Source organism: Myripristis murdjan, chromosome 19 (genome assembly GCF_902150065.1).
Source record: "Myripristis murdjan chromosome 19, fMyrMur1.1, whole genome shotgun sequence".
Classification (NCBI taxonomy): Eukaryota; Metazoa; Chordata; class Actinopteri; order Holocentriformes; family Holocentridae; genus Myripristis; species Myripristis murdjan.
In genome coordinates this window covers 7,286,236-7,430,414 of record NC_043998.1, presented here as the reverse complement: position 1 = coordinate 7,430,414, position 144,179 = coordinate 7,286,236, and the positions used below count along the sequence as shown (strand labels likewise).

At 44.8% G+C, this 144,179-nt stretch overlaps 1 protein-coding gene across 8 annotated transcripts; it reads right to left on the bottom strand.

The window, feature by feature from the left end:
• Nucleotides 1-43,258: 43,258 nt before the first annotated feature.
• Nucleotides 43,259-142,912, bottom strand: tcf7l2 (transcription factor 7 like 2). 8 transcript variants are annotated; one of them, XM_030077741.1, is made up of 15 exons: nucleotides 142,404-142,912; nucleotides 142,175-142,241; nucleotides 141,879-142,003; nucleotides 110,763-110,864; nucleotides 102,995-103,054; nucleotides 63,272-63,404; nucleotides 59,975-60,077; nucleotides 58,900-58,986; nucleotides 53,345-53,485; nucleotides 53,059-53,221; nucleotides 52,159-52,266; nucleotides 51,420-51,468; nucleotides 50,483-50,533; nucleotides 48,444-48,516; nucleotides 43,259-45,544 (listed from the first exon to the last, which is right to left on the bottom strand). In XM_030077741.1, exons 1-15 carry the CDS (start codon nucleotides 142,590-142,592, stop codon nucleotides 45,088-45,090), a joined length of 1,908 nt encoding a protein of 635 aa, XP_029933601.1. In that variant the 5' UTR covers nucleotides 142,593-142,912; the 3' UTR covers nucleotides 43,259-45,087. The 8 variants fall into 8 exon arrangements, with proteins under 8 accessions (XP_029933601.1, XP_029933602.1, XP_029933603.1 ...); XM_030077742.1 differs by having other exon boundaries at nucleotides 53,345-53,470; XM_030077743.1 differs by lacking the exon at nucleotides 50,483-50,533.
• Between the last annotated feature and the right edge of the window lie 1,267 nt (nucleotides 142,913-144,179).

Below are 144,179 nucleotides of genomic sequence, written 5' to 3'. Positions count from 1 at the left end.
GCAGAGCTTGCAAACAAGCTAATCATTATCTCTCTCTCCCTCTCTCTCTCGCACACATACACACACGCACAGCAGCTCCTGAGTGGCTGACAAATGTCAGAATGGCTTGTATGGGATTTTTAAGAAAATTATTTATTAATTGAACTGGTTAATTAGGTCCCTGAGGCCTGCACGCTAATTGAGAGCCACAGAGCTGGCGAGGCAAGAAAGCCAAAACAAAAGAGATGGCTCAAACAAATAGACAAGCGCTTGAGAACTGCTAACTCTCACACTCAACACACACAAACATACACATACACGCTCTCTCTCATGCGCACAGACACACGCACACACACAGTCACCCATAAATTAACGTAAAAATAAACAAACAACTGTTTACATTTTTTTTTTCTTCTTGGGCTTCCCCTTTTCCGCGCATAATTTTGTGACCTGCCAAATGTTCTCCTCTTCTTGATGTTGCAGCGATGGAGAGAGATGCGCAGCCACTGAAATCTGCCACATTGCACAAAGCATCTGTCTCCACACAGCACCCTGCATTCATTAAGTTTGTACCAATTAGCAGCCATAGCTTATAGCACAAACATCCATTTGTGCCTCCCACTTTGAAAAATCTTCCTAAAGTGAGTGTGTCCCTCAATATGCCCTTGTGTCACCCAACTTTATCTTCACAAAGTCGCTTTTTCTCGCATAATTAGAGAAGAAATCCATTTCTTCTCCTATCTTCTCCCAGGCTCTGTCTTTGTCCCTTTTTACATCGCGCTCGAGTGCACCTTGAGAGCGGGTGTGCTTTTGTCAAGAAATCACACCAAGGTTGTCTGAAAGACTTATGAGATGGAGTCATAGGCGGAGGTTGGTTAGGGGACCAGAACACAGAGAGAGGCACGCTGACACTTCGACAGTTACACCTGTTTCAACAATTATCCTGCTCTCTGATAAGAGCTGAACTCCTTGGATGCGCGCTTCGTCGAGGTAACTGAAAGTTTTCATTGGTGACAAAGTCTTGTGTATTCTAAACTTCCAAGCCCCAGTTTCACAGCATTTGAGGGATGGGTTATTGTGAGGAAAAAAGGAAAACTAGCTGATGCAGAATGTTATAAATAGATCTATAAAGCTTTTTTTTTTTTTTTTTTGTATTTTAATTTAAAGTGGAACATAGGATTCTAAAGATTTTCATCCATGACTTGAAAGATGTATGGAGCATAATTGGTAACCTTACTACAGTATTTATTCTCCCTGTCAAATGCTACCAGATGATTAAATCACTTCTGGTGAACAGCCATGTTGACTGTGAATATCTGGGCTTAATGGTGTTTGATATCAGATGCATCTACTTCAAATTACTACCACAAATAGTTGATTTTTTTTTTTTAATACGGCATATCTATATATTTATATCAAAGCATAAAGGCATGCTATATGTATACACACACAAACACAAACACGCATATATATATATTTCTACGTTACAGTAGTGCTACTGTATGCATACACAGTCTGTGTGCAGTGTATTTTGTTGTTTTATTATCTTTAATGTTTCCTGTAACCAGAGGAGGAGTGAAGAGTGGCTACACCGATGTGAAACCCGGCACAACAAAAATATCAAACCACGCTCTGCACATTATCATTCTAATCATCATAGCGTGATCCAATCTCAACACAAGGTCAGTGTTTGATATCTGGGGTAATTCTGGAGGCCTTTATAACAGTCCTGGTTAACATTCATAAACATACATGACCCCTGCAACCAGAACACTATCACATTATGACTGCCCGCTTAACATCACCGTGTTGTGAAAATTGCCCCCTCCCTTGGCATTCCCACAGCTGCCCTTCCACAGTAAACTCCACTTCTGACCCGCATTCCCTCGCTCATGGGGGACTGCTTGTGTTCTGTCTCCGAAGTGAGAGACGGATGGTGGGGCAAGGGGTCAGATGCTATTGAGCGAAGCTTCAAATAAACGTATGAATAAATAAGTCGGTTAATGAACGGCTTGACTGAAATCATGGGAGAAAACCAGAGATTGAACCTGATGAAGCAGCTGCAGAGAAAATGGTGAAACAATCTGAAAATGTGCTCTTGCCTCGGTTTGGTGTCTTAAAAGTTCAATTAGCTACCAAAAAGGGCAATTAGGTTGATTAATGAACAAAATAAAAGAGACAGGAGAAAGTCAGATGTTGAACATGAATGTGCAGCAGAAATGTCTGAAATTGTCTGAGTTTGGAAAAAAAAAAAAAAAAACTGTCGCCAAAATAATGTCTAAAATGGTGTAAATACTTCCATACCATGTATTTATGGAGGTAACATTTGAGGCTAACCTAAGTAATATTGCCACATGTACTTGATAAAACATGTATGAAACAGTAATGACATTTATGTAGCAATGAAACGCCGGTGGCAAAGCGCCAGAGGCAGCGGGGTTTCCTCTGCCGGCCCAACAATCCTCAGAGTATACAATAATATATGTAATTTCAGAAATGCAACATCTTAATTTGCATTATTTGTTTCTGTCTGTCTGTTCATTGCTACTCTCCCTGTCAGAGCACATGGTGTTCGGAGTAAAGCAGGTGTCGAAAAAGTGCCTGCTCTTACCCAGTTATCCCTCTGTTTATCCAGTTCCTAAAATAAAATCAGCACTCCAGCCTCCAAGACCCCCAGAAACACCACTGACTCTTTCAACTGTTGAAAGAAATGTGGGTGTTAATTTGTACAGTCCTAACCGTTCAATCAAGCCGCCCTTGAGCCGTTGCCTAAAGAAGCAACTTGCTCCAGTGAAACTTTTTGATTTTTAAGACTCCTTTTCACAGTATAAAACACGAGTATCAACGCCTAAGTAGCATCTGCACAGTAATGCAATTTAATGTTGTAGCTGCTAACTTCAAAACACTAACACTAGAGGTGAAACAATTCATTCAGTGAATTTATGCATCAATGATATATTCAACGATTAATCTGCGCTGGCTTACTTTGAGAAATATATAAGATTAATTGCTCTGACTTTGGCCTGAATCCATATGAAATTCATCGAAATTGATCATTCACAATTTAATTTCAGATTTTTTTTTTCACATTTCTGAAGAAAAAATAAGAGTTTTAAATTATTGCATTATTTAGTTGACTGAAATGGTACTGAATCCTAAAAACAAAACAGCAACCAAAAGAATGTTTAAGTGTTGTTGAATTTAATCACCCACAACTGAATAGTGAATTGAACTGAATTCAATCTGTTGAGGCAGAAATGCACACCCCAAAGACTCACAACCCACATCAATTTACCATCAGCTTATAATTTTGTCTTCATTATCTCTGCCAGGTGGTATCCTCGAGGGGATCATGTGTTTGGACTGGTGTGTGTGTGTGTATATGTGTGAGTGTGTGTGTCTGCAGTTAATCTCTCAAACTACTGCGTCTATCAGACTAAAATCTTTAGTGCACAGTTGTAACTGTATGGTGAAGAACCTCTTGTGGTTACAGTGATTCAAAATCTCACTATTTACGCTCCCTCTCTTCATTCACTGTCAAGCTCCCTCGACCACCACTCTCTCTCTCTCTCTTCAAATTCAACTGGGCCTATCAGCCTAATTGTTTTTTTTTTTTTTTTTTTTTTTTTTTTAATCTTATTGTGGCTGTGCTCACTCCAATCACGGGTGAAAAAACCTAGGGTGTGGGTTGAGTTTTTTTGGGAAAGTTTATAAAATACGCTGCTGATGAAGAAAGTCAACAGATCACAGAGACGGAACACACAGGAGCGCAGACAGAGAGTTGTGGGGCGGGGCAAGCCGGTGTGTGTGAAGTGACATACCAAGCAGTGTGTGTGTGTGTGTGTAAGAGAGAGAGTGTGAGAAGAGAGAGACAGCGAGAGAGAAAGATAGAGACCTTAGAAGCTATTTTGAATTTTGCTATTTTAATTTGTGCTCTTTTTGAAATGCAGTTTCTGTTGGAAGCCGTGTGACAGAGATGGCTTGCGAGCCACAGGGTCCCGACCACTGGTTAGACTACAGTAATAAAATGAAACGGATACAGAGAGAACAAGATAAAGCTCAACTCGACAGGCTTTGGGGGTTTTACTGTACATTTTCTATACTGTTCTGTATTGTATTTGAATCATACAGTAATTTAATGTGTAAGGCTGCTGAGTCTCTCCTGAGTTTTGCTCGGGAGGAGACATCTGAACTCTACTGAGTGCACTCTTCTACTTATAAATATTGGACCATGTAACAGCAATGTGTAATAGACCATAACATTTGGACTAAAACGCAATGACAAGTTTATATCATGTAGCCCCATTAACCGTCATATATTCTATGCTGTTTAGCAAGTGCTCAGCGGTGCCCCCGATGTCCAAAACACTGTACTGCACTCTTTTTTTCTGTCACAGCGGTGGGTAGCCGTGGTTCATTTCTCTCTCTCCATAGACTTTGGCTTGTTTCTCTCTCAAACACTCAAAGTACCAGCATCTTTCACAAAAGACAGTCAGATTAAGGAAGCATTTGCACTTCAGAGTATAAATAATTTTACTGCAGCACATATTGAACAAGTAGTATTTATTTATTTTTTAACATCAGGAGTATATTCTTTCCTTCCGACAAGCCTTAAAAATGAGACCATGCGTCCTAATTTTCAAATAAGATACACAACTTCTGGAATTGGGCTCAGGATGGAGCAGAGCTCTGGGCGTTCATCAGAGCTGAAGATCTTCAATATACACACAGGATTAGCCCCAGTGACACATTAGATGCACTTTTGCACAATGCTCTTCTGCGCCTTGTCTTTTTTTTATGTTGTCATATAAGGACTCATATACTAAAGTGTCTCGACTCAATCCAGCCACAATGTACATACGACCGATGTAAAGAAATGGAAACACTTTGTGTGCAGTGTGCAGGCACAGACATCACCTCATTAAATATAAACAGCCTTAAACATCTGTCCTGCTCAAACATGACATTAGCATGAGTTTCATCTATGGCTGTGTCCATGCACACAGGCTTTAATGATGTGATGCGTTGTGCAGGATGTGGCTGTGCCTCAGCCTTCAGCCATTGAAAATCCCCTCTACACTGTCCCAATCCCCCTCAGACTGGCACAGATCGATTGCTGGTTGTTATTGACATGACACCTGCCGAGCCGGGCTTTAAGCTATCGAAAACCGATGTGGCAGATCAAAAATGGGATGCCAGCTTTCATGTTTGTAAACAGTATCGATTTGCATAATAACCTCAAAAATTAGTTCCCTGGATTAGGCAAGGACAAACCTGTTTCAGCGTTTGTTATGATGCTCGCAGCGTATGCCTAATTAGAGAAAAAAAAGGCAAGGGCTGTGATCGGCTTGAAAAACAGGCTGTGATCGTCTTGACAAGTCGGTGCATCGCTGTCAACACCTTTTGGTTTGCCACTGTTAATGAAAGCCATTTTTTCATTAAATAATAAAATAAAAACACACCTCTAGACTTCTCAGCAGACAAAAGCGCTGATGCGTCACTTTTACACGGATGCAAATTATTGCTGCGTGTCACAATCATTTATTCATGAGGGGGGCCTTCTATCTCTAGGTGGGTTTACCTGCGCCAAGGAAGTGCTCTTTCCTCCATCGTGCCACAGCGCTGAGAGAGATGTCAGCCTCCAGGAGTGACGAGGAGACAGATATACTGAAGAAACAATAGAGGCACCACTCGCTTCACCAGACGGGTCCAGTTTAAAACCAATGAATTATGCATCCTGCAGGCTGAGACAATCACAGGATGACTTGTCAGAGTTGAATATCTTCATTTCCTGTCCCAGACAAACCCGTGACCTCGCTGAGCTCCTGCTGTCATGTGGCACTCGCACCAAGGAGCATTGCTTCGCTGGAAATGCCTGCAGAAGCCCAGCAAAAATCAACTCATATTATATTTTCTGAGAGGTCATTAAAACTGCTACAGTTGAAATTGTCAATTGCATGCTTGTGCTTTTACTAAAAAGCATATTACCTCCATTGCCTGAAATTAAACATGCAGTTCTTCTTGCTAATTCCTATATATTGCAATTCTTTTGCACTCCTGTGCAGCAACACGCAGGCATCACAACAAAAGATGCTGCAAGGCAAAGATGAAGGAGCCTTCCATTCCAACTCCCAGTTGTGGACATTTTTCGTATAATCCATTGCAACACCATTCCTGCAGCAAGAATTCCCTCGTGAAAAATGCAAAAGATTAAAAAAAAAAAAAAAAAAAAACATGGGTTTATGGAAAAATAAAGGGCTAGTGGTGTCTGACAAGCCTTTAAATCTAGGACAGTCATCCCAAAGAGGGATGCACATACTCATTGCAGGAACATAAAAGCGCAGTTTTAACTGTGTTAAGAGGGAGATGGAGATGGTAGGCCATTAGTTGGATGGTGTTCTTGTAGCATGAGAAGAATTCTTCAGCACCCTATATGTTTGTAAAATGTCGCACCATTTTTTTTTTTTATTTTTTTTTTTTTATACTAATGGCTTTCTTAGGAGAGCCAAGCATATTTATTCTGGTATTTCTCCTGTTTCAAATGGGTGTCAGAAAAGCAAACTGGTGATACTGGATCAAGGCAACACAATGGTAGTATTTCATAGCTTATTTTGTACATGTTTCCCGATGTTACTTTACAGTTTTTGCTCTTTGTTTTAAATCAGTCCCAACACCTGTTCAGGTCTTGGCCAGGTAAGTAGCATGGAGAATGAGGGGAGATATGGAATAATGGAAAGATAGAAAACAGAAAAGGCTCATGTGGGTACTGACAGAGGGACAAGTGGGAGGGACAGAGGATTTGGAGTGGAGCGACCGGCTGGAAGCAAAGAAGAGCTCCAGTGAGTATCGTGGCGACTCTCGGAAAACCCATGCGTGGATATGGCAGATTACCACAGCCAGAATGGCTCTCCCAGACCCACCTTGAGAAAACACTACCATATGTGCAAGCTTATTTACGAAGTGCTGACACTAGGGCCTGAAAGAATTAGTATTCTGTTAGGTAAATGTTTTCCTCTGGGTTCTCTCTCTGCAACAGCTTACAGATGTTTCAGCCATGCAGAGAGCACAAGGCTTTTCCCACCACGGCATGAATGAAAAAGCATGTTGAAGGTTTATCCCAGCCAAGCTCCGACAGTGATCTACAACTTTTACTTGGGTGCACTTTGCTGAGTGCTACCCCCAGCGTTGGCCAAGGTTTTCTCTGACAGAGACACTATTTAGTGCTGCCTCCATAAACTCCAGTGCATATTGTTTGCCACATATTTGTCAGTCTGGCCACTCTCCAGCGACAGATGTACTGGCAGCAGTGCAGTCAAAACAAAGGTCTTAGACTACACTGCACGGTACGTAACACAATAATGTTAAAGGCATTGCAAGTATGTTCATGGGCCTGCTTATCCTGCATAATTTCTTTGGTGATGGAAGAAGTGAATAGGTGTGCTTTCTTTTCTGCAATACAAACATCAGTATGTTTTCTTTTCTCATTTTCTGTCTCTTTCATGCTTCCTCACTCTCCCTCTCACTCTCTGTCTCTCTCTCTCTCTCACACACACACACACACACACACACACACACTCACATCCACACACCGCAGTGGAGTCGTAAAAGCAAACGGAGCCAATCTTGTTTACAAGGAGTAGCGTAGGACCAGCTGACTGCTGCGGCTGCTCAGCCCCAGCCTTGACTCCCATTTACTCGTGTAACAAACTGTTGGGGAGGGGAGGGGAGGCTGGGGAAAACATTGTTATCAGCAGGCCAGATAAACCCCCTCCAGAGGTAGTGCTGATAGAGAGGCAGCCCTGCCGCCGGGCAAATAGAAAGATCCTATCTGGTCCTCGCACTGAGCCGGCCAATCAGCCCAGCAGAAGCACTGAGGCTTTTTCTAACAGGGGAGATGTGTGGTGAGAGGAGACCTGAGCATCACTAGGGCCGCTCCTGCTTTTAGGTGGACTTTTAGAGTAGAGCTGGATCTCGATTGTCTTCTAGAAATAGCTGAGAGGAGAGAGAAGCCCGGGGTGGGAGTGCAGGGCTTCAGGTCGCCTGGTGTTGGCACGGGTCAGGTCAGAACGCACGGCTTCGTCTCAGGCGTCCGGAGAGGGAGAGGATGCTTTCATACAGAGGCGAAATGAGTTTGGTTTTTGATGTTCTGGTGATGAACCGATGTCACCGCGGCCTCTTGATGGATTTGGACAGGGTTCTGCCATGAGAAGTCATTACCAATCAAAGGGCGAAGCTGTTAGAAGCTACAACAGTTGAGGTTTATTGAGCATCCCTCAGCGAGTAGATCATCACAGTGTTTTCGGCAGTGTGTGTGACGGAGGGGATAATTTTAGTTTGTGTTCTGGTCACCATCTGCAGCTCCAGAGTCGATTTGTAGCTCAAATGGCCATCATCTGAATACTGATATCGCGGTATAAGAGCTGATTCTAGACATGGGCCCTATAATTTATTATTTATCAGGGGTCAATAAGAATTAATGATGACTCTTGGTCATTTACATATCTAACCATGGGGAGGGGGGCCCTGCTTGTGATTGAAAGTAGAGGAAACGGTACACTGTTATAAGATACATTATTGCAACACATCAAAGAAGCATCATAAAGAGAATTTGCAGCCTAAAAACATATTAACATTATTTTAATATCTTGTACTGGTGTCGTATTTTTGTTATTCTGGGGCTTCCTAGCCGAAAGTAAATTCACTGACATCAACTGAAAAAAGATATTTTCAGCACAGATACAATTAATATGAAAAAAAAAAAAAATCAACCATTTAAAACAAAAGCAATAGCTGTCCGGTTTCAGTGTCAACCCATTAAAATAAATCAGCATGGACTCATCACTTTGCAGAAATGTTCAATGAGCGTACAGGGAGAAATCCAGCATCGAAGAGAGGGAATACACTTCTTTCACCGTAGAAGTGCAGCTTCTCTCTTTGTATGTGCGCTGCATTTGAAAAACAGAAAAACACAAGTGCACCCTAAAACACGATCGGTCACCTAACATGTTGCATGCACCATGTGTCCTGCAGTATTTGATGAGACCACTGACAACACACCAGACTGAGTCTAGAGCCACAATATTAGCACTCTTGCAGACCTCTGCTATAATACTTTTCAGGGCAGACTCTTTACCACTTGACTTCTTGATAGAATATGGAAAACACACTCTCTAAGACTTGAAATTTACTGCCCTAAAAAATTTACGACGTTATTCCCTTCGTCCTTGCTGTAATCGTCATTTTCCAGCCTCTCATTGCTCGAAGGAATTTTTACTATTTATTTTTCATTTCCGGGTAATGACTTTTGCGGATGTCTCGAAGCGGGTTTCGCGTCTTTTTTAATTGACCTCGTGTCTCTGACCTTACATTCGTCACAGAGCTCAGGGAAGTGTGATAAGTCAAGCTTGTTTTTTGTTTTTTTCTTCAAATTAGACAGACCAGTGAGGAATATTCTCCAAATGTGAATTCATTCCCATCTTGTGAGTTTTTTTTTTTTGTTTGTTTTTGGCTCATGAGCCTCTTTTTCTGTCACATGTTCCTTCTCATGTTTTCTCTCCAGGTTACTTTCATTTTTCTCGCTTGCCCTCTGCTTCTCTTGTTACTCTCCTCGAGTGGATACTTTGAGTGTAACACAACTTTTTCTGAGTACCTCTCCTTCGGTAATTTTGAAAGCATTTTCTGCTCATTTCATTTAAGTCTCATTCCCAGTAATAAGAACACCGAAACTATAAAGGGCTTGTCAATTACAGTGAAACCGTTATTTTGGACTTCACCTCCTGTAACTGATGCTAGCGTTGCGACATGATTAGAGAGGGACTCTTACTGAAGTTGCAGTAATTGCACTTGAGTCAAATATTTCTGTACTCTTTCCACCTCTATTCAGCAGTATGATGTATGGTGGTGGTGAGAGGCCAAGCTGCTCTGTGACAAGCGGGAGGCACATTTCTAGAGGCAGAAAGGAGGGCTGCAGGGTGAAGAGGCTACAGCTGTCATTGCTCATCTTAATGGCATGCTGGAGTACACACACACACACATGCACACGCATGCACGCACACACACACCTACAAACACGGGGTAAATGAGGAAATCTTTGGATGTACACATAAAAACACATGGGTTGGCCTCACACCCACATGCACGCACACACACACTCCAAATGTGCAGGAAATGAGGCGTCTTTGGATATACATATAAAAACATAAGTACTTGTGAATGTGAATGCGCACAAATGGAATCGCACAAACACACACACACACACACACACACACGCTGGATTTGTATGCTCAAACGCACACTGACATACACCGCTCTCACACAACATGAATATGTATTCCTGCACATACAAGAGTAAGTACACAAACACACACATGCATGGCACAGACTGTATAGCACACAGACAAACCTTCACACACACCGAGCATTGCCTGTGACAGATGTTGGCAGGAATATTGCCAAGAAGAAAGCTCTTTCATTCCTTTTCATTCTCTCTGTATTTTGGCATGCCTATCTCTGTACACATTGTGGCCATGTCGCCGGAGCTGTTTCCCTTTTCCTTTTCTCTTCCACTTTCTCTCTCTCTCTCTCTCTCTCTCTCTCTCTCTCCCTCTGTTTTTTTTTTTCTGTGTTATCATCATGAAATTGAAGTCATTTGTGCCAAGTGAGATTAGAAGCGAATCGAGGAAAGCGAGGGGGACATTAGAAAAGATATTTTTTGTCAGTAATGAGCTAACTCTTTGTTATGCGCTGGGCTAAGGGGGTCTAATGATGACGTTTGTACCGAGAGGCAGAAACTGAGTCTCCAGAGTCCACACACAGCCAGAAACCACAGGCTTTGGTGCAACTCTTAACTCTATTCAATTATGCAGATGAGCCCACTGGGCTAGTGTTGGCCGTCACTTTAATGATGACGTGGGTAAACAGACATAGCTTTCTTGCTTTAAGAGCCCTACCCCACCCCCACACCCCCTTCACCCTACCCCCTTATTTCTTATTTTGCACCCACAATAAAGTTAATTGTCTTAGTCATTAAAGCGGTATCAGCTGTCAGGCCACTGACAAAGACATAAAGAGAAGGGAAAGGCAGAGGGATGTGAGGAACAGAGAGTTGAGAAAGGTTTATTTTTTACCTTCCAGGCTGATGGCAAAGCCTCTCCTAAGATGCAATCATGGTATTTTGATGCGGGATGAGGAGTGATCAACCTCTCCAGGCGATAAAACCCTCTGTGGAGGGTTGGCTCTGTTCTCCCCAGCGGCCACCGGGTGGCAGAAGAGCACAAGGAACACGGCTCTCTTTGAGACGGCGCGGCGCCACTCACCAGAGATGGCGAGGGGAGTTCTTTTTTTCCCCTCTCTCTCTCTTTCTTTCTTTCTTTTTCTTTTTTTTTTTGTGCTTGTGTGCAACACAACTACAAACAAAACTATGCCAACAGCCCTGGAAATCCATTGTTAAACTTCTAAACATGCAGTCAAATATGAAGATAAGCTTTCAGATCTCGTTTGTTGCAGTGCAAGTGGAGTGGCTCACGTGCAATTACATGCAAGCACCAAGGTTATATTTTCATCTTCGAAGGGCCTTGTGAGAAAATGATACTTGTTGTTGAATTGTGATAATGAACCTTAATGCATTCCCATGTAAAGTAAATGTGTTGTGGACAAAAGGTACTGAAAGGTATGATTTTCTCACTTTCGAATGCATTTAGCCACATATGTCAGTGCATTTGTGGTAATTTCATATATTGTTGATGTCTTCTCCCCCAGTACATTAACCTAAATGACTGTTATCCTATATCTATCCATATATATACGTCTATATCCAGCTCTAAGTTCACAAGGAAAAGGTTCTATGGTGTTGCTAAAAATGACAAATCACACAACAATTAGGCTACCAGAACAAACAGATTCCCTCTGTCAGTGGATATTTCAATCAAAATCACCTAATTTAGAATTGTGGCAATTGACTCTGATTATTATTTTGCATGCACACTTCAACTATGATGATTTTGTTTCACACTGATGAACATAAAACATTACACAGGCCTATTTGTTGCACGTTGTCTAATAATCATCTGCCTCTCTTCCACATTTTCCTCTTTTGAAATTGCATTTCACCAGATTTATCCCAAATTATATGGTATTCTTATTTGTATCATTTTTCTTTCAGATGTCTTAGCAGTATATTAGAAACCAGAAATCACAGTGATTTGCACTACAAAAAGGTAGAAATTGATGCAAACTTCTGAAATATTGCTTTTTTTTTTGTGAACTCACATGATTATCTGACAGAAAATGGGCAGATGTATACATTTAGCTTTTTATCTGACCGGTGTGCAGTATGTGTGTGTCCAGGTGTAAGAGCAAAGCGAAGAATTTGACTGAACAGTGTGCAGATGTTGCATAATAACCGTCAGTGACTGATGCATTGTCTTTATGAGTCTTAGCCTACATGATCTGACTGTCTCGCCTTTAGGTGAGCACCAACCAGCAAGCATATCGAAGCAACAACATCACAATGAAAACATTTTTTTCTTTTCTTGTTCTTCTCTTTTTTTTTTTTTCTTTTTTTTTTCTTTTTTTACTTTTTTTTCCCTGTAGTGCGTCTTTGTCTTTCTACTGATTGCACACTGGATGCCTTGAGCACTTGTGACTGAAGACAAATTAACTTGGGAATGATTGTCACATCAAAGTCTCCATCTCCATGCTATTCATTTATGAGTCTCAGCATTAAGACCAAAGTTGAGTCCTCAAAGTAATAAAAAAAAAAAAAAAAAATCTGACTCTGGCATTTGCTCCATATTTTGCTTGTTCCAATTGTCTGTCTACTTCTATTTTTCTAGTGTGCCTGGAGGAACTGGGGCCACTGGATACCAACGGTCACCACAATTCAACCACTTCTTTGATTTGTGCCATTCTTACTGAAGTAGCCAAGGATCAAGGCTGCATTTTGTCTCTGCAGAATGCTTCCAGTGTGAAGGTATTGTCACCCTTCTTTGAAAAATTTCCTCCTGCTGTACTTTGGTCTGCTGTCTTCGGTGTCAGTCTGTGTACAGGATGCGACTACGTCTCCTTGGCAACTCTGAGCTCACCACATGAGAATCTCCACTGCAAAAAAAAGAAGAGAATCTCCATTTTAAGTCATATACTCTCATATTTAGTGTTTAAACCTTGTTTTTCATTAAACAAGTGAAAAAAAAATCTGCCAGTAGAATGAAAGAGTCCCATTCATTTCCAATGCTGATCAACTCGTTTCCAGAATTTTCTTGAGTCAAGTGTCATATTCTGGATACCAGTGGGCTGATGTGCCTTGTTTTCAACATATTTATACTTGCTTCTAGAAAAGAAATCCTGAAACAAGTGAAACTGCATTGGAAACAAGTGAGATTATCTGATCCCACTGGCAGACTTTTTTTCCCACTTGTTTTACAAAAAAACAAGATTTTGAGATGAATATGAGATGAGAGTTTTTGCTGCATCCTGATCCAAACTGGAGCTGACTGTACGGCAGGGTGCGCACAGCCTTCCTGTTTCCGTTTGGGCTCTATTTTTTCGTGGACCAACATTAAAGCTTGTCCTGTTCTGATTTTAGGAACACAACGCCGAACCTGCACCCAGATTTGAGTCATGTTGCTAGGCACCTGACAAAACAAAACCCCCGTAAAGGTGACATCTCCTAAATCAGAATGCCCCCCCCCCCCCTCCTTCCCTCTCCTTTATAAAAACAGCCCTCTGGGGAACAAATACTAAGTGAAAGCATGTAGGTAAGCAAGGGAAAGTGTGTGAGGGAGAGATGTGGCCATTGGGAGTGTTTATTGGACGCCATCTTCTTGTGATGTGACAGGGGGCCCGAGCCTCATCTCCACTCGGCGCGTCTCGCCGTGCTCAGCGGGAGGCTCGCGCTCCCCTTCTCCCCGGCACCACTGCCAGCCGTCTCTGCTGAGGTGGTGTGCTAATCATTTAAACAGCCCAATCAAAGGCAACGCGATGTTTCACACAAGGGAGAAAAAAGGAAAGGAGGAAAGTGATTATTAGTGTTTGGGAGAGGCAGCCAGAGTGATTGAGCTGAAGGGGGACTTTGATTTTGGGGCCTCTCGTTGTTTTTCAGAGTGGCACTGGGTTTAGCCGCCAGGCTCCAGGAATCTGGTGAGCTGTCAACATATGATGGGAAAGTTTTTTTTTTTTTTTTTTTTTTTTCACACAAAGCCACACACAAAGAGAACCCACTCAGTGTATTATTATAGTGGGCCAATACCCAGTCCATCCTTCAGAAGGCAGGAAATTAGGGTTTCTTTAGGGGAGTTTGTGTTTCAATTTTATTTTTTATTGTTATTGTTGTTTTTTATTCTGCATTGTTTGAGAAGGGAAGTGGAATTTTAGCGATGATTTGAAGGGAAAAAGTCACTTTGAAAACCACTTCTAAAGGAATAGTTAGAAATAGTTAACGCTCATTTGGGTTTGTTGTTAGGCTACATTCAAATCACTATCTGGAATGAAAACACACACACACACGCAAGCACACACACGCACGCACGCACATGGCACACACACGGCACACGCAGCACAGTGGAGATGAATCACCTTGGCTTGTCAAGAGGTTGGTTAATAGACACATTTGATGTCACGCAAAGCCCACTGGTGTTGAAAGGGTTTTGTTAGTGTGTTGATATCACCTCCTGTGCATAAAGCTCCACTTAAAACAATAAATAGCAATGAGCGCATCCAAAGCCCCAGCAGTTTAAACTCTATGCCTTTGATATGGGATACCTATTACTGCTGGCTTTATCTAATGGATTGGATTCCCACACCTCATTCCTCTGGTGTTTCAAAGCACTGAAACCTTCAACTGTAATGTGTTATCAGCACATTCGCTGCTCTAGAGCCACTACCAGCAGCTAATGTCTCTGTGACACCAATTAAAAGTAGGGGGCCGACCTTTGAACTTTGCACACGGTGCTCACTGGCGCCGTGCACGCCATCTGAATGGGGACGCTAAAGAGGTTTAAATGTTTTGCAAGAGAATCTGCAACTTGAAACAATGTTGGGCTTGTTACCCAAAAGGAAAACAGAATCTTGCATAATTCTCATTATTCATTAAAAAAAAAAAAAAACCTTTTTATTCCCTGAGAGTGGCAATTTGTTCTATTGTTTGTTGTTATTTTTTCGTTGATTTCCCAAAACAGGTGATTGTACAGTACCGCCTCTTAATCTTCAAAAATCACTTGCATGCAGTTATAATGGAGGAACAAAGTGGTGTAAAAAGGCAGAGGAGAAATGAACTCCCTAAACATAAGTTTGAAACATGCACATAATGCACATACAGTATATACATGTGAGGGTTTTTCTGCTGCTGGCTGCTCTCTGCTGGTGCTTTCTACAGCTTGTAGCTTGTGCAGACAGTTGGAAAGATACACTGTGAGATATAAGACACTAAATTCATGTAAGAAGCCACAATGTGGTGAAATTGTCATTTTAAATTATATATACAAATCCTCTTATTGCCTAAAGTGTTGATGAATCTTGGTCTGTCCATGGCAAAGACTCAGAAAATAGAGAACCCCAGAGTGTTTGTCTTTAATCAGCAATACTAACACAGTAGACTGTAATTCATGACAGACACACATTCTGCAAGTCAAATTCTTCAGTAAGCAAATGTCAGATTTCATAGGTAAAGACAGAAAAACCTCACCGGTCTACACCAGAACTTGGCTCCTCTGCCTTGTTTCATGACTGCGGAATAATGCTGATGACAGCATCAATCCTCTGAGAGCATGTTTGTCCAAATAGCACTGGTCAGTTTCTGTGATAAATTGGGCATAACTGTTTCAGCAGTCTGAAACAATTTGTACAAAAGCGTGAAAAGTAACACGGCAAGACTGATAGACCTGCCAGTTATGATGAAATGACCGGGGGTGGAGAGAAAACTCCATAGTTTAGCAGATAGTCCAAATTCTGAGATTTCAGACTAATGATAACAAAAGTAGCAACTTTTCCTCTTGCCACTGAAACAACATTATATAAACTGAAAACGTTAATTATATTAATTCTGATAATAATTTAGTGACTCACACTACTTGTTAATTGGAAAAGTATCGTTGTTCAAGTATCAACAGTTAGTAGCTTAAATGCACTAAGAAACTCTTTCTTTTCTTTTCTACTTGGCTTCGTGTTACCTTTGCGGGCACAAAAAAAACTACATGCAATGTGGAAAAAGGTTGGAGTTTAGAATCTAGAAAAACCCCATCAGGGATTGGCGGCGCTTTCTCCTTACCCAAATTTCAAGGATTTCGGCAGTCAGGACAGAGAACAGGAAAGAATATCCACAACGCTTGTAAAAATTTAACTATGATTGACTGAAAGCAAAACAGGACAGTTTTTTGCTTGTTTACTAGCCAAGTCTGGATGGCAGCAACATATAAAATTCACATTTCCCCAGAGAGAGTTATGGTAACTTCTACCACAAGGCATCTGGATCAGCTGAACGGCAGCGGCTTCTGCTGCTGAGTGGCCTTCCAGTCCTCTTTGCTCTTTGCTCTGAATACCAACCTGTGAAACCGTGATTGGTCAAACAGCCACAAGTAACTGGACCATTAGCTGATATAAGACGGTTTCCTTTAGCTTGGATTGGTAACTTTATTTACAAGATTTCCCTGACAGTTCAGAATCCCACTAAGTGAAGATAACAGAGCCAACTGTTAAGACTGATTCAAATTGGTTCCCTAACATTAGATTAGACAACAACAACAGGCTAATAATTTTATTACTAATGTGATTAATTGGGGATTAAATTGGGGATCCGGGGGAGGAAATATCTGTTGTTACATTCTGTGTGGCTGCTTAACAGAAGTTCTCCACTGATTTGCATATTCATGAGTATAAGGTCCACATCCACAGATAACGTAAAACAGATTTCCCTCTAAAAAATGTGTTTAATTATAGTAAATAGCTTACTTGTCATTCAAACCTCATCTAACAGCTCATATTAGTTATCTGTGATGAGATATGAAAAGGATAAGAACGTGTGTCAACTTTTATAAGCCTTTAATACTGAAAAGTGCAGTGGAGAGGACGCTATCCCGTAGCATGGTGACCCAAGTAACTCCTCCAGAGGCTTCCAGCCACTTTTTGCGTTCATCCACTTTAAACAACGTCAGCTGTTAATGACCGTCTAACTCCATGCCGTCTGCTGACCACAGGAGCATCGAAGTCAACGGAGCACAAATTGAATTGTCCATCGCCTGTAATTTTCCCCGGAGGGAGGCAGATGTTTGGTATCTTGTCTGGTTTTGTAGTGGTGCGCCACAAATATGTTTTGTCGAGGTGGCAGAGCAGCGTTCCATTGGATTGTGTATGTCTCGATCACAGAGCAGCTCCCTTTCCGCCTCTCTCCGGCTTTCTATATTTCCCTCTCCTTCCCTCAGTTCTAAAATAGGAGTGGTGAAAAAAGCCTTACACACTCCAAGTTTAGCACCGCTCCTTACTTTTGGTTAGCCTCAGTGCCTCGCTGATTCACTATGAAATGCCCCCAATTAAAATAAAGAGCTAATTGTTAGGTTGGTGGACAGTCCTTCTGAATTTTGCCCCTTTCTTTTTCACTGAGCAACCCTGACAGGAATAGTCCATCTTTCGCGTATATAGGCCGTCACAGCTAAAATTACATGTAACGTTTGCATGTATGCATTATGTATGTGTTTATCGTGCTACTACAGCTGTCATTACTAAGTATGCAATGCATGTGAGGCCTCGCATGATAACAGGGTTCGTTGTTTTGCCGTGTGTGCGCAGTGCACTCTATATAGACTGTGTGCTCTTCTATGATTGTGCTCTAATGCAGCAGCAAAGCAAGCAGACATCTCCGGCAGCAGCCACCAAACAGCTCCTGAAGGGGCGGTCAGGCAGCAGCTGTTTGTTTATTTAGATCTAACTTGTAATTACGTCTGCGACAGACTGCACCACGTAGAAAAAGACATATTTGGCTCCAGTCGCCAGCCAATCGTCACAGGGCGCTCGCTGTCCCTCTTGATTACAGCTGTGTGCGCCGTAGCCATGCCATTGCATCGGCTCGGGGAGTACTGAGACACCGAGAACCCATTAAAGAGGCGCAATTGTTAGAGACACAATTGATCTGAATGCGTTGGCATGAGGAAATATCTCACATGACAGGAGTGCACTATTATATTTGCCCACCATTAAATGGGCACGCAGTCGGGTTTGAGGAAGACTTACACTGAGCGCACTGCAGAAGCACATAGCAAACGAGTATTTATTTGTGAGTTTGATTATAACTTAGGCTTGCCCCTCTCGCTGTGTCTTTGCATGTCGTGCCCTCCTGCTGCCCCGCAAATGACAGGAAAGTCGGAGGTCGCCTCACTCGGAATCCAACAATATTACAACATTTTGTCCAGGTCGAGGAGGATTTCTGCTTATGATACAAACTGTATGTAAATGTCCCTCTACGAGCGGCTGTGGATGCTCACTGTGTTCCCTCATTTGCCATTCATAAGCAGTTGTGACGACCTCATCAGTTAGATGGAGCTGACTCCAAGACGGAGACGACAAAACCACAGACCTCAAAACGCGAGGAGCAGGAAGACAAAGGCGCCACTTCACAGGAATCGTGCAAACTGAACCAAATTCTCACTCGCTCTACCCCCCTCGCGCCTTTCTTCCCTCCCCTCTCTTCACTCGCTAGTTTAAAGTTGTCCTGGCTTTTATTTTGAGAAATATTAATTTGGTAGAAGAGTGGCGTCGTATCTGAAACACAACACAAAGGGAGGAAAAAAGAGAGAGGGAGAGTGAGAAAAGGGGGGGAAAGAGGGGAGGAAAAAAGGAGCCGCAATGCGCGCACATTTCTCTCTCTTGACGTTTTGCTGAAGTTTGTACGCCACTTGAGCCCGCCGTTTCCCTCGCTAATGATACCAGCGGAGCCTCTCTGGGGAATGGCGTCCGTCGCGCGCCTGGCTTTCACATTTCCAGCACCAGGTATTTTGGGATGCACAAGCGGGGACTATGAGGCACATCATTCCAAGAGCTCATCTTGCTCTCTCTCTCTCTCCCTCTCTCTCTCTCTCTTTCTCTCTCTCTCGTACTCTCTCGCTTCCTCTCTCCTCTCCAATCGGCTTCACTCCTCTCCTCTTTTTTGTTGTTGTTGTACTTCTGCATACGCACACATTCTCTGTCTCACTCTAGTTCTCTTTCTCTCTCTCTCTCTCTCTCTCTCTCTCCCTCTCTCTTTTTCTTTCTTCCTCCCTCCCTTCCTCTTTCCCTCTTACTTTTTTGATTTGGTAAGGATGATTTTGAGTGTGGAAAAAAAAAATGCGTGCACAGGAGAGGGAAAAATCTTTTTATTAACTTATTCATTGTATATGAAATCAAGAGGCTTTTTCCTTTCTCTTCCCCCCCTCCTCCTCTTGGTTAAGGCAAATGAATGTTTAAAGAGGTAATTTACTGGGCCCTGGCAGGATCCACATTGTGTATTACACAAACAGGCGGCAACAAAAGGAAATTCTAATCTAGACAGTAACACGACTGCACAGAGGATCCTCGGCGGGGGGTCTGGATGAATTATACAACAATCTGTGTTCTCCCTCGTTTAATTTAAAGGTCTGTTTTCAAGGCTATCGCCAGCTCCCACTTCTGAGGAGAGGCTTGGCCCGCTGAGGTCAAGCCCATATTGACAAATATCAAGAGGCAAGAAAGGAGCGCCCAAAACGCAGATATGAATAAGTAAAGCCAAACAGATAAGCAAACATAAAGCAACAAGGGAGAGGGGAGGCAAGCAGACGTACACACAACATCTTGTTGGCCATGAAACATGGGGGCCCAGGCGAGGTTTTGTGAAGTGAAAGAAACATGAAAACTGCACATGTCTGGGCACTTCTTTTTAAATGGAAAATAATCGTTTGTTCAACGGTGTTGCATAGCTGTCAGGGTCTTTTGGTTTTTACACGAGTGAGGGGAAGGGAAAGCGTTGCTGCCGACAGTCTGCGGCGCACACAGAGACTTACAGGACCTTCAGACCGTCTAGTGAGCTTTTGTGAGCAGGGGTGGATACATTGTGCAAAATAAAAATTACCTCGTTGAGATGATGAGCCCACAGCAAGGATATAATGAGTGTTTCTTTGTCAAAAAAATGGTTAATAAATCCTGCCAGAGCTTCAAGTGTGAGTTTTAATCCATGAAGTTAAAAATAAAAGCACGTCACGCAGGCTTTTATTTTTAGCTTTCACTGATGCATAGTCAAACAAACTCTGAATAATGGTTGACTGGGCCTTTGAACTAAAATATTCTTGGACGCAGAGCCCTCTGTTGGCCACATTCTCCCTCTCTCTCTCACATAGAAGTGCTGATCTTTTCTTCTCAGCCTCCCCCTTGTCTCCAGAAGAGCGTCAGGTGGTGACAGAATTACCCAGCCACCCCGAGCCACCTCTTGTCACCACTGATTTCCCTCATAGTTCACAGGAGCCACACGCCGCAGGCCCCCTCGCCCTTCCCCAGTCCATCATACCTCGGACAATCAACAGGTCACGGCTGGCTGACCCCTCCCCATTGCTCGGCACCAGCCTGCTCATGACGGGATGGGTTTGACCTCTGGCCTTCGGAGCAGACAGCTCAATCAGCTTTTTTATGGCAGCAGTCATAGCAGAGAAAGGGAGCGCATAGCTGCATCACATGGCTCTGGAAGAAAACACTGGCAACCTCTCTGGATTTTTCTCTCCCATTGTAATCCCTCCTCAGTCGTGTGGTTGCTATGTTACGCGTCAATACAATAGTGTGACATTGCAAATCACTCTTGACATCTTGACCATCGTATATTACTCAATTCCACTGTTTTCTGAAGCTGTAATTAAAAATCAATCCATTGTTTCGTAATCTATTGCTTTCATTTCTCCCTGCTTGTACCTCGAAAGTCATAATGCAATGCCGACGAATCTCATTTGACGGAGCAGCTATTTAAAAGGGAGAACTCTGATGCAAATTTGGGCCCTCGCTCACAGCAGAGCTGCTAGTGATGTTTGCTCCCTTACGTCCTCTGAGCTCCACCACTGATTTAACCTCCGGGGATGAGCAGTCAGTGATCACAACGCTCAGAGGAAGTTAGCGGCCTCCACTCTCCAGAGGCCAGCACTTCCTCTTGATTTCGCCTGTTCTGTCGAGAAAGAAAAGGAAGGTAAAGATAAAAAAAATCCCCTGCTATGCTATGTGTGTGGGCTTCACACAACTGTAAAACTGCGTCATCAGCACAAAGATGAAACTGTGTGCGCGTGCGTGCCTGTGTGCGCGTGTGTCTGCGTGTGTGTGTGCGTGTGTGTATTTTAGGCAAGGTGCCTGCCCCGGAGCTAGATAATGTGAACAGAAGCAGATGGGGAAACTTAAACGCACACCCACTAGGGTATAGCAGAGCTGGCACAAAGTAAGAAGAGGTCTTAGAACATCTCCCAGCCTGAGTGGATGCCAGCACTCTCGCTAGCTCTGAGACTGGATGACAGAGAGTGAAAGAGAGAGTGAGAAAAAGAGTGAGTAAGTGAGAAAGAGAGAAACTGTGCTCTCTCTCTCTCTGTGTGTGTGTGTGTGTCGTGTGTGTATTTTGTACAGCACCTCTATTTTTGTTCTTTTTGTCTATTTATTTGTTTATGAAACTGAAGGCCCACTGTCCTTCTGTTTTGTGCTTCATCACCAGGCATGTCTAAGCTTTTAAAATGCCACCCTGCACAGTGAACAGAACAACATTCAGCATATTTGCTCTCATTTGTTGAAAGTTAAAAAAAAAAAAAAAAAAAGGCTAAGCATGAATAAATATCCATCTTAAGTCATTTAGTCTCATATACAGTGTTAAAAATAAAAAAATGCCAGTGGGATGAGATAATCCCACTTGTTTCCAATGCAGTTTCATATGTTTTAGGATTTTGTCTGGGAACAAGTATGAATATGCCAAAACAAGGCAGAATAAGGCAGATCAGCACACTAGTATTAACAGAAGTGATGCTTAATTGAAGAAAATTCTGGAAACAAGTTGATTAGCACTGGAAACAAGTGGGATTATCTCATCCCACTGGCTGATTTTTTCACTTGTTTAAATAAAAACAAGATTTCAAAACCAATGTGGGGCTAAATGATGTTTTAAGATAGAGATTTTTGCGGTGTAATGACTGTGGGTCATGATCTATTACAGTGACTTAACCATTACAGATGATAGCAAAGCCATAAAAGAGCAAAAGCACTGACAGCAAAATTATTTTACAAGATTTTATTATGCTTACCCATCCAAATAAAATGCACTGAGCTGAGAGGAGACTGACAGCAGTGTCAAGAGTCTGTCAAGGAGGCTCGTTTGCAAAACAGGCGAGTATGTTGTATATTTATACACAGTCCCATGAAATTCTGGTTTAAATGAGCTAATACATCATAATGGTTGATATTCTCACTTGCTCAGTTAACCCCAGATAAGTAGCAATATCTCAGACTGGCTGTGTTATGCAAATACACAAAGGCACCGCACACTCAGACCCTGTTAGAATTTGCCATCTGTCTTTTAATTATTTTGCGCAATTAATTAAGATGCAATAAAACCCTTTCAAATGGGCATAATGAGGAAAAACAAATGTGTCAATGAGAAAATACATTTGAAAGATTGTGCGTAGGCCTAATTATATTTGTGTTTATGGACTTTTCAGATTTATAATAGCCTAAGCTTTGGTATTTCCGTACATTTTGTTATTCTGAGAACAATCGACGTGACCAAATGACCTTCAGCTCCAGTGGGTTTTACAATATTTTACTGAGCATGGGCTATTAGTTGTGCAGGAAATGGCAGTTGAAGAGCTGGGAAAATATTTTGATGTGGTATTTGAAAAGCATTGATGTTCGTTAATGGTTCATGCATACAGTTAAGGTGATGTGCTCAAGCATATGCTATCTATTTTTGGTGAAAACTAGTTTTTATGACATCGAAAAAAACAAGGACAGTTGACTTTTCCACCTTTCCTAAAATTTCCAGTCAGATGTGCAGCAGATAAGTAAATCACTCCTCCTCTGACTGTACAATAATCATCAAGAAGCAATAGTGCCAACCCTTAGTCATGTGTCACATTCTGCAAAGCATGCAAATCACTTGGGACCAATTTGTTAGGCTTATAAATCAGCTCTGGATCTCTCCACGAGCCAGCCGAAGCAGGCCAGGGGTAAAAGGGGCCAACGAGTCCTCCCACAATGAGATACACATGTTGCTGCATGGTGGGTGGGTGTCGGAGAGGTCGGAGGGGGGTGTGTAGGTTAATAATGAAGTGAACAAGACCTTCTCCAGTCCCAGTGAAGACCGGTCGCTCTCCCCGGAGAGGAAAACGCCATTATCTCAACAATGTAAAGAGCGGGGAGCAGTGAGGGAGAGAGTGATAGTTGCTCCTGACGGCTGGGTCAGGGGTCAATGAATGAGGTGAGATTTAAGACAAACAGTAGTAATAGTATTGGTGCAGCAGCGGTAGTAGGAGTCGTCGTTGCAGTGAGACGAAAAAGGACAAAGAAAAGAAAAATAGGAAAAAAGGAGGAGGAAAAAGTTGAAGTAAAAATGCATTTGCCGCTGAAGTCATCCTTGTAGCGTATTCATATGGAGTCTTTTGTCATGGCTGTCACTCAGTAAATCTTCTGTGTTCCATTGTGTTATATCCTGCACAGGGAATGTTCTTTGTGCATGGTAGAAAAATGTGCCTGCGTCAAGTAAACAAGTCAGACTCCCGACTGTACTTTGCAAATCTAATTTAAGTGATTTTAATTCCGATAAAATGTTTGGTTAAACAACGGCTATAAAAGCCAGCCATCCAGGGGATTCCCAGAGGCAACTTGCTGCCATGATCGTCTCGGTTCAATTATAAGCCAGTGGGCAAAGATGATCCGTTGCAAAAGATCCGTAGAAAAGACTTTAACACCCTTGACCTTCAGTCTAGACTCCAGAGTGACCAAAAGGATCTCAAACTGTGCTTATTCATACAGAAGCAGCTGCTGTGCAAGTCCCTTATCATACATTTATTCTGTAGTGCAATAACAGGTGAGGTCTAAACCACAGATATACTGTAGGGTAAAATATTAAAAAGAAGGGATAATACTAGAAGTTGCAAACACTTGATTTTTTTGTGCAATTGGACAAAACTTTAGGAAGTTTTGGACATCTGGCACTTCATATCTTCTGGCTCTCCTTCAGGACAGCCAGAGTGAAAATGTGCATCATGTTTTCAAATGATTTGATAGCGGGGGAGAGGGAACAGGATGAAGAGAATAAAGAGTCAAACCAAGCAGGATCCAACAGGTAATTTGGAAAAAGGAATTAGCAACCCAGTGCAGCTTCTTTCTGACGGGGTAAACCATCCAACACTGGTGGTAATCCAATTTCAGATGTGGTCAGTGAAATTATGTTCATTATTAAAACAGAACGTCCTGTGATTATTTTGACAACAGCAGGGGAAAAAATAAGGCACTGGGGCCTTTGGGCTGTGCAAGTATCCTCTAAACCAAAGATGTCTCCTTTTTTTTTTTTTTTTTTTTCCTCCAAATGTTTGTACTCAACTTATCAGCTGGGTGATAACCAAGTCCTCTAAAATCTGAGATAAAAATGTATTTTGAAATTGAAGCCTGTAGTTACTGAGAGTAAGAGGATCCTGGATGGGGTTCTTCTGGAGGGGTTGAACCACTGCATGTTTAAAACGGCGGGGAAACGTGCCAGTGGCTAAATAGCTGTTGATAATAGATAAAAAAACGCTAGGACGAACTGTATTAAGGAGCTCTTTGGGGAATTTAAAGGGGATAACATCTAGTGGTCAGCTAGAGAATCTCATATGAGATAGAGCACCCTCAAAAGCCAAAGGCACAGTGGGTTCAAAACGGCTCAACACAGCTGAACTCTCAGACGTAACTGATAGCTGGTCAGCAGGAGAGAGCAGGCACCAAAATAGTGTAACGTCAGCCTTTTTTTGAGAGGAAAAAAAAAAAAAACAACAACAACCCAAAACTCTTCACACTCCTCTAGCAAGGTTTAAATAATATCATGACTGGAGGGCAGCTAATAACAGTCGGTCATTGGCCACTGAGTGATGTCAAGGTCAGTATATTCTCGCGTGGGGTTTTAATAGCATCTATTTCAGAGTGGCAGAGGAGTTTAGCAGTTTGGACACCACCTGGTAATTTTGCCCTTTTTTATTTTTACCATGCAGCAAGAATTTGATGAGCATTGTATTTATATAAACTGAATTCAAATGAAATAGTTTGTAACTCTTGTCCAATATGCACATGGATGAGAAAGCAGCTATAGGTGATGGCTGTGTTGCCACAAATTGCAAGAGCAACACACACTGGGAAACGTTTTGGGGGGTGAGCCAATTGCTGCACTCTGTTGCTGAGGCCACTTAATGCTCTTAAGGTCTGGAGACTGCCAATGCCTCTCTTTCTCTGGTAGCACACACACACACAGATGCACACACACACACGCTTACTAGCACACACATATCCCACCCCCTTGTAAGAGCGCTGAAGTTTGATTGATGAGGAAATAGCAGGCAAATTGCAGTGTCCATCCTGATGGATGACATCATTTGGCCCAATGTGCTGATCATGTATGCCAAACAAGAGTCTGGCTCCCCCCCCTCTCTCTTTTCCCACTGCCTTTTGCTTACAATTGATCAGTGGGTGTTTTGTACACCAGCCTCCTTTGAATTTAATGCATGAGGAGGGAGAGCAGTTGACGCTGCTCTTTACTGCTGTGCCGCTCTCTTGGCCCGCTCCCTCCCTTCCGCTCCCCCATCCATCTTTATCTAGAGGGGCCCAGGCCGTGACAGATCCAGTGGCACTCTGTTTGTTTACCCTCATACACAGAAAATCACTCAGTGTTAAATGGGCCTTCTGCTCTAGATGGATTATTGTTTACACAAGATCAATTATGGTGGGTGTCTAAAAGGAGAATTATTGAAGGAGAGACTAAGAGAGATGGGCAGTGATTGTCAATCCTTGACATTTCCTGTCAGCATTTGTTCTCATCATCAAAATTGAAGCAAACCTTGTCACGCCTTTCATTTCCAGCCAACGTGTTTGCCAAAGAATTATGAAAAAGCATGTTCAAACAATAGAAAAAAGTCGACGTTACCTGGGAAAATAAATAAAATTCAGCCTTGTGTTTTAGCATGCGACAACGAGACACACCTTATAATGTGTAAATAAGTCTGGAAAAGACCCATGTTTGGGGCGGGGGGAGGGATTGTCACATCCACTGGCACAGGAGAGCTATGCATATTCCTCAATCAAAATTCCAGGCCTTTACACGTGTAAACAGCTTTGCCAGGCCTTGTTCTCCCAGAGGCTTATTTTGTGGAAGCCATCCAAGCGCCACCTCATATTCAAATGGGTTGACAGGTGAAGAGGAAGGGGCGGGTGGAGATGACTTGATTGATGGGCCAATGGCACGCGGTGGCGGGTGAGTTTATGAGCCAGAGCAAATCTGAATATTGAGAATGCGGCCCTCGTGTCACACTTGCCATATTAAGAATTATTTGACAATGCATTATGTTGGAGATCTGTCACGCAAAAAAGATGAGTATGCCCTCCCCCGCGGCTGAAATTACAACCTGCGGTGCAGTGAGGAGTAGCTCCGCACCGCTCTTTGTGAATTCTCAGTGGACTCTTCTGACATGGGGCCCATCGACAGGGGCCCTCCTCACTTACTCAGAGTTAGTGACTGCCAAAAAAAAAAAAAAAAAAAAAAAAAAAAAAAAGATCAGAAATCAGTATGCATGGACTCCACTGTATTTTTGTGCCTAAGACACATACTATGGACTATAGCCTGGCATGCATTTCCTATCGTAAGAGTGAACTTTAAATGAACAATTAGCTTCTGTGCACAGAAAGGCAACATCAGGACAAATTACACCAAGACATGCTACAGCACACTGCAATATTCCATTAAAAATGTTAATAATTAAAAAAAAAAAAAAAAAAAAAAAAATCTTCCAAGATAATCCCATTTGTTTCCAAAGCAGTTTCACTAGCTTTAGGAATTTTCCCTGGAGCAAGTTTAAATATGGTCGAAACAAGGGAAAAGAAAGCACATTAGCCCACTAGTGTCAAGAAAATGACATTTAATTCAACAAAATTATGGAAACAAGTGGGATTATCTCTTTCCACTGGCAGTTTTTTTTAACTTGTATGTCGAAAAACAACATTTAAAGACCATTAATGAGAATAAATGACTTAAAGGATTTAAAACAATCACACACACACACAAAAAAAAAAAAATCAGTGTAGCATGATCGACTGAGTGAATCAGTGTGACGTAAATTTAAGAAGTAACTCCTGAGAGACATAAAACTCCTAATCCCAGTCTTGATGATGTGTCTACCCCCAGCTGACGTTTTAAAGAGCTCCCAACTGTCTCGTGTCCAGCGGTTTACTGTTGCATGGAAGTTATTGGGCCTATAAACATGCCACCCCTGGTCCATCCCCGGGCTATTTTACACTAGGAAAGACGTGGAGTTAGCAAATGGCTTCCATGTGGGTCCACTGGATGGTGAGAGCTCTTGTTGGCTCTCTGTAACAGCTAATCTTAGCTTTCCGAGTAGCGCACGACCATTTTTTGACCATAAAGGAAGGCTCATCTGGTTACAGAGTGTTAGCACCTAGCTCAGGAGGCCTGCTCAGACCCCTGTGATGTGGCTGGTGTGAAAGTGATCTTTGAGGGTGCCCGTGCATGTGTTTATGTGTGTGAGTGTGTGTTTGTAAAAAAAAAAAAAAAAAAAAAAAAAAGAGAGAGAGAGAGACGATACCTCATTACTAGGTGTCAACCTGTTTTTTATTTGGACATTTTAATGAGAGGAATGAACCCTGAGGCTGTTTCTCTGTTCTTTTTCTCTTTTTCTCCTCTAGCCACAGACCGAAAAAAAAAAAAAAAAAAAAAAAAAAAAACCCTCACTCCTGCTTCATCACCCTTCAGCTTGGGCGTTTTTTTTTTTTTTTTGTTAGCGCTGAGTTTGTTGTGACACATGCACTGAGCATGCTAATCAAAAGTGTGCTGTAATGACTTCAAGGTGTTAATCTGATATTCATTTAGATGTGAGTCGCACTCCTCCAAATGGTGGAGGAAACAGATCATTGGCCCTTTAATAACAATCAATGCTCGATCCCCCACCCACCACCGTCCCCCTGCTCTCTCACCATGCATCATCTGGTGCGCTGTTTGTGTGTGTATGTGTATATGGTATGGTGTGTGGTGTTTCTATGTGTACACTGCGAGCCGTGTATTTTCCTTTGGGGGTCTTTTTGGCTCACCCCCCGACCCCGCTTTCTCTGAGGACAGCCAGCTAAGAACCAAGCAGCATATCAAAGAGTGGGAGGGCACAGCCAGGCCACTGGGTTTCTGGCAAAATCATCTCAATAAATAAATATCACAAGACACCGCCGGTGGGCAAAGCTTTGATGTGGGGGGGTTGAGCCCCATTCTCTCTTTTCTCTCTCACTCTTTCTCAACCTCAATACAGGCGCTTCTCCTCTAGTGTCTTTACTCACCGCCAAACCCCAACCACTTGCTCTGACAAAATGGCTCATGTGTGCACCTATATACACATTTCAGCAGCGCCAAACGTTGAGGGGCTTGTAGTTTTCCTCAGAGGAGATGAGAGTTGGAGAAGCACAGTTTTGTTATCAACAGATCCGGGGCTTTGGATTGGTTTATGACTGGCCTGCACCAAGCGAGTTAAAGAAAAGCCTTTATTTTTTGCTACAATGATTGAGACTCTCAGGTGCAAAGCAAGTGTTTACATTTCGACAGGTATTTTCCATTGTCTTCTTCAGTTCAATTTCAGCTGTTTCCACGAGGTCAGGTGAGACAGGATGATTGCGTTGAACTACCCTGCATCTCGCTGTGTGTGAATCATTCTTTTGATTTCTTTGGCTACCAGCTGAACATGATCACAGCCAGTGGCTAACACTGAGCAAAAGAGAAGTAATGGGACTTGGTGCACAAGGTATGAATTACTATTTGATCTACAGCTATTTTGTATCTGGATTTCTCCAAAGCTTTCCCACAATGTAACGTTCACTGATCCCGGTGTCCCATTTACCACCAGTGCTTTCTCAGCATTCAGTCTTACTGTAATTATGTCATGATCCAGGAAATTAACTGTGCAATCTGCTATTATATTAACAAGGCAGTTAGGAGAGTCGTCACTAGGGAACATTTTCAGTCCTGGAAAAAATAATTGTAGAGGAAAATGTCCAATGATGCAAGTGTCCCAAGTTTGTTAAAGGCAATTGCAAAGCTTTTGCTGGCTGTTGCCTCAGTCTGTCACCAGACACAGACATATTTTGTTTGTTGGGTGACCCTCAGGGATGAATCACAATGTCTATTTCATGGACAAATAAATACACACACTGGGCAGTACAGGCTATTGTTTTTTTCCCACTGCAGGCTTGTCTCATCCCTGTGTCTGCAACCACTGAACTTTAGCACTGAGCATTGAAAATAGCTGACTACTGTAAGTATATTTTCTGCACCTTCCGTGCCCAGCAAAAGAAGTGAAAGCACTCTAATGTCAAACACTGTCCACTGCGAGTGGTCAATCACAAACCTGACAGCAGAATTGTCAAGTATTTTTTGTGATGTGATGTGAAGTGACTGCAGTATAACAAGTGGACGTAAAGGCTTCAGGACAGTGCAACATCACTGTCACTTTTTCTATCACTTCTCCTCAGGTTGCATTTCGGGAGGGATCAATTGTACTGAACAAAACTAAAGCAAAAGAAATGAAATTAAACAGATCACTTCTCCTCAGTGTGTCAGCGTCAGTCTGCTGATGAGATGCCAATTTGGAAATTGTTGCAAAGATGGTTTATTGCATCTTTCACAAGTGGATAATAACTGAGTACAGATCATGTGGCTTAGCTGCACAGCTGCACAACATTACTTGTGGATAAAGTTGAGGTTCAAAATTGTCTCAAACAAAGCCTTGTGTGGTGCTGGGCTTTAGCCCCGCACTGGGCTTTTAAAAATTAAACAATACCATAATACCTATTTTTCAAATGTCAATCCCTGAAAAAGGACAGAACAAAATGTATTTTCTTGTATTTTTTTAAAGTAACAAACTATTTCATAAACTGTAAATTTCACTTAAACAAATCTTTACTTTTTACCGTTATACAGCCTTTATTTACCCAGGTTGGTCTCTCGGGATACAATATTTTGTTGAAAGCAGAGGCCATGTCTCAGATATGACAGTATTCAACACTATCTGCTGTCATTGAAAAAATGATTTTCTAATGTAGCAACATGACTGACATTTATAAACAGGGGTGGAGGAGGTGGGGCTGAATAGCCTGGAGGGTGAAATGTTGGTACATTAAGCTCAGCAAGTGGTCAATAATGCTTAGCCCTCACTATCGAGAGGCAATTGAGAGAAATGTGGGTGTGAGTGTTTATGACTGAGGAGGATGGGGGTTAAAATGCATGTCTCTGGAGAGCATGTTATTGACTGCTGGACAGCCCAAATTAATTTTCAACAAGCATCTTCCGTTGAATGACGGAGGTGGATGATTGTTGCAAAGGGAGGGCCTATGTGCTTTACCCCAGGGTCCACTCAATGGATGACTGGCTTTCCTCTTAGCATGCTTTCACCTCAGTGGAAATATACTGCTATTGTTATCAGTAGCTCTCTGTTGCAGTCAGCGCATCAGGACAATTATTTTTGTGATTGTGAACCATGCACATCCACTTCATATTGCAACATGGAGGCGTGTTGACAGAAAATAGCTTTTGTTATCTCCTTTCTACCCAAATTCTTTTTCCGATGACGTTGAGCGCAGTCATTATTTCCAAAGTCTCGTCCTCGTATAGATTTAAATGTGCCTGTGTAGTCGATGTGCCGAGGCTGAGGAAGTCAAGCAGCTGAGTTAAACAAGAGGCCTCATTGTTAATTTGAGCATCCCGGCTTATTAGTTTGGTTTTGATCTATCGGAGGCGGCTGGGTGTCATCCCATCGCTTGTTTTCCCTCTCCCACTTTGAATGGTACAAGTGACAAAAGGCCTCCCACACACAGTAGCTGGCGCAGTGTGATCACTGCACGCTGAGACACAGGGAGGTGTCAGCACTAATCTCCTTTAAAATGGCTCTCTTGTCTTACATCCGATGCTCACAGCATATCCTCAACACTGTAATTGTGTCTACTCCATGAGGCTTGCCGTCCCACTTTTACACCACTTTTGTTTAAGACAGTGAGTGTGCGCCACTGAAGTTATGATACATTGTACTTGACTGAGGAGTTGAAAATCGGTGAAATGTTTTTACCTGCTATTCTCAGCCACATCAGTGTGTCTCGCGCTTTCTAATCTCCCATCACTAAAAGAGGTAATAAGAAGTAATATGCAGTACAAAAACACAATCTGTTCCTATTGTCAGCCTAAGGATAAAACCACCTTGTTAAGTATATACTCAGGCAAAGTGATTGAGACTGTTGAATCTTTCAAGGGCTTAGGAATACTAATTGATGACTGCCTCTGCTCCGGGGCTTATATTCAGCACCTTGTAAAAACCCAGAGCTGAATTTGAGGTTTCATTTCAGGGGCAAGTCATGTTTTTCTTAGGCAAACTACAAAGAGACTGACTGCTGCTACATTTTATTGATTATGGTGATGTTTTATATCCATGTCTGCACCTGGTGTGTAAGTGCTTTTGTCTCCATGTATCATTGTTATGCTCTCAGTTGTCATTGAACCGTGTATGTTCATGTTAATTGGCCTGCTCAAAGATTTAGTCAGTGGAAAATTATTACCTCTTAGGTCATTCTGGGTCTGCAGGCTTATTATTTGTACTTTTATATTTTCACAAATTTGGATAGTAGTTGTAAGATTGCTAATTTATTGGATTTTGTCTGTATACTCATTTATTATATGAAATTAATTTAATTCTGCCAATGTGCTGCACATTGTTGTATGCTGTCCATCCTGGCCAGGTCTCTTTAGAGAAATAAGAGATTTACAGTCTCAGTGGACTGACGAGGCTAAATACAAGTGAAATAAATTAAAATATCAGGCGTCTTGTGTTTCCAATATTTACTGCATGTGTCCCTACCCTCAGGGTGTCACGCTTCCAGAGCTAGCAGCATGTTCTGCAGACGGCAGGCTCTGGATAAAGCAGAACAGATGTTAGACAGTGACGGTGGCCTCTGCGTTAACGCACCAGAGAGGCCAAGGTCAGCTCAATAGAATCACCTCGCATGCAGGAGGAGGACTGCTGACGAGCGGAGGATGCAAACCACTCCATTATTTCAAGATGAGCAGGGTGAGGAGATACAGCCGTTTGGCATTTGGAAAAGCCGTTTGTTGCTCTGGAATTTTCTACTCCTAATCCCTGAGTGGGGAACTCGGCTGCTGTGTTTCTGCGGTATTCCGTAAATATGGGAGATGGCCCACAGCTGAGGTAGTTTTCCCAAGGTCACAGCCTGGGATGATGAGGAGCAGAGCTGACTTGGTGCATCTGGACTTCATTATAAGATGCTGGAACATGCTCTACTATCATTCCTGCTATCTGCTGAGGGAGATGGAAGACAGTCACAAAAATCCAAGTTAGGAGAGGTTGCCTTCCATCTTTTCTCATGTTAGGGGGTTTGCCTCCCATCTTCCTCTCATTTTCCCTTTTTTATTCCACCAACTTTATCTTTATCTGCGCGTCTGCCTCTGAAGTGCTGTGTGTTTATGCTAAATCCATGCTTGGCATACTTGTCGAGATTGAAGTGCAGATTGAAGTGCTTGACAGTGCTTTAACTTCAAGTCTGCTTTACTTGGATGACACCCCCCTTTTTCTTTCCTGAGAAAGTTTCTTCTTCCTCTCCCATGCCTCGGTGATGCCCCGGAAAAGTCAGAGCGAAGTCAGAGCTCTCCCCGTCTCGCCCCCAGGACAGAGAGCACCTAGCCACATGCCTTGTAGGCTCGCCAGAAGCTCAGCGCCTCTGAACTGACTGATTGCCACTCTGAAAAAAAAAAAAAAAGAAAATCCCACACTGTTGCCATTCCGCCGTTTCCTGGCATGCACGCAAACATGAAGAACATCAAAGGAGCACATCTCTCATCCCACCTACCCCCTCTCCTCTCCACACCCTCATCAAGCCACCCCCATCTATACCCCATTCCCTGAATACCCCCGTGTACTCCCCACCTCCCATAGAACCTGCCTCCCTCCTTGCCCATTGTAAATTTTGCAGATGAAATCAAAGAGACTAATTTTCACCGGCGCGTCAGAAGTGGTGCACTGGACTGCGTGGCTAAGAGGAAAAATCAATGCAGCCCTAAGTGGGAGATCAAACTCAATATGTAGGTTTGGATTGAAACACGGTGTCTTCATTACACCAAATAAATCTATCTTTCTGTGCGCGCCCATGTGTGTCTGTGTGCGTGTGTGTGTGTATGTGTGTGCAGGTCGTGTGGGTTGGGGAGGTTCTTTGAGGACGTGGGTACAAGGTTGTGGAGGCTGCATTTATTCACATTGGCTTGAGATGCGTGTAGAATGAAATGTCCTCTCCAAGTAAGCAATCTTTATTTATTCTGAGTTACCTCAGTTCCTTTGGGCACCCAGCCTGAAAGGTGAAGGCTTAGGTTACACTCCTGTTATATGCCTTACCTAACATGGAATACAAGTCCAACATAGCTCTGCACATCCACATATAGAGCAGATGATGTCGGCTATGACAGTAACCCGCCTCACCCTTGATCAGCTCCTGCCTGCTTACTCATGAACTGACAGTTGTTAAGAGCTTACCTGCACAATTTACTGTCTGATTAGAATCAATGTGAAGTTGAAGTATATACCGAGGTGCACATATGAATATACAATTTCATCCCTGTCCTTGCTGGATTGTATCCCGGCTAGCCGTGATTTATTGAAATGGAAAAAAGCTTTCCTTTCCTTGTGAATGACACAAGTAAACACATTTCTGTCTTCATTTGATATGTCATTGCTGGACCTTGTTCCATATCAAGAAACAACAGGGATCCATTATTGATATCTGGCAGCTCAAGTTGCATCACCTTGAGAGTTCCGAAGGTGAAAAACAACATAGCACAATTGGGTGTTTTTTATTTCTTTATTTATTTCTATTTCCCTCTAGTGAGATGTCACTTCAAAAACAACCCGACCAAGGAGTGTTATTATGCTGGGAGAATGTCAGCCAGTTACAATAGGCTGCTTAATGAGGTAGTGTGGCAAACTTTCAGGCAGGCCATAATATGAATTATTTGTCATTGGCTCTGTGTGTGTGTGTGTGTGTGTGTGTGTGTGCGTATGTGTGTGTGTGTGTCTTTGGAAAGGACCCAGTGTAAAGCGGGATGAAGGCAGGCCTTGATGGAGAGATGTGGCACTAGCCTGGGGGCTCGCTCCACTGTGAGGGTAGTTAGCTCGCTGCACACCGCCATCATTAGGGACTAGGGCACTTGTGCTGGGAAGGTGACACACATGCCCACATTCAGACTGTAGCACATACACATAATACCTGCATCTATACCTCACCTCTTCTCTCTCTGTCTGTCTGGGCCTCGCTTACTCTCTCTCAAGTGATTTCTACTGTATAATCACAGTATAATCATGAAACTGTTAGTGCCCATTTTTATTTGGAATAGTACATCAAGCTATGATCTCAGCAGTAAATGAATTAAACAATGACCAGGCTGTTCGGTAGGTTTAATCCTATAATCAACTGTCAAGGTGGAATAAGTAAGATATTTACTGTCACATAGCACAATATAACCACAATATATGTATAAGGGGGTTGACGGAGTTGTTTATTGAGACTTAAGACTCAAGGAATCCTTCTCCAGGAGTTGATTGGCTTTCAAACATTCAACCCCCCCACCAAGTGCCTCCACTTACATTTTCAACCATCCCACAATGGAGGGCGTTGCAACAAACATATATCTGTAAATTACAGGCCACTGCAATGTTGAGTGCAAATTTTAAAGAAAAGGTCAGCAAAAAGGAGGTGTTACCTGTGCCTAAGGCTGTGCTGGTGTATATTGGCTCACTGATAACTGATCTGTTGCACTGATGTTATGATGTTTCGATATTATTGTGTGTAAGACTTCAGGTCTTACTGAAATGGCAGGGATAAATTTTTAACATGAAATAAGTCATTGAAGAGAGGCAAAACATCACTCAGAAAGTACCTAGTTTAAATAATGTCCTTGGTGCATCTGCCTGCAACAGTGTCTGCAACAGTGGTATCGTATGGTATCGCATGGTATCGTATGGTATCATATGGTATCTTATCGTATCTTATCGCATCATATCATATCGTATCATATCGTATCGTGTCGTGTCTATCGTATTGTATCGTATTGTATCGTATCATTGTTGCAATTCCTTGGTTGCCAATATCAGCTAATGAAGTCATAAATTACTTAATGCCCCTTTAATAAGACTCCATTGTCTCATTAACCAACTCCACAGCACGTCTTTGGCTATATCAGTCATAACTGCGGCTGACTGTATGAATGTGGTGTGAATGACTTATATACAGTAACTCATTCATGATCCTCCAGTGAGTGGAAGCTGTGCACTTTAACTCAGGACGCTTTTCAAACCACCGTTTGGATCTGCTGTCTACTTGTAGTGTAATACAAAGGTGGAACACCAAAAACATTCAAATATATTGTTTCATAAAGTCCTACAAGAGGCTAAAGTGTTGTTACCCATAACTGCTGCCAGAGTGCATCTTCGCGACCCTGCCAGTCAGCTTGGCTTTGCTTTCAAACATGAAAAGTGTTGGAGCAATCACACTGGGGAGGACTGCAGGTTTATGAGGAAGAGTCGAGTGGACCAGTAATGCTGACAGTGTAGTGCTGGGAAAATGCTCTGTGTATTCTGGTTTGAACTGTGGAAAATTCACTTCGATGGAACGTCCCCCACCCCCTGTTGCTTCTCCTCCTCTGTGTAGTTGATTGCTGCTTTCATTGTCCCTCTTATCGTAATCTATTGTAGTGCAATACACACAATATGTCCTTAATGGATCCAAAATATTTCTGATTAAAGATGGCCTTGTTGCTAGCACACCGTGGGACACTCCTCCAGGAAAAGCATTGTGTACCAAATTGTATAAATTTTTCCCTTGTGTGTGGTAGCCCCTATTTATTTCTCAGATAAAAGAGATTCTTTCAATTTGTAGAAAAGAGAAAATCTCTCAAAATATCCACCTTTCATGTGCAGCATTTTGTTCTTCAAGGTTAGAGGACATTTGTTACTGAATAAAGAGTGGGATAATTCCTCCAACAATTAGTTTTGGAAGAGGAGATCTTTAGTCTACAGTTTTTCATTCTCCCTAATACAAACACAAATCACAGGGATGTAGGGAAAAAAAATTAAAATAAAGAATTGAAACACGCAAAAGGTAAAGAGAGTCAAAGCTCTAGAGTCAAAACTGAGAACATATCAGAATCACAAATTTTGCTATGACATGAGAGCAAAGCTTCTACAATGAAAAGCAAAACATTTATTTTCCTGACCTCTGCCGTCCAGAGCTCGGTTTCTTCCTGAGAGTGGCACAGACAGTTAGTTCTTCTACGCATTGTTGTTTATGAAAAAAACAAAATGCATTTTTCAGATGTAGTCAGTTGAAATGTTCTTAACCATTTATTTTTCAGTATCCTAAGCCACAGAGTCTGATGGAATCTTAACTTTTCAACAAAATTTTTCAATTGAATTTAAAGACATTGAAATAGATCATCTTATATACCCTTTACCAAATAAAGAAATGGGATGGGGGAAGGTTACTGCATATAGTATGCATTATCATTATCATCATTATCATTAAGTCATGTAAATAATTGTATTACAGTTGATGGCCTGTGGCCTTTTAATGTAGGTATTTAGGAACATTTAGGTGTGAGTAAATGAGGAAAAATGCCATATTTACTGTCACACAGTCAATTTAATATATTTAGTTAACATAATCAAATATCAACAGAAAACCCACTTCAGCAGTTGTTTACTGTTCCCAGATTAGATTTGTAACTCCCCAGAGCTGTTGTAAACTTCTGTGATAAGCCTAATAGTGAATCTATGTACTTTCAAGTATAGTAAAATGATGTGGAACTGGAATTGTGTTTACAGTTTATTTGATTTATTTGTAGTCTCGTAAGTAAGCCATTTTATATATCAAATTATAAACTGATAGAATCTGAGAAATAACATAGAACATGATGAGCCGTTGAAGGCTATATAACAAAAGCGGAAGGTTCATTTGTCACAGAAATGAATTCATCTACATTTAGGAAAAGCAACAGCAGGCGTATGAATGTTTCCCCTTGTCCATTCAGGTTTATTTATATAGCACATTTCATACAACAGGCGTAGGCTCAATGTGCTTCAAGATAAAAACAAAAACATCATACATGACAAAAAAGATATAAGATAAGAATAAACAGTATAGGATAAGAAGGTATTACATATATAAAACACATACGATGAAAAACATACAAGATAACAAGATATTACAAGAAAATGGGAACAAGATAAAAAAAATGTGTTATTATTAAAAGAGAATACTGTTAATTATACTGAATCATTATTAATAATTTAGAACCAGTATCAATGATTCTAAATTAATATCACTAAATTAAAAGTTTTGCCCATTAACAGCATATTTAAACCTAACTTAGCTTGCAAAAAAAAAATTAAAAAAAATCACATTCTGACTGTGACAAGGAGCATCTAACTCCAAATATATTTCTGAGATGAAAAAAGACAGTCTTAGAAATATTATATATGTGCTTTTAGAAGGTAAGATCAGCATCCGAAGTCACACTCAAGTTTTTGGTGTGGAGTGAGAGTTAATAAAGACTGAATCTGGTGCCTCAAAGCCTTGGGGCCTACCAACGCAATCTCTGTTTTGTCCTCATTTAGCTGTAATAAAGAAAAAAATAAATAAATAAATTTAAAAAATGGCCATCCGGTATTTGATACCTGCAATGCACTGGTCATTTTCTGGGCTAAGGTTGAGATATGCATAACTGTGTGTCATCAGCATAGGAGTGATATGAATTTACTGTATTGCTGAATGATGGACCCAAGTGGAAGCATATACAAATTAAACAGCAGGGGACCAAGCGCTGACCCTTGAGGAACTCCATATGGAATGCCTACTTCATCTTAGTCAAAGTAACCAATAGAAACAGAAAAAGATCTTCTTGTAAGATAGGAAGAAAACCAATTAAGAATTGCGTCTTTAAGGCCTAATCAGTGTTAGAGGTCCCAAAGAATAAGGCCAACTGTGTTGAAGGCTGCACTGAAGTTAAGAGGTACAAGAATACAAACTTTATGGTTGTCTGAGTTAATGTTAAGATCATCAGCAACTCTAACCAGGACAGTTGCTGTACTCTGGTTAACTCTAAAACCAGACTGGTAAACATCAAACAAACTGTTATATGACTGATACGTAACTGAACATAACTTTCATCATTATACAACCTTTTCAGTAATTTTTCCAAAGAAGAGAAGGTTTGAGATTGGTGGGTAGTTCTCAAAAACATATGCATCAAGATCCCCGCTGCAATCCCTCTTGCAGTTCACTATGTTGGAGGAATGTGGACAACATGGCACTGAGATAAGACTGCGGAAGAAGAGAGGTTACACCCATCAGCCACAATATTAGTACTAATATTGGAAATTATATTTTAAGTAGGACACAAATTCATGGCATTTCTATGAAGAGTGGAGCTCACCAGGTATTTGGTCTAAGAGAACTGCCCAATTTATCAATTTATTAAAGAATTCAAGGTAAGTACGGTTAGGAATCAATATATGAACAACACTTCAAAAAGATTAATATGTGAATAACATTTGAAAAGATGAATATACTCTGAATATACCCCAGTCCATTTATGGAATAACACACATTGCAAGAATATTCAGAGGACCTTTTGAAAAAAAAAAAAAAAAAAAAAAAAAAACAATGAAAAAAACAAAAAATAGTTGACCATTAGCTCTGAGATTTTTCTTGTTTCGATGTTTTTCTGACTGCCTAGTGAGTGCATTTGAATGAATTTTATTCTGGAAACAATGATTTGAAGCTCATCTTTCTCCAGCAGCACACATACACACAGACAGACAACCACACCCACACATGCAGGGCAACAAATTTATGCTTCAAAGTGCTCCAACAGGGAGCATTCTTCACTCAAGGCCAGGTGTGGAGGAAACAGAGATCATACTGTAGTCTGTCTACCTTCACCTCCTTCATTACCCTCTTCTCTCTCAACCTCTTCACATGCACTCGCCTGCATGTTAAGTGAAAATTTGTAATAAGTGCTTTCTTAGCCACTTCTGCACATAAAAAAGAATATTGTGGGCTTCTTCTTGGATTTTGAAAAATGATTCCAATGTAATTTGAAATTTATTGATGTGACCTCAGAATCTTTTAGCATACTGGATTTTTCACACAGGAGAGATCTGCTGAGTCTATTCCTTCAGTGGATGCAACTTAAATCTGAGAATAAAGGGCCCTGGCTTGATATTAAAAAATCAGTGAAGTTCATTTTAACCTATGAGATTTGTTTATTGCTCCCTGATGGAGGCCAAAGCAGGGGTAAAACAAATAAGAACTGTTTAAAATGTTGTTTAACCAGCCACAAAATGAAGAATTTTTAATTTTTTTGCTTCAAGAATGCAGTGAAACTCTTTTCACTGAGAGCAAACCAAATCCAAACCAAAAAACACCTCCCACAAATTCATCCACAGAGAAAAACCCATCAACACCATGTTATCTTTTCGTCTTTGAATATCTAATTGAACACAATTTGGAGGCAAAACAAGAAAACCATTGCATAAGACAAAATAGCCCTATTAAAATGGATACAACATACCTTAAAATAGCTGACGTGAGCTGAGTGACGCTTTCAGTCTCAACGCTGCAGACTGGAGATGTTTATGCTGAGCGGCAGCCATTTCCATCAGTTGGGGCCATACCTCCCAATTTTGTCCTGCCACTGTCATCAGGGTCAGGAGTATACACCTCTTTTTTAATGACATCCAAAACAATAGCTTTTTGTGTTTTTTTGTTTGTTGTAACCTAGGGGACATATTTAATGTTGTGCGATGCTTTCTGATTTGTCTGTATGGTTGCCTGCAGCGATGGCCTTCGACATTGTTCCTCCATGCCACACTCACATCAAAAGACACCATTTCTTTTACTCAGGTATACAAAGCCTTCTTTCCTCCTCGAAATGTATTAGAACCGCCACGGACACTTCAATGTTACTCGTCGCTAGTCTAGCAGTATACAGTTCAAGGGTATGGCCAACACAAATGCATTAAGAGTGTGCACACTGTATACATTCAAAAGGAACAAAGTCCCACGTTTGCTTGATCACAATTGAACCCATCCCCCTGGTTGCAGTTCCTCTTTGCTTGGTATTCAGTGGAGGATGTTATATACAATGCGGCCATGTTCGGCTACAACACAAGACTCACTGCATGCTGCATTTCAACAACACTTTGATAGTTTTTTGGCGCTTGCTGCGCTACTTTGTAGATTTAAGCAAACTTAAAATATATGAGAAACTCGTTGTGGTCTCCTTGGTGGAGTGAATCTATAAAATGTGACACATGCATGCAGACACACACACACACACACACACACACACACACACACACAGAAATCTTGTAAAAGCTGTTGTTGATCCATAGAGAACTTCTCATAAGAGGAGACCCCCCAAACAACTACAATGACTTGACTACAGTGTAATTCCCCTGTGCTGTTTCTAATACAGAAAATTGCACACAGAATTGTTCCCACGACTAGTGATAGAATTCCACTGGAGGGACTGAAAAACTTCAAAGGTAATATTTCACAGATGAAACAGGAAGATAGGTACAAGCCTCGATAACCCAACACTTAAAAACAAAATCAAAGGTAAAATTTATAGCCATTTCGATATTGAGAGCAATGCTGAATGGCTGAATCTTTCACAAGGCTGTAAATACTTGAGTCAGTTACGAAGGCGGACAACCGCTATGCAATCACACACACACACACACACACACACACACACACACACACACACAAGCTTCTGTGCGTCTGTAGGAATCAGCTCAGCAAGATGCTCGGGTCCTACCAGCTCCAAGTTCGCTCTTGTGCAGCCTACCCTGACCTTTGACCTCCATGTGGAGATAGGCAGGCAAAGAGAGGGTTTCCCTGAGGGGATCAGTGAAGTATCACATCATTTACATTAATATTAATTTCAGGGAGGACTACGAGAAGGCATATGGCTGGCTGTGCTAAGGCAATGTGGCCCAAAGGGAATAAGTTAAGAAATCATGAGGATCAGAGCATCAGGACTCCTAAGTTGAACTATGTTCTCTCTCATGTGGTGGTTCTCTCCTTTTCTCTTCCATGTCCAGCATGGCTGCTTCACTTGGTCTACACACGTGATACTGCTCCTTGGTTTCTCCTGTTGGAAATCTGTTTCCCTTTGACATCTTCCTCATTTGAAAAACACCAACAAACTAAAGATCTCTCTAAAGGCTCAGTCTTGAATCGGCATCCCCCATTCCTGCAGAGGCACAGTTTCCCATCACTGGCTTTATTTAATGGACCGATTTGTTGCCAGCATTTATTTTTGGAAGTGTGAATGTGTTTAATTTTGTATACACTGGAACAAAATGACCGTGTATTTTGAGTGGTATGATGTGGACAGATGTGCTGTCAGCTGAAGGGGTCCCATTTGCTACTCCTACGGCTCAGAAGTGTGCAAGTATACAGCGCAGTTGATACTAAAAGCATCTGAATAGGGGTTTTAATGTTTCAGGTTGATATTATTCAATGTCAGACGAGCTGTACTAACCCACAAAATAGCCCGATTGACAGTCAATTTACTACTTTCAGTGTATTAACTGTGCTAGTATTATTCAATACATTTTCCTCACTAGATACAAAAGTAAGAAAAAAGCTGTTAGATGCACCGCATTATATCAGCTAGAGCTACAGAAAATGATATTGACCTGTTCTGTTTGCTGAAGTGTTCTTGTATTGCAACCTTGTGCTTTTGTGTCAGGACTTAGACCTGATTCACCAAAGATGATTCAGTGCTATTAAGTTGTTGACAGAAATTGAACCATTCCAGTGTTTTGATGGGCCTGGAAGAAAAAAAAAATGCATCACGATCAGGCTACTTGTTTTAAGTGGAGAAGCTCTTAGGTCATTGGTGTAGCCTTGCAAGTGAACATCAGCATGCATTAGGCTGCTGCCTCCCTTTGCCAAAAATAAGAGAGAAGCTTGTCCAATATCGACAAAAACACCAGATTCTTAAATTGAGTGGTATGTTTTTTTAAAGGCTATCAAATGCCTCTTCAAATGAACCTGATTTATTTATTTATTTATTTTAAGATTTAAATAATTCCATAGTTTTTGTCACAAATAAGTAAGTGATTTAAAGTCAAGTGATCTCTGTAATCATCTGAATGACAGTGTAAAATAAAAGGTTTAAGTTTATCTTCTCCATGTTGCTCAATAAATGCAAATGTGGAAGTTGGCGGGTTCAGAAACTCTGCTGTTTGTGGCTTATTTTTCTCAACAGGATTTTTTTTTTTTCAATGAATCAGTTTGATGTTAAGAAGAAAAAAAAACTGTTGTTCTAAGTATAGAGAAATGTATGATGCATTGAGGTTGAGAGCTGCATGCTGTAATTATTATAAAGCGTTGTCTTTGTTTGCATGTGTCCAAGCTGAGAAGAGAGAAAAAAAGGGGAATCAGTGAAATGTCATACTCATAACAGGAGTTTGCTTGATGAACTGCATTCCTGGATTCACTTTATTTCCCCTAAAAATGTATACTTGTGTGTTCACCAGAACTTTTGACCATTACACTGAGACACGACTTACCACACACACACACACAACAGCCAAGGATTCTGCAAACACTTCTCTGTTAGCACTGACCCCTGTTTACAGGGCTGCTAGTTTTTAATTAATTGATTAATTGATTAGGAGAAATCTTGGCATTGGGTTTCATGGACTTCAACGCTGATAATTTTTAATTACAGCGCTTTGTGGACAGCTCAAGAGATAATCGTGGTGTGACGTACTATTGCAAATGCCAAGTTATTTCACCAGGACATTTAAAATTAAGCTCTATTCTCTGCTGAATCTCAAGGTTATCAGTTGTGGAGGGAGGCCGCGCACGCCAAGTTGAGCGAGACGGACTTGTCGAGGAGCTGCTTTTGCTCCCTACGTTTTCCCATGCGCCTGCTGGCGAACTCGGAAACAAAACGGTAGACACACGTGTGCACATACTAAGTTGCTTTTATTAATACAGAACTGCATGCTACAGAGACTGTACAGCATAAACATTTATTCATTACAAAAAAAACATGGTTTTTTGGAACCATTTAAAATAACAGGAAAAAACAAACAAACAAAAAAAGATAAGAGCATAAAATAGAACAGGAACATCACAGCCGTTAAGGAAACATTCAAACTATTTATCATTAGCATCTTAATAAACCAGAGAAGAAATCGACAGGTTACAGTCGCGTCATGTCAACTACAATGGCACCGAGTGGATGATTCTCTTGTAGCTTTTTTTTTTTACAGCCTCTTGCAACATCAACATGCCTATTTTTTCTATCTACCTATATGTAGTAGTGTACTTAAAAGTGGCAGTTTGTGTATTTTTTTGTATTTAATAGTTTTTTATGAACCTCCTAATATACATAATTTGGCCCTTGTGGGTTTATACAGTATGATGTCCGTCTTTTTATTAAGTTTAAATTTTAATATTTGACAATTTGCTACCAAACACATTTGTTATAGCAACATTTATACTACATACATAGCAATCTATGTAACGTCACAGCAAAGAATGGTATCGAAATAAAAAAAAAAAAAAAAAAAAAAAAAAACGAACAACAAAAAAAAGATCCCTACAGCGTGGTTAGAGGGGCAGAGAAAATTATCACAAAATTTGGCACGGAAAATCTGTACACGAATCTACAGTCTGAGAGATGTGACTGTGCAATAAAAAAGAAGGGCTTTAGACACTTTTCCAACTACTGAAGACACGGTACCCACTGTCTCTTGTTTCAAGTTTTCTTTTCTTCTTTTGTAAAATGGCTTATAGACGCATTTCTTGAAATGAAGTTGTGCATACTTCTGTTCATGAGATCTACACAGTACACTGAGTGGAATCCAGGTTTTCAGCGAGGAAAGAAATGAACTCATCAACAAACAAAAGATTTGCCTTTTTAAAACCTCCTTGTAAAAATGGATCATTCATATATAAGTCGCTTACCTTAAGAAAAAATATTTGTACAATGTATTAAGAAAAAAAAAATAGTCAAAAAGAGACACGTACAAGATACAACAAGCAATCTCTAAAGCAATAAATACTACTGGTCCTAGCGTTGTGACATTTTGAATTGAATACCCACAACCCTCCCACCCCGACCTCCCCTCAAGCCCACCCACCTTGCCTGACTCCACCCCGAAGGTAAACAACATAAAGAAAAAGACAACGCAATGGAACGATGCATATTTAACACAGTAACCCCCCCCTCCCCCAATTATTCTGTACATTTAAACAAGAACAAGTAACATCACAATTAAAGTTGTTCCTCAGAGAGGTGTCACCGCTAGCCTCATGCCCTCCGAGAGTTTGAACAGATGTCAAATGATTGGTTCGCAAGCTCGTATTTAATACAAATAAAGAAGGAGAACCAACTCTTTCAAGAAAAGGGCTCATTGAATAATCTAGCCTACCTTTTTATATCCGTCTTTTAAACATTTTGAAGTTGAACTACATATTTTTTTTTTTCTGTTGCACTGTTTTAACACTACAAAAAAGACAAAAACAAAATTCATAAAAATTTTGGCAGATTCACAAAGCTATACTACAGCTCATTGTATTATTTCTTTATAATAATTAGATTTTTTGATAATGATGGGTCAAATATTGACCAATGAACTTTAATAAAACAAAAACTAAAATTTCAAAGCCTTATGGCACAGGAACATAAACAGGAAACAACTGAATGCAAGTGAGATATCATCGAGGGCCTAGAAAGGTGTGTGTGTGCAGAGCTAGAAAAAGAGGATAAGGAGGAGAGAATAGGGTAGACTATTCTATAGACTTGGTCACGAGCGACAGAGGCTGAGGGGCCGTGGAGGGGAGGAGCGAGTGGGAATGACACAGCGATGCTGAAGGCCGGGCCATTGAGGACGCCACAGAGGAGCCCGGCTGCCGCGAGGACGAGACGTCGCCGTGCTCCAGGGCTCCGTTGTGGGAGGAGGTGCCGGGCGTTTTGCTAGCTGCAGCAGAGTTTTCCAGCTGAACCAAAGATGGCGGTGGAGGCCCAGCCAGGAGGTGCGGGTGGTGGAGTGGCTGGTGGGCCGGTTTCATAGTCAGTGAGAGAGGTTGCATTTGTTCAGTCTGAGGTTTTGACTCTTTTGAAGAGGGGGAGGGAACCACTGAGGAGGGGGAGGATGGGGGGGAGTCTAGTAAGCTTCCGTCCGAAGAGGGAGGACTGGCACAGCTGCCTTCACCTTGGATGTAGCGAATGCACTTTTTTTTTCTCCTGCGGGACAAGGCAAGAGAAAGAAAGCAGCTCTTAGCATCACACCTTGAAACGGCAACTCCTGGCACCGTCGCCGACTTCAATGCACCGTTTTCGTTTGTGCGTTATCGAAACGAATTCTCGACTCATTTTAGCAGTTTTTTTTTTATTATTATTTTTGTTCCAGGTGCATTAAAGTGGCTGTGTAGACCTTGTGCCAAGAAGAAAGGTGCTAGAAACGATTTTTGTCAAAGTTCCTAGCAACTACATCATCAGACAAGACAGACAGGTAGGAGACAGCGGGGAAATGGAAGAGCAGACACGATGATGATGAAAGGATGGAGATTAGATCATTACGTTGGGCTGTTTCCTCTCTGACTGCTCTGTAAACTAAACCAAAGAGCTTCCCTTAGTGCCGAGCTAAAACCGGGAATTGGCCTGTTCTCTCCAGCAACACGAGCTTACTGGACCTGCCTTGGCTCCTCTCTCTCTCTCTCTCTCTCTCTCTCGCTCTCCTCTACTCTAACTCTGGCTCTTCTCTCTCCTCTCCTAAGGGGACAGAGTTTGGATGCGAGGCGAAAAAGTCAACAAGATCCACACTACCCTGCATCTGCCCCAAAGACACGAGTGTGTGCGCACGGGGTCAAGGCATCATGTTTGCATTTCTGCCCGGGGTCAGGACCCCTCCCCCTGCCTGCTGCGCCCCGGGCCAGGCCCGGCGTGCTCGGCGGAACCAGATCCGCGATGCAACAGCACTGCGGGGCGGGCGGAAAATAAGAGGGGATTGCGTTTATCTGCGGTGACTCTGCCGTGCGAGTGTTTGCGCTCGGATTTGGTTAAGGGGGGAATATCTTTGCCCACCTCATCTTTACCCTGACCTTGGCAGTGACCCTTCCCTCTCTGCTCTCCATTCCATCACAAGGATGCCCGAAGGCCACGGAGTATTTAAGGCTATGCTCGCTCACAGGGACAAGGCGGTAAGACAAAGAAGGCTAAGGTGGTCAAAACAAACAAGCAGCAAAAAAAAAACAAAAAAAAAGAGGGAAAAATAAAAGTGTACGCTGACTTGAAAACATTAGGTTGATCTAGCCTTCAATTAAAGCGAGGCCCTGTTTCTCGAGTCGCACCCCTGCCTGTAATTCTGAGGGTAAACCACAAATTGAGACTAATGGAGAGAGCAGGTTAGAGGGGAAAGAAACAGAGAGAAGTGTGGGGCACCAAACAAATCACATAAAAAAGGGAGTCACAATACCTCGCTAGCATGTTTGAGTGAAAGAAAAGGAAGGTATGCATGCATTTCTGATACGCTCAACAGAGCAAGAGTACAAGCACACAACACTGGACACAATAGAAGAATAGAAAAAGTCTAGAAAAGAGGAGGGACAAAGGCGTCTAATTGGCTTTTAAGTGCACTGTGCCATTGATGGCGTCGGGCGATGCGGGGTATTGATTCCCCATAAAAAGGTGTTGTTTTTCTACCACCCACACATTTTGCTCTACGGCGTCTTCCATGTGATACCTGTCCGTCAAACCGCAACAAATGAGCTAATATCCATTTTTTTAACAGACATATCGATTCATAGTGTGCCTGTGTATGTTATTGATTTCCACGTCTCGGGGGGAATTACCACCAGATGCATCTTTTAGGAAATGGAGCCCCAATGAGAACTTTTAACCTCTCTGCTCCGAAAACGAGAAGACGGAATGATCGCGCTCTCTCCTCCTCGCCCCGGCCCGCCTGACTCTCGGCCATGTTCTCGTGATCTGCTCTGATTGCTTTAGGAGTCGTGTTCTAATGCGCTGTTGCTGACAATGTGTGTCAGCTGGCAGGGGAACAACAACAGCCTTCTGTGTGGGTGTGAAGTTAGACTCGTTTTCAAAGGAAATATTAATAAAAAAAAAAAATATAGATGAGCTGTTCAATAATGGCTAAACTGGATGCGTTTGAAATCGAGTTTCTGACGGAGCAACGCGCCGGCTCACTTGGCTGGGGAAAAAAAAAAAAAAAAAAAAAAAAAAAAAAAAAAGCTTTATCTGAAACGGGGTCATAAATCGACGAGAATAACCCCTTCGTTTACCAGTTAGGCGTCGTGCGGAAACAGTTTGATTTCGAGCCTGCTCGAGTGAATAATTACAAAAGGACAGAAATGAAATGCGCAACAGCATTTGCATGCCTTTGGTTTACCACAGTGATGTACAATACCAAACAATGTGTTGCAATGGTTGGGTTGAGAGTGGAGTCAAGAGAGAGTGGGGCGGGGTGCAGTGCAAGCCAGACACAGAGAGGGTATTACTTAGCAGAAACAAATACCTACCATGAAAATATTCCCAATTCAAAGACTGCTTGTGTCAGAACAGAAAGACAACAGGTAGGGACTAAGTAAGGGTTATTAGAGAGGAGTTTGGAGGAAGAAGAGGTGGAGAAGGAGGAGGAAGAGGGCATAGAAAAGAGTGTCACTGAGAAGGCCCTCAGAGAAAGCAGGGCCAAATTTGTAAGCATAACATTGTTATTCAAGGGCGCCAATTAGGACATACATGACAGTTAAGATGGGAGGCACTTATCCACGGCCCGGGTAGAAAATGGATTTCAGCTAGAACACGTCAGACCCAAACAAATTATATTCCCTGAGTGTATTCGCCAGCCATGTTCAAAAGATATTTTGTTAAGATTAAATGCACAGAAGTCCTGTTTACAAATCCATTTTCTGCCACTGGGCTTGAACCTGGTTCTAAGAGAAGAATCGCTGTGAGGGAATTTATAGCAGGAGGCTCCCCGGTAAGGAGAAGGAGCAGAGGAGTTTGCCATCTGTTACCACATTGATGGAAACACGTTTTAGAGGGATATCTGAACAAATAATCAAGGAGAAGGAAGCTGCTCATTGTGGATGTCCTCCTCCCATAGGTACTACAGGAGTTATACCTGCATGGTTTGCACCATAAACTCAGCTGGTCAAGCCCGAACAAGGCACGACACTTCTTTGGGGTATTTGCATCTGTTAGCCAAAGAGGTAGACACAAACACACACACAGGAGACAAACAAAAAAAGAAAAGAAAATGGACACGTCATTGCACAGACAAAAACATGTAGCCAGGGCTTAGGTTTAGGCTGGTAACACTGGGATGTCCTCCACATTGACCAAGCCATCACGCTCCAGATCCTCCGAGCCCCGACCTGCCAGTTTAGGATGTCTGAGCGACCACAGTGAGGCTCATTGTGCACCCTGCAATGAAACCCCCGCAACTCCCAAAAGTGTCGGGATCCACAGGGATGAGCTTTCTACGCAGACACAGACACATTCATACAAACACATTAGCACACGCTGTTATAAGGCCCTTCTTCCCAAACAGGCAGTAAAAATCAAATGGTGGAACGTGGCTAAGACTGGCAGGGCGTGGCTTGAGGAAGCTGAGAGGTCACGATAGCCTGGCCGGGCAGACAGAGGAAAGGGGGAAGAAGGGAAGGGAGAAAGGCAGTGGCAGAGAGAGCGAGGGGAGGGGCGAGAGGAAGTCCCAGCGTACGCTAACCCAGCCGTCACCTGGCCCCGGCCGGTGCAAGCACACACCATACACACCTGCACGGGCCACACCAGTTATTCTGTTGATCGAGCCCAAAGCGCGCTCGACACTTCTTAGGAGCGCTCAGGTCTGACGCCGCAACAGGGAGGGGAAGCCAGCAGAAGGAGGAGGAACAGTAACCAAAATCAGACAGAAAAAAGAAAGAAGGGGGGAGAGAAATGAGGAGAAAAAAGACAAACAGTGAATCTATGAAGCTTGGCTGTGGCTTATTGTGCTAGAAAACCCCCTCCCCCATTATAAGAAAAAGAAAAAAGAAAACTAAAAAAAAACAAACAAAAAAAATAAAGATCCAAGCCATTCTCAAGTCTCAAGTATGCCTTTAAAGACAGGCCTGTCAGAAGACACGGTTAGTGTGTTTCAGACATTAGTAAAATCAAAATGCAGGCAAATCATCGAATCATTATAGAAAGATGCAGATATTAACCACAACAGCTTTTCAGCGATACAACATAAACCCTGACTGAAGATCAAGTTTCACATAAGGCGTGTTTAGTAGAGATTATATCAAGGGGGGGGCAAATGCGGATTGGATTAATTTAAAGCTAGCGGTTATTAATGCTCTATTATTTGAAGAGGACGAGGTCGAGGCAGCAGGTACAGGCAGCAGCAGACTGCTAAAGACAGCAAGGGTGTGAGTTAGCCCCAGCCAGGGAAAAGGATTAAAGACCAGGAGCCTGAAGAGGGAAACTACTCCTTAGACCTGGTATCAAACAATGGTTCCCATCAACACTTGACTCTCTGCTGCAGGAGAAGTGCCAGTCACTCTCTAACTCTAACCAGTGATGTTTAATAGAGCCAAGTGACAGCAGGTTGGAGTTACGGGTACTGGTGGTGGCTGTTTGAGTCCAGGCCTTGTCTGAGTAGAGACAGATTTAGAGTGGGGAGGGGGGCGGGGGGGTTGTGTGTGGGCCAAACTCATGCTGGCCTACAGGAAAAAGGCACACGCGCAGCTACTGAAGCATATAGATTAAGGAGGTTTACCCTGACATCACATCGTTCAGGTCATACTCCACAATGAGAATCTAGTCCCTGACACACTGCATAGAGGGTTGTGCCAAATAGGAGAAAATGTTCTAGGCTAAAAATGGCTAAATGGCAACATGGATGTAAATCTTTTTTTCCTTAGAATCAAATAAACAACTGCAACATCTTTTTTTTTTTTTTTTTAAAGAAAAGAAAGCAGCAAACAAAGCAAATAGAACATATTTCAATAGATATAGACTTTAACTTTAAGCCTGCTCTCAGTGTTGTAATATATTGCACATTCAAGGAAAAGTAAATACATAAATTTAAAAAGAAGAAGAAGAAGAAGGTAAAAAAAAAAAAAAATAATGAATAAATAAAACAAGTTAGTAATTTAATACTCAAAATGACATTAGCACCTGTAATCGGAGGGAGTGAAAGGCAAGGGTTTGGAAAATATTCTCTGTGTTCTGAAAAAAAGAACAGATAGAGAGGCCTTCAAGAAGGGATCCGTCACCAAAACGAGCGCAAAATACATGATAACAAATCGGCATTTCTCCTTGTCAACTCACAATATGATCAGAGGAATATGAATCATGTGAATAAAATGGATAAATAATAGAATTAGCAAACCTCCTTAATTTTAAGATGTGGGTGATTTTTTTTTTTATGTTGATATAAAAGCATGCATGAAGGCAAGCAAGGGGGCAGCCCAACACACACACGCAGCTGTGCACGCTCACACGCACACACGCATGCATGCACACACACACACACAGTCTCCTACACACACACACACACACACACACACACAGTACAAGCGCAGTCTATCTGCAGGGCACAGGCATTATAACACAGGGCCACGCACACAACACTGGCAAAGTTAATGGTTCTCACAATGCTTAAATTTCACATTCTCAAAACACACATATCACAGTATCAGAACGCTAAGGGGCAAAAGTGGGGAAGGGAGGGGGGGGTGGGGGTGTCAGAGGGGAGGTGAGATGGAGTGTGGGGTGTCATGCATATTCAGTTGTTATTAGCTGGGGAAGGGAAGGGAAAGACGGGAAAAGGGGGGTGTTACAAGCAACTCTACCATTTAAATATTGCATTGGGTAGCATAACTATACAAAAAAAAAAAAAAAAAGAAAAGAAAAAAACTATATATATACACATATATATATAAATATATAAATATATATATATACACAAGCCAGGCACAATAACAAAAAGGGAGCACAAAAAAAAAAAACACAACAGTAGAAAAAAAGCTTGACTTTTATCTTGTGAGATGTCACATAAGCCTGACACATGATGGGGCTCTTCTAATATGAGAGATAATTGCAGCTCACTTACCATTGCCCTCTGCTTGCTGCTTTTCCCTTTTTCTCTTCTTCTTTTTCCCCTGTTGGTTGCCCGCCAAAAAAATAGAAATAGAAAAATAGGAATAGACAGGAACCTTAGTTATTATATTGCAGAAGGCCCAAAAACATGAAACAGAGCATAGGGCTCATCTTTGTGTTTACTTATTTATTCATTCATTCTTTCTCTGGCTTTTTTTTTTTTCTTTCTTTCTGTCTCTGCCCTCCGGTTTGTAACAGCCACTGCAGGCCAGACCACAATTCTCCCTCCTCTCTCCGTCTCTCTCTCTCTGTTTCTTGTTCTGTTCTTTTCTTCTTTGGCTGCTCTTTTGTCTTATTTTCCTCTGCTTTATGAACATGTAGAAGGGCGTCTGGTTGGCAAGGCAGACGTCTCTAGGCTGCCTGTGGAAAGCTCCACTGGTCAGCTCAGTCCTGACACTGGACACACCATGGTGAGACCGTGCATTTACACTGCATTCATGTGCCAGAATTTAAGTGTTCAGGGAGTAAACCACATAAGATGGGCTTAGTTTAAACAGCCTTAAAGCGTTATGTTACAGACTCATGTCGCTGCAGTTTATCCTGTCTTAGAGATCCATTCACAGAGAAATTACAGGGAAGATAGGTAAGCCATCTAAAACTAAAACAAGTGGTTGCAAGTGCTTGTCCTGGACGCCAGTCCTAGCAAGGGGAGGAAGACCAGGGAGTTACGACTTGTAAACTTAAAAACTTACATAGTTGTCTCGTGCTGACCAGCCGGGGTACAGCTGCATGTGGAGCTGTCGCTCTTTCCTGGCCAGCTCGTAGTACTTGGCCTGCTCCTCTCGTGATAGGGCGTGCCACTGTGAGACGGAAGGGGACAGAGAGACAGAGGGTTTCACGCAAATCTTTCAACATTTTCGATGACCTCTACTTTATAGACCTCTCATTTCCCCTTAAATTTTAAGGAGCTTCAAAGTTAGAAAAAAAAATCCTACATTGTACATCGATGTCACAAACATATTCTATATAAGCTGCTGCATCGTGCTTCTGTTGGAGTGAAAGAGTCAAACCCGCGTCATTACATTAAATGGAAAATATCTAGATGTCTGATGCATCATTTTACACACATTATTCCCTGTAATTCAGCAGAACATTTCTGGTATCTTCGGAAGCCATGGGACCGCCACTAGAATTTCAAATAAAGTTCTGTGGGTTTGAACAAAGCTCGGCATGCATTTGTAACGTCGAAGCCGCTGATGAGACCAACAGAGTCGAAGAGGCTAAAGCCGCAATGACTTCCATCGCAAAAACGAGGGACGCTCATTCAACGACTCAGCTGACCTCAACAGTGGAATAAGCACATCTCTCATCAGCGAGTTGGTGAGATAGTGAGACTCATGTAGACTCAGCCACTGAATTATGTGCTCATTCCACAGGGAGAGTCACTTCAATAAACCCTCAGCAATTCTGATCACTGCAGGTTTTAAATAGTCCGGTTGAGGTCATGATTGGAGCGGATGAACTGGATTCAAAGCTTTAAGGCGCGCCGCTCAGCATACCAGGTCACCAGGCCACCTCAAAAAAAAAAAAAAAAAAACTTTCAACTTTTTGCTAGGCCATTCAGCCGGGCCAACGCGGCGTTAGTGGCTTACCCTCCGCCCCAGGATCTGGTTGATGGCGGCGCTCTCCTTCAGCGTGCACTCGGCCACCACCTTGGCCCGCATCTCCTTCATGTAGAGCATGAAGGCGTTCAGAGGCTTCTTTATGTGCGGCTGTTTCTTCTTCTCCTCCTCCTTTTTAGCGTCTGAATGTTTCCTGCGGCGGGCCAGAGGACAGGAGAGGCAAAGCGAGAGTCAAAACAGTGCGGGCAAATTTCAAACGGGGGGCGAGAAGCTCTGAGGAGAGGGGCGGTTTCGGCGGCGCGGGTGGGCTACTCACGAGCTGTTGAGGGAGCTGATGTCGCTGTGGGAGGACTCCTGCTTGACGTTGGGTGTGACAATGGCTGGGTGGGGGATGCCCGTGGTGTGCAAACTGTGGTGAGGGGGCACCATGTGTGGGGGGAACCTGGAGGACAGAAGACTGTGTAAATCGTCAGAGTGGACACGGGTGAAATGGGAGGATGGAGCACAAGTATACACAAGACTACAAACAGCTGGCGGCGGCGCAACTCCATCCCAACGTCGAAATCAAATGCTGGTCAAATTACAAGGTGCTTACACTGCAAAAACGCAAAATCTTACCAAGATTATTTGTCTTATTTCAAGTCAAAAATGTCTTATTTCTAGTCAAAATATCTCATTACACTTAAAATAAGACATGATCACCTCTGAAGTAAATTGTTTTTAGTCAATTTTCAAAAATTTGCAAAATTTGCCAGTGGAAAAAGTGAAAATTCACTTGAAATAAGTGAAAATTAGCTAGAAACAAGAAACAAATTTTGCCAATGAAACAAGCAAATTTTCACTTGTTTCAAGCAAATTTTCACTTGAAACAAGAGACAATTGTCTAAAAACAAGTTACTTCTGAGGTGATCATGTCTTATTTTAAGTGTAATGAGATATTTTGACTAGTAATAAGACATTTTTGACTTGAAATAAGACAAATAATCTTGGTAAGATTTTGAGTTTTTGCAGTGTATTTATTTTTTATTTTTTTAAATTGGAATGGAATTGGCCTTTAGCCGCAAGACATAAACACACATCTATACAAACATGCACATGTAAACGTTAAGGGCTGATTCCTGAATTGACGTTAACAACCCTATTGGTGCACATCCTCATCTTGGATAATTCTGAATGACTTTAATTTAAAGACGGAATACAGCCCGTGTGACTATACACTCCTCACAAAAAAAAATATTCTCTTAATCACACAGAACCAATTACAGTAAACCACCACAGAGTCAAATGCAGATTGAAAAAGCTTCATTGTGTGGAAAGGAAGAAAGTGCAGTCGGCACAAGGATAAATCTCTCCTGGTTGAAGGCCAATTCTGAACAAGCCGAATTATCCGCGCGGGAGCCGAGCACTTGAACCCGAACGCGTCCTTGTCGTCGGGTTTTATCCGGCTCAATTAGTTTGTCAGGAGAGGTTTTGGTTTTGCGCGAAGCCGTCGAGGGCCCGGCACACCTTGAGCTTTTGAACTCGCTCGAATGGAGAGATTGTGTACGTCGCGATCCGAGGGGCCGCGGCTCCTCCCGCCCGCGCCTCGGAAACCGATTCAGCTGCTGCTGCTTCTCGGCGTGGACAAGTTAGGCTTTTAAAGGGAGCAAGGTTATGTCTGCATTAGCAATTATCGCCAATGAAAGCCGGGGCGCCTTGCTTCCACGGCCGCTTTTCATGACGCCAAACGCATATCGCGTGACTTCTTTCCGTCGTCCTTTGACATCGAGAAAATTGGACATTGGAAACTGACATTGAGCAAATGCGTTGATACAGATGTCGCCGGCTTTGCATGTGACCTCCTGTGAACCCCCATCAGGGAACGTGCGATGCATGACAATGCTCTATCGCCGTGAATATCTCCTCAGGGGTTGCCTTCTATTTGGCAGTGGCCTCCTCCCCATCCTTTTCTGCCGATTCAGCATTGTCAGCGCTATTGACATTTTTATCTCCCTCGCTCTACAAACCTATCATCATTTCATCATCTCCTACAGCTCCATCTATTGAGGCCAGAAACCCCTATCTAGGAAATCATTTCACCGGCTGGAACAGACATGAGCCATCTGTGTGTATGTGTGTGTGTGTGTGTGTGTGTGTGTCTATGACGCTAATTATACGTGTCCGATTATCTGAAATTTGAGTGTGTTTCTGTTTACAGTGCGGCACCTTCGCGACACGTGACCGTACACAAATTTAGGAGAGCGGGAGAAGAGGATGAAGGAGAAGAAAAAAGAAGGAATAATTTTTTTTTTTTTTTTTTTTAACAGCTCATTATCCGGCTGTGTCTGGCTGCATGGCTCCGAGCCAGAATATAATGATGAGGATAAACTCGCCAGGAACAACTAGTTTCTGTTGGAGGCCATCTCAGGGGAGTGCCAGTGCGCTCCCCCCTCAAACTCTTTTCCTCTCCTCTCTCTCTCTCTCTCTCTTTTTCTCCTTTCCCCTCTTCTCCCTTCATCACTGACACATTGGTGTTTGTGCCATGTCATCCGTTGATGGGGAGCTCGGCAGCAGTGGCTGCAGATCGCCCATCATTAGGCTGCTGCATTTCCTCGCTCACTGTTTCCTCTCTCTCTCTCTCCCTCCCTCCCTCCCTTCTCCTCCTCTCTCTGTGCACTTGTTAAAATTTCCTCTGTTCCGAGATCTATTTTTTCTCTTCTTCTTCTTCCTCTTTTTCTCCTCTCTGTCCCCTCACCACCTCCACGCTCCTTTTCCCTTCCACTCTCTCTCTCTGTCTTGCTCTCTTCCATCCCTCCCTCCCTCCCCCTGCTGCCACTGCATGGCCCAGGTTATGGTTTAAACATGATGGCCATCCCTTTGAAGCGCGGGGGCATCATCATCATCCAGGCTCATCAGCAGCGAGCGGCGCCTTGGACCAATTTAACCAACACAGAGAAGGAGACGCGGCGGAGACCCCCAACCATCCGCCCACCCTAACCCCCGGGCTCCTACGTCTCAATCTGAAAGGTAGGAAAGGCTGCGGGTGTGTGTGTGTGTGTGTGTGTGTGTGTGTGTGCGCGAGGGAGGGGGGTGCGGCGGTGGTGTGGGGTGGGGTCACTGGTGCAGCAAGCCCAGTGTCAGCCAGTGCCATTTAATTGCCAATGCGAAGCGGTAGCCCCCGTGCCTGTTTAATGTATAATGACCCGGCCGGTTCGCTTCTCCCATTCCCCGGGAAAAGAGAGGGAGTGGGCTGATGGGGGAACATATCAAAGGGCAGGCTTAAGCATAAGGGGGCGAGTGAGCCTTCACATCCTCCCACCTGTCTTCACACACACACGCACGCACGCGCACACACACAATAAGGGACCCGAGCCGGCTCCAACCCCATTATCAAAATAATGTCTTTCATTTGCTCCGATGACTGTCTCTGCTCTCCTCGGCTCCCTTTCCTCCCCTTCCTAAAAGAATGTATTTTTTAACAGGACCTAGGTGTAAGGTGCTCATTGCAGGACGACGAGGTACGAGCTTCCTTCCCTGAATCCTAATTCGGCTCAGGGTAAGGCACGGGGGACTGATACCGAAGCGGTGCTCTCCTGCGAAGACCTGACTCCCTACAAGAGTACAAGGCCAGGATGTCTTTCTCGGCGTTTTCTCGCAGTCAAACCTCCTCCCTACAAATCGCCTGAGCTGTCAGAGCAGTCTGGTCCGCTCTTTGAACAGCACCAGCCAGCCAGCTGAAAGCCACGGAAAGGATTCTGTCATTTTTTTGGTAACACAATTAGCCAAATCTTTACCGTATTTCGCCGACGAGCCAAAATATATATATATATTTTTTGCTTTAGTTTTTTGTTTGTGTTTTTCATGAGATGTGTTAACCTTCCCATTCTCCAGAGAGCTCCCAGAGCCCTGCATCTATTCAGTTATACTAATTCAATTAGGGACCTCATCACAGGGCATTAGCTCTTCCCCATGGCCAGTCCCCCCCACACCCCAGCCAGCAGATTCAATTAGCTGCACTGGAAATAAGATGATCACAATGTAGAGGTTGTCATTAAGGGACCAAATTAGCGGTCACTTAAAGCCCAGGTCGGCTGGATACCGCTGCCAGATCCAGATGTCTGGACAGGCCCGTCTGTCTGACCCTCTGCACCTGAGGCCTGCTCCATTTACCGAGAACAGGCCACGGGGTAAACCCGACTCCAAGCTCCAGAGAGCTGAGAGTGAGCTTTAAACTGGAACATTTTGAAACTAGATCCTCCATCTATTCATAAAGCAAGACTGAGATTTGGGCAGGGCTGTAAAGGGGAGTCAAGCCATTCATTGCATCCATGTATCACTAACACATTATGACAATTGAACTGCTTCAGTCTGCTGAAACAAATAAATAGAATTAACCACTGACTTTTACCTGAATCGCTACAAAGTGCTTTGAATCAAATCACACATGATTCATAATATAATCATCATATAACTATAAATTGCAACTTTCTTTGTCAATATAGTTTTTTTTTTTTTTTTTAAATAAAATAAACAATATTAAGTAATTCTGTCATATTTTTACATCTCAGAGGAAAACAATAGCCTTACATTATTGCATATGTTTATTAAAGGTTATCAATTTTGGCAAAAAGCACTGCAGTTTGCAAATTTTAATCAATTTGACCAATCAATCCGAATTGTTCCAATAAAGAAATATCTTTCTTATATCATATTGCCAACTAGTCAGTTGGGAATCACATCTCCAGATATGGGCCATTAAAAATGTGTCAGGCCAGCAAAAATAACAGAAAAAGTGACTTTAAAAAAAAAAAAAAACTTTTTGTATGTAACACGGGCTGCACTGACTGGGCAAACTTATTGCCAGAGCCAAAATGGATACAAATAAACTCTCCTGCTCTCAGGGCTATGCTTTAAAAAGCCAGTCCTCCTTTGTTTCTCCTCCCTCCCTGCATCTACATGATCCATCAATGTCACAGAGGTCTAAACACGCTGCCCTCAGGAGCTGCTTTTCCAATCAGCCTGTAATTAAACTGAAGCTTGGCCTCATCCCTAGACTCCACACCAGGCCCGTCCCAAGTCCCCCGCTGCACGCGCTTGTGCAGCGGAGGGTGAGGAGGAGGGGTGGAGGGCGGGGAGAGGGTGGGAGGCTGTTTGTTTTTCTGTGTTGTCGCTTTGTTGGACGCTCGGCGCCTACAAATCACGGGCTTTTCGTCATCCGCAATTAATTCTTTCTCCTTCCCACACAATATAGAGGACCTGCGTCCCCCAGGGGAACAATAAGCAGTTTAACACCAGTTGACAAACAAGACACACATGCACACAAAATGGCAACACACACACACACACATATATGCACGCCCCCATGGGTGCACTTAAGTCCAGAGCAGCACTTGAGCTGGACCCTAATGGGCTGGACTAAAGCCCTAGTCAAGTGTCAGGCCCTGGCTTATATCATCTAGTGCCCTTCAAAGTGTTGCTATGTTTGTTTATCTGTCTGGCTGCTGAAACTCACAGCAAGGACATGCCCCAACTCATTTCAGATCTGCCTGACATGCAGTAGGGGTAAACGTTCTTCAGGGGCCTCATTAGAAAATGATAAATATAATTAATATTTGAGCATGCTCGCTGGAGCCCACGCTGGAGAATTGGCCTTTTGAACACAGAGATGGGAGTGTAAGCTCTCCTTAAGGGAGAAGTTGCTGCTCAGCGTCTCTGTATGTGTGACAGTGTGTGTGTGTGATGCCTGTGCAATGGACTCACAGCTCTCTCTCTCTCTCTTTCTCTCTCTCACACACACTCACACACACACATAACTGCATGTACGTGCAAGTGAGAAAGAGGGAGAGAGAGAGAGAGAGAGTGTGTGTGTTTATTTCCTAAGGCTCAACTCACCTTGACATGGATGCGTTGACAGTGAGCGCAGTTGGGTAGGGGTGTCTAAAACCCCCTGTTGTGATTGGATAAACAGGTTGACCTTGCCTGGGAAGGGGGAAGAAAAGAAGAAAGGAGAGAAGGTAAAGGAACCGGGTTGATGGAAGAGGAGAAGGTAAAGCCCTGTCTCTCTCCTCTCCCCATCGTGGGCCTCTTTATTCTCATTTGATCAGGACAAAAATCTAGGGGATTGCAGAGCGCAGATCAAAGGCAGGAAAAACTCTGAACAATTTGAATGCCACAAATCTTGATAGGAATGGCTAATTAAATTTCATAACCCTTCGCTCGGTGTCGACAGAGCGGGGCCCCCTTCCTCCCCAAGCTGGAACTAGGTGTTTTGTTGTGATAATTAAAGACGAAGCGTGGGTCTCTTTAATGGAGCCATCACGCTAATTGAGGTCTACACATCCAAAGACAAACAATAATGAATGTAAATTTATACCAAAATAAAGTGCAGCAAATCAAAGGGCGCCGTGGCTGCGCTCGGGGCCTCTCTCGGTATTTAGATCGCGGTGAGAAAACATTAAATTAACAGAGCTTAATTTGTAGCCTTTTGTCATATTAACAAGTGTTGACAAGAGTTACCAGGGGAGAGCCCCCATGTGGAATTGTGGGTAAAATACGGGCAATCACGGTTCATTACTCTAATTGGACCATACAGAGACATGCAAAATAGCATTCGCCACAAAGAAGCAAGTTGGGGTTGGCGGGGGCCCGAGGAGGCTGCAGTGGACTTCTGTGGTCCAGAAGTCGGTGCAGTGATGGAGGGAGGAAAGTTAAGGCAGAGGCAGACCTGAAATCTGCTCCAACACAGACTATGAACCCCGACATGGGACGGGTAGAGACGGACACCGCTTCCATAATTGACTTTGCAAACATTAAAAAAGCAACAACACTATATTGCTACACGATATGCATGTAAGATAATAGCTGCTTTTTATGTGCATTAATCATATTGTCATGTCATTCTGCGATGCTCCAAGCCTTTTCACATTATCAACACAGTATCAAGAGTAATAAAAAGGGATTCGCTTACTGTGGTACTAACCATCCCAGCGGATGGGGGATCTGGCCAACAGTGCCAGGCGACAGTGGGTAATAAGGAGATATATCTGGAGGATGTGGAGGCCTTGGAATTCCTGTGGAAGAGAGAAGATGGTAGGAGCACAAGGGGCAGAGGAGGTGGACAGACAAGATCATGACAGAGAGAAAATCCAAATCTCCGTCAGCGCTGAATTTGTGAAGAGTTTTCGCAGACATCACACGAGTGCAGATGGGAGGAAGAGGAAGAAGAGGAGGAGGAGGAGGAGGAGGAGGAGGAGGAAGAGAGCTCGTGCTCACATGTACACAGTGCTAAATCACACTTCGAGATCAAAGGCCTTTTTTGAGATGGCGGTGGCACGACGTGTTGGAAGAGGCAGAGGGGAAAGAGGTGAGGAAAAAAAAAATAAAAAACACCGACACGAATCTTGTCACATTTGCGTACTGAATCAGGAGATTAACAAAGGCAAATGATGAAGGGTTTGGAAGTGAAGAAAACACAATCACATAATTAAAGCTATCCCAGTGATCAGAGAGCTGCTAATGTGGGGCTGCAGGTTGAATCTGCCTTCTGATTTTCACCGACATGTCGAGCGGATGGTGGGTTTTAGCTGACACCATATACATGAATAAAGCAATGTTTGAAATACACGTGCTATCACGGGTTTTAGTTATCTATCATGTGGTGAAATCCTCGGGACGTGACTTTTCGAGTTGAAGTCAATACATATGACTCAGATTAATGACTAGTTGAGTAGCTAAAGGTGCTGGTGTTTGTTTAACGTCATGCATTTTGGCAGCAATGACAATGTGAAGCGGGATAAGTGCGGTAGGTAGGGGTTTTTTTGCTCTCCTGCTTCCATTTACCAAAGACATCCCAGTGGTCCGACTCAAATTGAGCAAAAAAAAAACAACAAAAACCACCGCAAAAGACAGAAACTGGCTTTTTTATCCAGCGGCTGACAAACAATGACAGAGACGTACATCTTAAGGACAGCTCTTGTCGAGGGCATTGCTAAACGATCACAGCGTCCAGAGCATCGCCTTTACTTTCCATGGCAGCTGACAGGCAAAGGAGCTGCATCGGCGCGCCGTCCCCGAATAAATGCCTTGGAAAGGTCCCGCTTTAAAAATAACTTTCTCTCTCATGACAGACTTGAAACAGGGAACACTGGATGAATGCTGGAGAGCGGAGGGAAGTGTGTGAGCGTGGCGGGCCAGGAACAGGGGAACTTTCGTTTTGGCCGGTGCGCTTTTTTCCCCCCACCTCACAGCTGGCCTGCCGGCGCAGCTGTTGTTCCTGAACGGGACGGTGCCAATACGGCCCAAGTAGACCCCGCTGAGCACTTCTGCAGATCTAATTCCCCCCTCGCAGATCGGCGCTTGGCCCGGGCTGCCGCTCACACCCAGAGTCCCACAGCTGATCCAGGTATCCAGGAATGCGGCCCGAGAGCGATTCTGTCACTGATGGACAACGACGCATTTGGAACGGTATGTCCAAGCAAGACGACTGTGCAAGGACTTAATAAAGAAAAAAAAAATAGAAAAAAAAAAAACGCCTCCCAGTCATCTTGGAGAACGCTGCTCTAACTGAAGCATGTCCTGTTAAAAAGAAAGCCTCACCAATATTATCCCATCGCCACCCAGTGCTCGAGTCCTAATACAGCTCATTAATTAATTAAACACTAAGCTCAATTAAGCAGTGCCATTAAGCACTACATTAAACAGCAGCTGGCTAATTATTCCCCCCTTTGTAAGGACCCATCATAATAAGGGGACATTATTACCTAAAAACACGAACTAAATCCACCAGAGACCACTGAAAAGCAGGAAATTATTCACTGCGCTGAAAACGCATTAACCTGAAAAGGATGTGCTGAATGACAGCGGCAAAATTAAAATGCTTAGTCAAGATGCTCGCCGAAATGGATGAAATGGCCTAAAAAAAAATGTAGGCTGAATGGGCGGGAGCGCCGGGGGGCTGTGGGCCGGCTCCTAAGCCTGTTGTGTTGCTGGAGAGCAGGGAGTCAACAGGCTGCACGGAGGCCTGTTCCGGGGACCCGGGAGCCGCGTGATCAATCAAAAACCTGCTTGCACCGAGCAGGCGTCTGATAGCTCCGTGTCGCTCAGCGGGCCTTGTTTTCTACTTTGTGCGTCGAGGATGTTTTGTGCGCTTAGGTGGAGACCGCATTCCAGATGGACAGGCTTTTTTTTTTTTTTCCCCCGCCTCAACTCCCTAAAGCTGAGAGTGAGGATCTGCTGTGTTTACTGCTCTCTGCTATTTCAATATTAAGGCCTCCGACCACAGCGCCTGTCCCGTCTGAGGTCCAGGAAGCGGACTTGCGGTCACGAGGAGTGTGGCTCGCTAAATTCCGCGTTTAACATGAACGCCTGCTCAGGTTTGTGATTCCTAATGTGAGGCCATTTTCCACCATAGCAAAACCATGTTAATGACCAACACGCTGAAACGAATCAGCAACACATGAGAACAGCAGTAGTGAACATGAGGGACTTTCGCCGCTTCATGTCCTGCAATAACCACCATGATGATATATTAAACATAACCGGTTATGCTAATGATCCCATTAATTAAGCTCATTAATGCGTTAATTAGCAAATATTTCTGTCAACATGCTTATCTTTACGTAACACGCGGGTGCTACTAATATGAACTTTGTACCTTGAAGCATTAAGGAGTGACAGTAGTTTCAAGAAAATGATTTTTTTTTTTTCTCATTAAGATGCAAATGAGTGCGGTGAGGTGCTTCCAAAATCCAATCAGATCATCTACCGGGGGGAAGCTGTACTCTAAGCAGGAAGTTTCTTCTATGTATTGTTCTTGACTGATTGTGTTTACAACTGTGTGTCAACACTGAGACAGGCAGAAACCATAATGACATAATGTTCTGGATACCACATACCATGGTGGTGGGACAAAGTGAAACATTTACAAATACAGTTCAAATACAGTTTTCTGAAAGGCGCTTTTTACATGTTCGTCCACTTTTCTTCACCTGCTTATGGAGCTGAGAGATAAACCCAGCTTTTTTCATTCAGATACCTTGAAAACACCTTGAATTTCTCTCTTTTCCTCTAATCACCTATCATGATATTAACAGAAATGATACTTTACCAAAGAGACACTTACACTACTTAAAAACTACTTAAAAACCAAATTAATAATAACACTTTTTCCTGATACTGTTGACATGTCTGGTAAATACATATAATACATATAATAAATCATCACCTGTTCATGAAGAGAAAAGCGTTCTGTGTGCTTTGGCCCTACCTGTTTTGGGGTCCACGTCTGTCTGTAGGTGGGGTGGGGGGTTCCCCGGTGTGAAGTGCTCATTGCTGTAGGTGATCAGAGGCGTGAGTGGGTGCACATGGTGAGGGTGCTGTACCACTGGAACCTTATTAGACTGATAGAGAGAGAAGATGAGAGAGAGACAGACAGAAAGAAAGAAAAAGGAGTGAGAGAAAGAGAGAGAAACAGCGAGGAAGAGGGGGGGAAAAAAGGAAGCCAAGGTGTTAATATTTGGGTTAGGCCGTAAGAGATCGCAGGCGCCTGCCACAGAATTACAACTTGGCCTGAAAGCCCTCGAAAGGAGAGCGATCAAATTCTGTGTGGAGTCGGGGCGCCAAACCGCCAAACCACAGTGAAAATACTGTGGTTTGTAATTAAGAACACTTCTGTGGTGTCACCCTGGAATTCAGTAATACAATCTAAGAGGCTTGGGGGAGCCGCCAGTTCACATTTGGAGCTGGTGTGTGTGTGATGAGGCACTTTTAAGCGCGGTTGTGGTGATCGATCATCTGCAAACCGCCAAATCAAGGCAGCGCGTGTGAATCCACAGTCATTAGCAGCGCCAGTCAGCGATTTGCTCCGTTCTCCTCCTCCTTCTCCTCCCTTCTCTCGACTCTCGAGCCTCCTTCTGGCCTCCCCTGCTCCTCTCTCTCTCTCCCCCCTTCCCTCCTCTATCCCCGCAGGGCCTGGTTCATGGAGGGTTAGGGTGTATTGTAATAGAGGGGTTAGGGAGAGAGGAGGTGGGAGGTGGGGCTGAAAATCCATTTCTGCATTTTTGCCAAATTAGTTTTAGCTATGTAATCTTCTCTTTGTGCTGCTAAGTGGCGCAGGCCCCCTTTTTTCAATTACCCAAAGATTACAGTGGAGCTTTAGGGGTGTGCTGCCGTGGGCCCCCGTGTTAACCGGAGCTCAGCCCCTCTCATCAGGCCAGGCCGGGACAGACACTAATACACACAGTCCCCAACCACAAGATAACCAGATTAGAGCTCGGCTGTAAATTAGGCTGGTGGCAGAGGCTGCTCTCGCCTCTTTACCCACATATCCTTATCCTGCCCTCAGCAGTCAAAGAAGCAGCACTAATCAGGCTTATCATAACATGGATGATATGTTCAGGGGGAGAGGAGGAGACAGCAAGCTGCTCGTGTGTGTGTGTGTGTGTGCTCAATCTGCTCTCTCACAGGCCACACACCCTCATTAGCTACCCTAACCCATGCAAGAAAAAAAAAAAGATTCACTGTGGCACATTTCCAAGACTTTGAAAAACATTAATGGGACGAGATGTTGGCGGGGGGCATACATACATAAGATGCTCGGTTGCCCAACGCTCATTGACTATACAAATGCTAAGCTGTGGGCTCGGGCCGAGACAAATGTGAGCAGAGCTTAACGCCGAGAACGAGTCATCTCCACGGGCCGGTCGAGGCTGGAGTTAATATCGGCTGTAAACGCGCCCGCGTGGGGGCCCCGAACACACCGGCAGTCAATCCACTACACCCTTGCTCGGAATTTGGGTAGTTAAAAGCCGCCCGGCCGCACGGTCCACGCAAAGCCTCGGCCATCTAGACCTCGATCCTCCGATGGGGAGGGGGGGGGGGGGATGAGGGGGGGGAGGGGAGGAGGAAGGGGGGCATTCCCTATTGCCATGGTCCCAATGAAAGATTAATGAACCCCAGCAAGAACTCCAGGGAGGCAGAGAGACTCCTGGGACTCATTCACAGCCCTGAGCTGAAAAGGCTGGGGAAGGGAGGGTGTATGTGCGTGTGTGTGTGTGTGTGTCTGAGCGTGCGTTTGAGGGGGTAGGGGTTGGTGGGTTGGGGGGTGGGATGGAATAGGACTCGTTAAAAAGAAACACAAACCAAGGCATTCCTCATTCTGTATAGGCTCCCGATCTGATCTGCACATCGAGAATAGAGGGATTAAAAAAAAGAGAGAGAGAGAAAAAACAGAGAGAAGAAATGGTGGAAAACAATTGGGATGGGGGTTATGACAGCTGCCAGCTGATGAGTCGGCAGTTGAATACTGGTGATGCCCCTCTCTCTCTCTCACTCTCTCTCTCTCTCTCTGTGTGTCTCTCTTGGCCCCCCAACTCATCCGTCCCTACTCCTCCTCCTCCCCCCCCGGTAACCCCCTGCTTCACGACTCCCCACTCCTCCCTTCGGTAATGATGTGAAAGAATGTTGTCGATTCTCTCAGCGCTGAAAGGCTTTAGTGGCCATTTAAATGAGTTCTTTTGTCCGGGGGCCCTGGCCATTGAAAAGACAGTTCAAAATGCCCATCCACTGAGTCCACATTTAGACAGAGGGTGTGAGAGAGTGTGCATGTGTGAGACCCGGAGAGTGAGAGCGAGCGAGAGAGAGCGAGAGAGAGAGAGAAGCCAACCGATTTACATCACAGTCACTTGTGGTCTAACAGTGTGCTCTTTTTTTTTTTTTTTTTTTTTTTTTCCTGAAAAGACCAGAGCGAAGCGAGGCAAATAGCAACAGGCGAGACAGACTGCTGCCGCCACTGTCTGGCCTGCATCCACTGCAGTCTGCAACTGGAAGTGAACCAAGGCATGAGAAACACAAAGTAAAGGTGGCGGCGGATCCTGCTGCTGCTGCTTTGCTGCTTTGCAGGGAAACCCAGGCGGCCTAGCCAACTGTCATCTCCCGCTCCTTCTCTCGCAAACACACCTTTAATCATCTGGCGTTCCTCAAACAGACTTTTCTTTTGAGTTCGTCTCGGCCGACGTGGGCGAGGAGTCCAGGAGTCACGGCCGGCCACAGGACTCACTGATTCATTCAGTGGAGCTCCGGCCTCTGCTAGATACTCAGGACGTGGCGCTGGCACGGATCCAAGGTTCCACCTCAGTTCGATACCGATTTTGATTGAAATCCGTGCTGATTCAGTTAACAAGACCAGTTTAGCACCTTGTTTTAGTCTTTACCATCATGCTTTTAAAATTCAAAATGCAATAAGATCTTCAGGCTTGATGGCGTTGGCAGGACAGGAGGCGTGCAACAGATATTTAGAGAAAATCTTGATAAATCCACACAAAATCCGATATCGATTTTGACAATCGATATCGGATCAGATCAAATGAAAGTTGTGATTAATCGGAAAAACTGTTTTTTTTTTTTATTTAGCAAAGACTCCTAGATACACACACAGTCGGGCCACCTTCAGTCCACACCCTCCCTCAGCTGACACGGGTTTCCTGTGTGGTCACTCTCCCCTCAGTCAGACTTTATGAGCCATGTGATCGCCGCAAACATCCATTTCGTCTCCCACTGACGTCCCCTCGGCACGCCGCGCTCCCCGCGGAGAGAGGGGGGCCCAGCACCTGCCCCGGCCGCCCCGGGACAATGCGGCCTGAAGGCTCCTTTGGCAAGGCTGCTGGGCACTTCAGCCGCGCGGAGCCCGCAGAGCGCAGCCACACAAAAGCAGGCGACGTGGGAGGCTTCAGTCTCTCCGCTCCACAAAAGCCACAGGAAGAGAAAGAACATTTCCTGCCCCCCTCCTCAGCTCCCCCCCCTTCACTCGCATCCTTCCCACCACTTCGCTCATTACAACAAACAGAAATAGAGCAGGGAGACACACAGGTATGTACTTGTGGAACAGCACTGTCCAGCATGTTGGCCTTGGCCTCCAAAGGACCAGGAGCCACTGAGGGAAAACTTAAAAGTGCAAGAGCGCATTCGTGTATGAGCATCAATGCTTCACCATACAGGACACACACACACACACACACACACACACACACAGTGCTGCCACGCGAGGCCAGTGGTGTGAAGTGTGAGCCGTGCACTGAAGTGCCCCCGTGCAGCAGACACAAAACAGCTCCGGCGTTCCACAATCGACAAGTCGCCACCGATATCGATTCTCATTTGTGTTCTATTCTATTCTATTCTATTTCCAGCACCGAGGCTCAAAGTGAAAGAAGCCTACAGGCGCTCAGACACGTTACCTTTTTTTTTCCCCAGTGTCAGGAGTGTTCCTGAGGTCACACACTGTTTAATTCCCTCCTACAGCCACAGTGGGCCTTTCCATTTGATTCCTGTAAGTCCACTAGTCATGTTGAGCTGGGAAACATCACTTTTTTCTGTCTTGTTTTTTAACTAAATCTAAAAACATGCATAGCTGTAAAAAAAAAAAAAAAAAAAAATCTAAGTTTGGCGGTGTTACATCACATTTTGAGAGCAATGGTGCTGCAATGAGTTGGAATACTGTCTAAATGTGTTAGATATCCGCCGGTGACTAACGCTTTAGTGTCACTGTATGAACAAAAAAAAAAAAAAAAAAAAAAAAAAGGGAGCCTTCCAGAAGTGGACGAATGAACGTCAGACTCTGAACTGCTTCGAGCCAAGCTCTCCGAGGGGGGAAAGTGGAGGAAAGCAGGGTGTGTATGGAGGGGTGGTGGTGGTGGTGGTGGGGGGATGACAGCAGGACGGAGTGAAACAAAGGGAAGGAGAGGGAGAAAGAGAGCACGAGAGACACAGAGAGAGAGAGAGAGAGAGGGAGTGAGGGGTTGAGGCCGGACAGGAAAAAGCTGTTGGCCTTGCATTTCCGCCTGGTGGCACCTCGCCGGGCCAATTTGAGGCCTAAACGTGAAGGTGGCGACCTTGCGGGCCCCGGGGGGGTTGGTGGTTGGAGGGGCAGGCTGGGGGCCCCTGTGAGCTTCTGCCTCTGCTTTATGTCATGATATGATGAGTTGTCACAACGGCTTGCGGGGCGCTAATGAGCTGTAGTGAGGTTGGGGCTGGAGAGAGAGAGAGGGGGGGGGGGGGGGGCAGGGAGACAGAGACACAGAGAGAGAGAGAGAGAGAGAAAAAGAGAGAGAGAGATGGGGGGCTGACAGTGCAGTGATGGATTGGGGTCCTCTCAGGCCCACAAATTCCAAAGCAAGCAGAAAAAGCTGCCAGAGCGCCCTGAGCCTCTCCCAGAACGTGCCAGTGGCCCATGTCCAAGGCACATGGAGTGACACCATGCAGAAAAACACACACACAAACAAACACACAAACACACACACACACACACACACAGTGCTGGGGGAAAAAGTGTCAAAGAGCGAAGGGGATGATTTGTGTCTGTGTGGGTACGTGAGCGGGTGTGCACGCGCTCGCTATTTGATTAGAGCAAAAATAAAAAATAAAAATAAATAAAAATAAAAAAACAAGTACAAACTGTGCTGCCAGTGAGCGTGACGCCACCCTAATGAATCACCCTGCACCATCACATGCTCGCCCCTGATCAAATCCGCTTACACAGGGTCGGGGTTGGATCGGCGTTCTCCTTCGGGAGGCGTAGAGTGCCCCCTCCAGGCTACAGATCACCATCTCTCCGGCCGGGTTTCCACACACACACACACACACACACACACACACACCTCAGCCCGGCCCAGTCAAGAGGCATACTGAATACGAAATGCTCCAACAAATGCGATATTCCACTGATTAAAAACCCTCCCGTTACATTTCAAAAGCAATATTTCTTGCTTAATCAAGAGGAGGTGGGGGGGGGGGGGGCTTCACAATATTAAGAACCTGGGGATTGTGGGAGGGGGAGGGTTCAAGCGAGAGGCTGACATGGAGTGTTGATCAGTTTTCTTTTGCGGAGAGAGAGAGAGAGAGGAGTCTCCGAGGGGCAAGGGGCTCCTGAGACCACCGTATATTTAAAAGTTAATCTATTCACTTTGCCGCGGTGACACGCCGGCTGCTTGATCAGAGCGCGCCGAACAAAAATATTATGTGGGCCAGAGCCTTTGCTCCCCTTCCTCCCGCTCTCTTCACAGGCACTCCAAGTCATTCGTCACCATTTATTTTTGCTTCCCATCTTTGATAGTCGGCACATCAAATGGAATCGCATAAAGGACACGTTCGGATATGTCGCGGATAAATAAAGTGCGCACAAATCGCTTAAATATGAAGTGGTATTCGGTTGGAACTCCTTGTGTTCGGCGCGGCACAAATCACCTCTTACACGCACGTGCGTTAAAGCCTTTCCCCCCCCTTTCAATGTAAACAGCCTCTTGAGCTCTCATACCTGAGTTTAAAGGGGCTTCTCTGAGAGGTGATACTGCACCGCCGTGTTAAGAGCCACGCTGAATTCTGCCTTTTGAAATGCAATCAGCCCCTCAGAATTGGAGTTGAAAGCCGGGGCAATTAAGAATTTGAATTGGATGGCAACATTAACAAAGGGGGTATGTTAATCTCTGAGGTTGTTGAAATCTTATTTTACATTTCATGGTTAAGACATGAGCCCGATCAAATAATGCTTTTGTCGAGTAAATAATATTCCTCTTGAGAGAAACGTGTCTTTTGAAAGGGAACTTTTTTTTTTTTTTTTTTTTTTTTTAAATAATAAATAAATAAATGAGTTCCATTATTTGTAATTAAAAGAACGCAGGCCTCAGATTGAGATTATGCAGGATCATTTTTAGCTGTAGGCCACGAGGCATCAGTGTTGTCAAGATGATAACTCCTTGGTGTGAGATTAGCAAACAGCGAGGATGTGATGACACACACTCTCTCATGCACACACACACACACACACACACACACAGAAAACAATCTCCTGCAGTCAAACAGGAAGATGCAAGACTTGAAAGCAGATGACCGCAAGTTCCTCCACCCCCCTCCCCCTTCTCCTTCTCCTTCTCCTTCCCCTCACCCAGCACCGCCACGAGACCACCACAGCAACCCTGTCAATGCAACGCTACAAGCTTCTGGAGCGGAGAGGGAGAGGCAGAGTGAGCGGCGAGCGTGAGAGAGGCAGGGGAGTGCTGCTCATGTTACTCACCCAGCTGCTCAGATTGAGGTGCCAGCAGCCCACCTGCTGGAGGAGCGAGAGCCCGGGGCCCGCGACTCCTGCCTTGGCTCCCGTCTCCTCCGGCCCGGCTGGAGCTCCATCCCACGGGTACATGACCCCCTCGGTCCCGCCCCCGCCCCCGTCTCCTCCTTCCACCTGGCCCCCCCCCGCCCCCAGCTCCACCTTCCCTTCCCCTCTCTCTCTACGCCGGGGAAAAGCCCTCCTGCTCCTCCTTGCCGCTCCTCTCCTCCACTTCTCCTCCTTCTTTGTCTGCTTCTGCCCTGGCTCCTTCCTCCACGAGTGTAGCCGGGCATGTGTGTGTGAGCGTCTTGGTGCGTGTGCATGCGCGCGTGCGCGCGTGTTTATTAGCCCCCCTCCCGCCGCCCCAGCCCCGCGTCTTTCTCTCAGCGCTCACGCGTCCCGGTGGTGCCGCGGCCGGCCGGCCATTGTTCCCCCCCCAGGTTTTGTCGTGAGAGAGTGTTTATCTTTTGATGGGGTCTACGGCAGGTTCAGGGTCTGAGGCCTAGTCTTCCTGTGTACACACACACACACAAACACACACACACATGCGCGCAATCGCTGCACCCCCCTAACACCCACCTCCATCCTCCAAAAAAAAAAGAAAGAAAAAAGAAAACAACCCAGAATCCTTCACTCCAACCACGAGACGCCCCTTGCTCTTAGTGGCCAGCCGGCTCCTCGCCTTTCTAAGGGAAAGTTTTGACGCCGGTGACAAGAAGCACAACAGTGAGAGCCAGGAAAGTGGACAGAGGGAAGGAAAAATTACCGTGTGCAGCTTTTCAGCACTGCAGCAGGCTTCCCACTACTAATACTCCAGAGGGGGGAAATGTGTGTGTGTGTGTGTGTACATATATATATATATATATATATATGTGTGTGTGTGTGTGTGTGTGTGTGTGTGTGTGTGTGTATGTATGTGAATATATGTACACACACACACACACACACACACACACACACACATATATACATATATACAAACACACACACACGCACAAACAAAAAGAAAAAAAAAAAATCAGTTATTACTCAAATCCCGGCTGTGCACTGGGTCTGTGTGTGTGTGTGTTTCTTAGAATATGTGTGTGTATGTGTGTGTTTCTTACAATATGTGTGTGTGTATGTGTGTGGGCTCTGCTGTGCCTCCAGGATGCCCAGAGACGAACTGGCAGCTTGAAAAGCTTTGGCTACAAGGTAAAGCGAGCAAGGCGAGAGAAGGAGACAAAGAGGAGAGAGCAGGAGAGGGAGAGAGATAGAAGGGGAGAAAAAAAAAAGAGAGAGAGAGAAAAAAAAAAAAAAAAAAAAAAAAAACGGAACAAGACACAACAACATCCACAAAGGGAGGGCAGGCTCAGCAAAGTGTGGCCAACAGTCACTTATCTGTGTGATGCTGACAGTCCCCCTCGCCAACCCCACTTTCCAGGGGGGGGACGAGGGGGAGGGGGAGAAAAGTCTTGTCTTCACTTTGACACGGACGTGGCACCTATACTTGCCGTCCTCTTTCTTTCTTTCGGTCTTTTTTTTTGTTCCCCCCCCCCCCTCCCCCTTTTTCTAAACAATACCTGAGAGCGGAGAGCAATTCTTCTCTTAACTCTCCCTGAACTCTCTTCCCCGTTCAAGGTTCATCCGAACGAGGCCTCGAGCCCCTCCTCACCGTCCCACTTCGCTCCTCTTTCTCATTCTTTCTCTGCAACTGTCTCACCTTCACACTCATTCCCCTGCAGAATATTAAAATCTCATCATGAGCTTCATGTGGCGGAGGCTTTTTTTTTTTTTTTAACCAACACAAAGAAATTCAGGAGATCTGCAGACCATCAGGTGCAAGAAAGAGGAATTCCATCAAACATGACTAAGTTTATTCTGCAAAGCTAGACATTAACTTCAAAATTGGCATTTTTTTCTTTCTTATTTATATGATTTATATAAATAAATGAGATCTTTCTTGTAAAAAAAAAAAAAAAAAAAATTACAAGAATCCAATTTTGTGAAATAACTGAATTGTATTGCCTGAGCTGGCTGAAGGAAATATTTGTACCTGCATTAAATATTTATTATTAGGGAAATGTATTCTGGATTCTTTACATAGAAACAGGAGGAAGACACAGAATTTAAAAATCTGCTCAACCATCTCAGACAAAGCAATTAAATTATTTCATAGGTTGCTCATAATTGAAAATGCTAAAAACAGGTTAAATTATTGGACGATGTTTGTATAATTTCTATTTTTCATGAGGATAAAAATTAAAACAAGACGTCCATTCCCCTTAAATAAATCCTCACCAACCTCAAACCACTTAAATCTAATTAATGACTAATAATGAAATATGTGCAGGTTTAATATTTGTATTTAATATTTCCCTAAAAGCACAGTGACATTTAACATTAACATTTTTGATATTTTCTGATGACAAATAGAGAAAATATTAACACGTTTTTTTTGGGTTTTTTTTTTTTGCAATTTAAATCTTGAGAATGAATTAAACAAACAAAAATAAATGTGTCACAGTGAGGCCAATAAAGCAGGAAGATTTCTCAGCTGCAGATTTTAAAAGCTGGCAACAGGAAAAACTAAAAACGCATGCAAGGCTTTTCTTTTGGTGCGCTGCTGCTGTCTTTTTCTCCTGTCCTCCTTCGCTCTCCGTCACTGTGAGGACCCTGCTCTTCCCCTGGCCTGCAGCAGGCAGTCCTGAGGCCCTTAATGCCAAAACAAAGCCCTGGGAATGTCCTTTACACGGCTCGGACAATAGCGCCGGGGCTCCAGCTTGACAAGTAAAAGAGCCCCGACAAGGCGGTGGCTAATTGCCTGCCCTCCCTCCATTCAGCCGGCCCGCCACACTCCTGCCATCTCCTTTTGTCCCACGTGCACTTTCTTAAGTAAACTGCCAGTTCGCCGGCAAGTGATGGACAGCTCCCAATCACCCGGCCACAATGGCATCAGCGCCACAAACACAAGAGACAAGAGGGGGGAAAAAGAAAAAGAAAGAAAAAAAAAATCCTATCCCACTCCACTGTCTAAGACGTTCGCACGAGACCAAAAAGTGTGCATCTAAACAAAACAAAAAAAAGAAAAAGTAGAACAAAAAGTTTCTTTTTTTTTTTTTTTTTTTTTTAAAAAAAAAGGGAAACCAAATGGACTGTAACCTTTTCAAATTCTGCTTCTCCTCAGATAAATTTTAACAAAGCAAGACATGACAGTGACTGCAAAATACTGTAAACACTGTTCAACTTCAAAGTAATGGCCCCCTGCTATGCAGGTTTTGCAACTACAATAGTGCAATACTGTGATTTAAAGAAATACAATTTAATGGAAAAATAAAGACACATTTAAGTTTTCAATACAATAACTTAAAATGTTAATAATGCTTGCAATGTATTTTTTAAAATGTCAATAGCAATGCAAAAATAGAGGATGCATTGAGAGCAACTATTAAAATGCCTGAAATTTACATCAACAAATGTTCTTAATTTAGCAGATCATTGCAAATGGCTTAATTATAAATACTGCTATTTATTAATTACAATACATGGAAATCTCTAAACCGAAAAATAAGATAGTCACATTTAGTTTGATGTCTTGGAATAATACACTCCTGTCAGGCTGTCAAGACAAAGCAATCAAACACTGCCTTTCATTATCCAAATTGTCAATCTGTCACTTAGCAACATAAGTGTTATAAATTGCCAAACGGACCCCACAAATATCACCACGGACTCATTCAGTCAAAACATAATATTTAAAGCCAAACAACCACCGGGAAAATAAAGCACAACTGTTATTAAAAATGTTGAAAAGTCTTACCATTTAAAAGAGCTGTATTTGGGATGCTGCTCGGTTCCTGGTTAAAACAAGCATGCTGGCACTCGTGGTAGTGCACAGACTCCAAGCAGACTCCCACCACCATGTCAGCCACTAATCCACTGGGGGGCAGCACCTCATCTACGGCAGCCCCTCGCTAACGCCCGATGGGTTAAGCCGATAAGAGAGTGGCCGGAGGACCGGGCGAGAGTCAAGGTACGCTGGAGCAACTTAGGACGGCAGCCTCTTCCAGGTCCCAGAGCGGAGAGCGTCAGCACCGGGAGCGGGGCTGCTCACTCTCAGCCCCCTCATGCATTCAAACACACACTCAGGCTGCGCTGCTCTTCTCCGTGTCTGACCGGGACTCCCTCTCTCCCCCTCGCCCATCTTCATATCCCCCCTATTAAGCTCTTTTGTGTCCATCTCTCTTTCTTTGATAAGTTGAAAGAACAACAAAAAGAGGGAGAGAAAGAGAGAGGCTTTCATTCAGCGGCTTGGCAGACATAAAGGTAGTGGAGTGCCGTCTATAGGAGTTGCCCTAACTTGGCTAAACTCAAGCAGCGGGGTGTCTCTCGTCATGTCACTAATCCCCAAAACTAGCCACGCTCCATTCACCGCTAGTCACACTAAATTAAATGCAAAATCAAAAACACAAACGCGGGGCAAAAAAAGTGTCAGGAAAAAAAAAGGCTAGGGAAAGCAATCCGATCTGGGGCAAAGGGTGTGCAGCGTTGCGGCCACGTTGCCCCGCAGTCCTGCCCGTCGGTAGCCCCAATTTTTGATGTAGGAAGCCTCGGAAAATGCAGCCACACAAAAGACAAAAAAAAAAAAAAAAGAAACAGACATTTATCACCAAAAGACTCTGTCACTGTGGTAGAGCTTTTGCACCTCCAACTCTCCTTCCTGAACTCTCTAAAGACAACTGAGAGGGGAAAAGAAGCCCCAACTCCAAAGTCAAACCTGCCAGACAACAAGCCAACAACAGCAGTTAAAAACAATACCAAAAATACCAATAAATGAAAACTAGCCCTGTATGGTTTTCTGGAGAGCTGGCAATACAAAATTCAACCCGGCCAACTGGTGGCTTGAAGAGAGGAAGCCCACTCTTAAAGCCGTGATCCGACCATCCACTATACCACCGCTGTGAGCCTTTTAACCACAGCAGAAAAAAATGACTATTGATCTTCAAATGGCGATAATTGAAAAGATCAAAAAGATTAAACAAAAATCGAGAATGTGCTGACTTACCATGTTATGCTCCTTTTTTTTGTTGCAAGTTTTTGTTTAAATAAAAAAAATATTCGCTCAAAGATGCAGCATTGGAGGTGTCAAATTTTTGTAGCCGTCTCTTGATCGTATTACTTCCGCAGTCCTGGTTTCCAATGCGTCTGAACTTTTTCCCTTTCTCTTTTATTTTGTTTGTGGTACCTAGCCTTTTTTTCCCTGCTTAAGACTTTAAAAGCCTTCAGCTCAGTAAAGCAGCACAAATTATCTTGCCACCTTGCTCAGCTCTGATGCTTTGGCCGCTAACTTTGGAAGGCCCTTTACTACTGCATCAAAATTAGCATTGTCAAAGCAGTTAATGAATATTAATATTGTATTTGTCATTGGAGCTGGCCCATTGCTGAACTCCAAGTCATCCATCAGGGACAAGATTAAGCACACAATTATTTCTGACTGACAGGGACCAAATCTGGAAGATTTTTTTTTTTTCCTCCAACAATTTAAAGAAAAAGACACAACATCATCTTAAGGTACCTCCCATGAGACGAGACAAGATTAATACACTTTTAATGAAGCAAGATTTCATTGTGCGTGAGCAGCAGGAACCTCAGGAAAAAAAAAGAGGGGAGTATAGAAATATTTTGACTCATAATTTTAACTATTTTTTAAAGGACTGAAATCACAAATTGCAGACAATTTTGATGACGGCAGCCCAAAATTATAATTCAAAGAAATTCCTTTTTTTTTCCCTATTGAAAGAATACAAAGGAATTATTCTCCTTGATTTTTTTTTTTCTGATAAGAAGGTCTGGATCTGCTTTCTCACCTATGCTTGGAACTAGAGAGAAATAAGATGTACAAGAGCTGCATTGTGCACAACACTGGCACTAAATTTAACATGAAACATTCATTAAAAAGCCTGGACCTCCAGCGCTCTCGGCGGAGCCCGGCGGAGCACCGACCACTGAGGACCACACAGGCAGCCTCCGTCAGCACCACCCGCTACCAGCGTTTCAGCCCCATCCAGGAGCTTTCTCCCTGCTCCGCCAGCCGCTTCCAGCAGAACAGCTTAACACCAGGAACCTTTTCCACGGCTCTGTCAAATACCACACTACGCGCCGTCTTCCCAACCTTTATCAAACACACGTCACCATGCGCAGTTTTTTAGATCGTTTCTAAATAATGGTGACATTCAAATTTCCGGTGCAAAAAATAATTTTTGCGGAGCGGCCTATTAAATATAAAACTCTCTGATACCTTTGAAATATTTGCCTTAACCAATAGCTCTCTTACCTGCGCCTGTCTTGGAAAATCAAGCAGATAGCATGCCATCTAGTTCACTCCTCTCTGTCCCCAAAGCATCGCAGTGGCTTTCGCATAGTTTTGAAAAGCAAACACACAATGAACCCACTGGAATATATTTTGTCTTCTTAGATACTGTAGGAAATTTAGTTCAAAGTCAAGCCTGGCAACCAGTGCCAGTCGTTTTCTCCCTATTTGATCTGCTTTCTGCTTTTCGTTCGCCGATTTTGGTCAGGGGAACGACCAAATTCAACGTCTTATTTAGGGCATCTTAAGATTTATTTTCGGGCTGTCCCCTTCTGTAGAATACGACCATAAAATAAAGGAAAAAAAAGCATTGAGGGGGGTGCGCAAAAAAAATGGCAGATGTGGGGCACTAATGCCAGCAGGCCAGTGAATTGGTGTGAGTCTGGGGGTCAAGCTGCGGGCTCACCTTGGAGCGTCGGGCCCCTGCCGACCACCCTGTTGGCTGCCTAATACCATTAGCAACCCTTAGATGAACACACTAAATTGGCCTTTTGTTCTCCAGGTGCCGATCCGGCCTCACCAACCCACTGGTATCACGGTTCCAAATACAGATGGTGCTGCCTTTTACCGAAATGAATAGCGCGCCTCAGAAAGCGCTCCATTTTCCTAATTCATCCCGTTTCCAAAAGCCGTCGGCATCGGCGGAAAAATGTTTCAGAGCGGCGTTCACACTCAGAACTTCACCTCTCACTGTGAATTAGATATATTTCTTAATTTGCTTAAAATGCAAACTAAATGCATATCAGTTTATACATGCTGATAAAATATGATTTATATTTGCCACTACAATTTAGAAGTCCTCCTCACAGGATCTGAAGGTCACTACGGCTTTAAAAAACAATGGATGAATTAGATTTTTACAATTTCAACTTGTGCTGAATTTAATAAAATTAAAACAGAAGCAAACCTGATTGAACCAAAAATAATCCATGGATTTTATTACAATAATTTGAGATGTTTTTAAATTATCATCGAAAGAAATAAAATATTTCTGTACTGCTGCTAAAACAATTTAGTGTGTTATTCCTTTGTAAGAATGTGAATTAATATCTATACATGAAAATGGAAATGGAAATTAAAATCCAATGAGTGCAGGAAAAGTCTGGAAATTGTAATAGTTATTAAACAAATTTTGTTAATTGCTGTGACACGAGCACACGGGCTGATGAAGAGCTCATGTGACCCCGTGTATGAAAACATGCACCTAACACAGAAGCCCACCGCCGTTTAATGCAAGTTGAGAGCGTAAAGCAGGTCCAATCTAGGTGAGGAGGAGAGAAGGGAAGAGAGAGACAAGAGGGAGCAGAGCAGGCGGCTCTGCGGCCCAGCGTGATCACATCAGCGCTAGTATCAAATTAACTCTTCGACTTTGAAACTTATTGATCTGCTATTAAGACACTAGTGAACTTGATGAAGTGAGTGCTGTAGGTGACTCGGGGACTTCAAAGTCTCGCACCCAGCCACATAAAACAAGCCACTTTGATCCCCGCTCCGCTCCTCGGATCTGGAGAGGGGGCTTCAGAGGAACCCCCCAATTCCACTCTCCTCTCTTCTCCCACTCACCCGAGGCTGGGCTTCAGCGCTCTCTTTCCCTTCTCTTTCCCTTCTCTTTCCCTTTTCGCGTCTCCAGATGCCCCAAGAACCGGCAAAGCGCCGGCGCCGCGCGAACGTTCAATCACACCACAATTTAGAGAACAGTCAGCAAGAGGAGAATACAGCGGTGGAACAGTGGTGCAGATCTCTCCTCTGATTCACCAAGAAAAGGAAAAAAAAAATACCCAACACAGACACACACACACACACACACAGACACACACAATGCAATATGATGTGAAAACATCACTGCTGCAATACAGCGGCCATCTAAATATATTGGCATTAAAATTCACTGTCGATAAGAAGGGGATTCTTCATGCCAAATACAGCATGTAATAAGGTCGGGGATGAGAGAGACAATGCAGAGTGGTAGATAGCAGTGCTATTGTGTGGTGAATACATCCCCTTCTTTGCTTAAGGCAAGTCTTCCCACCAACATTACATACTGTGTGCTGCCAATCACACCTGCCTTTTTTTTTTTTTTTTTTTTTTTTTTCATTTTGTGCCACTGGGTGGAGGTAGTAGTTAATGTTTTCAACACACACACAATATCACTGTAATATACTGAAATAGAAACAAATCAAGAGCGGCCCACAGAACACTTGCTCCTCTCTACCAACCAAACCCATTATGGGATAAACATAAAATAGAAACAGGGAAACAAAAACTAAACTAAAAAAGAAAAAAAAAGAAAAAAGAAAAAAAAAAATTCCTCTGCCTCCTCATTCTACTTCAAGACGGTCTGCAGAATTGATTTCAACAAGCCGCACTGTAAACACTAGAGAAACAAGATCTCAGGTTCCCTCTCCACCGAGTTGCTAACCTAGCAGGGCTGAGTAAAATAAATATTAACAGCTAAATTAATCATCGGCAGGACAGTGTTTGCGCTCAGGCTCCAGTGCTCACAGGCAGTGTGTGTGTGTGTGTGTGTGTGTGTGTGTAAGAGCGTGTCTGCGCTTGGAGTGCCGGGACTAAGCTGTGTCTGTTTAATTAAGAGGGGTAAAGCAGATGACAAATGCGAGACAGTTAAACATTTAATGTGTGCTTATCTCCCCCCTCATTTATTTAGTTGGGAGAGATTCAGAGTGGGTGGCGTTTAAGAGTGATGTGCCGGGGAAATGCCGGTGGATTAGAATGCAGCCCCGTTTGCCGTGACAAGTCAGCAAGCAACACACAGCCATTTCCTGACAATTGTTTTGACGTTTTGCAACTTAATTCTGTTTGATGAGAAAGAAAGGGATTACGTGATAAATCAAATAAACACAAATGTGGATTCTGCTATGCAGCTGATGGTGAAAAGCAAAAAAAAACAACAAAAAAAACAAACAAACAAAAAAAAAATTAAATGAGCTTTAACTTAAATGACACGGTGTCAATTATGAATAGATTTTTTAGCAGCACTGCCTAAATTTCATGTCAATTTAAAACACATGTTTTCAACACGCAGCAGTATCAAAGACCCCGGCTTCTCCTTCATTTCACCTGACAAAGATTTTAATTTTTTTCTTTTTCTTTTCTTTCTTTCTTTCTTTTTTTTTTTTTTTTTTGAATGATCCGCATCTTATATCTGGTGTTGATGCACATTGCCTAGAGTCAATGTCAAATCCCAGCTCCAGCAGTCCCGCAATAAATACAGAACGAACAGCGCCCGCGGCACACACATCCCTTTACTCAACCCACTTGCAATATCTCACCAAAAGTTATCGCTTCCAATGTGACAATGTTAAAATAAAAAATAAAAAAATAAAAAATTATATATATATATATATATATATATATATATATGGTGGAGGGGGTGGTGGGGGATGGATGGGGGAAAGAGAAGCTGTAGCTAAAAAGCAAAAAGAGGGAGAGGGAGAAAAAGAAGAAAAGGAGGAGGAGAGAGGGAGAGAGAGAGAAGGAGAGAGAGAGAGAGAGAGAGAGAGAAGGAGAGAGAGAGAGAGAGAGAGAGAGAGGGAGAGAAAAAAGCCCTGTGCCACGAGCATATATAAGAGAAACCTTCACCAATTAGTGGGGAGAAACGGGAGAGGGAGCTGCCGCGGCGTCGGCACTCAAAGAGCCAGGCCTCGCGGCGAAGCTGTCATGTCGGCAGGATTGATCAACAGGCCTGCTATTTCTAATGGCATGTTGTCATGAAGCTGCAGCCATGGGGAGCCACCTGCCTCAGTCCTCACACAGCACTGTGTGTGTGTGTGCGTGCGTGTGTGTGTGTGTTTGCGTGTGTGAAAGATGGGGTTGGGGGTACTGCAGCAGCCATACCTATTCTGTGCCCATATATCTTTTACTAACAATTTGAAAACGGCCTGGATTCCTCCTCCCACTCTCTGGCAGTCTACCTTGCTATCCCTGAAGGTGTAAGAATGTGCCATGTGCTCCTGGATTGTTCTTTATTTTCACAGAGCCAAGCCAAGCTATTGTAAAATCCAACACAATGGATACAAAATGTATACCAGGCAAAATGTAAATGAAAGCAAAAGCTCTCAGTAGTCTCCGAATAATCAGTCACAGCATAAAAATTACATACATGCAATCCCAATATATATATATGTATATATATATATATATATATATATATATATATATATATATATATATATATGTATATCCCCGCTTTATTTATTCATTTTCATCAATTTCACTTTCTTCATGATGAATGTTTTCACTGGGCAACAAATTAATGTCTCAATCAGACACTATGAAACACTGCATTACATGGGTAAAATGATTCCGAGTTATCATCTGAAAGGCATTGCATTTGATTACAGCTCATTTCTTTTATATAAAAAAAAAAAAAAAAAAAAAAAAAAAAAAAAAAAAACGGCGAACAATGGAGATGCATGTGCAAAATGCCATCGCAGCGAACGCACAATCAAACAAAAGGGAATTGCTTCGGAAAAAAAAAAAAAAATGGCACGTTCATCTTCATTTTTTTTTTTTTTGGTAATACGGCAATAATAATAATAAAAAAAAACAGACAGAAAAAAGAAAAACGTAAGGCTTGCTTCGTATTTTTTTTTTTTTTTTTGCCTCGGCGGCCAAACAAGAGTGGCCGCGCTAACAATAAAAAGTCAAATAAAAGTTACAGAACTTGAGAGTTCAAGGTAGCGCTGGCTACTTGGAGTGCATGTCACGTACAGTTAACCTTTTTATCGGGCCTGCCTGTGGTCTCATCAGTCGATGAAATTCTTTGCCCGCGGCGGTGGCTTAGCCGAGGGACACGGACCAATAGAAAAATATTTCATTGTGTTAGCATTTCAAATGGCGAGTGGAGGGTGGAGATGAGGGCATTTGGAGGGGTGGTGGGGGAAGAAGCTCTAACCGATCATTGCCAGCGGAATTAATTGCCTATTCTGAGAATAATGTCCCTTACCCACGATCCTCGGAGGGCCGAACGCTAGCGGAGGCCACTTTTTTTGTGTGTGTGTGTTCGGTGTCTTCAAAAAGAAGAGCGCTTAGGGGGACTGGCCGTATTAGGGGTTTAGCTCAGTCCCCTAAAGGCCGGGAAAAATAATCAGAAGCGCTGAACCAAACTCAACTAATCCGCACCCTAATTAAAAACGCAGAACTCCATTACACCTCGACGTAATGCGAATCGACAAATAAACACTTTTGAAGAAATCAAAAAAAAAAAAAAAAAAAATTGCATTTAAAAAGTGATACATTTTATCTAATAATTTTATAGTAATTAGATGAAATCCGCTGGAAGAGAGAAATCGAGAAGCAGAGCGAGCTAAAGGAAGCGGGTTCAGCCTTCAGCCGGCGCTCGATAAATGGCTCAAGATGGAGCGACCCTGGTGGTGCTTCTATCCTTTTATTGAAGGGGATTTAAGTTCAGGCTCTGTTACACATTGCCCAAGCATATGCAATGACCCTAACTGATATCGGTGCATCTTTTAGCCATATCTTAATCTAACCTTTCTAAAGCTCTGCGGCTTTTCAGACTCAAAACAGCATTAAGAACGAGCATTGTTTGGAGCGAGGGAGGAGGCAGCCCTGGGAGACGAGTCCACAGAATAGCTGGGCCTGAGCCGGGGCAGGAGCCCTCTGGAAAAACAGCTGCTTATGCACTCCAATCAGTGGGAAAACAAAACAAAAACCCAACAGCTAAGAAAGCGAGGAGAAAAAAAAAAAAAAAAAAAGATTTGAGATTTTATTGTGGTGGAGGGGGCATCCCAAATGCTCCATCCCTCCATATCGACCGCTACGGGCCTATTGCGTGCTAGGTGTCAATTTCATCCCTTGGCAGACGGACGGGCGAATTCGCAGCAGTCCCCATTACACGCCTCTCCTTCGCTCATTGTGAATTCAGTCAACGAAGTCAATCTTATTAACTTCCGCGCTGGTTCACACATGACATTTTCTTCAATTTTCTCGCCGACATCAAAAACATCAATTAGCAGCTCGAAAATGGGAAGGAGCGAATGACAGAGTCCGATAACGCCAACTTATTTGAAGCCGAGGGTAAATCTATTCTCCGGTTTTGAATGTGTTCATTACAATTGCATTTTCAAAGAAGACCTCCAAATAGCAAAGAAATTAAATTTATCTCCTAGAAATGTCCAGAAATTGTTTTTTTCCTTTTTCTTTTTTTTTCTTTTCTTTTTCTTTTTTTTTTTTTTTTAATCCTGTGTCTATCTCTCGGCCTCAGTGGGTGACACAAAGCATTGTGGTGCCGCTTTTTCTTTTTCTCATTAGAACAGATCACAACTCCCACAGAAGTTGAAACCCTATACTCTAACCTCTAAAATAACCCGTAAAACTGACAGATTTTAAAAAGGACACTAGCAATTCTTTAGGAAGGAACAGGGAGCGATAAAGTACCCTGCTACTGACCTACAGTTTCCACAAAAAAATAAACAAATAAATAAAATAATCAAAAATACTGGAGCATTATAAATATCTATTTTTACCATACAATGGGATTTATTATCTGATTATAGAAACAAAACACAGCTTTTCACAGCTTTACAGGAAAAAACTACACAATAGCTGTGTTTTTACATGTCGATCTTCACATATGCATTTATTATTTGGATTTATAGATGCAAGGCACTGAAAACGCTAAATTTATGATCTATACAGCACATTGGGTTTTGCGTTATTTTATTTCAAGAGCTATAGAGTTTGGCTTTTTTTCCTTCTTGTTGTCAGAAGATACTGAATCCTTGTGGTAATTAAGACTAAGTTAAATTATGTAAATAAAAAAAAAACAAACAAACAAAACAATAACAAAACTGAACTGCAGTCCCAGGAAGAGATATTTTTGGGAATATATATATATATATATATATATATATATATATATATATATATGTATATATGTATATGTATATATATATATATATATATATATATATATATATATATATATATATATATATATATATATATATATGTTGTTTGTATGAGTAAAGCTATTTAGGAAAATAACTGAAAAGTATTATTAAGAATTCCCTTATTTCACTCTTTGGTGTAAACATTTACAAATACATTTCAAATGTTAAAGGATTTCTCATTCTCCTGACCCCTTTTTTTTTTTTTAAAAAAAAAAAAAAAAAAAAAAAAAAGGTATTATATTATGTTGCTGGATGGAAAGAACTGTTTCTGTTACATGCAAAACAAAAACATCTAAGAAAAAAAACTCAACTTCCACATTAACTACCTTTTTTTTTTCCCCTCTCCAGTCTCATTGATCATTTCCTGCTATCCCACATCACGGTCACATCAAAATGTGAAATACAAACCTACACATTAATGAAGCTCTCATGGCTCAACTCTTCTGCCTCCCATCACTGATGAACATGTAACCCAATAAACCTCGGCCAGTAACCTTTAAGTAAAAAGCTATTTTTTGCCGATATCCAAACATTGTCAGACGGCTTCCTCGTGCTTGAGTTACATCTCCGAGGGGGTGAACAAAAGCAACTTTAGTGGCTGCGGAAAGACACTCGTAATGCAAAGTGGGGGGGCGGGGGGTGGAAGAGGGCCGGTCGCATGCGGAGCCGCGCGGATCACGTTCCTCCGGCCCATTGATTTCTGATCTTTTGACATTATTTAGTTGCTTTTTATTTTCTTGCTCGTCGTTTCTTGCATGTCACAAAAGACAGGAATGTCCAAACAAGTGATGGTGGGGATATCTACTATCTGTCAAAAGAGCAGGCTTTTCCCGGCATTAAAGCGACCGAATGCTCTGACGCAGTGCCGAGAATCAGCGGGATGAAAATATCACTCTTTATAATGGAGGCTAATCAGATTTCGGATGCTGCTTGCCTTCTAGCAAAGAGGAGGCGGTAGTGCGGGGCAAAGAGGGCTGTAACCAATACACTTCTTCGAGCTCGCCGCCCTCCTCTCTGACCTCAGCTCACAGGGCCTTGCACATTTTGTCACATGGTGCCGACTTCTAACGCACAGAAAAGGAAAATAGGTCACATGAATACTGTAAAAATCAAAATAAATGCAAAGTGGAATTACACTAATTTCTGCTGTAAACAAGCACGGCTGAGGGGCCAGGGCAGGCACAGGACGAGGAGGTGCATCTCTTAACGCCGCTGTCGGATGAATGCTGAACACACACAAGTGATCAGTTCCATTAAGCGGGGATTTGATCATCTCCCCCGCGCGCTTTCACAGCCCGGTCTCCGATTAGATCACTGTGAAAATGGTCAAATGGTTGTGTTTATCTCCCCGTAATTATTTTGATGCAGATGACAGAGATTGGTTGTTTGCATGCGGCTTGATGAGTGCGCACGCTCTGAGCCGGGACGCGCGCGCGAGACCCCCGCAAACACACACACAACACACACTCACACACACATACACGGACGTGGACAAAGCTGAGAAGTGCCTCTCCACGCCATTAACCCATTAAATCGTTTCGACAGAGGCCTTGCGAAAATAAAAACAAATAAATAAATAAATAAACGGAATAAAAACAGGTCGGGTCAGCGCGCGGTGTACACGCAATTATTGTGCCATCTTGCTGCAGTTGTGAGTAACATTAATGTTCTCGTTGGGTGACACTAATGGACTTTCAATGAGATCGGAAAAACAAACCCCAGGCAGGCATGGACTGGGTTCAGCTAAACTTAGAGAGCAACCACAGCAGGGACTCAGCCCTGCCATCTTATCTTGCAAGCGAGTAGGGGGGGGCAAAAAATGCTGAACTCCCTCCCATATTGATGAAAACTTGAGAGCATCATTCGAAACCCGGGCGGGGCTCGGGGCGTTCGAACAAACACCAGTTGGGCATGCACACGTCCATGTGCGGAGAAATACCAAAGTCACTGGAGCACCTACCTTGAAATTATTCTGAGTAAAATATCAGTTATCTGAAATGGACACAGTCTTTGTGTGACTCCTTTAAATCACTCTCAGTTAAAGACGCTAGTAACTTTCTGAATGATCAGTGAATGGCTTGATGTCTGCAGTATTTTGCACGTCTCTCCTGGAGTGGCATTGGATCGTGTTTTTTACACCACTGACCCGATCAGATAAAGGCCTTTTCTCGCCTTAATAGAGCCATTCCGCAACTTTGCACAAGAGAAACGTTGACTTCTCCATTCATTTAGGCACAACTTATGCCACCGCCGCTCGCTTCTCTCTCCAAACAAGGCACCTGACCTCCGCGGTGTCAGGCTGCACAAAAGACACGATCACTGAGTCACTGGCTCAGCATCTGTGTGCATTAAGGAAGGCAAACACGGCCGCTTTCACAAAGGAGACGCTTTGTCATTTCTCGAGTGCCGTAGCGCCGAGGTTACCCACCGCATAAGTGATCACCTTGAGTAAAACTGTCTTAATCCTGAGGAGTTAGGATTTAGGGGCAGATTTGCCGTCAGTGGATTGAGGCTTGTCTGTGGTGATGGGTCCTCTCTCTCCCGGCTCGTCCCCCTGTTGTCAATAATCACCTCTATTTCCGCTCCATTCAAGTCGGGCTGTGTCACTAGATTACCGGCCCCCTCGTATCTACCTTTCCAATTACTTTTAAGAGTTTTGGACGGACAAATTTGCACTTTCATGTCCCGTGTTGGCGGATGAGTTGCTGCTGCCGGCCATGAAAGGGGAGTTTTTAATGAGCTGAGCTGAGGTTAATTGGTTTGCTAAGATCCTCAGAGTCATGTGCCTCTACACGAAATTAAGTCCATGTCCTGGAGTTTCCCTGGACTTATTTAATAACAAACACTTCAGCCCAATTTTCTTTTCCCACAGAGACGGGGGACATGCGGGGAGGAGGATGGAGGTCTTTCAGTTTGTTGGTTTGCGCTCATGTTGCTTCACTTTGCCCTCCCAACGCATAAACATCTGTGTTTATGTTTCCTCAAAGATCTATGGTTCAGTGCCCGCTGTCCTGATCTTAACTGCATGTATTGCAGTGTAGAGCCAGCGATTTTCTGGCCCTTTTTTTGGATTTTAAAATGGGCAATCCTTTAAATATGACTACCATAATGATATTAAGAGCCTTGGAGTTGCACATCAGATTCTTGGAACGTAGTTTTGCTTTGTTTTAGCACTCTGCAGGTTAAATAAGTCGTGTTGCATCTCAACCAATCGGACAGAGCCTCCAGTTGAGGAATCAGAAGTGAGGCGTCTTTGACTCAATGCTACAAACTGCTTGATAAAAAACTACTTTCTAAGTTGTCAGTGAGATGAAATTGACTAAAATATGAGCAGCTGCACAGGACATGGGGTGCAATGCCGCCCAATGACAGTGGAAATCAAACCCACTTTTAGCAGCATGGACTGCTGACGTATACCCATCATAGCCGCTTTTCTGTCAACAAGGAATCACTGCTACATTTTTTGTTTTTTAATTATTTTCAAAACCTCATCATGATACCAAAAAATAAAAATAGCTATTATCAGTAAGTAAGGTAATAAAAAGATTGCACTTTATGAATTATTTGTAATATTTTCTTATAAAAGTTCTGATGTGATAACTACAACTACAGGTACATGGAATGCATACAGTACATCCACACATTTTTAGTAGTATTCAAGTAGTATTCAAATATAGTATTCAAGTAGTATTCAAATATTCTGTTTCCACTACAAACTGTGTACTAGTTCTAAAACCTGCAATTCATAATTAATCTGAAAAAGTAAACTGCATAGTTTCTGAAGGAAACTTAATAAAGCTACTTAATAATTCAGAAATGCATTTTGAAAAGGTAAAACTACTAAAAAAAAAAAAAAAAAAAAACACTGGGCTGGGTGAGCATGTCCCCTGAACCCCCAGTTGGTTCCTCATTGCATTTATGGGAAAGGCAGCAGTCGCTAATTCTGCTGAATCCTGGGCCTCAGAAAACCAGGAGAGACATGCACTCCCTCACATAAAGGTAACACAAACACACTGTAACACAAACACACTCACAGTTTCCTCCAGGGGGTTCATGCAGCACTGATCATTTGTGAATTCGGGTCCAGTTTTGACTCAGTTTCACTTCCAAACCGGCTTCTGTGTTTTAAAATGAATGTTTCTGCTGCGACATGTGAGATCATTCCAAACATGGCTGACCTCACAGCCTATGTATTTGTTTACAACGGGCCAAGAAGAATACACACGGTGTTTATTATTTTTATTTTGAATGCAGCCGCGGTAGATTCCCTGCAACGGGGGGTTGATTCAACACAGGGGGAGCCACCAGCGTTCACGCCACTATACAATAATCCTCCACAAATGACTGGGCCTTTCACTTGACATTAGGAACTACATGATGTGGATCTGCCTGGAGTAAAAGACCTTGTAATCAACACTGGTGCAAATGTGTTAAGTTCAGCCGCTGGTGGAGGGGGGGTGGGGGGGTTCAGTGGTCCTGACAGTGTAATTACGGGTTGCCACCACAACGCAGCGGCCAGCGCACTCAGCACTAATTCAATCCATCTTCATTTCCAAGAGCAACACCCCTACCATTGATGGATAGTTATCATTAGAGAGTGACAAAGCACTGAAACAACTGAGGCGTGAGGAGGAGTGTGTGTGTGTGTGTGTGTGTGTGTGTCTCCTCACACTGGGCCTAATGTCGGGTAGCAGGAGGATGTGTCCTCCTAGATACACACTATTGCCTTAGCTAGCAGGATTATATATTACTATGGGGATGAATAGGATGAATACGGAGAGACAGGATGGGGGAAAGCTTCAGGTCATGGAGCAAAGGTGCATCCTTAACACACACACACACACACACAGAGAGAGAGAGAGAGAGAGAGAGAGACTCGCATAGGAGTATGTGTACGTGTTCACACACACGCAGAAACAGTTTGGCTCAGAGTGACCCCGACACACAGAGAGGCTATGGCTCGACTCACCAGCCTTTTATAGCATGCTGCTCAGACTGCTGACAGACAGACTCACTCACACACACACACACACACATACACACACACACACACACACACACAGGTCTAGGCATTGGCTGCAGCCAAACACTAAACCACAGGCTGTGATTGAGGGAGCCTGGTCTGCTCCTCTATATTTTCAGTCTATATATTCAGTCCGCCCTGGGCTGTATATCTTAAATGTGTGCTCTGCCTCTTTTCCTAAAAGAAGGGGGGAGAGTGTGCGAGTCAGTCACTGGTGCAGCGGCGGGCCACTGAAATGAGGCCCTTCCAGTCTTTATGGGGCCTCCGGCTCAGCCACTGCATCATTACATGACTTTTAAACCCTGGACAAAAACACTGCGGATGTCTCACTGCCTTGTCTTTCCTGGCAGAAGCGCGCTCTCACAGCGCACACACACACACACACACACACACACACACACACACACACACAATAGATGTTGTTTTTTGGCTCTTTTCTGAACATGTATCAAGCTGCACGGCCTTCAAAACAAACTGCAACTCCAAAACTTTTCAGGGGGAAATGCGGCCCTAACAGGCGGTGAAGGGCTATAATGAGTAAATAACTCAAAGGGTGGGGGGGCCAGAAGAGCTTTAGCCCAGTGCTGTGCTCAATGTGATTATCTCCCCTTTCTGCTCGCGGGTCGCAGCTTTAGGGGTCACTGCAGCCTCACTCTTTCTCTCTCTCTCTCTCTCTCTCTCTCTCTCTCTCTGCCATTTCAATGACTCAATCGCGTTTGGAGCTCTCCATCGATTGCTCAGTGACCCAGCCGGGGGCCCATGTGGAGAGCGCCCGCCGTCACCTCGCAGCGCTCGACCGCGTCAGAGAGGGGACAGCCGGCATCATCGACGCCCCTGTCCGTCAGCCAGGAGGTGGTGCTACTGGGACGAGGAGCTCCAAGATGGCCGCTGAGGTAGCAGCTCATATCCTCGCTTGTACCACTGAAAAGCAGGTGGGGATTTGTTTGGTGGGTTTTTTTTTTTTTTTTTTTATAATAGTGGGGATTTTAAAAGGGTTTTTTGACACCTGGAGTTGTAGACACTTCCTCAAAGACACAGACGCACTCTGTTTTACTGTCAGTGTCGATTTAGCGGCAGAGGGAGCCGGGGAGGTTCACAGTCAGGTGATGCTGCCTGCTCGAATGCGTGAGATTCTCAGGCTTGTGAGCTCTTGTTCGCTTGGCTCACGGTGAGGAAGGAATGTGTTGCTACATCCCTCCAACCTCAGTGCACACACACACACACACACCCACCCACACACTCCAAAAACCTGATGCTTACTCATACACATTCTCAACGTGCTATTATATACACACGTGCACATAGGGGCTGGGCGAAACAGTTGAAATCAACATCACGATACACAACTTTTTTTTTTTTTTTTTTTTTTTTTTGTTTATACAAGACAATATGACTCATGTTTGCAAAATCACATGTTAAAAAAAAAAAAAAAAAAAAAAAAAAAATCAAAGTATTGTCTCTCCCATTAAACTGAATGGCAAAGTTAGGTGTGATGTCTAACAAAACTCAAATAATAAAATTCAAATAATAACTTGCTTTTGTCAGTGTTTTATTAACCATTTGCTTTTTATCATCAGTTTAGACAACAAAATTGTGTCACTATTTTATCATAATATGATTCTACTGCAAGGAGATAAACAATTAGGGATGAAGTGATATGTTTTTTTTATTTATCTATTTATTTATTTGGTTATCCTTTTGGGGGGCCAATTTTGAAATTCAGTGTCTTCCCACCCCTAACATCTGATATCAATATGCAACTTTCTAAGAATCGGAAAAGAAATTCAACTTTCAGACAAACAGTCATAAAATAATGTTGTATTTAACAGGCCATGTTAGTTTGTTTTGACCACTGTTGGATGAAGTGACACACATCTAGAAATTAGGTGCAAAAAAGGCAAATTTCACAATTAGTTAAACAAATGGACTGACACCACTATTGCCTTTTAAATGTGCTCTCAGCCAGTACCGACAGCCTGCAGTGCAACCCTGTAAACCACAACACTGAGTTATCGCCCAGCCCTGCACACCCATGCACATTTACATACCAGGACCAATTTGCACGCATACATCCAGGAGGGAGCGCAGCGGCCAACGTGCTGCAGCAGACTGGCTGGCCTGCCTGCAGACCCTGCAGTTTGTTTAGCAACACTCCTTTTGACGACGCCCGAAGGGTGCAATTAAGCCCAATTAGAGCCTGTCGGTTTTATTAAGAGGCAGAGACTGGCCAGGCTCGGGGGCAGTGAGGGGGTAGAGGAGGGAGGAGGACGAGGAGAAGGAAGGGATTCTCTAGCACCGAAGCTTCTGTTGGGGAAACGAGGCGAGCACGGCTGGGAGGACACCAACACAAACAGAGGATGGGAAAAAAACACATGACAGACGATTACACCGAGCGAGCCGCCGTGTCCGTGTGCTTCTGAGGCTCGATTCTCCTCAACTCTGTCGGGGTGAGCAGGACGGACCTCAGGTGCATGATCACCTTATCTTGCCGAAAGCCAATCACAGTACAGTTACAGTGACACGGTTTACTGAGTACCTGAAGGGATCAATGGATGACAAAAGCAACTATAAATACTCATTGGCTACAGTGAATGCAGACATGTGTGGATGCAGATGTCACAAAGCATTTTAGGAAGGGGGTGTGGGGGGTGGTGGCTGTGCAGTTATGTGAGCCTGCCCTGATATATTAGTGTGGATGTGAATAGAGCAATACAGCTGGCGTGGAACAAAAACTCCAGCGCATCTTTCATCAGCAAATCAAAAAAAAAAAAATAAAATAAAAAAAAATAGAACGCAAATGAATGTATCATTTTCCCCCCTCACAATTCCTTTTCCGTCGACCCCTCGACAGAGATGTTTACAGATAGCTATCATTCCCCCTCTTTTTCACATTTGCGCTTGGACATGTTTCAAAAGACCGGGCCTTTTCATCTCCCCTCTCGCTGTGAGGAAATTTGCTCCTTAATGGCTTTCAAAACAGGAAGCGCAGACAATAAAAGAAGGAGAAGTGAGAAGAACGCTCCGCTTCCCCCGCGAGTCCCCCCCCCCCCCTTCAGTCGACGCATCCTTTGCGGCGCTGAGTGCTGCAGCGTGCCACTGCCGCTGTGCCAAGGTGCCAACTGTGCCAGTCACACTGACCTCCATCTGCAGGCAACTCGATACCATCTCTCCAACCGCCGCGTACTCCCACTGAATGGCTCCGCTCAGTCACAGCAGAGTCTGAATGCCATTCAAGACTCGGAATTGTGTTCCGAGTTTGTGTGCTATTGTATTCTTTGTTCACAGCTGCTGTGTAAAAAAATCCTTTTATCACGCAACTGAATACTAAAAGGCTTGTATTGGAGGAATGCACACAGGAATACATTACTGCCAATGTGCAAATCATTCCACTATCAGGCAAATTAGAGTTGACTTTTCACAAGTCTTTATCAATGACCCTCAGAAGTGGAAGGTTGAGCTGCTGCGGACCGGCTCAAATTACTATTTAGGATGGGCTCTTGCCAAGTACTAGACTTACTACTTAATAGTATGTGTAGGTGTGTGTTTACTCATGTTGTATTCATAATTCCGCCTCCTGCAGGGCATCCGTGTCCACCGAGTGCCCTTGAACATGCCACGAGTAGTCTTTCTGCGCCTCAACTAGAAAGAGACCTGAAAGACAGCTACACACGCTTCCGCACAGTTGGATAAAACAAACCTTAACCACACAACTCAACCTCACCAAAGAACTCGCTTTTTTTTCAAAAGATGTTCAGAAGAGCGTTTTTTTTTTTTTTTTTAACACTCTCTCTCTCTCACTCTCTCTCCTTCGTCTGTGCTTTTTCTCCCTGGGTAAAACAAATGCATCATTTTTTTTTCAGTCAAAAAAAAAAAAAAAAAAAACAACAATCTCCACTCCCTCCTCTCCCTCCCAGTGTGCCGTTTCCGTGTACAGAAGTGTTCCCTCCCATTGATTTTCTCCCAGCCAGGGCCCTTCCCAACACGAGCCGCTTCCTTGCCGGTGTCATCTCCTCGTGCCATTCTCCTTTTAACTGTGCTTTACTCTAGTGGCATAATGTACAACTGCCAGAGAGGAAGGTGGGGTGGGGGGTTTAGGAGGTGGGAGTAGTGGAGGGGGGGGGGACGTTGGTTGTGGAAAAACTGATACATGTGCTCCAAAGTTTCAGCTATTGATTTCTTTTTGATGCAGATGGAGGAAAAAAAAGGGGAGCTGTTCAAAGCCGCGGAGAGCTCGTTTTTGATCACCGCTACTGTAGAGCCGGTCCGTTGTGTTGCCGGTCGTGCTGGTGAGGCAGTAGGCGCCGTGCGTGCGTGTGTTTGGTCTGTGCGTCGGATTCCCTTTGTTGTGCATTGTGTTCGGGCTCGGGCCCTCAGATGCCACGCGGTCAGTAGGCTCATTAAACGTAGTGACCGACGCGCGCCCCCCGTGTCGAGGCTCGCGGACGGGGCGTCGTCAAGCTGCACCGGCGCCTGGAGGAAATGCGAGTTCCCACGGAGCGAGAGAAAGTCAAAGTGGGTACATTAGGCCTACTGCTATTTGACGGGGAAAAAAAAAAAAACATGTGAGAAAGCACAAAGAAGGGCATGCCTTGTTGAGGGCACTGCTGGGTGAACACAGCCCAGGAAAATGAGCCTGTAATGTACAGTAAACTGAGCGATGGAAAACAAACAGTGGAGAGAGGGTGTGAAATACAGCGGGGGAAATCTGTGACGTGGTGACAGGACGCTGAAACCAGCGGCCGTGGAGAGGAAAGACATGCACAGAGCTAAGCAGGAGCCTCCGCAGCTCCACATCCACAGCGCTCTGCCCGCCCGTCCTCTGTGATGTGCGCCTGTGTCCACTGGGGGCTACAATTAGCCCATCAAACTCATTCCAGCCGGGAAGCGGCACCGCCTCTCCAACCCCCTTTTTCTGGCTCTCCGAAGCCCGGTCTCCTCCAAAGAGACAGGCAACTTGTAAGACTGGGGGAGGTAGCCTTTGAAGTGCCAGGCTCTGCCGAGGCCTCCCTTTTTGCTCGTATCAAGGCTGAGGAGATATAACAATTAAAATGGCGGGAGCGGCAGGCTGACACCGCGGTGTGCACACGTGCGGCTCGTGTGCCGCGAGCTTGCCTCACACGTTAGCCCTCGCAGGCGGAGGAGGGTGCCGCCTCGCAGCGAGCACTTCACTGACAACTGGTACTGGAGTCAAGTAGTGAATAGTTAGGTGACAGTTGAGAGATGTTCTTTATGTCACTGCTATAAATCTGTCCCTTTCCTGTCTTCATTGGCCAGCCTCTGATTCTTCTCTGAAACTTTTCTCAGTGTGTGTGTGTGTGTGTGTGTGTGTGTGAGAGCTCTCTGTGCTGCCGTGCTCATGGTTCAGATGGGCTGCCGTGTTATGTGAGCCCAGGTTGTGTAAGACACAGCTCTGCTCCTCTCTCTGCTCCGGTGGGGCTTGGTGGCAGACAGCCAGGTAATTACACAGCACTGACTACCAGCCCGGAGAGGAAGGCCCGCTACCGCACACACACACACAAGCATACACACATTCACACACATGCACACGAAGACAAAAAAAAAAAAACATCTATTTTGCATGCATAGACAGTGGAGTATACAGATCACACAAACCCACCTGCCCACCCTCTGCACACACCTGATATCTTTCTCCCATTCTCTCTCTCTCTCCCTCATACACACCACCAACACACACACACACACACACACAGGTGCTGACAGCCAGCCAAACACAAGGCCTGCATTATTTCAAGGAGGATTACAATGACTCCAATCTGACCCTGCCTCCCAGCCCCTGAAGAGCTGCCGGCCCCCCCCACCACCACCACCACCTCGCCGACGCCTCTGCCTTTTGGCGTGAGTGTTCCTGAATTTACTGTGTGGGGTAAAGGAGCGTCCGCAGCGTAAACAGGTGTGCGCTTACGCAGATGCTCGGCGGCATGTGGTTCGCGTTAGCCGCTGCGGTGTGGCCAGAGAGAGCGCTCCCGCCGCAGCAGGAGCCGAGCCCAACGTGTCATCTGGGGCCGGGGGTTTACTCGAGTTCGACACGGCGCGCTCGGCGAGGGGACTTTCCTCGAAATTCGCAAAAAAGTGGAAACAAATGACGACATCATTTGGCCTTGGCGTGTGAACTCCACTGACGTTCAGAATTTGGAATTGAAAGTAAACGCTTCCCAAATGTGACGCCTCTTCCCCTTACAGAGGAAACACTGAAGGGGTTACAGCTGAGGTTCTTTGGTGGAAGAAAAAACAAAAAACAAAAATAATTTCCTTTTTTACTTTCTAGGGTTTAATCTAGAATTCTAATTTGTTTTGTAAAGAGATAATAAATGGATCTGTGTGAAATCTTCATATTCAATTACATATTTGTGAGCCTCACTAATCTACCATTAAGATAAAAAAAAAAAAAAAACTCCACCTTGTTCATTTACCTTTGTTTTGTTATCCATCACACTCAAATTCAGAAGGTGCATACTTTTAATATGATCTCCACTGCTGAGCGCATCAGTGTGTGATGTTTGGTGATCATCAGCTCCAGCAGGCTTAGCACATGCTTTGAGTTTGCAGCCTAGAAAGTAAAAACAGCAACAGTGCAGCAGCGACTCGGGGACGTGTTATTATAAGCATGGGAGCCAAAACAAGAATCTCACAACCTTTTTCCTGCAGAGTGCATGAACACCGTGGACTAAAACGCCTGTGATAATTTAGCCATTTCATTCTGACTTGAAAAAAGCGCCACTAAGTGACTTGGCATAAAGGCGAGTAAACTACACCCCCAAAACAAAAGGTAAGTCATGCTTCAGGAACCCAGGAGGCATTCTCTCTCTCCCTTGTTGGTTATTCCAGACTTTCTCCAAAGAAAGAATCTTGTTTAAAAAAAAAAAAAGTGCCACGGATTCCGGTGAATGCCAGTGAGAATCAAGCGAGCCATTCATGCTGCCAGTTGATTTAGGCACGCCTCGCTACACACCAATCAGCCCGGCCCCGGCCTCGCCAGCCACTCACTTGTCTGCCATTCCAACACAAGATGGAGACAGTGCCAAAAGTTCCAATTAAAATATCCATTTGTGATGTGGGGTGCAGGAAAAAAGGGAAAAAAAAAAAAAAAGTACCAGGCTTTTTCGATAGCGTAGGAGAAAATACAACAAAAGCTGCCAAAATTCTGTGGACAAGCCACACACTTAGTTTTCTGTCTACAAAAAAGTAAATAAGCATGAAGAGTGTGTGCGTGTGTGTAAGGAGGATGTGTGTGCGACCCTCCATGTGTGTGTGTGTGTGTGAGAGAGAGAGAGATAGACAGAGCGTGTGCGTGCATGGGAGTGGGAGCGTCTTGTTATGGAGGAACAGAGCATGTTGCAGATAAGAGGGCGCCGCTGTTCAAAGGGAGAGGCAGGCCGGTAAAGCGCGCACCGATTCGACATCATCGCCTCACTGTCCCTTAATGAGCCTGGAGAGGGAAGTCTGTCTGGTGTCCATAAAACCCGCTCCCGTCTCGCTCCAATCACGCCGCCGGGCTTTTTTATTCAAATCGCGCACACAGCTGTCACACAGCCAGTCCGGCCGCGCTGTTTATCTTACTCCGGGAGGATGTTAACAAGACAAATGAAGGAATAAATACACAAATAATGCGTTTAGGTAATGTTAATAATGTATGAAATGGAAGCTGCGTTTTGACAGTAGCGCTGCACTAAGGATTCCTCCTAACTTTGGTGACAGGCTTGTTTACTCCTTTCCCAGGATGCAGCTCTCTCGTGATTTCTTTTCAGAAGGCGGCGTCTGGCCAGTGCAGTTTCTCACTGATGGGAAAAAGGTTCAGGAGGGGGAGGGGGGGTCACAAAGAAGGCATCGCGGCCGCTGATGGCACCGCGGATTGTGAAACGCTTCCCGCCCCGCGTGTCAAGGTCGGATTCACACAAGACGCCGCGCTCGTGATGTTACAGCGGCCGTAAAGTTTTGCATCCGAGCGCGATCTGCCCTCGTTTTGTGTGTGAACGCCGCTATCCGAAGAATAAATGTCGCCTTTGCACCGACAAGACAGCGGGCGGCTTCAATGTCATCGCTGATGTCATCGCGCATGGCAAAACTGGTTTGACCTGGCAACCTATGTCGGAAATTAATTTCAGTCTCACTTAAATCAAAAAGCGATGTTCTCCTTCTTCGCAATATCTGCTCTCCATCATCACCATCATCTGGCCATGACACCCTCTCCAAATGCTCTTCAGTTACCATCAACTCTCTGAGGATGCTCATAATTTCACTCTAACTGCATGGGGCTATTAGCACTGTTTTTGCAATGATGCTCATTTGCATAGAAATTTTGCACGAAATGTATGCATATTACCTCATTTCAGTGTGTGCAAATGGAAAAGGTCCACACTGTTTGTTTGACACACTGCAAAAACGCAAAATCTTACCAAGATTGTTTGTCTTATTTCAAGTCAAAATATCTCATTACACTTAAAATAAGACATGATCACCTCAGAAGTAACTTGCTTTTAGACAATTTTCACTTGTTTCAAGTGAAAATTTGCTTGTTTCATTGGCAAAATTTGCCAGTGGAAAAAGTGAAAATTCACTTGAAATAAGTGAAAATTAGCTAGAAACAAGAAACAAATTTTGCCAATGAAACAAGCAAATTTTCACTTGTTTCAAGCAAATTTTCACTTGAAACGAGAGACAATTGTCTAAAAACAAGTTACTTCTGAGGTGATTATGTCTTATTTTAAGTGTAATAAGACATTTTTGACTTGAAATAAGACAAATAATCTTGGTAAGATTTTGAGTTTTTGCAGTGCAGCATAGTCAGAGGTGCATTTCACCCTTTGTGAGTTTACAGTTTCCTTTTTGTGTCATTTGCACGGGTTCAGTGGCCATAAAAGCCGCGCAATCCTTTTGTAAAATTCGCCTGAGTTTGGACTTCTCGCCCCCCCACCCCCGTGCCAAACAGGCTAAATACCTGAGCAACTGAGCCACGTTTCACCTCGTCAAAAACCTCAGTTATGATGCTCCTCCTTAATCCCATGGAATTCAGCCCTCGTTTTCACCCCGTCACATTTCCCTTCTGCTATTACATGAGTGATTCCAGTGGCATCTTAATAGAGCAGTCAATTAAAAGTGATTTTTTTGGGGAGGGGTAAGCTGGATAAATAAATACGAAAGCATGTGCACACCTGCACAGGTATGTGAGAGCAGGCAGACTGCAGCATCACCTGCCTCCACAAAGTGTCCCAAATATCCAAGACTATTAAAAAAAAAAAAAAAAAAACAGAGGGTGGGGGGGAACAAAAACATAAAAAAGACTGGAGGGAGAAAAAAAAAGATGCTCAAAGAAACTGACTGGGTAGGAAAATAAGTCTCACATCAAATTTCTTCCCGGGCCGAGACAAAAGAAGGGCTTGGCACTCAGACACTGTCGACTACACAGGCTGGAAGACGGAGAAGAGAAAATAACAACACACACATCAAAACCGGAGCCAAACAAATCCAAGAAAAGTTCAGATAGGTCTTCACTGGAACTGCTGAGAGGAACGGAATCAAATAAATTGGGGGGTTAGTCTCGTTCGGGTTGGCCCGACACAAACCTGAAGAGACTGTCTAGAAAATATGAAGAGGCGAGAGAGGCAGGAGACAATGCAAAGTGACTCGGTAAGCAGATACCCGGTGTTTACCCCGGCCCCCCCCCCACCTCCTCTCCCCTCCTCCGAAAGCTCCTCTGCTGCCATAAGGGGGGTGGGAACAATAAACCAAATTCAAGGCAGCTTAAGCGATCGCTGGAAGCAGTCAGCATTCCACTGTCCATAACACACACACACACGCACACACACACGCACATACACAAACACAAAGAAACACACGCGCTGAAACAAGGTGTTAAACTTTGACAGTGACAGTGTGTTCAGGCATGACTATAAATTGTTCTTTGGGGAATGTGGTGGGGCTTCATAGCTGCCTCATCCTTCCTGAGGCTGGCTCCTTCTTCTCTGCCCTCGCAGGAAGCTCTCTCTCTCTCTCTCTCTCTCTCTCTCTCTCTGCCGCCCTGCGTGTGTGTGTGCGCGTGTGTGCGCGCATCAGAAAGGTGACATAGTGACTGCGAGATCACTTGACAAACCGGCGCATGGCAGCGCACCAATCCTTTGTTTTCGCTGCCGATACCAATTCCAAGCGCTAGGCCTATCACTTGGGTTGGTTTTGCAACAATAATGAACACGTGTTCTTTTTTTTTATCTGCGGTGGCAACTCAAGTCCTCTTACTTGAAGTTGCACGTGTGTGCTGGTACCACACTATAAAACTAGATATCATCTGGGATTCTGGATGTCATAATGTGGTGATAAGGCATAAGTGTTGTCCTTTCCCACTTTTAAAGGCCGCAGTACAGTAAAGAGGTCATTTTCCGAACTTATTAGACTGCTTTTTCTGATGAAAGCACCAATATATGTCTCTACAATATCGTCACAATATTGATACCAAGATACAGCGATGTTTGATTTTCACATATCATCCCTTCCTGGTAATAACATAAAAAAGGGTACAACTGATCACCAATAGAATAAAGCATCCCATTTCAGCACATCAATATTTTCTGAATTATTAACTACCCAGTGATTTTATTTATCTGTGCCATCTATTTCAGGTCCTGAGGCTGGCCTGTGGAAGCTCAGGAGTCTCTCTCGCCGCCTTTTCACCTTGATTTGCAGCGGCTCTCCTTCAACAAATTCCAACACAACACAATAAGTTATTTTAGTGGAGAGAGCAGTGCCTTAAGTGCATGTTGTGCTGATAATTTGTTTGTGCACACAATTGCTTTCTTGTGTCCCAATCTCAACGTGGCCAATGTGCTCTTACTGACTCTTCCAGATCAGAGAAACAGTTCTCCTCCGCTGCTGTTCCCATTTTCATTCAGCTTGTTGTTGCTGTATTGAACAGCCTCCCGGGTAACACCAAGCCCCGCCTCCAGCTTGTTGTGATTGGTCGGCGTGTGCACGCACAAAAATGAGTGCACTCTTGTAAAAAGCCAAACGTTTTTGACATCAGAAGGTGCTGGGCCTAAGAAGGACTGTGTGTGAATTCACACTTACTTGTTCCACTATTCTGTGAACCCCTTTTTTGACCAAACAAAAGGCAATGATTTCATGGTGCTCAAGTACAAAACTGATACACATACTTACACACACACACACGCACACAGAGAAACTGAACACACTCATAACCAGTCAAGAGCCAAAGACTACTCTAAATTCTGCAGGCCACCCCAGGGATATTAACTAAATCACTTCACCCCATTCTCAAAAGTTCACTTGCAAACTTCCTGGAAAAGGGAGCAGACATTTCTCAGGAATAACAAAGAGGGTTACTGAAAGTAATAACATTGTGTTTAATCCCACACAACTCTGCCTCGTACCGGAGTGAGAACAGCGAGCCGAGGGCGGACTGCAACAAAAACAAATCGCTGCTCCCGCGGACGGATGCGTGTTAGCGACGCATGATAACCGAGATTTCATCTGCGGAGTCAAATGTCAGGACGTCTGTGTGCGGCGAAAAATCCCCCCTGTGACAGCGCAAGTGCAATTACGCAAATGTTGCACCATCGTGGGGGGACAGATAAGTAGGAAAACCACAAAACGAACACACAAAAAAAAGGAATTTTTCAAAGGACAAAGTGGAGTAAGGAAAAAAGTTGTCATGTTAAAAGTGGATTTCCCCCTCCCTTTCCTCTGCCCCCCCTTCTACCTAGATCTCCTCCTCTCCTGTGTCTCAGCTGAAACCTCAGCCCCTTCCATACGGCTGCTGGGAAAAAAAAGGAGGTCACGGATCGCCTTACCCCAGCCTGCCTCCGTATGGCCACAACCACCCCCCCCCCCCCAGCCCTTCTCACTCAAAACCTCATTCCATCACTGTGGCCAAATCCGCCACATCCATCCTCCCTCCTCCCCATTTCATTTCTTCCCTCCCTCCTTCCCTCCCTCCGCCTCTCTCTCTCTCTCTCTCTCTCGACTCCCACCCTCCCCGTGCCCTCAGCCCAGCGCTAATTGGTAAATCTGTTGAACCATGCCAGCCCCAACAATGAGACACCTGGAGTTCTGTCAAAACAAGTTTCCCTGTGAAACGGCCTCCAGTGCTAATACAGTAGCGTAGGGGAGCCGCCGCCTCCGCTGTCGCTCATGGGGCCGACCACAGAATGGAGCCGGGGGGAGCGGGGCTGAGACGCCGGGGGGAGGGATCGCGCCGGCTGGGGGGAATTAGTCAAAGATGACGACAGCCAATGAACCGGAGCTGTCAATCTGCTGGGAACGTGTCCCCACGAATGAGGCTTCCCATCAGTGTCATTTGTGAACCTTGATCCTGATTCTACCTGCATGAACTTTAACCAAAAGGTGATCACCACGTCTGCTAGGTTATGTTTTTTCTTCATTTTGAAGCCTCTAATCCCAACGCCGCGGGTTAAATAAGGAGACGATGCCGCGTGTGCAAACGCATGGCAGTGACAAACCGATTTGACCTGCTTCTGGAGAGCCCTCACCTTAAACTCGCGAACGCCTCGCACGCTGAGACGGTGCATGCAGGTTTACACTGGTGCAGACAAAGGCGTGTTTGTAAGACACACACACACACAGACAGACAGACAGACAGACAGGCACACCCAACGCAGATCCTGCCCTACCTTGTCAAACAAGTTCTAGCAACAGCACTTATACAAGAGAGGGGAGGGGAGGCAGGCAGCAAGTTGACGTGGGAAGATTTTTTTTTTTTTTTTTTTCTCCTCCGTAAACCCAGCACACTGCGCCGTCGCATTAAGGGCTGTTTGTGTTGTCAAGCATGAGTTTAGATTTTTTAAAGGCTTGTGTTGTTTATTGCCAACGCGGGCGCTCCGGAGCGAATAAAAAAAATCAACACGCAGCTGATCAGTCAAACAATTCAAGGAGGCGATCCTTGGAGCCGAGGTTCTCTCCAAGGTCTCCTTCGGGCTCTGCGGCGGCGGCCTCGTTCCCTGCGTCGGCCGAGTTGAACCCGACTCGAACGAGGCTTATTGATCTGCTCGGCACAAGCCAGCTCTTTACCACTAAATTCACTCTCCGTCAATTCTTCTTCTGTTCTTACAGGTCTGCGTTAATTGAGACAAAGGGCGTTTAACAGTGACAGAGCAGAGAGCTGGACCAAGGCAAAAATATCTACAAAGGATAAAGACAGGAGAGCACTACTCTTGTCTAAAACCGAATAGTAGAGTAAAAAAAAACAGTCAGGTCAGGGGAATAATATCTTAGATGAAGCAAAAGTTGTCCATCCCACATTCTACAGGCTGGTTGGAGATCCAGAGGAACACTGATATGGATAAAAAGTCCTTTATTCGACGCATTTAGACTCTAACAGTCTTCTTCAGGGTTGACTGTGCAGAGTGGACCTACCTGACTCACCTGCACAGAGTGGGATGAGCGATTTTTGTAGTTTTTCGCTTCATCTTACAACAAAAAAAACGATATTTTTGCATAGAGGGCCACGAGTCTTAGTCCGTGGAGTGCAGCATTATTTTGCGTGAGAGTGAGACAAATCTTAAACCAGTATGCTTCATCAGTGCATCCACACACAATAATGCACGCTCACATTAGCCGCATTGCACGCACAAATACACACACTCGTACCCTCACACATACACCGAGTGTTTAATCAATGAACCTCCTACCATCCTGCCAGCTTCCATTCAAGCCCAGATGCTATCAATAAAGAGAGTCCTCTTCAAAACAGCTGCTGAAGAGAAATGGATAGAAAGACAAAAGAAAGCCCCGCACACATAAACACACACACACGGGACACACACACAAACGCCAGGCACATTCACACACGAGCAGATAATACCAAAGTGTGAGCCTACAGTCCGCAATCTTGCGACAGTGGCTCTCAGAACTAAAAGACACATGTTGTGATGTTGTTAAAAAGACTCTACACCACTGACACTGGTCTTTGTCCGCAGAAGGGGAAAAAAAAAAAAAAAAAAAAAAAAATGAGAGCTGGATTCACAGCAACATCTCCACCCATTCAGCAGAGTATCCTTGTGGCTCCTCAGACGAGAACGCTGCCGTCTTCACCAAGGACTGTCACTGTCACAGCACCTTGAACCGAAAAACCCCCTCCAAGAACAAAGGCCAGTTAGCTGCGTGACGAGAAGCGGCGCCGGCGAAACAACATGAACCGCACCGAGCCGATTTTGAAAAGCCGGAGAAAACGACACCGCGGCGACAAGCACGGAAGAGCTGCACGCGGCTGCAAGAAGCATGCCTGTGAATGTGTGCAAAAACTGACACCTTAGTCAAGTTTGCCTGTTCAAATGATCATCAACCCCGCTCCCCTTTCAAAATAAGAAAACATCTGGATTGACATTTTGGAAATTACAAAGCAAATCAGCAGCAGAAGCAGCAGCACAAAGCAACACAGCACAGCATGATCATCATCATCATCACCAGGATTTAGCTAATTCATTAGTTGTTGTTGTTGTTGTTTTTAAAAAAAATCATCATCATAATCAGTTATCAGCTGTTAATTGGTGTGTGGCATCAACCAAAGAAATCTAACAAGATATTTTTGGAATTCAAAAGTCTCTCACCAACTGAAATTGGTGAAGGCTCAGATCTGACTGTCCGGGGAATTCCAAGCAGAAGGGCCCCTGAAAGGCAAAGACGGACGTTCCCAAGTCACACAATTATATCAGCTCTCCATCTCTCTCTCACACACACACACACACACACACATACCTGCACACAATCGTAGCCTACCAGATATTTTTTTTTTTTTATGCAAAAGCAACGTATTCTCACTAGACATAATGCATTCCCCTGCCTTTTGAGTTATTTAACCTACTACTTCCTCTCTGCTGGCTCAGCTTTCTCCAGGGTGTGTGTTCGGCCCCATTATCACTCGCTTTACACAGAGAGAATAGGAGAACAACTGGCTCTGCGCTGGTTACATGGCTGTTTGCACTGGCTGCCTGGTTGTTAGAGCAATATTTCACTTTGGTAGAACATTTTGCGCTCCGTAGCGTCCGCACCTTCGTGGACGTTCAGGAGCAGGCGGCTGCTCCGGAGATCCACTGTCGCCGCCGGCGTTCAGCACCGGTTTTATCCCGAGGTCTAAACGGTGATAAATGCAAACAAGCAAAGTTGACTGACCCGCATCAATGGAGGTTTCCTGTTCATAGCATCGACCACCCATCAAACGCTGGTAGACTATGCGAGTGTTGGGTAAATGGAAGCAGTTTATCAGACACTTTGTCATGTAGAAATCAGGCTGCCGGGAAAAAAAGAACCTCAAAATATAAATGAAAGTTCACGTGGTTACAGTGATAACAGAATACAAAACTTCAACTCCCACCAATCCTCGCATTTGTTCGGCTATTCTGATTGGGCGTAAGTTTGGTGACCCTGCATTCATTAAAGAAAAAAGATAAAATGCTGTAATTTGTTCATTAGTGGGCAAGCTGTCTGCCATAGGAAATGAATGGCCAAAACTTCCGAAGGCTCCAGGGCGCAGAGCTTTTGACCTGCGTCCACGCACCAAATACGGAAAACGTGCGTCTTATTGAGAAGAAGCGGCGCGTCGGTTTTCAAGGCGCTCCGACTTTACATTTTTCCGCAATTCCAGTTTGAAGTCGGAATTCCGGACGCAACACACACGAATGGTGTGAGCTAGAGTGAGTGACATCACGGCTTGAGTGCAGCAGCCCTGAAAAATCGTGTAAAACTTTGGTCTTTTACTCGCTCCCCCGGCCACAATTTTCACTCCACATGTACAAATTCGGGTAAAGTAGTAGGAAAACTAGTTGTGCTTTGAAAAATGTAAAAACAAAAGCAAAGTAGCTTCAACTTTTTAAACGGTGACCCTTAACGAGGCAGGAGTGCCAGCTCTCTCCCCCATAGACTCCCATTATATCTGGAACCCAGAATCTGGGGAGAGAGGGAGAAACACACACTTTTTCAACTCGCCGAATCTCAGGCATTTTTGGGAGTTGGAAAATAATTTTGACACAGTTTGAAAGCCCAAAGCGTGACCTTTCTCATGATACATTTTATTTTCTGCTCGGAAACCGCGCGCTGCGGTTACTCTTCCAGCTTGCCCACGCAGTTTCCCCAGAAACTGCACAATTCTAGTTTAATGTGGTTTTCCTTGTTAACACACTTTATGTTCAAAATTTCTCACAAAAACACACTGTGTGCATCCATGAAACCTATTAAACATGTTGAAGGCATTTCCTAATTCAAAAGACATTCGCAAATAAGTTGAATGGTGCATTATTCACATCGGTGTGTGTCATCTGCTGGAAGATTATGTCATTTTATGTAAACCAATCGGTGACTCTGTTTTCCTAGTGTGCACTATAGCACCACAAGTGGTCACAAACTACACTGGGTGCCTTTAATTGCACAGTGAAATCCATTTTCTTAGGTTTTGCAAAGTACATTCATGCGGTTCTGCCATTTTTATTTTCACATTGTGTGGAGAGAGAAAAAAAAAATAGTGTCTGGTAAAATGTCCAAGTCTCCGGTAAATTTTTACAACCTGCAAACACACTGGTCGGTCCAACAAAAGGTTACTTTCAGATCCTGAAAGTGCAGTTTTAGAGTCGATTTTGAATGAAAGTGAGAACGCGGCGCTGACTGCGGGTTCCCAGGGCAGCCACTTTCCAAAGCTATTCACACTGCGCTAAAATTGAAGCTCTTCAAATATGAAAAGTGTGCACTTAAACTCTGCCTCCGCCTAACCTTGTAAGCCGCGCAAGTGCAACTCTCTCCTGAGAAGGAGGAGGAGGAGGAGGCATTCAGACAGAGGTGAGCCTGGTGGATGTGCATCTAGAGGAAAAATCGGATCTGAAGTCAGTCTGAAAGATGTCGGGAGGATGGAGAGAATGAAAATAAGGAGAAATGGGTAAGGGACATATTGACTTGGAAAAGAAAACGGGGTATGCTAGTCACAGAGAGAGAACATGCAGAGAAAAGGAAAAGGCCTTTAGTTTAAGTCCCATTCAAAACGAATGTACAGCTTGCCGTTTGTGCCCTCAGATCACTGGGTCATGTTTGTACTTTTGCCTGACCCCAATGTCAGCTGCATCACTCTTCACAACAGCCACACTGTGAACACTGACGTTATTGGTGTGACACACATGCACACAAACAGACAGAAAGATACACACAAATGTGTATTATCCCCGTAAATGTGCATGTCCAACACAGAGTCACACATTCCCTGGAGTGGCTTAAGTTCACGGGGGTTACATAACGGTCAAATACCACTGCAAGTAAAGAGGACAATGGCCTTGGAGCTATTCACACACACACACACACACAAATACACACAATAAATAAAGCTGCTATTCATATTTCCTACAATCAGATGCTGCCGCTATACAGAGCAGCTCCTTAAAGATGTTGTTCAGTGCAACTACTTGACAAAAATCATGTGAAATAGTGAAAAATGATACTGTATTTTGAATCTGATCAGCTGTTGTTTACACTCCCCGAGGGTTATTATCATCGTTATGGAAAGTCTCAGCGTTTATTCAGTTGCCCTAAAGACAGCATTACAGCATTAAACCCCAGCATTAAATTAATCCTAGCCATTTGACAGAGCCATTCCATTTGAAAATGTCAAGGTATTCCACAAAGTCCACAAAGGAGCAAGACTTTTTTTTTTTTCTTTTTTTTTTTATCGCAGAGTTGCTGCTGACTAAGCCAACACAGAGCGGATTGTCTGTGGTAACAAACGGCTGCTGGGCGGACATGACGACAGAGGTGCTCTCGTTTTTCATTGTCACAGCTCCCGGCTCTGACGCCACGTCTCGACGACCTCACGTTTTGGCCCGAGCCGGTGATGTCCGCATGACCCCAAAAACAAGTGTCTCGTCTGGGGAGACAGGGAGTGACAGTGGAGAGGCACAATGGTCCCTGTTTGAGGTCTGGAGCATGTGCCAGCAATGCTTCGCCTCTCCGGAATCAAACGGGACCACGATACCAGCGAACGCACGAGACGGAGAAACGGTCTTTCTCTTAAAGCCGGATGATGGAAGCAGGACGAGGTGCAAGGGAGCGACAGTGAGGAGATGAATGACGAGACAAGCTGATGGGAAGTGACTAAAGAGTCGGAGAGAAAGAGAAGCTAAAGCCCAGCAGAAGTCCAGAGAGAGAAAGCTTCTTGGTAAAGTCCTCAGGGCAGTGTGTGGGTGGTGGCTGCTGACCCCGGGGCCGCTCATTAACAGCAGCGGAGGCCAGGCCTCCCAGAGTCCCGGGCTATTGTCTGGCCGGCCCAGGTGCACAGCCCATTCAGACCACAGGAAGCCCCCTTTATCCCTGCCCCTCAAAAATGGACAGAGACGCGGTCAAGGAAAGTCAATGTGATCGCGCCTCTGTCTTTTCTGACGCTGACTTAGAGTGGCGCTCCCTCGGCCAGTCACTCTTTGGGTCCCCATTGTAGGGATCCACAGAGTCATTGTACTGCGTCCTTCTGTCCTTCTCTATTGGTTTTTATAATATCAAGAAACACGTCAGCTCTTTCACATGCCCCCTTTCCAGCGCACATTATTTAAAGAAACGAGTGAGACTGAATGGAAAAAATAAGCATGTTCTCTGGTTGTAAAGGCTCAGGTGGGAGGTCTCGCCCGCCGTAAAAATGGCTAGATTCCATCACTTCCTCCACGCTAATTACCATACACTTGGAGTAAGCGCCCTCCCTCTCTCCCTCCCCGCCCCGGCCCATGCTTCACTACCTCTGACACACACACACACAATCACACAGCGAGGTACAGTTGGGAAATGGTTAACACTCCAGCCGTCCCCTGCTGCCAGTGAAAGCCAAGAAAACAATGGAGACATTGTCCGACCAGGGCTAGACTCTAAGGCGTGTGTGTGTGTGTGTGTGTGTGTGTGTGTGTGTGTGCGCACATGTGTGTGTGTGTGTATGCACGTGAACGTGGGTAAAGTAGTTTGTGTGCATATGCTCTAGTATGTGCATGTTTCTGCCCCAGTTTCCTGGAATGTCAATTTCAGAAATGTGATGCAAAAGTTTTAACTTATGCCACAATGATACAATGCCTTTGCATTCAATTCTCTAGAGATTTTCCTATTTGCTTATCAATAATTAAAAAAAAAAAAAAAAAATACAACAATCTGTCAAATGACAATAAGATGAGATAGTTTAATTCCTTTCAACCAAATAATACAATGACAGTACTACTGTAACTCCTGCTGGGCCTTTTGTTGTATTGCACTGTGATTTATTCTAAAAACAAGGAGATACTTCACAAAACAATCTGATGACAGCATGTTATGTTGTGTTACTGGGCCACAGAGATGACCACTGCCTGTATAACAACAATGGGTACTGTCGAGGTCAGCACACACACACACACACACACACCACTTCCCAAATCTGTCACAGATGTGTGTAAAAGTCCCATTTCCACCAGTTTTGAGCTACTTCCCACTATCAAGCACCCGCAAAGACTCTCCTAGTCAACAATATCAAATTAAAACAATGAACTGCTACGTGACAAACCGGGAGCTCTTGGTGATATTTCTCTCAGAAGCCGTTTGAGGCATAAAACAAACTAAACATGTTTCTCCGAGTCTCTCTCTCTCAAAAAACACACATCAATAGGCGGATAAATATTGAATAACTTTCAGCCAATAGCATAAAAGTTCAGCGGCGGTGGGTTTGGAGGCTGCCTGCGGGGTGGTCAGGCACTTCAAAAGGTCCTGTGTGGCCCCCTTTGAGGGCTTGGTGAACAGGGGAATGCAACGTGCCCTCAGAAAGACCGGCCTGCGTGAGGTCACTTCCTCTTTTCTCGGCCGAGCCTCCAGCGGTCCACCTCGGCTGAACCTTCCAGCGAGAGACGAGCGCGGCCCTGTCCGTCTTCTCCCTCATCCCTCTCCTCCGCCGCCGACTTCCCTCACAGTTTTCATGTATCTGCAGCCATCTATCCTCTCTCTTTCTATTCCGGCTACACCTATCTGAGGGACACTTGAACTCAACATTGGTCTCCGTATCTAACAGGCCTATCGACGGGTCTTTATCACCGCTAATGCCCTCCAGGCAGCAAGGGGCCAAAGTGCTTGAGTGTTTTTTTTTTCTCTCTCTCTCATTTGGAAAAAAAAACAAAGAAACTACCGTTTACAGCCCAATTTATTGATAAGGGGATCACGTAGTGGAACATGCAGGCCATCATAGGAGAAAAAAGAAAGGCTTGGCTGATTGAGTGACAACAGGGGAGTGTGTGTGTGTGTGTGTGTGTGTGGTGTTAATCCTGGTATTCCTGATACTGTCCACAGGATTCCGTCTTGTCTATATGTTCAGCAGCTAAGTATGATGCAAACCAGGGAAACATTCAATCACACTTGTTCCTCAGTCAGAGGTGGATGTGGGAGCAACAATACAAGCCCCATTTCACATTCAATTTGATCACTTTTGCTAACAGCAGGCTGCGTGCCTGTGCAGCGATGCCTCTGATCCTACCAGCCTGCGTACGTGATCAAACAAACCCCAGCAATCAATCTAAATAAACAAATAAATAAAACACCGTGATGGAAACGTATTATGGACGTCTGCGAGACACTAATGCCTTCTGAAAAGCGAGGCATTTGAACTGCAACCATCTCGCTTCACTTTTGTGCTCTCAAACTTCCCTTCCGAGTGAATGGTAAGGCATGAGCTTAGGCGGACGTGAGGTGGTAAGTATTTACAGCCATATGACTCATAGCTGGATAAAACCTCAAGTATTTACCTGCAGCTTTTGCTGCCTACAACCAGCTTAATGACTTCATAGGAGATGGGACTCTTTTTCTCAGCGTCTCCTAAAATAACCGAGCAAGAAGAGGCCCCCTGAACTCTTTGGTATAAAAATAAAACTGGCATCGCAGGGGAGGATAAGGAGGGCCTGAGCTGGGCTTGTTTTGTTCAGAAGAACACTGTCATCGCCAGCTCTTTGTCTTAAACACAACTTTTGACAGGGTTTCTGTTTCAAATAAACAGCCTTGTCAACTCCTGCTATTTTAAGCTGTGCTTAACTTAAACGGGCAAAATACCAAGAAGGCCTCGGCTTGCCAACTTTTGCTTACTGTTGAACTGGAAAGTGTTTGCGATGGTGTTTGTTATCCAGGATAAAACTAACCTAACTGATCAAATGTCAAATGTGCCCAAGAAGGACGGGGGGCTTGATGTAATCTGTGCGGCAAAAAAACACTGAAGACATCTTGGTGAGCTCAACAGCTGTGATGACTACTAACTGTGTTGTTCTACAGAGTACATAAACAAAAGGCTCAGCGATGTATTATTAGCTTCAGTCCTGCACTATTACCACAGGAGATGCCGTATTCATGAGTCTACAAACTTAGAACTAGAACGCTCACCCGTCTAAAATCGTTAGGCGCTTTTAAAGTTTGCATTTTCATAACAATATGTACGAGATGCACGACTCCCAACACAAGTAACAACTGTGCCAATAATGGCCCAGGGCATCCATGGTCACCTTACTAATTCTGCTCACTGCTCACTCTCATTGATTTTCCTGGCTTGCTAACCCTGCGACCACGTACGCACACCTCCTTACATTCAACCTTTCCACTGACCTCCTGAAAACTTCATGCCTTTGGCTAACTACGAAGTTCATGTTCAACTGTTCATTCTAGCACTAGCAGCCTCTTAGATATTGACATGCCTGGGGTGGATGCTATGTTATGTGTATGTGCTGCATATGCCCCTATGGCTGTCCAGCCAACTCTCCTGCCAGAGTGCTGCTCTGACTCTATGGATAGGGTAAACAATGTCGAAGGATCGCCCACGCTCCCCGCAAAGACAGTGCGTTATCAGTCCACCATTAGGTCACTCTCATAAAATAAAGTTGTCAACATGGGGTTGGTTCTCAATAATTATCCAGCTCGGTGCAGGGCTTGGCAGAGCCTATCGTCTCCTCTGGACTTAATGGCACCGTAGCTGTCCAAAGAACAACTACCACACCTGCCACAGTAGCAGCTCCCAATGCCGCCTGCCTGCTAATTGCTCACTATCAGAAAATAAAGTTTACCATCCCAGTGTGTTTGCTGAACTGGGATGCAACAAACTTGCATAGACAAAACTCGCATGTATATAAGGCTTAGCAGGTTTATATCAAATTAACTGGGTGTGTTAGTTGCTGTGGTGTAAGGGTGTAAAGGTAAATAAGTATTTTTCAAGTCAAAACATCTTCATGGGGGAAAATGGGGGATGGTTATAACCCTGAAACTGTTTTCAGTACAAGTGAGAGGAAGAAAAAAAGGGTATGTCTCTCTGTCATGAACAAGGGAAGAAGAGGCTGGGGAAAGAGGAGAAGGACCGAGCGGAGTGTTACTTACAACGATGTGTGCCGGTGACGGGGACCTGGCATCTTTAAGTGCTTGTCTACTTTGAAGACCTCCTGGTTGAACATCTAGCAGGGGCCATTTCATCTGTAGGTACTGAATGGCAGAAAGGAAACAGAATGGAAAGAAAGAAAGAAACAAAACATGTTAACAATGCAGAAAGCAAAAGCCAAAAGAACAAATCAAAAAGAAGACAAAAAGGGGCGTCGACATTCTTGATGGGTGCATGGGGTTGGAAACTCAAAAACATGGAGAGGCAAATAAAGATCCTAAGACGGATGGCACATGGGGTGAGAATGGCCTCGAGCATGCACCTGAGAGTTCAGCAGGAGTGCATACAGTAGCCCTGTGAACTAAATGACACATTCATTTCATAAACATACAGCACAATATTGTTACTCCAGTTGCCAGGCTCCCACTCTGTGAGGATGTAAACGAGGACGGTGAACTATTTTATGGCGGTTTTGCTGAAAGTAGTGATGTTTGCTTTTACTGACTCACTGTTTTGGACGGGGGAAGGGGTGCTGTACATGGCTTATGTCTTTAAGATGACCTAATGTCATAAATGTGACCGTTGTAGACTTTTATATGGTCGCCGCCTCAGAGCCCATAAAAACGTTAAATCATGGCGTCGCACCACGGTCCTCTGAGGCTAAATCTCCTGACTACTCCCATAAATGATTGACTTGGCCTTTATCAAAAGTCTCTCTCTTTCTCTCTTACACACACAAGCAGAATGAAACAGATAAGCAGCAACAAGGGTCATGAGAAACATCTGTCTGTGTTGTAATAAACAGGGTGGAGCTCTCATAATTTGATGACATGCACCACGCTGACCGTGCTACCTGACATGATTGATCGTTTTCCCGGAATGAGCAGGAGCAGTAGTTGTTCTCGTCTTCATACCTTCAGTCATTTTATTTATGACACCAACAGAGAGAACAAAGCTTTGAGCGGCAACAGGACCAGGCTTCTCTGATGTGGAGTATTTGTTACCATTAAACATCCACTTTGATTTTACAGAAACGAACACCTTCATTGCACCAAAATATATGCCTGCCATTGCCCAAATCCCACTTTCTCTTTTATTGTAGCGTTTGCTCCTTAGCACCTCTGGATATTATGGTTACTGCGCTTTTGGCCATACAGCAAAGGGTCAACCTTCATTCTCAGCCAACGTTCCTCTGATGGTGACCTTGATCTAAACTCTGCTTATCAATGTCACGGCCACCTGGTTTGAGGGAAATAGGTCACAGCAGCTTTAGCCCCGAGACGCCAGTGGCATTGAGGTAAGTTAGGTAAGAAACTGTTCTCCTTCTAAGGAGGGGGAAATTCAAACACTGTATGATCAATGAGCCTTGGAGAATTGCTCACTGCAGGTCAGTATTTTCAAATGATGACAAGAGTTCCCTGGATTTGCAGGCGGAAAAAGGCCCTGCTAAACCAATTTTTTAAAAAATGGTACAAGAAAATTATGTCAAATACCCAAAGATTTTATTGACCAAACTTACAAAAAACCACATGTTTGAATGGAGAGTCTACTAATTTTTGCATCCACAGAGCCTGGGAGTTCAGGAGACACAAAAAGAAGAATGGTTATTGGTGCTGACTAGCTGTAACGCAGGAGGGGTGCAGGCCTATTTCTTAACCCTGGGGCCAGAGATGCTTCTTGGTAGCCCAAAGGCCAAGTCATGAAAAATTGATATGGTGTAAACCATCTCCAACATTAAACAGAGGCCTTCTTAATGTATGCTGCTGTTCAGCACACGGACGTCCTCCAAGAACAGGTCTGACGAGTCAACTCGGCCTTGGATCTTGGCCTCTGATGCAACTGGGACAGAAAATGAGTGGACTAAGACTCCAATGCTTCACTCTTCCCCCCCTTCAATATGTCAAAATAATCAAGGAATCTTGTCACTCTGGTGAGCTCTTCCTCCATATCCAAATGATTATACTGGACCCCTCTCTTTCCACTGCCCACATTTTGTTTTAATTCAGCTTCACTTCAGCATCCTCTTATACCCGGGCCATCCAGAGTAGAGCCCATCTGCCCTCCACAAAATTCTGTTTCAATCTTTGATTATATTTCATGAGATCATATGCTTAATAAACCATGATGACATAAGACTTTACAAACGAATCAAAGTTGATAGTGGCCCATGGCCCCCTACCATATTTTGGCGCTCTGTTCCTTGCATAAATAATAATTACTTGCATCCATCCATCACCCAATCCCCGAATAAACACTGAAGTATAGATGAACCATGTCTCATGGTTGTCTTCATTCTGGTTGCGACTATATTAGCTTCAATCTGTTGACACTGCCATCTAGCAGGGGTGACCGCTGGTTTGTATGTATGTTTTGAGTGCGAGCTTGTGTGTCGGTGTTGGTGAGAGTGAGTGTGTCGCGACCCTTCCTGAGACTGTGTCTAAATCAGTGGTAATTAGCGAAGAGTTCACTGTGGGGTGCCCGCCAGTGGTAGACGCTGGAGGGAGTTATTGACTCCATGTCCTCGGTTACAGCCCCTGCAAGGGAAAAAAAAAAAAGCTGTTTGCTGCCTGGTCTTTCTCCACCACTACCACTCATTTATGACCCCCAGAAGGCTTTTACTGCTAAAAAACTGGGTTTGTTTACACTTGTTTGTAAGTCCTGAGAGTGGAAAAAAGGATAGGTTGTAAAAACTCCTTGTGGTCTTGTGGTTTTTTTTATGGACCCCCCACACCGGGTATTAATTGCCATGAAGAGAGGCGAGAGGAGGGGGAGGGGGAGGGCTTGTAGTGATGGTGGAAGCGGAGAGTGACGGAGCTGCTGTCATCTATGAGGTAATTCAAGACAACATCCACTGGTGCCAGAGGGGCTGCAGGACAGGCCAGTGCTGAGGGAAAGGGCGGGGGCGGGGGGAGGGTCACCGGGGGTGACTGAAATTGTGTTTCCAGTCTTGGGAAAGTCCTGCCATCTCCAAGTGGTGCGCTGGACTAACCCTACAAATGACTGCCCAAGTCAGATATGCATGCGTGTGTGCACATGCAAGCATTCAAACACAGCTGCGGCTGAGGAGGGGGGGTCGGGCGAGGGGACATTCTCAGGAGGTGGGTGAGAAGGGTAAAGGTGACATCCTAGAGTGTGGCAACAGAGTCCAGAGAGAGAGAGAGCGAGCGAGGCGGAGTGAAAGAGCAGAGACAGAGGGAGGGTGCCGGAGCGCATGCCCTGACAGGCGGTTCCACTTCAGCCCTGCTATTGCAAATGTTCTCACACTAATCTCTCCTGCAGGTTTTACAAGCATGCCAAGGAAAACGGAGCCCTGGCAAGCACTGGGCTTTCTGGCCCCCCTCCCCCTCCTCCCCTTCCTCCTCCTCCTCCTGCTTGGCCTCCTTTCTCTGTTTCCACCCGTCCGCCCGCTTTCCTCTTGACCGCCCTGCTAACGGACGCGCTGCCTGGGCTTGAGTAGGCCGTGACCTCTGACCCCTCTCTCTCCGCAGCTCCAGCCCCTCCCTGCTCCCCACTCCACGACCCGAAAACTCTCCCGCTATGAAGGGCCCCCCGGGTAACTCAAGAGCCATTCCAATGTGACAAATTGCTCCGGAGTTCCAGGATAACTCTCTCGCTCTTCCTGTCCCAATCCGCTCTCTCTGCCCCCCTCCTACTCCGCACACACACACACACACACACACACATACACAAACACTAACCAGCCCTCTCAACAACCCCCCACCCTCTAAGAGCCACCCAGCGGTTGTGCTCCGGCTCTGTGTTGTGCCGTAGACGGCCCTCCCTCCCCGCTCTCTTCCCCTACCCTGCGCCCCTCCTCGCCTGGCCGGTCCCACAATGGGAGCTGAATGACTCAATTGTCTCTGATGAAGTGAAAGACAAGGGAGTCCTCTAAATCCTTACAGAGGGATGAACTCACTCTCCCCGCTTGCCTGTCCTCTGGAGCTTTCCCATAGTGGCAAGTCTGGGGGGGGGGGGGCGGCGGTGGGGGTAAGGAAGGCGAGGGTGGTCCTCAGACAACCTCCGCTCCCCCTCAGAAGTTTAAATATCACCCATATTGGAGCGGCTGCAGCAGAACCCAGGTCTGGCATGTTATGAGCAGCAGAGTGTTAACCCAGATACACACGGACTGTCATCACACTGAAAACAAGCCGGGGCCCTGGTCCCAGTGCCACAGCTCGTGGCAGAGGGGGGAAGTAAGCAGGAGACAAATGGAGGGGGACCCCGAGCACTCACACATCATCTTCACACGTCCACACACAAGCTACCACCGCCATTGTAACTAATTCAAGAGGCTGCTACAGCGGCAATTTGGCCTAAAACACTCCTTCCTGGTAGCAGCTCTAGACTCTGATCCGGGAAAAATGCACCACCATTATTTCCACATCTTATCAAACATTAACCAAACGTCAATACGTGCTATTGACAAAGGCGGTAAAAAAAAAAAAAAAAAAAGTCGAAAAGAACTTCCTCATAAATTTTTAGTGTGAACGACAGAAACAGCAAGTGCAGGATTGTGCTGCTGGATTGTGGTCAGCAGCGATCGACGGGGCAACCTGCTCCCGTTCCAGCGAGCCTCCATCTGATGTGTTTATCACATGCAGCCTGGCGCCCGGAGCGCCGGCCCGAGCGCCGCTTGCTCGTTTTGTTTTGGATTAAGAGCAGAGGCTTCGGCGGCAATCAAACAAACGGGGCTCCTTATGTGCCAGCGTGGCACCCAAACGCCGGTCCGCTTTCCAGCAGGGGCCCCTGGGACGGAGGATGAGGTCCATCGGCGGTATGGAGGCTCCACCGGGCATCCGAGCCGTGTCAGCGATGTGAGAGAGGGGATGGGCGAGGGAAAGTGAGAGAGACAGGGAGCAGCTTGGGTTTAGCGTCAGCATATGGATCCTGGGTGTTGCTCTGGAGAGCCCCGCAGATCCCTGGCCCATCTGTGGCCACGGGGGCCCCGACACAGCACGGACATGCTATCCACACACATGAACAGTGGCTGTGGACCAACACACATGCACACACACACACACACACAGGCCAACATATGTACATTCTGACATCCATGTGCACTAACACACTCAAAGACACACACACACACACACCTGAACAATAACGCTCACCCACATTGGATTAGTCTGTGGTCAGCAGGCCCGGCAGCTCCTCGGGGAGCGTGCACCGAGATAGGACTGACAGCTTGCAGATTACACCAATCAGACGGCTACCATAAAGAGCTTTATTCAAATCTGCAATGATCAAGGCTAGTAAGAGGAGCCTATTCAAAGCAGTGCAAGTTAACTGTACAGGGCTTAAAAGATTAGGCCGTCGAGTTTAACTACGTTTTTATCCCTTTAAAAAGGGAGCCGAGCATATTGTCTCAATCTGCTGCGGATACGGCTGGCGGTCCTTGTCCGCACACACAGGTGCAGAGGAAGACATAAACAAGTGCTTATACAAACACATAATATGTCGAGGCGGGGACGACAATTTTCTGTAATTGAGGGGGGGAGAAACTTAATGCAATACAGACCGCTTTGAAATACCCCCGGTTGGAAAAAAGACACCCGCCGTCCCCACACACATACCCCCCAAACAACTGTATGATACACTACCATGTGTGTGTGTGTGTGTGTGTATGTGTGTGTCGGTACAGTCCTCCAGAGAACACAGGATGAGGCAAAGGGATGGAGGATCTGCAAGAAGCAGCGAGGGGAAATAACGTAAGAAGACCAGGCCCGAAACTGCTCGAAAGTTAGTCGACACGAGAGGGCCCTTCATGACTGCTTTGGTTCTTCTAATGCACATTTTATGAGTAAATATTAAAGAAAAAGAGAGAGAGAGAGAAAAAAAAAAAAAAAAAAAACGCCCCACCAGCTCTGATAGCCAGAGGCATTTTGCAACCAGGAAAATAAAAGTGGAATGTGGGAAGGCCTGGGGTTTGTGTGCCCCGGGGCGGGAAGGGGTCCGCTGGGTCCATATTTACTCCAAAGCCAGAACCGCTAGGGGGTTCCACCGGCCCTGACAGCACTGGGGCCGCCGACCTGCTCCAAAACCTCCTCCTCCTCACCTCCTATCCTACCCTCTTTGCCAACAGTCTCCACCTCCACCTCCTCGTCTCTCTCCCTCTCTTTCTTTCTCGCAGACAAATTCAACCTGACACTTTTATACAGGCTTTTTCCACAGGGGGGTGGGGGGTGTGTGCACGTGACCTCGCCTTCCTCTCCACCCAACTCAGGCTCGCTCGCTTCTTAAAATGAAGCCCGCATCGGCGAGGAGCGGGCTTGTGAAACCAACAACCTACATGTGGAGTATATCAAAAGGCATTGTAGTCTTTGACAAAAAAAAAAAAAAAAAAAAGAAGAGAGCTGCTCGGTTTATAATAGATCACTGTTGTGCTCTTTAGATATAAGTCCATGAAGTCTTGAGTGTTATCTCGCCTGTTCTGGAAGTTAGTTACACTCTCTTAACCACAGGATCATGAGATAAGTACGGTCTTGCTCTGACACTGTTTACTTAGCAGGTGTGGACAAATGCGCTGTTCAAACACCAGCTGATTGGGCAGAAACTCTTGAAGGATTGCGCAACAACACGGCGACAAAATTTTCGACATGGATCAAAGGCAAAAAAAAGAAAAAAAAAGAAGTCCACCAGTCTGTCTAAAATAGCTTGGCATGCACAGTTGATCTGCGGCGCTAATGAATTCATCGGAAGATGACACATCACAATAAAGACTATCCAACCCCGAGGGCACGTCTCCTCCAAGAATGTGTGTGGGTGACACACTGTGGCACTGGGCCTCCGAAACACACCGACTTCTCAACAAGCCTCAGAAAGTAAACAGTGTTCCATTTCTGACTTGTGCTCCCCCCTCCCCTCCTTTCCGCTCCCTCTGTCCCTCTCTCTGTGTCATTAAGAGTATCTCTTGGCTGCTCTATAAATAGTGGCAGGGAGGGTGAAGGCCAGCAGGAGCCGGCTAGTCTTCCATCAGGCCCACTAATGAACAGGCGTGCTGGCATCTTTAGCATCAGGCGGGCTGCAGGCTGCCTCGGCTCTCAGGTGCTACTCCTTGCTTCAGAGAGGCTGCTCTTCCATCTCGGTGACTCTTCCCCTCTTTCTTTTCCTGGACACAAATATAACCCCGGCTCTCGAGCGCTTTCATTGTCTCCCTTAATCTCCACGGTGGCAAACTGAGCAAGTTACCCAGTTTGAATGCTGACGGATGTGCGTGAACTGCCAGCCACTTTGGGCCCTTTTCCGCTGGACAACAAGAAAAACGAGAGCGAGCCCAAATTGGAGTGAACAGGAGCTGGAGCGGGATCCAGTTCGAGTCACTGTTTGACAAAAGACAGAGGCGCATTTAATAAAACAAGGAACGCAATCTAACACTGCAATCTTTTTTTTGCACGTTCATTTATTTCCTTTATTTTTACTCAACGCTGGTCTGGATCGCGCTCATCGCTCAAATTGTTTCTCGTCATTCCCTCAAGCTCCGGTTGAATCTCGTCCTGCAACCACATCGTGATGAGAGCTCGGCCTTTGTCGCCGCTCCGTCGCGTCGCGTTTTTCTCCGTTCGGCCTAACTCGACGGCTCCCGACAAAAACGCTTCGACTTCGACGTGAAATGAAACATCACGGCCGCTGTCTCCCACCATCAGAGCGTAAGTGTGGAACCAATCAGCAATAAACGGTGTGGTAGTCCTGCCCCCGGGGTCCTGTTGGTTCTCGTTAGTCCCACATGTTCAGCAAAGGCCAAAAAAAAAAAAAAATCAACTGGAAGTGAGCCCTTGGAGAATGGAAAACCCAAAGTTCCTGTTTCTCAGTGCTAAAAGGTTTGGTACTGTTGCAGTGGGAAAAGGGTCCTTTGAATCCACACATTTGCCATCACCAAAAGCGTGATTAAATCCTAATCATCAGCAGCGGTAGCCCGCAGTAGGACCGCAGCTCGGTGGAAGTGGGCCGATGGATTGAGAGGCTAAAGGTCGAGGACCCTCCCGGCTCGGAGTCTCGTACACACTGACCTACTTTAGAGGCTGCACAGAGGCGAGCGGGCACGTCTGCAGGCCTAGGTGTGTCTGAGCCCCTTACGCAAGGCCCGGGCCCGGGGTGGTAGGAGAGGAGGTTGGGCAACCCATACGCACACTACATGCTTACCTTTGTTTGCAGGAAGCAGGGTGAGGGGGAGCGTAGGGGAGAGTTAAAAAGGTGAACAGCGGCTCAGGGACCTCTGCTGAGGGAGAAAGTAAAGCTGATTGCAGCGCCCACGTTCTGCTGGAGAATGCTGTATTTGGTATTGTGCTGGAGGAGAGCTGAACGCTGCCCTTGATGTTGGGAGTCGGGTTTTGTTCTGCGAGAGTTCACTATGAATTAGTTAAACGGTAGACTGGATATAAGGAAGCTATGAAACATGCCTCAGAGGGAGAGAATGTGTACACTCTCAGGCTTCACAAAGACTTCCGATATTCGGCTGAAAACGCTGCACACCATCACACACTTCCGCCCACGCATATTCACCCATCAGAAGGCATTATGTGGAAGGCATCACACACACATACCAACAGGCAATTAATCTTCACAAAAAGAATCATTCGAACCAGCAAACACTCAACCTGTTCTTGTCTCTTACGCACACTTACACGTACACCTTGAAGCGCTGCGGCCTCCATATTCATGAGGCCGGCTCCCTCAGCATACCTAAAGCTGAGGCTGGATTTGAAGGGTTTCAGCTTAAAATTTCAAATATGGTTTCAGGTTATGGCTTTGTAGCCCCACCACTCGGCTAAATCACCAGCTTTACATCATCTATTTTGGCTTCAATTAACTTTAAACCTATACTGTTATTGTTGTGTTATTTACCATGATAAGGGTGCACGGAGGGTGGAAAATAATATTTTCCCACACAAGCACGTACGTGCACACTCACACAGCAGGGTACTGCCGCTTTGCCACGGTAGCTTAATGAATAAATAAGTAATAAGGGCTTGGTTATTGGAGCTCATTAAAATGGGAGATGCTTCCATGACAATAAGACCTGAGGAGGGTCAGGGGAGGCTGATGTGTGGCTCAGACCGGCGTGGGTGGCTCTGCCCCCCCCCCACTCCTGTCCCTCCATAACCTGACCACATGCCCCCAGCGCTCACCTCCAAATCAACTCTGCCAGTGACGCACCCCCCCACCCACCCCGTGCCCTCTCCTTCCCTGACACACACACACACACACACATACACACACAGCGGTGGTTGCAAAGTCAAAACGCACACACACACACACACACACACCTCTCTCATGGTTAATTACCATTTAGCTCAATCACATGGTGATCCGTCCATACGAGTCCCCCCCCACCCGCCTCCCCCGCAACACAAACAGGGCCACACATGCCAATTATTGATGAATCTTTAATATGATGTTTTACAAAGTCTCCATCTCATTTCCTTCCACTGAGCAGGTGATTACTATTCCAATAGGCAGAACAAGCGGTGGGCTAATGGAAAACAGCTTAGCGCCGGTTTTATCTGAGACATTAGACGCGTCGGATCGAGGAAGAATAAATAAGCTTAATATGATATCACTCCGAGTTTCAAATAAAGTAGCCTGAGCCATTTGGAGGAAACAATTTCTTTTTTTTTTTTTGCTCTTCTCGCCTTGCATTTCCAGCTAGCCCCTGTCTAAAACTCCCAGACAAAAATCCCACGCCGCAATAACATGTCAATAATGAGCTGAGGCCATCTATTGATCAGCTTAATTTTGCATCTATTAGCTGGGGAACGGCTTGCTCCGGGGGCGAGGGAAGCCAGGCGCTAACACGCACCGACAGGCTGGATGGAGATCATTACAACTGATGTTCACACACACGCTGTGATTGACATGGAGATAAGGTAGGAGAGAGCCCGGGCTCGCCCGCCTCCCCGCACACTAAGCTAATGATACACCAAACGTGCGCTGGTGTGTGTACAGCTATGTGTGAGAGCGTGACGGAGTAAGAGGCAAACTGTGCCGGTGCAGAGGAAGGAGTGAGAGCGGAGGGAAGAGAGGAAGAGGGGAGAAGAAAAGCAGGCCACACGTCTTTACTAATTGGCACAGTCAGACAGGGAAGCTCATAAAAGAGAAAAAGGCATTTAGTGGAGCACCTCAGCTCTCTGGATCTCCTCACCAAGTCTGAGCCATTTAAATACAGCCGACTGTACCCCAGCAAAACCTGGCACACGTGCAAAATGTTTGGCTTCATCTAAAAATTCTCTTAATTTGGGTAGTTTGCATAACAGAGGTTTCAAATCCAGTTGAAAATCATTTGTCCGATGAACAAAATCTAACAAGCTTCATGTGCCCTGTGTCAACACAGTAAAACCAGCAACTGAAAAAAAAAAAAAAAAAAAAAAAAAGACAGAGAGATGGTATTTCTCCTCCCCTTAACGCATCTTGACACGCTCCTTCTCAGATCTGGGAGAAGTGACGGAGAGAGGCGGACGTCTCCGTCCCAACAGGGCGTGCAGCACACAATATGGCGTGATGCCCTTTTCCTCCCGCTAACCTATCCAGCCCCGCCGCAACAGGCCCGGCTTGCTATTTGATGCAACCCGCTGCAATATGGGATGCTGCATGTTATCCACAAACAGAGAGAGCCGGAGCGAGAGGAAGAGAGAGAGAGGAAGGGCCCGGGCGCTCGAAGTGCACCTTTTACCACGACGTCAAAAGAAAACGACAGAATCTTTGTGTACACCATCTGTGTATGTGTGAGTTTTTATGGGGAGGAGGTCTTGTTTTGCACCAGATAGGTTCTGTGGAGGTGAGGTCAGGGGGAAAAAAAAAAAAAAAAAACCCTTGGCTACAAACTGTGTGTTTTTGTCAGCTGAGGGATGCAGCGAAGGGAGCAAGGGAGCAGCGGGAGGAGGGGGGGGAGGAGGAGGAGAGAGGAAAAAAAGCCCTCAGCCAAGCCATCAAGTTGAACATTGAACTTCACAGTAGTAGCTGCCTTTCTATGCCTCTCCTTTTGATGTTACCTCCAAAGCAAAGGATCAAAGGCTTGGAGTGTGGCGTGGGGAAGTCCCAGGCTCTTAGCCTGCCAGCCTGTGATATATGCAAAAGTCTACGCCAAAAAAAGAGCGAGCGAGGCAGGGAGAGAGAGAGAGAGAGAGAGAGAGAGAGAGAGAGGTGGTGTGCATGAGCAAATAAGAGAGCAAGCTTGCATGGAATGTGGCTAAATAGTATGTTTTGTGTCTAATGAACGACGGCGGATGATGCAATCAGCCAGCCGCTGTTCGTTACGGCGTGACGTCAGAGGGATACACACGTTTGCGTGCGAGAGCTGTGCACGCGCACGAGCTTCAGAGAATAGGCGTTTGATAGTGAGAGGGCTGGGTGTGTGTAGGCAGGGGGTGAGGTGAGGCGGGGCGGGGTGGGGGAGGGCTCTGGCAGTGTTTGCTGCCTCTCACACCACGTCCTCCCCCCCTCAATCAGCAACCCAGGACACCCTCCTCAACCCCTCCCCCCCCCCCACACGCGCCAACCCCCAGCGCCTCTCCAACATCAAGGGGGCGCGAGGCTGTGTCGTCTCGACATAAATATACAGTGTGCCGTTAAAGTGAGGACTACAGTAAACACAATGCACATGAAACCCCGGTTGTCTTTGGCTGAAGCACAAACACACAGACACACACACCCTCACACACACACACACACACACAAACACACACACTGTGGGCTCAGCTGGGCCAAAGAGTGGAGCAGAGGTGTGCTAAAATTGACAAACCTCTACTAGAGACAAACACAATCCACACACACACATTTGGGCGCACACACACACACACACACACACCCTTTCCCCAAGGCTATAGGATTAAGAGGTCCAGCTGGCTGACAGCAAGCCCTTCCTTCCCACGTATCCTGTCGATCCCCCCCCCCCATCCCCCCGCCCCTCCACGGCCCCGCTGCAGCCCCTCCCACACCTCCAACCCCAGGTCTGCCAGCCAGCTCGCCAAGCCTGCCAGTAGGACACACCTGAACTTGACATCGATCGCCCCCGATGCATATGCGCACAACAAACGAGGAAAATGAGGCCCAAAACGCAATTTCTGTTGACGAGTAGACGATTCTCGAGTTTTGAGAGACGCAGGAAACCTCGGGGAGAAGTATGGATGGAGGGATGGAGGGATGGATGGGGAGGAGGGGGGGCTTGGTAGTAGCCAGACGGCCCCTCGCATAGTTTCTCCTCCTCGCACAGCTGCAAGGAGGAGAAACTTGGGAACAATCGCCGAACCGTCGCGACGCTTCAGCAACACCTCCTCCGCCCCGCGGCCCCCCCACCCAGGAGGAGGAGTCTGTCCATCCGCCCGCTTGTCGGGAGGAGTTTGTCCGTCCGTCGGTCGTCGGGCCCGCGCCACTGCTCCTATCCTCCGCGTTACAGATTCCTTGAGAGTCACGGCCTTGAGAGGAGGAGGAGGAAGACGAGAGGGGGGGGTGAGATGGGGTGGGAGGGGAGAAAGAGACTGGAGGTACGATATAATGAGCCCTGTTGTTGGAGAAATAGGAGAAAGTGAGAGACAAAGAGTGGAGAAAGAGAGAGAGAGCCAGAGAGACAGAGTAGGAGGAGGAATATAAAACATACCAAGATCTTACCCCCCCCACCCCCCACCCAACCCCATCCCACCTCCCTCCACTTCTCAACAGCTGCCAGGTCACTTTGTGAGTGTCTGAAAAAAAAAAAAAAAAAAAAAGTGCCGGGGCATTGTTTGAGTGTTATATCATTTTGTCGACAGACAGGCCAAAAAAAAAAAAAAAAAAACGTAAGCACTGAACGCGCAAGAAAATAAGCGTTCAGCATCGGAGTGTGAAACGCATGAAAGTCAATCATGTCGGCGGAATGGATTAAGCAACGGTGCGCGTTAACATGCATGTTAAGACCTGGAAGAAGACAGATAGGGAAGTGGGCAGCACAGGAGCGGGCTCCCAAAACCAGACAGCAGAGAAGCAAGACGTGAAAAGGTAGAGCCACCAGGATGTGAAATCTGAAGCTGCTCCGCTGATAGACTGCTTTTGAGGAACCGACGAGTGTTTTCGTCCAAGTTTCTAGATCTAAATTAGCTTTGTGCTTTCGGCCGCAGTCTAATTTCTGCACTAGAAAAAAAAAAAAAACGGAGCCTGATCGCGAGCACATCCCCCTTGGGCGCTTTCGTACTCCCCTTTCACCGTCTTGCCCTGTTTCGGTCTCCGCGGAGGAGCTCGTGTTCACCGGTATTGACTGGACTGTCCAAGGCTATGGGAACAAAATGTATGAATTCTTCAACTGAGCGAATTCCTCATTACCTAGAGCAAGGGGTGAGTGACAGGCCCGCTGCGTAGAGAAGACAGGGCATGATTTGGGTGAAGTTGGGAGAAGACAAAACAAGGGGAACGGCAGGGACTCATTTAGGGCGTGATCAGGACCAGAGGATGCTAAAGCCGGGCTCGGGGGCTGCCTTGCCCCGATGGATAACTAATGAGCAGAGAGAAAAATCCATCCGGCGATTCACCGGGATACCATCGACAGGGGCAGATCGCTACGCGGCTACCATCCTCGGGTTGGGGAGGGCGGGGGGTGGAGAAGGAAGGAAAAAAATAAATAATAAAAAAAAAAAAGGCCGACAAGGCTGGGGTGGAAGAAGGGAATGAGAATGAGGGAGTGAGAAAGAGAGAGAGAGAGAGCGAGAGAGCAAGAGAGAGAAGGGAGGGGAAAAAAAATTCACAATGATGACACGTAAGTGCAAAGAGCGATTAAGGATTTACTTTCAAAAGGACTCCCATTGATCTTTTTTGATAGACCCGCAATAAATCAAACCGGATTGACTCGCATGAGAACCGAGCCTAATCCTTTAGTCAGATCCAGGAGAACTCCAACCAAACCAGCTGTTAATTTAGGCTTTACGAGATAAAGCGGGAGAAATCCAACCTGATGTACCCTAGGGCAGGGGCTTACATCATCTCTGTAAAGCAATCAACTTATTGCCAGTTTGGAGAGGTAATCAGAGCACATACTGAGAGAGGAGAGGAGAGAGCGAGGGGGCAACGGGGAGGGGAGGGGGGGGGGGCGCCGAGTGAAGAGAAAGAGAGGAGAGATAGCCCGAGAGGTTAGACGGAGAGCAGAAGCCAAATATAAGAAATAGGAAAAACAGGGGGAGAGGAGAGACAGGCCCAAATGTTAACTACATAAAAAAAAAATCTATACTTATTATCGCTGCGTGCCGGCCGGCCGACTCAAACAGTGACGACGTGAAACTTAATAACTTCGAGAAACACCTTGAAACAAAAAAAGGACGCGACGCGGGTGTACGTCTCCAATTATCTCCAGAGGGGGAAGATGAAACGGAGAGGAGCGAGCTGGAAACAGAAGCTCTCAGGGTTGATGGCGGGGAGCGGAGGCCGTCCTCAGCTCGATTTCCCCCCCCGCCCCCCGCACCACCCTGTAATTTCCCTGGAGGCCGGCCCGGGCCTTGTCCCCGTCCCCAGCGGCCGGTGCCACCTCAGCCAGGTCCTGCCAGCCGCGCTGTGGCCGCCCCAGAGCACAACCATAGTAATTAAAATGGTTATTTTTGTTTTTTGGGGAACGACAGGATTCTCTTTTTTTTCCTCCAAAGCCCCGGGCGGAAGTATTGCAAGACACCGTCCAGCCCACACTGGGTAAACGATGCTGATGTCTTTTTCAGTTGTGTATCCCGTGTTTGTATGTGTGTGTGCGCCGTATGTAATCACAGTATGGTTGTTTTAGTTCCTCTTCTAAACTGGGTGTGTGTCACCGCAACGGAGAATGCCGAGAAGAAAGCATGTAAACCACACAAACAACCACACACACACACACAGACTGACACACATGTGTGCAAAGACTCATTATCCCCCTCCCCCCGCCCGTCTTTAATGTCCTGTTTATGACGCGCAACAACCAGATCAGGTCTGAAATCAAATTGCGGGGCCTTGCAGGGCCCTTGACGTCGGCCTCGCAGGAGAGCTGAGGAGAAGCAGGCCCCTGTAGCCTCTGGACACTGTCCAAGGGAAACGAAACCTCAGGAGTCCAAACAAAACCGCACGTAAAATCAGAGTTAAAACAGCAGTCTCTATTCAGGCCATCCCGACCCCTACCAGCATCCACACACACACACACATATGCACACTTGTTGGCCCCCGCTTGTTCGCCCTCACCCGGTTACACTGCATGCACACAGGGATCACTCCGACTTTGGCGGGGCCGCTCTCGCGTCGCCAAATTGACTGAGGCTCTGCAAGTCGGGCTTTGACATGAGCTGATTCTTGTGTGTCGATCCATGCACACGTAGGACACATCCATGTAAAGGAGACCGCCACTTAAGCTCAACTCATGTCGGCGTGCGCTATCTTTAGCACGGAGCGACATCTAAACTGTTATGACCGCACAACAGCCCCTCTCCCCCTCCCGGCCAGCCTCCCCCGCCTTCAAATAAGACGGCCCTGGCCCTTTGGTGGCGGCTGCCCACTGGCACCTCCCACCACGACCGCAAGGTCACACTTTTAATTACACAGAAACTAGTAATCTCACCAGACAGATGGCAGACAGGCCGCCTCTCAATTACTTTATGCCCAATTGAATCATTACTGATGTTATTTGCTAAATTATGGAACACAAAAACACCACAAAACAGGATTTGTGCTACAAGTAGGAGGGGGGTGGGGGTGAGGGGGAGGGCTTGGGGGTGCCGGGTCGTGGCAGTGGTGGGACAGAGAAGCAGATGTGCCTCTCGCCAAGCATCTGTGACGGAGATCAAAAAGGCGTGAAGAATACAAGCACATGACTGTGTTAGCTTTCGGGAAAAAAATTGGGTCTTTAATACCACAGTGATCAGTGCCAGAGAAAACAGACCCTTATTTTTCTCCAAACCAAAAACTGGTACAGAACATTGGCCTATGTGGAGAGAGTCGGCTCCCGACAGCCCAGTTGAGGAAACCGCATGACAAGGCTAATTTAAAACGTGAAGAAAGTGTTTGTCTCGCATAAGGGAGCCAGGGAAAAGATTGGGATTTTTTTTTCTCTCTCTCTTCAGGATAGCCAGTTTGTCATTGGGGAGCATCCCAGTGGGCTCGGCTCTCTTCCTCAAAAACCTCGACCGGCAAGTGCGCGCGATCTCCTCTCGGCGTCCACCCCTGTTGATGCCTCACTCATCATTTCTCAGCTCCTCCTGCCAATGGCTTCTGTGAACAATTAGAGGTTGACTTTCCCAGCGTCTCAGACCACAGCATCTCAATCTCTGGCCAGGCAGCTCCAACACTCAGGCCGGCCGGCCAAAAAACAAGACTCGCTTCAAGCCCAGCCCCGAGCCTGACTATCTACTCAGCACCGGTTCTTGGTAAAGCCTCTCAGGATATCTATGATTTAGCACCACCACAGATCGAAATAAGGGAAAAATGAACAGCACTGATCTTACTAATGTCAGGAATTTATCAATAATCATTTCAGTGGGTTCATATTTGAAAGCCCAAAGCCTTGCTAGTGTCAACATACACTTCCATTTTACCACCAATGTGGACACAAATGCCTGAACTTGAACCTCGGGCCTCGGACCAGACGAACGCTTTGGCCTGCATGACTATAAATCCACTGGTTGATCGCCTTGCCTGTTTGGGTCACCGGGTATATTTCCACCAGGTTTCCCCGGCGGGTGTCATGTTCCGCACTGTGTCTCATGCCTCAGACAGGAGGAGCCAAATCAGGGTGGCAGGATGCACCATAAATCCGCTCTAACCATCACTTAGCAATGCCACGTAAACATTTCCCCTTGAAAAGGCCTGACTGCACAACACAACAGTAGTCCCTAACCTTTTTTCCTCTGCATGCATTGTGACGGCCGCCCAAAGCAAAACCCAACACCAGCGCTGGAGAGGGGAGATTTACAGGTTGCTGAGGGTAGCCCACCAGGTTGGATCACTTTATGACCAGGCCACATCTGAATCCATATATAATGACTGTGAAAAACATTTGTCCCTCTGGTGACCGCAATAAGACGGCCAGCTCCCCACTAAACGGGAACAGTTGCGTTGAGTGGCATGTCCACTGCTGTAAAATGATATGCAGGAGCATATAGAAAACTTCCAAGCTGTTTTTTTTCCTTTCTTTTTTTTTTTTCTTGGAGACAGGGTGAGGAATTCCTCTGGCCTATAGACGGCAGCCAACAGTTGTTCTCCCAGGAGGGTGGGCAAGCGTCCGGGAAGGGGAGAGCAGGGGGATCGGAGGAGAAGATTGTGGCTAAATGTACATTTTTACAGTGCAGGATTTTCAAAACGCACGACTCAAAAAACAGGGGTAAAGGATGAGAAGAAAGGGTCAGTGGAACTTCCCCTAAAAGGCTCAGAGGACTTAAGGAAATGGCTCCACGGCACATCCATCCCATGATCCTGAGAGGACGGGGGTGGTTTCCTGTTCTACTTTCCAGTTGTGTTGGAGCTCAGCTTGGGAGAGAGGCTGTGCCAGTCTAGAATATCACAGACAATCTTCTCTAGGACTACAAGGCGAGCGGTAGAAAGTGGTGGGTCCGCACATTGAAACTGTGCTTTAATAAATCTCTGTGCCCCACGGTGAGGCTGGATTTGCTCAAGCTGCACACTGGGATGAAAAGTTTTAGGAATACCAAACCATAACTAAATCCGATCTTCATAAAGGACTTCACCGCTTGTTTTACTCAGTGTTAAGTAACAGATGTTGCATGGCGGCGAACTCCTAAGTCACTGCGGTGAGGCCTGCCTGTCGGACGGCCCGCCAATGTGAGCGGCGAGGAATTCTAGCCGATGCCCCGCACCGTGACCGCGGGCCCCGCAGCCTCCCCCCAGCTGCCGCGCGGCGAGCATGGGCGGCAGCGCTGGCACCTGTCTTTGACAAGCCCCGGCATTCACACTGACTCTGGTTTCCTGAGGTCGGCCGCCTGGCAGTCAGGTGACAAACGCTAACACACACTGATACGCTGCCTCTGACACGGAGCGCAAACACACAAACACGCAGACACACACACCCGCAGCAATCCACATCTACTGAACCAAGAGGCACTTAAGTGTGATCCCGACCACTTAAAAAGCGTCAGTATCGCGGTGAGAGAGGTCTTAGCCTCTCATGTCTCTCTTTCTGATACCAAGCCCTGCCCCGACTCAGGCTGTGGCTTGGAGCTGTAAACCGAAGCTTCCCTCAACGCCTCTCACCCGCCTGGCTACACTCTAACCACTGTTTTTGCATACCGCTCAGCTTGCGTAACTGCTGAGTGGTTTTGCTCCAGCGAGACAATGGCTGTCTAACAGACTAAGCAGAGCTAAGCCATCTAATGTAAATGCATCGCAGGAGTTGATAAACACAAATCGGTCCGCCCTGCGCAAGAGACACAGAGAGGAAAAAATAACTTGCAGAACCTGGAGTAACAGAAGTGTTTTCACGATAAGACAGAAAGTCATATGGGTGAGGGCGGCAGCGGCTGAGGCGAACGCTGCCTCACAGCGAAAGGCGGGATTTCTCAGGTGAGCCGGTCACCGCTGCTGAGAGCTCTGCGTGCCCGGAGTAAACACCGGCATGCGCACTGTAATTGTAACTCAATTTGAATCTCCCCTGAGTTCAGTGAGAGTATCAGAGTCAATCTGGGTCAGAGTGTGAGTAATTGAATTGTACAAGTCTCAGTGCGGCTACAGCTGACACCATAGACATGAACACAAAACCAAACGCAACAGGTTTTTCTTTCTGTTTTTCTTTCATGCGTAATGCTTGAGTCACTGAAACTGAACTTAGGCGACAGGATTGTTCTTTCGGGCATTTTTTATATGAACTAACCAACATTTCTTGGGCTTATGAGCTAACTCTCTCACCGCTGCCAAGCATACATAAGTCATTTAGCTCCAAAATTATTAGCACCACCTTGCTAGAGAGGGGTGTGGGGGTCGCAGGAGAAGGCAGGGTGGACAGGGCCTGATTGAGCACTCGGTACCACATCGGTGGTGGTGCTCACTCTGCCGCCCAGCGGAGCACAGCTGCCTCTCCCCGCCTCATTTGCAAAGCAATCCCGCCTCCCTCCCACTCAGTGCATCTTTTTGTCATTTCCATGTCCAGGCTCCATTTGTATTGTCCGCTGAAATGGTCTGCAGACGACTGGAGGGAGGCAGGGAATCAGGACTCGAGGAGACTGCTCTGCAACCAAAGAGCATCTTCACACAGCCGTCCCGCACCCACCCCCCTTCCAACACACACACACTCACCACTTCCTGCCTGACTAATGTGCCCTGACACTCGTACATCACCCGTAAATTGGCCAAATGAATTAACCACGGCCCCTGCTTAGCTTTACGGGCTTTAAATGGATTTTCTCCTCTCCAGGTCTGCCCAATAATTGCATTTATCCATCTTGTTGAAGCAAAGTTTACACACTCGCTACGATGATGCCAATCCCCGGCTACATTTTCTGCTCTGGTGGCAAGAGTGGGAGAGATTTGTCATCGGATCATAACAGGTAATTCAAACAACAATTAGCTTGACGACTCCGCCGTATGTCAATGTCTGGCTCCTTGTTGGGCAGGACCTTGGTTGGAGCGATGAAACCCTTTCTATCTCTGCATCTGTCTGCACATCTCCCCTTCCACTGTTTCCCCCTCCCGGCTCTCTAAGTGTGATGAATCGAGTCATGTAATATGTTTTATCTATCATCCAAACCTCCAGGTTGAAGCAACAAACACCCACGACTGGAAAGTAAATAGGGGCTACGAGATCTCATCCGCTCGCAAAGCAGAGAGAGGAGGCAGGGTGCAGGCAGAGCTGTGAACACTGGCATCAGTGGGGGTCATCTCCACACTTGTGAATGTTTGAACAGTAGTGCATTAGACACCGGGGGGCCCAAAGGACAATTCAGCTATGTAAACACGCAGCGACTTCCTTCCCTGCACTCCAGGCCTGCACTGAGACGAGCCACTGTTTAAACAGCACACAGAGCATTCCTCTGCCTGGGCCCTGGCCAGCTGTGCATCCTTATTACAAGCCTGCCTGAGCAGAGACAGATACAGGCCTTACAACGGCAAGGGCCATCCACAGCAAGACAAAGGCCTTTCACACACACGCAACACTGGACCCATCCACTATAAACACTAAATGGCCCCGAAAAGGCTATTTAAAATGCTGAATGCGAGCTGACCTCCCAATGCAAGATCGATGAGCTATTAAAAGAATTAAATCACCTTAAGAAAACAGCTACGGGCTGTGTCCTTAAATCCTGACGCCACCTATTATGACAAAGCTGGAACTTTATCTTTATTGATATTTGAAATATGCAAAGTGCGCCGGCCAATAAAGATAGAGGAGGCCGTAAAGGGGAGATAAACAGCCTCCTGGTTCTAAAGGGCACCGTGGCGTGCATCACATGACACGCAGGCCACCCCCGCCTGATGACGCCAGTCCACACTGTCAACTTTCATTATCAATATTTGGGTCTTGGATTTAGACCAGGGGTCGGCGTCCGAAATCAACCCATCTGGCTCACCGGGCAAGGCCTGGGGAATTAGAAGTAATTAGCGGTCAAAAATCATTTTTACTGCCTGGAAAAATGAAAAATGCTGCATTTTTCATGAAGATATGTCATCTTGCTCTTTTTTCAGTGCTGCTGACTGCTAATGCTCTAAAAGCGTATCTGAGAGCAAGCAAAGAACAAAGACCGTAAATAACCAGGGTATTCAAATGTTATTATCTGAAAAAGTTACAGGGAAGCGTGGTGGGTGACCCTTATTGACTTCTCTGCCAAAGAAAAAAATTCTTCCGGCATTCGGTGCTTTGCGGGTGTTCATTTCAGACACTGCAGGGGTTGTTCAACTAAAGCAGTTCCCAACCTAGATGAAAATTTAGTCTCTCTCTCGCTCTGGGTCCCAGGATCATGAAGACATATTGCCACAGGAGGACCCGCTGGAATAAGGCCTGTGTTCTATTTTGAGCCCAGACCTCTTATTTCAAACCAGAATTCAGATTGATCGCCACCGAGCATTCTCGAGCCAAACAAAGCGCCGAAAACAGGGACTTCCTTCACACTGTCCCGATTAGAAGACAATGCCAGTGTGTGCGGCGTTAATCTGCGTCTCCAGATCCTTTAAATCACCGCTCATTCAGGCCCGGTTTTATTTCAGGAAGGCTAAAATCATTACTTCCTCCCTTGTGTGTGCAGCCTCGGCCGTGGACACCGTCAGAGTTCCCAACAATGGTGAACCGCGGGTCATTATTTCAATCAAACAGCAATTTCAGGGTGACTAGATTGCATTGTTTTCCGCCCCGACAGTGCCAAGTTCCCTCTGTCCGCCTGCCCGCTTGTCTGCGAGTTCATTTGCTTCTTCTGTGTGTCAGTCAGTCCCCTCTGGCTGGACGGTGAAGGCCACTCGTCTCACCTCAGGACACTTGTGCAAACAAGACACTCCATTCACTCTGACCCCTTGGGGAGGAAGGCAATTGACAATTCACTCAGTGCCGTGAGTCAATTTGTTCACTTTTGGAATTGACCCCAAACACTGCTGACACACCAGCTTCTCACTGGAGTGGAATAAATACACCATACATGGCCGGTGGGTGGGGTGTGTTTGTGTGTGCGTATGTGTGTGTGTGTGTGTGTGGAAGGGTGGGGGGGGTTAAGGTGCAATCACGTTTTTTAACCCTATAAAGCCATTTGTATCATATATGATACACATTTTCAATTCCGTTTTTCATTTTCAGTTTAATCAAAACTTGACCAAAATACTGTTGTATACCTTTGAACACTTCCTCTGTTCACCCTGGACCATACCATTGGCACTTCAAGTACATATCATATATCATACACCAGAAAGGTCGTGTAATAGCATATTTTTTAAATTTTTTTATATATATTTTGTTACAGGACTAAATAAAGGGTTCAGTTTCAAAAAAATTGGAATTTTCTGCCAATTCTTTCATAGTTCAGGCTTTATAGGGTTAAAAATCCGACGAGAAGTTCAGGTGCCAGCGCATGTATGTGTGCTTTCCAAAGATGGCACACTTTAGAAGGGGCGAAATATTTTAAAAGTAGTTCATATTTGAACAAGAAACCAGTTTTTTTAAAGTTTTGCCAGGAGTCATGTACAACCAGTAGTCAGTATGAATGGTGGATTGGAAGCACACACACGCCTCATGCCAACACTTCTGATCACCTGCAGCATGTTTTTCGGTGATCGTGCACAAAGCGTGGAGCACGTGTGAACCTGATGAGCCGCTCACATGCAATGCTATCTGCTCCTATATGCACAAACTGACAGCTGTCTCTATAAGAGCCATAGTATTACAGTGTGTAACCAAGTTTGTAACAGCTGGTTGTAGAGCCAACATGGGGAATTTGCTCTTGCACTGAAATTAGTTTACCAACCAGAGAGAGAGAGAGAGAGAGTGAAAAAAAAAAAAAACGAAAATAAATCAGGATATTCCACATTGCGTGAGTATAAAGGGCTTACATTTTATTAGCCTTGCGCATTTTTTTAACATACAGTAATCTCGCAAACATTTTGTTCCAAATCCTACCATAATCCGCAGATTAGTAGATGAATTTATTTCTGCTCTGGCTCGAAAACCTCCCTCACCTTTTGCAGGCAGTTATGAATCCACCACCTTTAACGGCAAACAAGTAGACTATCACCTCATTAGTGCACTCTCGCTGCTTCTTAAACACACACACACACACACACACACACACACACACAAATTCACACACTCCTTGGAGCTTATCCTGCTACAATTAAAAGTTTAATTAGGAGATTAAAAATACATTGGCTGGAGTTTTATCACCTTTCACTCCTCAATTATGTGTTTAACACACACAAAGTGCCTCCTTCCCATCTGAGCCATTTTGAATAGATTATCTGAATACAGAAATTCCCTTGACTAAATTAGGACTGGAAATGCAAGCCGGGTGCACAAACAAGGCTGACAAATATTGTCTATTAAAAATATATATACATATAAATAAATAAGCAAACCTGAGGATGGAAAATTCTTAAGAATATTTTAACAAATTTGACACTGTCTACTGTATAATATCATGTGGTAAGAATTAGAATATTACATATCTGGCAATACAGGTGCTCCAACTACTATGAGATGTACGAGCTGAGGTTATGTAAGCCATTTTGTTTCCCACTTTATGTTGGAAAGAGAAGTTTGCTGATGTTGTGCAAAGGATGCAAAGCTTATGAGGCATGCACCTTACATATTTTTTCTACCAATGCTGTATGATTATTCATGTAGCAGAAAGAGACGGAGGGGTTGGGGGGGAGATATTAGCATGAATGAGATTCTTCCTCTGTGGAACGTTCCACAGCATTCGACCACGTCCATAAAAAGGCTGGCTTACCACAGGTGTTCACTGCACACTGGCACGGCTAGTCATTATCTAGCCCGACATGATCATTAAGAGCTGTGATGGCAGTGCGGCACCTCCTCCCTGCACACACACACACACACACACACACACACACACACACACACACAGGCTGAAAAAAAAAGAAAATCGAATGGAAACTCAAGCACTCCCTATCAGCTGTTGTAAAAAAAAAAAAAAAAAAAAAAAAAGGGGGTGAGAGGGGAAGCTCCTTTCTCAACAAAAAGCATGTCAGTGCCGGTGCACTTTGACCCTGCCCAAACACACTGCACAATCTAAACACAAGGCCGGCACCACCAGAATTCCTGCAGCGTCACAGCGGCCCTCTCACCCACCGCTTTTTAAGGCCAATTTTTTTTCTTTTCTTTTTTTTTTTTTTCTTTTTTTTTTGGATGACATGGTAGGCAAATGTGAAGGGGAAACGGGTCGATTCAATCAGAAACAGAAGCCACATGCACGTACGCTGCCTGTTTATCAAGCCATAAACTGAAACTTGCACACACACACAGACACACACCAGCCCCCCCCCCCCCCCCCCCCCCCCTCCTTCCTCCAGTTCTTGTTTCTCTCAGTTCAGTTCAGTCCCTGCTGTTTTTTTTTTTTTTTTTTTTTTTTTTTTTTTTTAAAGGGAAGATAAATGTGAAGCCTAGGGGCACTATTGTTTGGACATCTAACCAGGAACTGTCGCTGCTCTCATTGCCCTGGCATTAACAGCAATTATGCGCTCTATTCAGTCGGCCTTTGTGCGACCGACCACCCCCCCCACACACACACACACACACCCCCTCCCTCCCCTCCAACACACATGCACACAAACGCAGAGTCCTAGACACATTTCCCGCTATTCTCTAACCCCCCCCCTTGCCCTCCCGCCCCGTACATTCCCTCCCACTCTGCCGCTGAACTCCTTTGGCTACTGGAGGACTCGGGTCCCCATTATGAATGGACTGAGAGAAATATGCACATTCAGTTCAGGCACAGAGGAAGAGGAAGCGAAAAAAAGAAAAAAAATAATAATAATACACACATACCGGTGCATCTTCTGGCACAGTGATACCTGAGCTAAAACAACTCTGACCATAACAGTTTGTGGATTTTTCTCTCTCTTTTTTTTTTTTTTCCAAATCAAAAATGCACTACTGTTAAAATCTATTTACGCACACTCACAACGCCACGCGCCAAAACATCTGAAAATATTCCTCAACACAGAATTCCTCAAATTGCCTCGCTAGAAAATTACATTTCCGACGGTTTTGTAATTATGTGACACTTTCTAAAAATGCCAATGACTTCTTGTAAACCAGCTAATCCTAACCCAAACCATAACCCTCAAGTCTAAAGATACAATCAATAGTCATTTCAAGCTTATCTTCTGAGCTGGATGCAGTGCAACAACACCACCCAGAAAAATCTTAAACCCGCGAGAACCAGCTCAATCTGCTCTTATCGCCGTTTTCAATAACTTTATTTGAAACAGCTCCATCTAAGTTGAGCCCATTGGCTGCGAGGGGAGAGGGAAGCTTAGCATTTCGACCAACCACTATTGTCAACACGTGTTCTTGTACTGGGGGCCACTTAGCAGGGATGAATGGGAGAGCTGTGCACAGTCCTGCAGGAACAGCCACCACTTCTGAGCAGTTTCAGATCAGAGCAGCAGGTCTGGTGTATATTTACAATTTTTTTTTTTTTTTTTTTAAATCTCACATTTTCTATTGAGGGAAAAACAGCTTCTTTTCAACAAAATGACTGAGAATGGATACTGTTAACAATCAAATGAAGAGCAGATCCTGTGCATATTTTCTGCACTGATTTTTAAATGAAGACTGAACGGATCCCAACTATTCTGGAGTGCAAAATGCACTGGGAAAAAAAAAAAAAAGTAACACACCACATGCATGGATACAAACTCATCTGGTGGCTACATGCACACACACACACACACACATATACAGAATAATTTGATTTCCATGTTCCAGGGAGCCCCAAGCCCTGTGGGCCAGAAGCAGAGCTAGCCTATATTTAACAGATGACAAAAGTTGCATTCCAGATGTACAGTACCATCTTTGTGTTGAGCTCTATAGAAATGCATGGGAGAAAAGGGGGAGCGAGGGGGAGGCGGGGGGTGGTACATTGGGGGTTGGTGGGGGGGCACCAGTGCACAGCTGCTAAACTAATGCTTTTTTTTTTTTCCACCCCTCATAGACAGAGAAAAGCACACAGGATGGTGGCTCGGTGGCAGAAACAGGCAGGGCTAGAGGAGGTGAAAATGGATTTGCCCATTCGCCGAATCATTTGCTTTTACTAGTCACACTTCTGGGGAAAAAAAAAAAAAAAAAAAAAAAAGGAAAATCAGATTTCAGCCGGGCTGCAGAAAACGTTCAGCATAATCTGTTACACTCAACAAAACCGCCCGGGTTAAAATTAGGCATCAGATTAGTCGTGTTATTACACAAAAAACAATGGCCTCAATGATTTAATTAATCCTTAGAAAAAAAAAAGAAAAAAGAAAAAAAAAGAAAAGAAAAGAAAAGAGGTTCAGCTCTAAACCAGAGTTGACTGCAGCTGAACGTTAGCTACACCCAAACCCGGCTCACACTACCACCAGGGAACCACTACTCCCTTTGCACTAGTTAAAAATCTAATTAGAAACACGCCCACAAACTGAATGATTTTTTTTTTTTTTTTTTTTTCTCGCCTGCGTGCCGTTTCAAACAGAGTGACGGATCGAGGGGCGTACGCAAGCGCTCGCACGGCTCAGCCTGCCAACATCATCAGCGTTAGACAATTAAGCCCCGCCAGCGAGGATGAAGAAAATATATATATCTCGGTAAATATTTACTGCGCAAATCTTTTCCATTCATTCGCCAGGCACTAACAAAACCTTACTGTACTCCCTCTCCCTTTTCTCAGCACCCCCACACCCCCCCCCACCCCAATCCCCTACATCTGCGATTCATTGACTTTACAATTTACCACATGTCGAGATGGGAGAGGTCGAGCCTCCATCTGAATCACGGCACAAATATGCGAGTGATTTATTGTTTTAAAAACCCTGGGCCGATTTAGTGCAACTCCACTTTTCCTGAGCATTACTCCTATTGGCAGACCATGAACAATTACAGTTCGGACTAATTAAGCTCTGAGAATGTGCTGTGCACCACTAATGTCTAGCAGGCCCCAATTTTAGTTTAATGGTGCCAAACTTTGCTTCCCCACTGCCTCCCCCCCACCCCTTCCTCCCCCAACTTAACTCCTCAAATCCAAAACAGATTGTACTTTTTTTTTTTTTTTTTTTTTATGGCTGTTTATCGAGTCGAAGAAAAATAAGGACCTTTTTCTTTCCCCTCTCCTTGCATAGGATGAGAGGAAAAGCAGTGGAAAGCAGAGGAGAGGGAGAGAGAGAGAGAGAGAGAGAGAGAGGAGAGGGAGCACAAAAAGGAGTAGTGGGAGGGAGCGAGCGGGAGCTGCTTCCGCCATACTTTGTAAACAAAAGTGATTTGCAAGACAAAAGGAGCACAACCTTCCAACTAAATTCAGAGTGCGTTTTCGCGAGCGGCGGCACAAAATGTGGCCGCGTCGTGCCTCGGAACCCCCCGCGGACACCAATTAGGCCCCATTAACATGTAAAGCCAATTTGATAAGGTGCGGGCCCTGTCCCTTAAATCCGCATTAAACTATCTTTCCTCTCGCCGCAGCCAAAATCCATTTAGAGCGGCAGAACACACATAATCCATATGATATTCCATTGTTGTGCTTATCCTGCTAACACATTTAAAAAAAAAAGATACTGTCTGTGTCAATTATGAAAGAGAGGCCTCAGCGGTGGTGTTCACGTGAGCACAAAAGAGGTGGTGTTAGCAGCACCAGCAGGCTGATGGGCAAATTCTACAGTCAAGTTGGATGTTCATTACAATAATCTGACCATAAAATCCGCTATTTCCCTCCCCCCCAAAATAATAAGAATAAAAATAATAAAGGAGGCCGATATCCTGTATTGAAATAAAATGGATTTTTTTTTTTTAAATAGGTGGATCCACTGCAATATGAGAGATAAAGGTGTGACACCACAACTGAAAAAGGGGAGAAAAGCTATTGTTTCAAGCACACAATGCCTTTCGACTGCCTTGTTGCAGGTTTGCCACGGGTTTGGGGAGCGTCTTTTTTCACTCCAAACACAGCGGTGGATGCTGGGTGTTGCATTTTCTCTTTCTGTCCCCCCCCTCTCCCCAACACACACACACACACACACACACCCTCCTCTTTTTGTTCTTTTTTAAACTACTCGTAATTATACATCGAAACTCAAAACCCCTGCCAAAAGTCTCCAGGCCTGGGGAATTACGGGGCCAGGGGTGGCGTCAAATATCTTAACATTCATAAGTCCGAGAGGCAGTAAATAAAGCCAGTGGATTTACGGCCCTGCAGCCCCGATGCAGGAGAGCTGGCCGCCCAGATCCCTCTCTCCCTCTCTCCCTCTCCCCCAGCCTCCCTGTCTCCGTCTCCAGACCTGTTGAGGTGTGATGTTAGCCCACAGCACCAGAGTTAACCCGTCGCCTTTTTCCACAAGCCCTGTGTTAGCATCGGCACAAAACAAGGGGTAGACGGAGACAGACAGAGAGAGAGAGAGAGAGAGGGAGAGGGAGGGAGAGAAAGAGAGGGAGAGTGGTTGGGGGGGGGGGGGGGGGGGGGGGGGGGGGGGAGTGAAAGAGATAGAAAACCCGGGGTGAACTGGCCAGGCCACTTCACCGATTCAACCTGCTCCCAGTGATCCAGCAGGCCTTTGTGTGAGGTTTCCAGAGGAGGGAGAGGGCAGGGAGAGGAGAGGGAGGAGATGAGGGCAGGAAGGCGTTTAAACCCCGGGCACAGCGTCATGTCAAATTGCTAAATGATACTAAATTGTGAGCCTCCTTGGACTTAGGTGGTAGGAAAAACAAATTCTCACTGGTTATGGCTCCCAGAGGTCAGACAAATTATGGTAACCGCCACATGGAGGAATTTTTTTTTTCCTCCTCACCTCAAGTCGAGCAATAACAAAATCTCAGGAAACAAAGTAAAACATCCAGATAGATCAGGATCATGGCCAAGTGACGGGCAGAAAAAAAAATCAAAACTAATTAAAATTGTGCTCCTTAGAGACGCCCGGATATTTGAGTAAGATATGGCAATAAATATCCATCAAAATCGAAATACTGATCATTAAAAATGAGGCTACAAAAACCGAAACGGTGGAATATAAATCTTAAAAATAAAAGCACACCAACAGGAGCTGAGGGGAGAAAAACGAAGGGAAAAGCAGCAAGAATCAAAGCCCTTCCTCGACAAGACAGATATGGTCTTATTCCAACAATACCACCAGTCACATTCAGTACCTTTCATGACATGTTAGGGAGCAAGACAGCTAATCAATGTCCAGGTGAATTATTTATGCCAGCTTTAAGTCTAATACATTTATATTACAGCGACCGCTGACTTCAAAGCTCTAATGGCTGGACACACAGGGTGCAAAAGACAGTGGGGGCCGAGGCTGTACAGTAGACAGACCACCGCAAGCCGAAAGGGATCGACCTTGTTCAGCTATGTTGCATTTCAAGTGGATCTGTAAATAAAACTACAAGGCAAGTTGGCTGATATGCACAGGAAATAGAGTCAGATCACACACCAGCAGGCGTTTGTAAATTACTAATAAAAACCTAGCCACCGGTAAACAGTGGGGCTCTCAGATTCGGTGAATAGAGGGTAGTGGTGCCGAGAAGCAACTGAAACACAGGTAACAGATCAGGGAGCATGCACTGAACAAATTAAAAAACAGGCCAAAGCGAAACGATCTTCCCACTTTCCTTTCAGTTACGTCTGAAAATTAAAAAAAAAAAAAAAAAAAAAAAAAAAAAACGCCCGGGGTGAAATTAAGATAGCAAAGGTCAGCATTGTCTAGACGCAGCACCCTACAGCCCTGCTACAGATTTGACTCTTTTTTATAACTGCTGCATAAGCACTCCGAAATGAGCATTACGAGGACCTGCACTAGACGCTGGAGCACGACAGTCACGAAGGAAAACTAGAAACCTCAACCAGAGAAACAAGTGAGAGCGTCAGTAAAATCATGTGTGCTGGTGTGAATGTGCTTTTGTGTCAGTGCTGATGAGAATAATGAGTGACTAATTCCACATACCAGCCGGTAGCGTTAACAAGGCTGGCTGAGTAAGAGGAGAAGAATGGCAAAATGTTCTCATATGTGTATATGCTGGGAACAACAAAATGCTTCCACTGTAACACACAGGCACATGTAAGGAGAATTCTGAGAGCACCCAAAAAAAAAAAAAAAAAAAGTCATTTTATACAACAACAACAGAAAAAAAAAAATCTATGATCAACTCAAAGCAGAAATTGTGTCAAACACAAAAGGCGGCGTTATGTGTCACATGTGCATTTATTTTCCAGGTGTGCACAATGCACAAAAATTGAGGAAACAAATATCAGGTTCGATAGCCAGAGGTGGGTGTGGGGGGTCATATTTCCTAATGCCTGGTCTTTGCCTTAACCTTGTAAAATGAGATGACAGGTCCTAAAGCGGAGACTTGTAATTGCAACCATTTAAAAAAGGGGGGCAAAAAAACACCCATGGTTGAGAAAATTATGCCGCTTAAGGATTGCCATTGCCCAGTGGGACTGGCGAGGTGCTGAGCAAATGAGTAAGTGTGCATAATTATAGCATGGCTGATTGTGTCTAAATAAATAACATGAATTTATTTATAAATAAGGGTTTACATGGCACATGCTCCTTTTTTTTTTTTTTTTTTTTTAAAGGCAATGAATTCCTCATTAGAAACAGAGGTGGTGCACATGCAGAACACAGCCTGGTGCTGCAGAAGCATTTCATTCCATTAAAAACCATACGTTTCCAAAACAATAATAATAATAATATTTACCCATGAGAAAAATAAATAAATCCAATAAAATCAATCAGTGGGTGCGTTTTGCAAATAAAAAAAGGAGCTGTCAAATTTTAAGGCATGCACTTTTGCTCATAACGTCTTAATACATTTTGACACATGCAAATTACTCTGATAAGCTCATTAGCATATTGATTTTTATTTGTGAAGCCAGCACGAGTGCTTTTAAATTCCTTTATAGCACAAATACAAAACCACTGCAAAGGTTTTGAACGCTCATGCAATTTGTGTTGGAGGGCGGAAAGAAAGCAATTTTTTTTTTCCTCCTTCTTCTTTTTTATGAGGCTGTGCAAACACAAGCCAGTTGCAACAATATTCAGCGGGTTAAAACCATGCATTTGCAGCCTGTCATACAGCAGACACTACACAATAATAATAGCAATAATAACAATTTGTACTTTTCCGTGCTTTTAATTGCATTACGGGGGGAAAAAATAGAAAATTCAGTTAGGATATCAGGAGAAATGTCTTGTGCACATGACCTGGCATAGCAAATTCCCTTTTTCAATACAGTGAGGTGGGAACCAACCCTGCTGCCTACCAGTGCTAGCATGCTAACTACTGTACATGAGCAACACACAGGCAGGCTCCGGGCTGCAGGCGGGCATGCATGCCACTGTACACTTCAGAAGCAGTTGCAAAACTTGGCTCTACATTTTTATCGGCTCCACTTGACAACCCTGCGTGTCTGGGGCTGCGTCGGCTTTCTCTGGCCGTGTCCGTGTGTGCTGCGTACGTGGAGTGTGTGTGAGAGAGAGAGCGTGTGTGTGTGTGTGCACATACAGGTGTAAATAAATGAACTTACTGTGCGTGCTGTTGGAGAAAGTGATCCATTGGGAAGGTAGGGGCTTGTGAGATCGGGGATCATTATAAATGGATAGCCCGGGTACGGTGGGCTCTTGAACAGCCCTCCATCTTGCCTTTTCGCAGCTAACATGGCGGGGGGGAAAAAAGAAGAAAACTTTTTATAAGTGTCTTGAAAACTTTTTTTTTAATGCATTGAAGAAATAATGCAGAGGAGAAGCTCCTCGGTAGGCATATATATTGCCATCGTGCAACAAAAAAAGGACTCAACACTGGAACAATAAATCAGAAACTCACCCTCCTCTAAACTTTCTCTCGTTTTGTCTCTGAAAGTTTCAGATCTAGGCGGAGGCCGTCTTTCCGCCTTGAAATGCAATGAAACACAGGGATTGCGTTAAAGTTAACACAACGGGCGAGGGCAACAACTTTCTTTCAAGTGTATCAATGTTAACGCACAGAGAAACAAATGTAGGCCTAACCTAACATTGTGGTTAGCCGATCGATCCCGATTTAATCTGCCACTTACCTCAGAATCCGACGAACTGTTTTGATTCGTTTCCGACTCGTTTACAAGAGAAGATTTGACATCTGCTAAATCCCTTTCTGCCGAGGAGTTCTCCGAAATTTTCTCCTCCTGCTCCCCTTCGTCTTTGAAGGAAATCATTTCATCGTTTGCACCCAGATCGTCCCCTCCACCGCCGTTGAGCTGCGGCATTTTTCCCGAGCAAAAATTTTTTGGGGGGCAAAACACAAAGTTTTAAACCCTTGATCTCGGTGATCTAGAAAATCCGAGTTTAAGTTTAGGGTCTGTATTGGCGTTTTCCAAAGCACTGGCGGTTGGTACAAAACTAAAAAAGAAGGGAATCTTGGCAGAAAAAGGAAGCCGGAGAAGGAGTCGAGCCGCTCGGATTGAGTGAGTTGAAGTTGGTCGGAGTGGTTTTCAGTTCAAAGGCGGCGCTGATTGACAGATAGAGAGGGATGGAAATAGAGAGAGTCTGGATTCAGGATTATTGACAGGGAGAAACACACAAGAAACTAATGAGATTCAAACAGGGAGGGACTTGAAGTGACGTTTTCATAAATAGGAGGGAAAAAAAAAAGAGGCTGGAGGAAGCCGGCGGACGACTGCAGTAAAAAGCATGTGAGGAGGAAAAAGGCAGTTTGGGAGCAGGACAGTGATGGTAAAATAGGAGGAAGATAGGAGTTGCTTGCAAATGTGGATTAAACGCATATATGGGCGGTCTCCCGGTGAAAAAATGAAAAGAGGGCACTTCCTTAGGCTGTTTGCAGCCAGTTTGACTGTGCCATCCCCGACCAGTCATCGCACTGGGGCCAAAAGTTAACAATGCTTTGTCATATTGCCTAGAATAAACTTGAATTAGACATGTTTTTCCTTTTTAAAACACCGTGCATCACATTTCGGCAAACACGGATTTATTATTTTTATTTTATTTTATTTTTTTTTTACCAAATAATCCAGGCATTTCAAAGCAGAATAAAAGCCCTGGTTTATTTCCCGATTTTATTCCTGCTTTGTTAGATCTATTTTTTTATTATCATTATTATTACATTGGGTAATATTTTCTTAGATCTATTTTTTGGTGATGGAGGTATTATTGCACTCCTCTTGCTTGACAGGTGTGATGTCCTATGGGAATAACCTGAATTCCTCAGTGGAAGCAAAGGCTTGGCTGTTTTTTATTTTTTTTTATTTTTTCCCTCTCCTCTCTGGGTAGCTGCACAGGACACAAATAACTGGTGCAAATTTGCATGGTCCAACCCTATAGCCTGTTCATATAGAAACCCAGCCTAAAGAGCTCTTTTAGCCTGTCAAAGATGCATGTAAGACAAACCCCAGCCAATATGAAAAGCTGCTGTGTGAACATAAATTGGCCATTTAAGACAAGAATGATAAAAGCCCTGCTTCAGTGTCTGCAAAACATGTTATTTGTTCATTTTGAACACGCACATGTACACCTTTTTTATTATTAAATTCAGTGGGAGCCATTCCTTTTTGGACATTATGTGTTCCAGTCAATTAACAATGAACATTAATGTTGCTTTAGGTAAATTAATATAACCCTAAAAATAAGGAACAAAGAAAAAAATGTGCCAATGTTAAGGATTTTACTGTTTCCAATGCAAAGGCATGCTCACAAGGATTTTTTAAAAATACACATAAAATAACAACAAAAAAAAATGTATATCTTTTGATACCCACCTGGCATTTATGTGGAGGCACTGGGAAAAAAGCCTGAAGCCTACTCCTGCTCTACAAGGGGATATTGTGCATGTGTGTGCG

Coding starts and splice junctions, on each gene's coding strand:
- tcf7l2 (XM_030077741.1), bottom strand. CDS start 142,592: ATGCCGCAGCTCAACGGCGGTGGAGGGGACGATCTGGGTGCAAACGAT. Junction 53,222..53,344: donor ATCAGCTCCCTCAACAGCTC/GTGAGTAGCCCA, acceptor GGCCCGCCGCAG/GAAACATTCAGACGCTAAAA. Junction 45,545..48,443: donor TTATGGTGCAAACCATGCAG/GTATAACTCCTG, acceptor CTTGTCCCGCAG/GAGAAAAAAAAAGTGCATTC.